The sequence below is a fragment of the Capsicum annuum genome, chromosome 12 (genome assembly GCF_002878395.1).
Source record: "Capsicum annuum cultivar UCD-10X-F1 chromosome 12, UCD10Xv1.1, whole genome shotgun sequence".
NCBI lineage: Eukaryota > Viridiplantae > Streptophyta > Magnoliopsida > Solanales > Solanaceae > Capsicum > Capsicum annuum.
The window spans coordinates 99,680,360-99,824,538 of NC_061122.1; the positions used below are offsets into that span (position 1 = coordinate 99,680,360).

Sequence of the window (144,179 nt, forward strand, 5' to 3'; positions counted from 1 at the left end):
AATCTAGCGAGGTAAGACTATACGATTGTCATAATTGTAATACTCTTGAATCTAACTTAGATATGATTACTAACGAGCTTCAAAAAGCTATAGATAAATATAACAAACTCTCTCACAAGAAAAGTTATGAACCTCTATTTAAATGAAAACTTGAAGAGGAATGACAAAAATAGAAAATAAAACTTGAAGCATGTCAAATTGAAATTAACCTACTTCATAAAGAGCTTGATGATGCTAAAATAAAATTAAACAGTTTTAAGGCATGCCCACGCCATAGTTTCATAAGATCAAACTCCTTCAAAAACTATTTGAGTTCCTCATCGGGGTCATTTAAATCAGATAATACCTTTTTCTCCCCTTGAGGACCCGTCTGTTATATTTGTGGATAGAGAGGGCACAAATCCAACAGTTGCAGGCATAAGCCTAAAAGTGTGTGGGTTTGGAATCCCAAAGGAAGTACATCTAACCCACAAGGACCTAAAATCGCTTGGGGTACCTAAGCAGAATTAATCTTCTTATTTTTCAAAATCATGTCCGCAAAATCTACACAAAGGAGGGATTGACAACGGATGTTCCAAAAGTGTAGCTAGAAAGAAAAAAGTCTCTTCTATTTTAAGGAATGAGTTGAAAAATAGTCAGATTCAGTTTCAACGTTGGAGGTAATGTCGCCAGAGTCGACTATACCCCCCTTAGAGTCGGCTTTTGCATCTAGATCGATGAAATAGAAATAAATATAGAGGGCACTGACTTCAATAAAGTCATTGTCTCTATGACGAGGTCAGAATCAATACGAATTACAATTATCAGTTTCTGATCTCAATTTTTAAAGCTGCTTCATATGGTTTTATTCATGAAGAAATTTTCTTGAGATAATTTCCAAAACTTGGAAAATTGTTATGTCCAAAACATTTTTAATTTTTAATTTTAAAAAATTATTTATGTGTTCATAATGTGTAACAATTTCTACAATTCTGGTCTATTTATATATGTTAAAGCTTTATTTCTCTTGAAATATGGTAGCAAGTGGTAATTTTATTCCATTGACTCTGAAAATTATTTTCTTTTGTTTTATTAAGAAAGATTTTGTACTTAAATTTTTTTATAATATATTATGAAGGATGTTGTTTTAGAAATACTCGGTGTTATATATTTTGCCAAATCTTTGAGGATTTCTAAAGACTTATTTTTGGCACAAAAATCGTCAACTACCTTCTGACCCCTGTCCTTTCCTTTCAGCTCCCCCTCTTCACATGCCGCCTTTTTATCTTTTTCATCATTACTTTCTCTGCACCCTCCCACTTCCCAACACTCCTCCACCCTTTAATCTTCAACCCTAAACCCTCGTTCTTCTCTTTCAATTTGTCTCTTCCCCTTTTCTTTTCATTTTATACTCTTCCATCCCCATCTTCTCTACTATGAAAAAAACTCAATTAATGGCTAATCTCAACAAAACTTCCCTTAATTTAAATTCCTCCAACACTAACCCTTTCAGTCTCTCTGAGTACTCTAAAGAAGCCTCCTTTCACTCTATCCAGTCGACTATGTCTAAGAAATATATAAATCCTAGTCCCATGCCGTCCTCTAATAAAAGGAGATCCTTTCCTCTGGAGGACATGCATAAGTTTTGGACTCTCACTCACAAGGAGAAGTTTCTCACCTTCAAGAATCGCTCTATTATTTCTAGTCGAGTCATTAATCTCTCTCTCTTAAAGGAATCCCTCTGCAATATTGGTCACTTTCTCAAAGCTCAAGACTTGTCTATAATGTTCAGGTAAGTGGCCTAGAAGTTTTTGAGAATTCCATCCACATGTTCTTCACTAATCTTTGCCTTTCCCCTGATAGCGGGGAACTGGAGACTCTATTTTTAGTACTCGTATCATTTTAAATGACTTCTTATTTGAGAAAGTATTTGACACCCAATTCTTGGGTATTGTCCTTTTCATGAACGGCACCTGGCCTATGAATTTTGAATTAAGTTTTGATGAGGCAAAGAAGGTTGTCTCAAATCCTAATTCGAACAACTCTTCTTTTGGTACTCTGTCCCTCAGCTTCTGCAATAGGATCTTGGTTCATATTTTTGAAACCACCTTGATTCCTCGAAAGGGGCCTCTTAGTAATGTGATTTATAGAAGACGATGGAGGCAATCCACCTGGTGCGGAGGTTGGTGGAGCAGTATAGGGAGAGGAAGAAGGATCTACACATGGTGTTTATCGACCTGGAGAAGGCATACGACAAAGTCCCCAGGGAGGTGCTTTGGAGATGCTTGGAGGTGAGTGGAGTACCGCTGGCATATACCAGAGCAATTAAGGATATGTATGATGGAGCGAAAACCCAGGTGAGGACGGCGGGAGGGGACTCAGAGCATTTCACGGTCCTGATAGGATTGCATCAGGGATCTACTCTTAGTCCCTTTTAGTTTGCGTTGGTGATGGATGTGTTGACGCGGCGCATTCAAGGGGAGGTGCCGTGGTGTATGCTTTTTGCAGACGATGTAGTTCTGATAGATGAGACTCGAGGGGGTGTGAATGACAAATTAGAGGTGTGGAGGCAAACTCTTGAGTCTAAAGGGTTCAGGGTGAGCAGAAGCAAGACAGAGTATGTGGAATGCAAGTTTAATGACGTGAAGCGGGAGAATGAGGTAGTAGTGAAGCTGGAAGCACAGGAGGTATGTAAGAGGGATAAGTTCAAGTATCTTGGGTCCGTGATCCAGAGTAATGGTGAGATTGACGAGGATGTCTCACACCGTATTGGGGCGGGATGGATGAAGTGGAAACTCGCGTCGGGGGTGCTGTGTGATAAGAAGGTGCCGTCCAAGCTTAAAGGCAAATTCTACAGGGTGGTAGTCCGTCCGGCCTTGTTGTATGGAGCGGAGTGTTGGCCAGTTAAGAACTCCCACATCCAAAAAATGAAGGTGGCAGAAATGCGGATGTTGCGCTGGATGTGTGGACTGACTAGAGGGGATAGAGTTCGAAATGAGACTATCCGGGAGAAGGTTGGTGTGACTTCAGTGGAGTGCAAGATGCGGGAAGCACGATTGAGATAGTTCGGACACGTGAAGAGGAGGGGCATGGATGCCCCGGTCCGTAGGTGTGAGAGGCTAGCGTTGGATAGTTTTAGGCGGGGTAGGGGTAGGCCGAAGAAGTACTGGGGTGAGGTGATTAGGCGGGACATGGAACAGTTACAGCTCACCGAGGACATGATCCTAGATAGGAAGGTCTGGAGGGCGCGAGTTTTGGCAGAAAATTATGGCCAGTTTGGGTCGCTAGTGTAGGGAATTACTTGGTGGGGTTTTTACTCCTGTTATGGTTCCGTGTTCCATGTTTTATTACGAATCTGTGTGCTTTCCTCTGCTTTCCTCTGTTTTATATTACTTATGGGTGCCGTATTTATGTTATGTAATCTGCTTCTGTGCTTTACTATGTGTTTGTGTGGTATCTCGTGCCTTGAGCCGGGGGTCTATCGGAAACAGCCTTTCTACTTCATCAGAGGTAGAGGTATGAACTGCGTACATCGTACTCCCCAGACCCCACTAGGTGGGAATACACTGGGTTTGTTGTTGTTGTTGTTGTATTTGTTCTCTACTGCATGATCAAAAAATACAAAATCAACTAGAGTGTCTGGATTCGTAAATACATGATAGAAAATGCAGCTGACTCCCATGCCTCGACAAGTTTACCCTACTATTTTCTCATCACTCAAATTCTTTTTCACTATGGAATTGATTTTTTAGCCTATCTAGTGGTAATAGTCTTTGCGACCTATGATTCAAAGACCTTCACAAGTATGGGCTATATTTTGATTGAAAAAAATTGTGTAAAAAGGAGTCTATCAAGAATCGGACCAACACATCCAGTGTAAGTAAACCTGTGCCTAAATACATATCCTATGCAAATAAGGAAACAAAATAAATCAAGAATGGGCTCATTTCCATTGAGGAAGGAATAGCCAGTATCAAGAAGGCGCCTGCCAAATTTCTACAGAAAGGCAAAGAGACAGGTACTGACATAGGCAAAATGTGACTCTCTCTTGACGGCTTTAAATAGGAAGGAGTGAGATTGTTTAACAGAATGTTCTCCCAAGTTGAGTCTATCAAGTTTGAATCCTCCTCCTCCTCAAATGAGCTTGCCATCTTCATTCAAAACTCTTACTCCAACTTTACCAAGAATGTTAAAATTTCTTATGATTTCTTCGTCTCTACATGCACAACACTCTTACTTATTTTCCTTGTCAAACGATGCTCAACTATTTTTATTCAAAAGGGGCTCTGTCCCTTCTCATATTTTAGCATGTATAAAGACACTTCATACTTCTGCTCTAACGTATTTTTGTTGCCACCATAACTTTTCATGTCTAACAGTGTATGGTTTTTTGGCTTGTTATTTCCTTGTTGTGCTTTTCCTCCATTTTTTTGTTTATTTTATTCTGTGGCTGGGTAGATTTATTTTGATGTACTTCCTCTGTCTTTTTTATTATGTCAAAAGAGGGAGAATATATGCATAAGTTAACAAGTCAAGGGATCAAGTAAAAGTAAGAAAGTCGACTATGATGGTATTAAAGTAAACTTCAGTCACCTGCCAAGGCAGAAAGTTAGTGGGAGCTAGACAACAATCCTAATAGGGAAGCCAAGTCAGGGAGATCTAGACAAGAACCTTAACAGGGAAGTCAACTAATGTTTAAGTTTTTCATCATCAAAAAGGGAAAGATTGTTAGCCTCCTTAGGTAACGTTGTAATAATGACAAACTAACGGGTGAATCTTTGTAGGATAAAAGATGCAAGATACTGGAAGATTGCTGACGGTGAAAGAATAAAAGAAGTAAGATAAAGTAGGAAATACACTGACAAATTACTGATAGAGAAGAAATAAGAAGAATCAAGTAAGAAAGCTGGCTCCAGAAATGAAAAGTTATCCAATCATAAAAAAAGGGGATCATGGCACTCAAATAGCATGGTAAGAAAATCAATCACACATCTTGGAAATAGAAGAAGAATCACTATCCCAGAATCATAATAGACTAGATAAATCAGGACAAAAATCAAAAGGAAGAAAGGCTAAAATCGTCACATTGACATCAATGTGTAAAAGACTAAAAAGAAAGATAGATCACGGACATATCTGATATGGTCGTGATCCAAAGCCGCATATGGACATATCTGATATGAAAATATTAAATGGCTACATTCCTCAATCAAAGAATCAATTAAATCCATGACTGAGAAAAAAATCTCTTAGGTTTTCTTATGAAGAGAAGCAGGCGAAGACTATAAATGATGGAGACTGAAAACAGACACAAGTTATGCAACTTCAAGGAGAAAATTCAAAGTGTATCAGTCTTAGTCTTACAAGACTCTATAACTTTTAGTTTACAATTGTTATATAAAGAGTAGGATTGAGATAACTCTATAACATCAACTAAAGTTGTATCATAAGTTCTTAAGAGAAAAATAAGTCTTCAAAACTTGTTTTCTATTATTGTACTCGTACCCAACTTGTAATGATCTAAGGAAACTTTGAAACCCAAGGAGACTGGAAGTAGGTACCACACTGGTGTTTCGAACCAGGATAAATTTCTGTATTATTACTTTATGTTCTGTTATTTATGTCCTTAATTGTCTCAAGTTTAATATCTTTATGAAGTGCACTGATCTACAGGCGAGTCGACTATGAGGAGTCAATAGTCAACTCATAGAAGAAAAATTTCAATTTATCCTCCCCCCCTTGAATTTCAAAGGAGAGGAACTTATGCTTCAATTATAGTTAGCTGGGGCATTTGCAGCAACACTGTCTAGCTAAGGTTGCTTCCAAACCTAATAAGGTTCTGATTACTACTTCTTCAACTCTTGTGCCAAAGGGTGCTACTTTGAGTATCGACATTGGACGAAATTGACTCTATGCTCTTGATACCCATTAGGAATATAAAGCATTTCCAGATGTCATTACTGGTATGTTGAAACTTTTCTCTCGTGATGTATATTTTCTGCTTGATTTGGGTTCTACCCTTTCTTATGTGACCCCTTATGTGACTATTTATTTTGGTTTTGGTCCCAAGAGTATTTCTGATCTTTTCTCTCTGTCTACCCTAGTAGGTGATTCTGTCATGTCTAGAAAAGTTTATAGGGGTTATGTGGTGTCCATCTTTCATAGTGAGATATTGGTAGATTTGATAGAGTTTGATATGGTGTATTTTAATGTGACCGTGGGGATGGATTGGATTTATTTGTGTTAGACTTCTCTTGATTATTAGACCTATAAGGTTAGTTTCCAATTCCCTAATGAATAGGTAGTAGAATGGAAGAAAAGATCCTTAGTACCCAAGAGGGGGTTTACTTCATATCTTGGAGCCTGAAAGTTGATCTCCAAAGGGTGCCTATATCATCTAGTTCGGGTTAAGGATTCTGAATCTGAAAGTTCTTCCTTGCAGTATGTCCCTGTGGTTAATGAATTTCTTAAAGTGTTTCCCAATGATCTTCTTGGTATTCCTCTCGATATGGAAATAGACTTTGGGATTAATATCCTGTCGGACACCCATCCTATTTATATATCTCCATATAGAATGACCCTGAATGAGTTAAAAGAGCTTAAGGATCAGTTAAAGAATCTTCTTAATAAAGGTTTTATTTATCCTAGTATGTCTTCATGGCGCACTCCTGTGCTTTTCATGTATGAGATAGATGGGTCTCTTCAAATGTGTATAGATTATTGGTAATCAAATAAGGTTTTCGTGAAAAAATATGTTCTTGTGAGTCATAGCTAAGTTAAACAAGGAATTTTAGGTTGATTTCTCTATTACAGGATATTTTGCTAGTGGTTCGTGATTGTTACTGGACCATAGGTTTGAATCTTAGATATTTATGATGGTGATAAGAATGTTAGCTCGAGGATAGTGATACAAGATTTGTGGGAATAAATTAGTAGGCTTAATGTGATGTGTGAAAGATATTAGGTTGATAACTTATGAATTATTAGAGTGGGTAATTATGATATATACTAGAGGTCTAGTATTAAAGTGATGAATTGGGGTTATATGATTTGGTGGATAAGAGCATTAAGTTTATAATAGTAAGTTGAACCCCGGGTAGCATCTTGCTAGATGAGGTTTTAAGTATGTAAGTTCCATGTGTGCCTAATTCATATTATTGAATGTCTTAGTATAGAAAAGTCTAGGGAGTTTTTACACGGTGTTCTTTAAAGCTAAATTGAGGAGAATATAGATAGACGATGTGATCCCTTGAGGTAGTCTTAGAAATTTTGTTAAGTTGTGAGGTTATACAATTAGAGGTTTTGTTTAAGTTAAGAAGTGTGGATGTGTATGCTTATGAGAGTGTGACTTATAGGGTGATAGATATAGAGGCTAGTGAAAGTTAAGATTTGTATCTCTGAAGGGTAGTGACTTCATATTGTAGCTATCGGGGAAAGTTGGTGTTCCTGTGTACGGTGGTACCGCATGGTACAGAGTATTGTACTTATAGGTTTAATGAGAGGGTAATTCCACAAGTATATGATAGTGACCTTTTTAGCCTAAAGGGGGGAAAAGATGATGAACTAAGGTTGATCTTAAATTTTCTCATAATGATGAGTTTCAGGGAAGAGTCATGGTAAATCTACTGTCATTCTAGAAAATTCCTCCTACTTCAGTTCTAGAGGACATTCTATCAATGTCTTATGTATTCTAATTGCGCCTATGCCTAAGGTACGAGTTCTCTATGCAACTTATGTCTATGCTCTAACCCCTGAACTAGAAGCAATAACGGTGCTCAGAAATCTAAGCCTTCAAGTATTCATGCTCTATGTTATAACACTCATGATCCATAAACTCATGTCTCATTTATGCTTAGTTCTAAGGAATTATACATCTTATATGCCATCAATTCATCTTATGGCATGTCTTAGCCCAAAGTGATGCAATGTATGCACACTCGTGACCATTCTCAGTCCTTATAATTAGAAGCAATAGTTTCAAGAAGTAACCTTTGTCTTATGTCTTTAACATATAAATCTCAGGCTCTTGTAGTTATGCGGTTGACAGGGGAATTAAAAGATTAAAATGATAAAGTATTGTATTCATAGTTGAAAGCATAGTGGAGGAAGCGTGGCAATATTTAAGGGCTATTTGATGTATTATTTGAGGTGGAGAATGCTTCTATTCTATTCTTATGTCCCGCAAGAATCTCAATTTGTGTCCTTTATTAATGATCCTTAGAACTAATGCTCAAGATCATGTCTATGTCATCTCTCATTATCACATGATTCGTGCTTACACGATTTACTTGGTGATGTCATGAAGCTTATTTATCTTGACTGCTAAGTATGTTTTGATAAGGGATGATTCCAAATGTGAAGCTACATCCTTTATTCTGCACTTCTAAGGCTTCAATAAGTTCCACCAATCATTCGGGGATGAATAATCCTAGGGGGAGAATGTAACACCTTAGATTTTTTGTCTGAAATTTTTGTGTTATAAGCTCATTACCTAGGTGGCGACACCTAGTGAGTCATGAAGACTCAATATGATTGTAGCGTCAAATTGTAGTCAAACCAGTGTTGAATTGTCCATACTTCTACCTTGGTTATAACTAGCACCTAACGAGTCATAAGGACATTATACGAGTCGTTTAGTAGTAGTCATAGTCAGACCAGTATGGATACTTCATCTTTTTTCTCGGACTACAAGTCCAGGTGACGACTCGTAGTCAGTCATTACGAGACGTCAAGTGACCCGTAACGACAGGGCAGTAAATTTTCAGTGTTTTAATTGAGGAAACTTTGGTCATTTCTCTCGTTTCACAATTGTAACCCACTATATAAAATATCCTAAGGGACCCATAACTCTTCATTACTCAATCATAAACCACTCCTTACTCTCTCAAATTCCTAATTCAAGAACAAAGCTAGGGTTCCTCAAGGTTGGTCATCTAGGACTTAAAGTGTGGCTTCTTCTCCATATCTCTAGATATATCGGGCATGCATCTCTTCCCTAAAACTTGTTTTGTTAAAAGCATGTGTTTAAGATTATTATCAATGTGATTTAATTATTGATTTGGAAATTGGGTTGAGGGCTTTTGTGTACTCATGATTGAATTGCTTTTCCTATGGCTTTTGTAAATCATCTATGTTTTGAATTGATGACTTTTGAACAAATTAGGTGCATGGGCATGGTAAATGGGAATTGAAGACAACCTCACCATGTCATTTCGGAATTGCCTGACCCATTTGTTTGACCAACATTTCCGGGGAAGGCCATGCCAACAGCAGGAACTCCAACGCCGCTGGGGTGCTGGCCTCCAAATTGCACAACTGCGAATGTCATTACGGAAAAAAAAAGCTTCCTTAAAAGTACAAATATCATTCTACTTTATAAACAGAAATGATACGATTACCAGTTCATAACACTTACTGGACTTAATATTACTAGAGCATAACTTAAGGAAGAGAAAACCTAGCTACTAAAGAAAACAAGAGAAGGTTGGATTCCCAGAAAACTTCTGTTAACTGTGACCACTACCCATGTCTCCAGATGCACCCGCAATGTGAGCCCCATATCCCCTTCCAGGACCCTGAAAACTGCCTTTCCCTTTTGCAACCAGGGAACTCGTTAATTTATTGCACTCTGAAGAAAATTCAAGCTCTCCAGGGTCACAAGTATTCATAGCTTGTGCTGTTTTGTGGGGAGATGAAACTTGAGATCCAGTACCCGGTTGCTGTACTAACTGCTGACCAGTTACTTGCAGAAAAGGTTGCCCTTGACTTTGAACAGAATATCGCTGGGCAAGGTAGAGCTGGGTTGGCAAAGAAACACTATTGACTTGGTTATTCGGTACAGGAGATTGATAATTCCTATGCAGTGATGCATTAAATCCTCTTCCTTGGCCTCTTAATGTCTGGGAATTAGTAGATTTTATTGATGAGGCTGTCCCCAGTGGCAACTGCAAACTGGATGAAGGCTTCCCAGCAACTGCAGGAATAGAAACATCAATATTAATCTTGTTTATGCCAAAGGAATCATTTGAATCCTTCAGGATTAGTGCAGTTGATTGTGCAGAAGCAGTACTTCCGCCCAAAAGAGAAGGCTGAACACTGTCTACTTTCCTCAACTTGCATTTCCCTCTTGTGTGTTATTGTAGTCTCTTTACTGGACGAGCTAGAGGGGTAAAATGGAGTAGAAGCATAATTCAATCTTGACATAAACCTTTACTTTGCAGCTGTAACTGCATCTTTTTCTAAATCTAATACAGTAGCAGATGCTTTAGTTGTGCTATTATGTGAAGGCTTGTCAACAGACTGACCAGATCTGAAAATTAGATTTCACAAGAAACTTGAAAAGGATCCTTCACAAGGAAAAAAGGAGAATAATAGTTGAATTGAAACTTACTGCTTGTTTTAACAGAGGCGGATCTAAGGGGTTTAGGGGTGGCATGCACCTGCAAACTTCGATCAAACAGTGTGTATATATATATTCTGAAGAAAATTGGTATATTATTTAATTGTCATCCAATGCAGCAGTTGAGGAAGTAGTGTTAGTGGCAAATGCACTAAAATTTCACGTAGTATACCAGAGTTCAAATCCAGACGCTAACATTATTTTGTTACTTTTTGATCGCTATTCTATTTTCTATATGTTTTTTTCCTCTTGACTTAATCTTTGTTTGACTCATTTTTCTTTTTAGGTAATCTTTGTTTAAGAATTTTTAACTTAGTGTAGAACATAGTTAAAGATTCCTTATTCCTTCAAATTTATTGTTAACCTCTCCCCATAAATCATAATAATAATGTTTGACTTGATGTTATAATTTCTTAACAATAGAATTGGAAATATCCATTGAATGTTGACAACTATTTTGTACTTTCACGCTGAGTGATAAGTTGAATTTAACTCTTGTTTACACAATTTATAGTAATAACAACAACAGCAATAAATTCAGTGTATTCCCATATAGTGGAGTCTAGGGAGGGTAAAATATATGCAGTCCTTACATTATCTCCGAAAGAGTAGAAAGGTTGTTTTCGATAGTTTTTATAATAATAATCACATTTTTATTATTTGATCTATTTGTCTATACAAATTGAAAAGACAAATAATCAAATCGAAACTCAAAGTCTATAAAATCGACAAAATATTTATCTTATTTGGGGCAGTGTAAATAGAAAAACGTAAAGCCAAAAATTAACAGATTTCCAATTGAATTCATAAAAATTATGTTCTTCGAAAATATTTCAATGAAATTTTCCTTCAAAAATCTCTTACTAACAAGCCAAATTCTAGTGGGACGCTCATAAAAAGTATCCTTTTTGAGTAGTAGCTTTAACGTTAAAATAACATAACACTCGCAACCTCGAAATACTAGATCTGCCTCTGCTTGTTTAGTGGAGGAGCTGTGTCAATGTTGTCCTTAAAAGATGGCCTGTACCTCCTTGGCCCCCGACCGCTGATAGCTTTTGAAGGATTATTCTGAATGTTCTGGCTATTATCCTTAGTCTGATCATTACCATTGATGTATGCTTTGAGTCTGCTTCCTTGTGAAGCTCCGCTATCAACCCCTCGCATCGTCCCATGACCTCGATAGCGACCCCCTGATGTCCTTCTATCCTGAGAATTTTGAAAGCTCATATATTTCATACAAAATCGTACGAGCAAAAGACTAGGACACAGGGAAAAAGATGATGCCAGAATGAAAAGCAAATAAATAAAAACAGTCACCTCCTCATAATTCCTCTGCTCCACAGTCAACTCTTCGAACTTGTCATGCCCCCATATACGATCATCTTTTGATTCCCATAACCTTCTTCCACCGGATGTTCACCTAAACTAAATATTTTTTCATGATCAGTCGCCTAAATAATATAATTATATGAGATAATGACGTAAACTAAACATAATAAATGAAGTCTGCTTGCTTATAGTAAAGTGGAGTCATAATTACAACCTACAACATTCAGCGCAAGTACGACATTAAGAGAATAGGCCTTGGAGAGAAAGATAAGCAGCATTATCAATTATACTGATATGTACAACCAACTAAGGAGACATACTTTTGTTTGGCTTACTAACAGCACTGCCTTTTCTAGATACTTCTCTTCCTTCTAGGGTTTAATTTGTACAAAAGGCTGGGGAAGATATGGTCAAGAAACTTAAAGACCACTATATTTCCGGTCATTGTTCCAAAGCAAAATGAATTAATCAATACTCCTTCAAGTCCAAAAAAAATAGATGTTTTAGCTTTGGGCACATGGATTAAGAAATTAACTTACTCCTAAAACCTAAGGGTTTCTTTAAACTAAAATACCCTTAGTTATGATTGCCTTTCTTTTTAGGATGACATAATTATCACGGGGATTAAGAATATGTCGGGCAAATATGGGAAAATTAACAAATACCTTCTTGGTTTTGTGAAATATCAATTGTTTTGGACTGAAGGGAGTAACAAAAGAGTGGCAGAGGTTTACCTCCACATAGAAGAATCACACATAAAGAACATTGTTATGCATTTAGCCCGCTAACCCTCTTCAAACCTTTTCAAGGAGTTTTTTTTAAAAAACTGAAACTTTTTCAAGGAGGTTTGTGTTGTGGTTTGGATTGAGAAACCATGAAGTGAGTAAAGGAACTGCAACCACACTTGGAACTCGGATGAAATCAAGAAGGTAATTAGCTCGTGTTTTTGAAAACTTCCACTAGAAAATTGGGTTTTAGTTTTATAGAGAAACCAGACACAAAATCGAGGTATAGCTATCCTTTATACCCCAATTTTTGTTTAATCATCCGATATCCTAATCCACACTGTCTAAAGTGACACAATCCCTTTCAGCAGATGTTTAACCAAATTGTTAGAAAAGTCAGATATTTAAGGAGTGTTTGGAATGGAGAAAAACATTTTCTGGAAAATGTTTTCTACTTTTCCTATGTTTGGTTGGACAAAATTTTTAGAAAACATTTTCTCTAGGAAATCAAGTTCCTTAAAAATGAGAAAAATGACTTCCTTAACAGAAATAGGGAAAACTTTAAGCGACATTCTATGTTTATTATATCCCCCTAATGTACCCCCAATCCCTACCCTTTGACCATCCCACCCCTGCCACCCTCGAGGCCTACCTCCCCACTCTCTCCCACCCCTACATTATTTTGCTAGATTACATATAAATGCTCTTGAGACAATACTTTTTGCTTACTAAACACTAGAACAAAAGTAAGAAATCAACTTATTTTCTTAAAAGAACAAATTTTAGAATAACATTTTCCATGGAAAATATTCTGTAAGGTAACAACTAGTATGGAAAGCTGGTCGCTTTTGGAAGCTTCGCTGGTAACCAAAGTGTATCATTCCGAACAAACGCTTAATCAAAGTATTGGTTTCCAAAATAATAACAGTAGCTCTGGTATAGCTATAAGAACCTCTGCAGAGAGGGAAGAAGCCTAACTACTACGGGATTTAGACAAGTTGATTGATTAATTTCCCAAATCATCAAACTTTACAGGAAAAACTCCTTACACATATACCAGGTACACTAATTTACTCTCTCAATCCACAATTTCCCCAAATCATCAAACTTTACAGGCAAAACACCTTAGACATATTTTATACGAACACTAATTACTTTTTCAATCTACAATTTCACCACAAATTTGAAAACAACCTCACTATTTCACCTGAGGTAGTGGTATGGTCACACTGACTATGTTGTTGTAATTTCACCAAATCATCAAAATTTCCAAGAAAAACATCTTACACATATATATACCACGAACACTAATTTAATCTCTCCATTCACAAATTCACATTAAAATGAATTAACACAATAAAAGTGAACCCTACTTGTGTCGGCCACCTACATTGTCTCCAAACCTATCATCGTGCATATAAAAAGCTCCAGTCTTTGGCACTGCACAAGGTTCAGTCTCTTTCTTCTCCTCTTCATTTCCTTGCTCCACAACTTCCTCAACCACTGCGCCGACTTCCCCGTACAATTCCTCCTCTTCCTCCGCCTCTACGTATTCTTCATCATACTCTTCTTCCTCGTACACAGCGGGAGCGCCTTGTCCCTCCGACTCATAATCAGATTCATCAATGCTCCTTGAGGGCTTTTCTGTCGATTCACACTTCTCTTCCTCACCTTCGTCCTCATAATCACTTGCTTCTCTCCTCCTCATCTTCAACGACAGCTTCGTTTCCTCTGGATCGCTCTCGTATTCCTCGGTTCCGTCATTGTTGTAAACGAACAAATCAATACTGTAGCAGCACTTTACACCAACAACATTGTCGAAAAAAATATTACTAACAATTTATACACAACGAGAAGTATGAGTTGAAAATGGAGCAAAATTTTTGGCGGCTCTGCGGTTTAGAAAAGTTTGTACTCTGTAAATATTTTTTATGTATTTCTGGGCGGTGTAGTTGTAAACTTTTTTATCTTGGTTTAGGCTATCTCGGTATGTGCTAACCTGTGGGGTATGAACAAGTGGTTTTTGTGTTTTTGGTGTAAATGGTTTTTCAAATATTTTATTCATATTCATATTCTGGTATCTTGGTCGATTAACTCCTTTGCAGATTTATGTTAGAGTTATTGTTATATATGTTAGAGTTATTAGAATTTACCTATAAATTATTAAATTAATTATGCGAAGATCATTTAAAAATAGAGAAGCTTTTAGAAAAATTAAAGAATCTTTTATTAGTAATTATTCAGAATATATAAGTCTAAATAAAACAAAAGAAAACCCACAAAGATTAGCCTACTTAATTACATTAATATCTAGTATTGAATCAAAATTAATAATCCATTTAAAATCTAGAAGAATGAAACACATATCACCTAATTATGATAAAATTAGATTTAGATATCCGCCAAGATATTATAAATATAATTTAAAATGAATAAAGTACAACAATACAAAGAATTAAAACAAATTATTTCTGAAAAACGTAAAGAATTAAAAATAAGAATAAAAAGACTACATTATAATATATTTGCCGGAGTTAGTAAAAATTCAATAAATACACAAAAAGATGAAATATCAAAATTGGAATCACAAATAAATAGTTTAGAATATATATATCAACATGAACTATTCACAATAAAATGAACAAAAAGAATTTATAATAGATGAAAAAATATATGAAAACCATGAAGGATTAAAAATAAAAATAGTATTTTCTAATCTAGGAAAAAGATATAAGAAAATAGGTGAACATTTATATCTAATGTTGGAAAAAGAAGAATTAAAATTAGAAGATAAATTGACAGCAATTGTAAGAATAGAAAGAGAAAATGAAGAAATAGATAGAAATGAAGAAATAGATAGTAGGATTGCTGAATTAGAAAAAGAACTACAAATGTTAAAGAGCTGTATGAACAAAGACAATAAAGAAAAATAAGAAAAAGATAGAGAACAGAAATTACTGAACGAAATAAAACAATTTAAGGAAAAATTAGAAATAAAAAACAAAGAATTAGAAATAAATAATATAGATGTTGAAGAGACAGAGACAGATAATTATGATTCCGAAGATAGTGAGACATATACAGAAATATTAACAAATACAAAAAATTTAGAAATCAATGAAAAACAAAAAGAAATTAATGAGGAAAACTTAGAAAGTACCCACACAGAAATAAATACTCTTGATAAAAAAGAAGATGAAAATATAATACCTAAAACAACAGAAATAAGAAAACTTATATATTATAAGAATAAGTTTAAAAAATATAATGAATATGACAAATGGATACCAAAACAAATAATTAATAAAAATTATAACTTTTTAGACCTAGACTGTGTAGTAGATACAGAAAAAACAATACAATTATGCATAGGATATATGACAAAACAATCATTAGATAATAATATAAATATAACAGATGCACCAGAATATATAGAAAGAACACTAATAGGATCAGTAAAACTATGGTTTTCAAATTTAACTGAAAATAGCAAAAAAGTATTAAGAACTAATAAACCTATAGAAGGAACATCATCAACAACAACTAAACTAACCCCTATAGAATTATTAAAAAAAATATGAAACAGCTATAAAAGATGAATTTGGTAGTACGACAACAATAGAAGAAGAACAAGATGAAGAAAAAGATACAAATAGAAATCTGTTGTTAAAATTAGCAATATGTAATATGTGTTATATAGATGATTATACTTGTGCATTTAAAGAATATTATTACAAAGGAGCATATAGTATAGAGGAAAATAAAGAAATAAGAAAATTGTATTTTAATAAATTACCCGAGCCATTTAGTTCAAAAATAATAAAAAGTTGGGAAGAAGCAAAAATAGTAGATACGTTAGGAGCAAGAATAAAATTTTTACAACAATGGTATAGAAACTTATGTGAAAAATATAGAGAAGAATTAAAAATGAAAAAAACATTAATAAGAAATTTAGCATGTTGCAAAAATAAAATAGCACCCCAATTTGGATGTGAAGAAAGATATTATAAGAAAAGAAAAAGACATAAGAAATATAAGAAATATAAAAAATCAAAATATAAATATAAGAAACCAAGAAAAAGATATTATGTAAAAAATTATAAATACAAAAGACCATATAGAAAGAAGAAATCTATAAAAGAATGTACTTGTTATAATTGTGGAAAGTTAGGACATTTAGCTAGAGATTGTAAATTACCTAAAAATCCAAAAAATAAACAAATATCAGAAATAAAAATAGATAATACAGAATATATGCAGATAGATTATATAGATTATGAATTAGAAAGTGAGGATAGTATATATGAAATTTCAGAAACAGATAATGAAATAGATAGCGAAATAGATGAATCAAATGACTGAAGAAGATATAAAAATAATAACAAAGGAAGAATATTTAAATGATGAAGGAACGGAACAAAAAATAATATTTGACAGTAACATATTTGATGAAATAAAAGGAAAAGAATTAGATTTAAGTGTAGAGAAAATATTTAAAATACCAACAATAAAAAAATATTTTTACTAGGAAAAAGGATGAATATTATGTAGTATGCCAAAAAGAACATGTAATAGACTGCAGATATGCAAAAGGCAAAGCTAGTATACCACTAGTAACAAAAAGAATAATTAATAAAGAGATAAATGATATAAAAAGTAAAGGAGATCCAATAAAATATGTACACCTTGGAGGTACAGAGATATTAATAAAAGCATGTTTTAGAGAAGGAATAGATACACCAATAGAATTATATTTAGCAGATGATAGAATTATAAAACCTATAGAAAAAAGCATAATAACTGCCGTAAAAGGAAATCTAATATACCAAAAATTTAAATTCATAATAAGTGAAAATTATTCAGTAGCAGTAACAGATAGAAATATAGATAAATCACTCGTATTATATTGGAAAATATCAGGAATAGAATTAACCCCAGGAAGTAAAATATTTACAGCAAGATGTAAAAATCTATATGTATTAACAACAAAACATAAAATAACAGGAAAAAATAAGATTAACAAAATACGAATAGAAAGCCCATTCGAACAAATTGTAAAAACAATAGATTATAATGATTATAGATATAGAGACATAGATACAGAAGAAAATTTAGAAATAGTAAATGATAGAATAAGTACAACAAAAAGAATAGCTGATGAAAAATCAGAATCATCAAGCTCATCAAAAAGAACAAGTTATGAAACAAATTCAATAAGTAATTTAAACCAGTATTACATAACAGGAAAAATAAATGAAAAAAATATCTAATACTCTTGAATACAGGACAAGAAGAAAATTATATAGCAAAATATCTAGTAAAAAATGAAGAAATAAAGACTGATAATGATATGTGCCCAGATCTACCAAGAAGTTTAATAAATAGTAAAAATATAGCAGAAAAAGAAATAATAATAGGAGTTAGGAAAATAAAAATAGAATTCGAAGTAAATGAAGAAATGCAAAAAGCAGCTATAATATTAGGGATAAAATGGTTAGAACAAGTAAAACCATATAATATAGAACATACACAATTAACCTTAACATATAACAAAGAAAAATTATTCTTAAAAAGAGCCTTAACATGAAATGAAGATATATGTATTAATGAAGATAGTAGTAGAAGTATATTACAGTAGATATTATACGTCTATGATAGATACAGGAGCAGAAGCTAATTTATGTAGATATAATTGCTTACCAGAAAGTAAATGGGATAAATTAAAAACACCAATAATAGTTAAAGAATTTAATAATGAAGGAAGCTTAATTACTTATAAAGCTAGGAATGTAAAAATACAAGTATGGGATAAGCTATTAACAATAGAAGAAATTTATAATTATGATTTAATATCAAAAGATATACTTTTAGGAATGTCATTCTTAGATAAATTATACCCACATATAATAACCAAAACAGACTGGTGGTTTACAACACCATTAAACAAAAAGTAAGAGCAAAAAGAGTTAATAATAAAATAAGAAAGAAAACTGATTGGATAAAAGGAAGTGAAAAAATTACACAAAAGTTAGAAAATATAAAAAATACTGAAGATACAATAGAACTAGTAGTATTTTCAATAAATAAAACAGAAATAACTATATTTTCAATAAATAAAATAGAAATAATTTAGAAAAAATTAGAACAATTATATAGTGAAGATCCATTAAAAGGATGGGAAAAACATAAAACTACTATAAAAATTGAATTAATAGATAAAAATAGCATAATAACCCAAAAACCATTAACATATAATTTTGACGATTTAAAAAAATTTAAAATGCACATAGATGAATTATTAGAAAAACAATATATACAAAAAAGTACCAGTAAACATAATAGTCCAGCATTTATAGTAAATAAACATAGTGAACAAAAAAGAGGAAAAAGTAGGATGGTAATTGATTATAGAAATTTAAATGCAAAAACTATAACATATAATTATCCAATACCAAATAAGATATTAAAAATAAGACAAATACAAGGATATAATTATTTTAGCAAATTCGATTGTAAATCAGGATTTTACCACCTAAAGCTAGAAGAAGAATCTAAAGAATTAACCGCATTTACGGTACCACAAGGATTTTATGAATGAAACGTATTACCATTTGGATATAAAAATGCACCAGGTAGATATCAACATTTTATGGATAATTATTTTAAACAATTATCTAATTGTATAGTATACATAGATGATATATTATTATATACAAAAACCAGAGAAGAACATTTAAAATTATTAGAACAGTTTACAGATATAATAGAAAAATCGGGAATAAGTCTAAGCGAAAAGAAAGCTGAAATTATGAAAAATCAGATAGAATTTTTAGGAATACAAATAGATAAAAGTGGAGTAAAAATGCAACAACATATAGTACAAAAAATAATAAATTCGAAAGAAGAATTAGATACAAAAAAGAAATTACAATCATTTGTAGGATTAGTAAACCAAGTAAGAGAATATATTCAAAAATTAGCAGAAACTTTAAAACCACTACAGAAAAAATTAAAAAAGGATGTAGAATATAACTATAATGAAGAAGATAAAAAACAAGTTCAAAAAATAAAATTTCTTTGTAAAGAATTACCAAAATTACAATTTCCAGATGAAAATAGAAAATTTATATATATACTAGAAGCAGATGCTAGTGAATATAGTTACGGAGGAGTACTTAAATATCGATATGAAGCAGAAAAAATAGAACACCATTGTAGATACTACTCAGGTACGTTCAATGAGACAGAAGTAAGATGGGAAATAAATAGGAAAGAATTATGTTCATTATATAAATGTTTGATAGCATTTGAGCCATATATTGTATATAACAAATTTATTGTACGAACAGATAATACACAGGTACACTGGTGGTTAACAAAGAAAATACAAAATTCAGTTACAACAAAAGAGATTCGGAGACAAGTTTTGAATATATTAAATTTCATATTTAAAATTGAAGTGATCAGTACTAACAAAAATGTTATTGCAGATTACATATCAAGACAAAGCTACACAGACTGAAATAATAGAAGAAGATACTCTAGAAAAAATACTTAATACCCTAACTACGCTTTCAATGAAAGTGGACAGTATGGGTAATGAGATAGAAAAGCTAAAGACTAATGAAGATAAACTGAAGTCTATAGCTACAAATCAGCTAACTCAGCAGTGTGCAGAGCTATGTCGATCGGAAGACATTAAAGTTCCAGAGCTAGAAGGAGACGTTGGGACACTCCACAAAACCCATAACATTTATCAATCTACTTCTGCAGGTACAAGCAAAGGAGTTAATCGACCAAGATACCAGAATATGAATATGAATAAAATATTTGAAAAACCATTTACACCAAAAACACAAAAAGACCACTTGTTCATACCCCCACAAGTTAGCACATACCGAGATAGCCTAAACCAAGATAAAAAAGTTTACAACTACACCGCCCAGAAATACATAGAAAATATCTATAGAGTACAAACTTTTCTAAACCATAACCCTAGAGCTACAAACATCAAAGAACTAAATACCAACTATATAACCCAAAAATTACAAGGATATAACAAACTAATTGCACTACCCAAAACTAACCCAAGCCTAGTAAAAACCTATTTTGACTATGGACTATTAAACACCATATATATCCAAGACGGAGAAGAATTAACAGCTATGGAAGAATTATACAAGATATTCACCACCTACAAAAGGATAACGAAAGGAAATTTATTTTACATAAAGTGTTATACTGCACCGGCAGAGATACTATATGACGAAATAAAACCAGTTATACAAGTTGTAAAGATAGGACTAACTAGAGATATGATTATACCAGAAGATATTACACAGCAACCGGAGATACCCAGAATTGAGATACCCGACTTCTACGCAAACAAACGACTTATTGGACTAGCTACGATTATCCAAGAACTAGCAAATAATTATACTAATGGAAACCCAATATGGAGCTATTATTCGAGAGATCATCAAATGATTTACTCTAATTCAAAAGAGCTACGACAAGTAGATATGGAAGATGTCAGACAATGGATAATGACATTACTCAACCCAGAAAAATAATCTACCGCAAGAGCAATTAAAAAACGATTTATTTCAGACGGACTACTGACAAGATATTGTAAAATAATTGGACACAAATATCCAGATCACTAATGTTCAAGATGTAATGGAGAAGATAACATCATTCCAGAAGTACATCTAGAATAAAAGAAGACAAAATGCCAACTGAAAAGATAAGATAAGAAGCAATAATTGAGATATAGCAGATACGACAAAATCAACGGAGATAAGATATTGTTGAATTATTGTACAAAGTCTTATTATTGTTGAATTATTGTACAAAGTCAAAGACTTTACGTAAAAGATGTAATAATTGTAGATTTGTAGGTTTGTAGGAAATTAAAGGCTAGTTAGTAGCCTAGCCTCCTTTTTTGACTTTTTATAGTTCTTTTAGCAATAAAAAAACATGTAAAGATTGTAAAGAGGATTTCATTCTATAAATAAAGGAAGCTGAAGGCATTGCAAGGCAAGCCTTCATGCTTTGAAGCAAATATTCTCTCTATTCCACAACAAATATTTTACTCAGTTAATCAAATAAACATATTTCAATGGAAAAAGCTATGGAGGAACAAACTTCAGAAATATTAAAACTACCCGAACAGGTATATTTATTTATGATTATGAATAGCTAAATTCATAATTCCCAACAATCATGATATGATAAAATAAATTCATATTAGTTACTTTATAGTAGAATTATTCGAAGAATAATATGTCAAGAAGTTTATTAACAAAGCGGAAATGGAGAAAGATCCCTAAGAACTATGCCATCCTAAAGGTGAAACCAATGAGGCAAGAAGCCGTGGCGAGGAGTAACCAGAGTAGAGGAGCTGTTTAAGGGAAAAAGTATCCAGATTACCATGTTAATAGTGACAGAAGAACATATTATTTAAGAATAATCTAATATATAGTAAGCTAAGATGACCATATTTTGTTATGTACATGGTTGAAGGGAATACTTTGAAAAAAGCAATTTTATGAAAATGAATGATTATTTACCTGATGTGATGGTAGATAAATTTAAAATACTTATTTTGTATGCACTTAGAGATATAAAAATAGTAGATATAAGAAAAATCATATTAGAAAAAGCATTTGGTAAATATTACATGACTAGAGTAAATTATATACCATACCTACCTAATTACTCTTACAAATACTTACAATGACAAATTACATAGAAAATTTAGAAAAAGATATGAAAAACATACAGTTACTAGAAAAACAGATAAGAATAAATATAGACAAATACATGGAAAATAAAGATATAAAATACGTAGAATTTCTTAATAAAAATATGCAAGAACTACTAAGGCTAAAACAAACAACTACAAAATATTATAATAAAACCAATTTTAAAAGATACATTATCTAGATTATCTTAAAGTTTTAATCTTACATATACTTAAAGATATAGAAATAATAGAGATTAAGAAAATAATATTAGAAAAAGTAATAGACTATGAAATTGAAACTATAAATTGGCTAGAACAGTTATACGAAGAAATTTACCCAGAAGGATATTATACAGATTAAGAGATGTTAGAATATATTAGAAAAACTAGAGAAAATCAAGATAATCTAAATAATGAAATAAATTATAGAAACCGAATTAGAAAAATAATGGAAAATCTAAAAGAAAAATTAATATGGATAGAAAAAACCTTAGAAAATTTAGATAAAAGTACATGTGATAGTTTATATAATTTAAAAAACTCACTACGAGAAGAACAACACAAGATAATAAATAACATTGAAAATCTAGAATTAGATATACATTACAGTACAGCTAGGATAAATTATTATACAGAAATTTGTAACTCTGCAATTACTACAGGATAAAATAATAAACCAAACAAATTAATGAATATATCTTACGCAAAAAGTAAATCATTAAAAGAATATCCACGCACAAAGAAAAATAGATTCACTATATACCTAATAAATTTATTTCATACATTAGATATCCGCACCCCCCTACAATTGCTAGCCTCGTTCGGCCGTAATAATCACAATTTTTCGGAGTTGGAGTTAAAATTGAAGTTGCAGTTTGAGTTATTTTTTTGTCATGAATATAAATTAAAATTATTTTTGAAATTTTATAACAAAAGCATGAGTGAAAAAACTTGTTTTCACTTCTTCAAATATAATTCTGAAATTGTAATTGAAATTTTCATGGTCAAACGTATCTTATTTTCACTTTTTTTTAGTAAAGTAAAATAATTTTTCAAAAAAAAACGTGAATAATTTTCATGATCAAACGACTACTAAGAGTAGGTCAGAAATAAGAAAATATCATAAGTAGTCTCTTAGTTACAAAAATAATTTTAAAATAGTTTCTTAATCATACACTTATCAGTTTTGATTATTTAACTATTTAAAAATTTATCAAATTTGATCTTTGACATTTTTTTGTAAAAATAACATAGAATTTATATTAATGAAATTTATGCGTTCGTAAAATTAAATCGTAACTCATTTCCTCAATTATTTCTCTCTTCTTGCCATCTTTTCCTCAAATTCGTCTTGTGAAAAAATTCCTAACCTCAATAATTCAAAATAAAATTTCTCACGGAAGAAGACAAAATTTTAATAAAAGAAAGTATATTGTTGTTGTTGCTGGTTTGAATATGCTATGTTTCGGAGAAGATGATAATAACGACAAAATTCGATGCAAACAAACTTTTCTTACCATTGAAGATAATTTGAACAAAGTAAAATTCAAGACGAAAATTGTGGACATGGTTCGAGTAGTTTAAATAAAGTGGACAGAGAAAATTAATAGCAAAAATGACAAAATCGTGAAAAAAATAACAGAAAGAGAGAATCTCACGGAGGTAGGATTCCGTTAGTATAATCCTACGTTGTTTATATTAAAAATAGATGAATATCAAACTTGATAAAAAATCAAGACAGAAATTTTGTCGTTAAAATTTCTACTAAAATTCATCTTGAATTTTGCTTTGTTCAAGTTGTCTTTAATGGTAATAAAAGTTTGTTCATTATTGTCATCTTATCCGAAACATAGTATATAAAGGCAAATTCAGAATTTAAATTTTATGGGTTCCTTGAGCAAAATAAAAATTAATATAGTGGGTGATGGGGCTAGAACCCACAAACCAAGAAGACATACAAAACTTTAGCAAGCTCCTTCTTTTTACCACTAGACCAATAACACACTTCATTTAGGGGTTCCCAACTTATAGTTTTTACATATTTACTAGATTTTTCAATATAAATACAAGAATCGCACGAAAGTTACTGAATTTTCGAAAACCCCTACCGTATACACTAAATTCGCCCCTGATAGCATATTCAAGCCATTAGCAACAACTATATATTCTTTTTAGGCCAAACCCATCAGTGGCCCCTTAAACTTGGTACGAATTTTCACTTAGGCACCTCAAGTGGACGTTGTTCACTGTTGGCACCTCAAGTAGCTATAAAGTGTGTCACTTTGACACCTTTTGCTGATTCAACACATTGTGTGTGTTAGACTACACTAATGGCGCGTGAGGAGCTCTATTTTATAATTTTTGTATTTTTTTTACCTTATTCTTCCTCCTCTTTCTTCTTCCACCAACTCAACCTTCCATCACCATTAACAACCATTGCAAAGCTTCCAATATCAACTTTAAACCTTCTTCTTCTCCGTCCATGCTTCACCTTCCAACATCATTACCATCATCCACCAAACTACCACCAAATTTTTGAATTAAAAAACATAGAAGAAAAAACTTTCTTTCAACACATTAAAGTCTTTCCTTTTAGTTGAGAAAAATGCTCTCTATTTATAATCCTAAGAAGATAAAGAAAACGTGTATTCTATATCTATACTGTTCCTACTTTACACGTATCCTATCTAATTTACAAAAAGTCTTTACATTCTGAAAGGAAAAGACTTAAAGTTAACTCAAAAACAAAACCTAATAATAATCTTTTGTTCAAAAAGTCAAAAAGCCTATTAAATGAAAAGAAAAGTCAAAAAGGCTATTAAAGCTTTACAATAATTTACGTAGGAAGTTTAGTTTTTTCTCCATATGTCATTTTCCTATCTTCAATGCTTTGTCTTCTTCTATTATTGCTCCGTTGATTTTTATCTTCTAGCTGGCATCCTTATCTTCTTGGTTGATTTTTTTTGTTCTAGCTGAACTTCTGGGATAATATTATCTCCTCCATTACGTCTCGAACATTGATGGTCTGGATATTTGTGTCCAATTATCTTAAATCTTGTTAATAATTCATCTGAAATAAATCTTTTCCTAATTGCTCTTGCAGTAGATTATTTTTCTGGGTTAAGTAACATCATTATCCATGGTCTAACATCTTTCATATCTGTTTGTCGTAGTTCTCTTGAATTTGAAGAAATCATTTGATGATCTCTTGAATAATAGCTCCATATTGGGTTTCCATTGATATAATTATTTGCTAATTCTTGAATAATTGTAGCTATTCCAATAAGTCGTTTGTTTACGTAAAAATTAGGTATCTCAATTTTGGGTATCTCTGTCTGCTGCACAATATCTTTTGGTATAATCATATCACTGGTTAATCCTATTTTACAACTTGTATAATTGGTTTGATCTCGTCGTGTAATATCTCTGTTGGTGCAGTATAAAACTTTATATAAAATAGATTTCCTTTGGTTACTCTTTTATAGGTAGTGAATACTTTATGTAATTCTTCTATAGTTGTTAGTTCTTCTCCATCTTGGGTATATACAGTATTTAATAATCCATAGTCGAAACATGTTTTTATTAAGCTTGGGTTGGTTTTGGGTAGTGCGATTAGCTTGTTGTAACCTTGCAATTTTTGGGTTATATAGTTTGTGTTTGGTTCTTGGATATTTGTAGCTCTGGGGTTAAGGTTTAGAAAAGTTTGTACTTTGTAGATATTTTCTATATATCCTCAGGCTATATGGTTACAAGCTTTTTTATCTTGGTTCAAACTATCTCGATATGTGGTAATTTGTGGGGTATGTACAAAGGGTCTTTTTGTATTTTGGTATAAATAGTTTTTCAAATATCATATTCATGTTTATGTTTTGATATCTTTGTCCACTAACTCCTTTGCTTGTACCTGCAATTGTAGATTGATAAACGTTATGGGTTTTATGGAGTGTCCAAACGTCTCTTTTTAGCTCTGAAATTTTAATGTCTTCCGATCGACATAACTCTGCTCACTGCCGAGTTAGCTGATTCATAGCTTTAGACTTCAGTTTAACTTCATTAGTCTTTAGCTTTTCTATTTCATTACCCATACTGTCCACTTTTATTGAAAGCGTAGTTAGGGTTTTGAGTATTTTTTCTAAAGCATCATCTTCTATTATATCAGTTTGTGTAGCTTTGTCTTGATATGTAAGCTGCAATAACATTTTTGTTAGTACTAATTACTTCAATTGTAAATGTGAAATTTAATGTATTTAATACTAGTCTCAGAATCTCTTTCGTTGTAACTGAATTTTGTATTTTCTTTGTTAACCACCAACGTACCTATGTATTATCTGTCCGTACAATAAATTTGTTATATACAATATATGACTCAAATGCTAATAAACATTTATATAATGAACATAATTCTTTTTTATTTATTTCCCATTTTATTTCTGTTTCATTAAACGTACCTGAGTAGTATCTACAATGATGTTCTAATTTTTCTTCTTCATATCTATATTTAAATACTCCTCCATAACTATATTCACTAGCATCTGCTTCTACTATACATATAAATTTTTTATTTTCGTCTGCAAATTGTAATTTTGGTAACTCTTTACAAAGTATTTTTATTTTCTGGACTTATTTTTTATTTTCTTCGTTGTAATTATATTCTATATCCTTTTTAAATTTTTTCTGTAAAGGCTTTAGGTTTTCTGCTAATTTTCGTATATATTCTCTTACTTGGTTTACTAATCCTAAAAATGATTGTAATTTCTTTTTTGTATCTAATTCTTCTTTTGAATTTATTATTTTTTGTACTATATGTTGTTGCATTTTTACTCTACTTTTATCTATTTATACTCCTAAAAACTCTATCTGATTTTTCATAATTTCGGGTTTCTTTTCACTTAAACTTATTCTCAATTTTTTTATTACATCTGTAAATTGTTCTAATAATTTTAAATGTTCCTCTTTAATTTTTGTATATAGTAGTGTATCATCTATGTATACTATACAATTAGGTAATTGTTTAAAATAACTATCCATAAAATGTTGATATCTACCTGGTGCATTTTAATATCCAAATGGTAATATGTTTCATTCATAAAATCCTTGTGGTACCGTAAAGGCAGTTAATTCCTTAGAATTTTCATTTAACTTTAAGTGGTAAAATCCTGATTTACAATCAAATTTACTAAAATAATTATATCCTTGTATTTGTCTTATTTTTAATATCTTATTCGGTATTGGATAATTATATGTCATAGTTTTTGCATTTAGGTTTCTACTTCCTGGGGTTAGTTCTATTCCTGATATTTTTCAATATAATACTAATGATTTATCTATATTTTTATCTGTTATTCCTACTGAATAATTCACACTTATTATAAATTTAAATTTTTGGTATATTAAATTTCCTTTTATGGCTGTTATTATACTTTTTTCTATAGGTTTTATAATTCTATCATCTGCTAAATATAATTCTATTAGTGTATCTATTCCTTCTCTAAAACATGTTTTTATTAATATCTCTGTTCCTCCAAGGTGTACATATTTTATAGGGTCTTTACTTTTTATATCGTTTATTTCTTTATTAATTATTCTTTTTGTTACTAGTGGTATACTAGCTCTACCTTTTGCATATCTACAGTCTATTACATGTTCTTTTTGGCTAACTACGAGTATTCTTCCTTTTTTCTACTAAATATATTTTTTATTGTTGGTATTTTAAATATTTTTTCTTCACTTAAGTCTACTTAAGTTTAACTCTTTTTCTTTTATTTCGTCAAATATATTACTATAAAATATTATTTTTTGATCTGTTCCTTCTTCATTTAAATATTCTTCCTTTGTTATTATTTTTATATCTTCTTCAGTTATTTAGTTCATTTTTATATCTTATTCAGTCATTTGATTCATCTAATTCACTATCTATTTCATTATCTGTTTCATTCTCCGAAATTTCATATATACCATCTTCACTTTCTAATTCATAATCTATATAATCTATCTGCATATATTCTGTATTTTCTATTTTTATTTTTGATATTTGTTTATTTTTGGGATTTTTTGGTAATTTACAATCTCTAGTTAAATGTCCTAGTTTTCCATAATTATAACAAGTACATTCTTTTATATATTTCTTTTTTCTATATGGTATTTTATTTTTATAATTTTTTAATAATATCTTTTTCTTGGTTTGTTATATTTATATTTTGATTTTTTGTATTTCTTATATTTTAAGTCTTTTTCTTTTCTTATAATATCTTTCTTCACATCCAAATTGAGGTGCTATTTTATCTTTGCAACATGCTAAATTTCTTATAAATGTTTTTTGTCATTTTTATTTTTTCTCTATATTTTTCACATAGATTTTTATACCATTATTGTAAAAATTTTATTCTTGCTCCTAGGGTATCTACTATTTTTGCTTCATCCCAACTCTTTATTATTTTTGAACTAAATGGTTCAGGTAATTTACTAAAATATAATCTTCTTATTTCTTTATTTTCTTCTATATTATATGTTTCTTTATAATAATATTCTTTAAATGCACACGTATACTCATCTATATAGCACATATTACACATATTGGTAGTTTTAACATTAAATTTCTATTTATATCTTTTTCTTTATTTTGTTGTTCTTCTTCTTCTGTTGTTACACTACTAAATTCATCTCTTATAACTATTTCATATTTTTTCAATATTTCTGTTGGTAGTATTTTAGTAGTTGTTGATGTTCCTTCTGTTTTATTATCAGATTTTAATACTTTTTACTTGCTTCGGCTAGGTTTAAAAACCATAATTTTACTGTTCCTATTAATGCCTTTTCTATATATTCTGGTGTGTTTGTTGTATCTATTTTATTATCTAATAATTGTTTTGACATGTATCCTACCCATAGTTGTATTGTTTTATTTGTGTCTATTACACAGTCTAAATCTAAAAAGTTGTAATTAATTATTTGTTTTGGTGTCCATTTATTATATTCATCGTTTGGATTATATCTTTTAGACTTATTTTTGTAATTATAGGTTGGTTTTCTTATTTCTGATGTACTAGGTATTATATTTTTATCTAGAGTATTTACTTCTGTATTTATTAGTTCTAGATTTTCTTTATTAATTACTTCTTGTTTTTCATTAATTTTTAGTTTTCCTATGTTTTCTAGAATTTCTGTATATGTTTCACTATCTTCCGAATCATAATTATCTGTTTCTTCAGCATCTACTGCATTTATTTCTAATTAACTGGTTTCTGGGTTCTTTAATTTTTATTTCTAATTTTTCTTTCAATTGATTTATCTCAATTAATAACTTTTGTTCTTTATCTTTTTTCTTCTTTTTCTTTCTGTCTTTTTTCATACAAATCTTTTAGTATTTGTAATTCTTTTTCTAATTCAGCAATCCTACTATTTTTAGTTTCTTCTATTTTTTGTATATTTTCTGTGGTTTGTTGTTTTATTTTATCTATTTCCTTTTTTCTGTCTATCTCTTCGTTTTCTCTTTCTATTCTTACCATGACTGCCAACTTATCTTCTAATTTTAATTCTTCTTTTTTCTAACATTAAATATAAATGTTCACCTATTTTCTTATATCTCCTTCCTAAATTAGAGAATATAATTTTTATTTTTAATCCTTCGTGATTTTCATATATTTTTTCGTCTATTATGAATTTTTCTTTGTTCATTTTATTTAAATGTATATAGGTTATGTTGGTATATATTTTATAGACTATCTATTATAGAAATATAAGGCCTAGTACATTATGTTATTTAAAAGTGATAAATTTAATATTTTTTTCTTGCCATTCTTATTTTCTGTATATATCATATAATGGCTATTATGATTTTAATAAATTATTAAAAAGTGGTCAATAAAGTCGCATATCAAACATAATGTAATGATCCATATTTACGATACGATAATATTCAAGGAAAATCAATATCATCAATAAAGAAAAAGCAAAAAATTAGCACTAATCTATTCAGAAATAATTCATCCGTAAATTTTTAAAAAAAAACCAAATTTAATAAAATAATTAATTCAAGTGAAAGTAATTAAGAATTTTCACCAACAAATTTAAGAATATATAAAATATATTTGTATCCATCAATCATATTTATCAAAATATATTTACTCTATTCAATCGATTATGGTTAGATAAACTTATTTAGCTCGTGCTTGTGATATTTTTATTCAAATTTTAGAAAAATATCAATCATAATAATTAGTTTGTTGTTAATTATTATATCAATTGAAGACATATAAATTATTTTCTCAACATTTGGTTGTATGTTAGTAGATAAATTAGTAGTTGAGTGATTTTGATAATTTTTAAAAGTTGAGGGTATAAAATCATATTTCAAAAAGATTTTTCAAAAGTCTAAAAAGAATTTTCAAAAAGACATGGCAAAACGCAACTCCAACTCCAACTTCATCTTCAACTCCAAATCCAATTTCGAAAAAAAGTAATTTTCATGGCCAAACAACAACTTAATGAAAATTCTCCCAAAAACTCCAAGTACAACCCAGACTGTGCTTTTTACTTAGCTGACAAACTAGCGAGGAGAAAATGTCATAGATAGTCTCTTTAACTATAAGAGTAGGTTTAAAATAGTTTTTTTTTTAACTATGCACTTATCAGTTATGATTCTTTAACATTTAAAAATTTATCAAGTTTAATTTTTGACTATTTTCTATAAAAATAATGTACGATTTATATTAATAAAATTTTTGCTTTCATAAAATTAAATTGTAACTCATTTCCTAAATTGTTTCTGTCTTGCCACTTTTTTCTCAAATTTCTCTTGTAAAATTTTTTTCTAACCTCAATAATTCAAAATAAAAATTCTTACGAAAGAAGACACAAATTCTTACGAAAGAAGCCACAAATTCTAATAAAAAGAAGGTCAAACCCATCGGTGGCTCCATAAACTTGGCACGAACTTTCACTTAGGCACCTCAAGTGGACGTTGTTCACTTTTGGCACCTCAAGTAGCTATAAAGCATGTCACTTTGACACCTTTCGACACCAGCACTAGTGAGTGTGTCTCACTCGCTGCCAACGTGGAAAAAATGGTTAATTAATTTGTGCCAACTCATTTAAATTGTCACATCACTATATCCACCTATAATTTTTTTTTTTGGAAAAAAAGACTAAAACACATAAAAAGGAACCAATATAAAAAGACACTTGTCATTCTTATAAAAATAATTTTTATATAATTAATTTAAATAAAAAATACTAATAACCCCCCACCTTATATCATCTTCCTAAACCACCCCACCCCACCCCACCCTATATCATCTTCTTCAACCCAGCCCAACCCAAATCTGCCGCCACCCTTGCCCCCAAATTGTATTCTGCCATCCTCCCCCACCCTACCCCAAAATCGTTTGCCGTCACCCCCTCTATATTGTCTTCTTTAATCCACAAACCCCCATCTCCAACCACTACAACTATCCGATCAAATTGACATCAAATTCACAATAACTTGACAATATTTGACAACAATTTTCACTCTCCGTCCAAATTAACAATAATTTTAGATCAAATTGACAATAATTTCATCTTAGCAAAAATAAATTGGTCAAAAAAATAATTTTAAGAAGTAACCTATTTGGCCTCAATTTCTATCTAATTACTTTGGTATGGTTTTGTGCAGATATACTCTTATATATTTTAGTTGGATCACATTTAAGAATACACTCAATTAATGAAAATTGAGTGAAGGTAAGTTTGATGGTGATATTGTATTCAATTGTGGTGCAAAAATTGTGGAGGTGAATTACAAAATTAATGGTGGTTGTGCGAAAAATTTGGTTACACTATTTTTAAACTGGTGCTGGTGCATTCGTTTGAGCGAAGGCCACTAAAGTAGTCAGCTGGTTTCTCAAGCGGTCTGGTTTGCTCAGCAGCTATCGCTTAAGCGATTCCTTTGACGCTTAAGCGATGACCACTTCAGCGAAAATGCACAGACCCATTAAGCGTAGCTAAAGCGACACTTGGTCGCTTAAGCAGCCTAGTGTCCGCTTGACCTGGACACCTGGGAACACTATAAATTCCCCACTAAGCCTACCTTCTTCTATTTTCCACCCATTTCCAAGAGTGTAGAACCGTAAAAAGTGTGAAAAATTGAGAGAACTATTAGTGGGTGATTTTGGAGTGTTCATAAGCTCGAATAATGCGTTTCTTCTTTGAATTTTTTTGTAAGTTTCCATCAATTTCATGGATGAAATTCTCATCAGTTTAGCGGATTATCAGGCTTTTCTTCGGTGTCTAGATAGGTAGGTTTACTTTCTTTATAGATTGAGCTAATTCATAATATAATTATGATATTATGATAGATATGCGATAAGATTTAGGCATTAGAGGATTGATTGATATAATTAGTACTATTTGGACGTTTAGCCTATTAAAGAACAATAATTTAAATGGAACTGACTTAGTTGCTCATGCTTTAGGTAGAATGCTATCCTAGGGCTAATTATGTCTTATTTAATATCTATAAGTGAATTTAGATACCTTATCCTAGTTCAGGATAAAATTTGCCTTAGAACGAATTTTGAGGGTTAGAAGTGGGCCCCTTTTAGTCCATCTTAGGCCAAGATTTGTGCCAGTTCATGTAAACTTTTATACACATGCTATACCTTTTTAAATACTTATTTTGGATTTTGAGAAGATTGGATACATGATATTTATGATAGTTTACATTTGGGAGTTGGTACTAATTCAGGCTAAATCTGGTGGTATTGATATTGAGTTTTGGTTTGAGTCTGACAAATGTTAATGATGATGATATTCAGTTTTGGTTCAAGTACAACAAATGATGATGATGATATTGAGTTTTGATTCAAGTTCAAAAATTTATAATATTGATAATAATGATATGAGTTTTGGTTCAAGTCTGGCATTGAAAGTTTATTTGTGATGTAATATGATATGGATGGATTCATGGTTAGGAATTGATATTCAGTAAATTTATGGAACTTTGGTTATTTACTTCCCTTTGATTTTATCCTTCGGGCTTATGGAGGCCCGCATGGGGTTATTCACTTTTTTGCACTTACTGGGCTAGTCTTGTAGTATTAATTATGTTTTCTTTCAAATTACATCTGTTTTGATTATTTATTTATAGTGTTCGAGCTTATTTTTAAGTTTGCCCTTTTACCTTGACTTAACTTATTTATCTTACATCCTTATCAGATTTATATCATGATTTAGCTTAGTCGACCAATGATGCCTACTGAGTACCTATGGTTTTGGTACTCATATTATACTTTTGCACCTCTTTGGTGCAGATCCTAGTACTAGTGACCTTCGTTGATGTGATGATCACATTGAGTTGATTTTGGAGATAGGTGAGCTCTCGGAATTAGAGTTGCCCCTTTTTTCTTCTATTATCTATGTCAAGTCTTCACTATTCACGATGAATTTATATTTGACTATTTTAGTACTTATGTTCCTCTTTTTAGTAGCTCTTTTACCGATACTACTAGGTTGGGGGATGGTTGTTGATATTTTATCTATCTTTCAAACTACCATTACTACCTTATTATTATTATAAGTCTTTAGTTATAGATTTTTGACTTTTAGGCCTTTTTCTATCAAATTAGCCCATTGCTTATAGCCCTGGGCTACAATTTGGCTTACCTACTGGAGGAATAAAGTAGGTTCCATCATGACTCATAATCAGATCGTGATAAATTAGTATCAGAGCCTAGATTCATCAGTATTATTGGTACAAGAGAAAATGTCTAGTAAAGTCCCGCGAATCAGATTGATGATGTCCATTTCTTATCTTCGAGAAGATATAGGCTATTCTTAGGAGTTCTTCTATTACTTCACTTATTTTGTGCTAATATGTGGAGTTGGTTTCTAAAGAATTCCTTTGGTTTCACACTTTTGCAGATAACTAGGACACGTGTTATCGCTACATGAGACGAGGATCCTAAGTTCACGACTAGGGATTATATTGATGTTTATGTAGATCTAGAAGTCTTGGATAGCCTAGATATATATTCCCATATAGGTGCTAGGATATGAGGCATTCTCCAGGCTCTATTCTTGCTCCTGAGCTAGAGATTCTTTTGCTTGAGCTAGTGGTGGGCTAAGGATTAGCCTAGAATCTACCAAGAATTAGTTCTTCTATAGTTATCAGGGATGAATTAGTTTACCTCTCGGTATTAGTTAGTGGTGCACTGTCTGATGGTGCATAATTTGCAGATTAGAGAGGTGCTAAGGCAGGGGCATAACCTGTAGTTGTGGCTCTCAGAGTTGAGATCCCTCTTGTGCCGGTGGTTACTCACCCGGTAGTTTCCTAACATACTATGTCTGTTGAGGAGTAGAAGATGTTGGGTAGATTCTTGAGATTGGATCCACCTAGGCTTTTTGGTACACTGAACGAGGATGCTTATGTAGTAGAGAGGTTATCTTGATTCCAGTTCAGTTAGATCTCCCCCATTTACATAGACTCAGTTCTCTGATATTTTTTTAGAGAAATATATGCCTCATACTCTTAGGGTTTATTTGAGAGATCAATTCTTAAGGTTAGAGCAGGGCTTTATGTTTGTTGTGGACTATTAGGATCAATTTCATGAGTTGTCTAGGTGTGCTACTTCTATTCTAACTACTGAATATGAGAGGGTTTGTTGCTTTGTTTGAGGATTGAGACTTTCTCTTCGTATGCCTGCGAAAAGTTTAGTTACTACGGGTAGATATTTTTCTAAGGTTTTTGATCATGCCAAAGTTATGGAGTAGATGTATCGCGAGGCCCAAATAGGCAAGGATAAGACGCTCTAATATTAGGATAGTTTTAATGAGAGCCACAATGTCTCACAATTTAGAGGCAATGGTTCTAAGGGTAGGTACCTTCTACTAAGCCATATCAATATCAGGGTTAGTCTAGTAGGCCTATTCTGGTCGCGTTTCAGATTACCAATGGACTTCAATCTAGTTATAGTGATCATCATAGCTGGAGTAATGGTCTATCTTTAATGGGTTCATCTTTTATTTATTCTAGCCATGGTGGTTATTCTGGGTCAGTCAGATTTTTTTGTTTTAGTATAGTGCCTGGGGTATGTTATGGTTGTGGAGCTTTTGGTAATTTTTTGAGAGAGTGCCCAGTCATGGAGTGATGGTTCCTCAGCTTTGAGTGTTCCTCCGATTAGGGTAGTATATCTCCTAGCTAGAGGTGGTATGCATGCTTATTGAGGTGGTCTGCACGGTGCTCGTAGAGGTTTTCAGGTAGGTAGGACAGGAGATCGGTAGGGAGCCCAGTCAAGTGGGCGTGGTTAGTTGTATGTCGTACCTGCTAGACCCTAGGCTAAGTCTTCAGATGTTGCTATCATAGGTACAATATTAGTGTGTCATCAATTGGCTTTTTCTTTATTTAATCTAGGATCCATATATTCTTATGTATCTGCTTATTATGCCCCACGGTTAGAGTTATCTTTGGATTCTATATTTGTGTGATTATGTGTATCTGCTCCCATAGGTGATTCTTTAGTAGTGAATTGGATTTATAGATCATATGTTATGACTATTCGAGAGTTTGATACTTAGGCTGATTTATTGTATTAGATATGATAGATATTGATATGACTTAGGGCATAGACTGATTATCTCACTATCATGCCTTCTTAGATTGTTTTGCTAAGACTGTTACCTTATCCATGCTTGACATACCCCAAAATATGTGGTAGAGAGATATTATCCATGAGCCAATGGGGATTATTTCTTATATTTAGGTTAGGAGACTTATTTTGAGGGGTTGCAAGTCTTATCTTGCTTATATTTATGATGTTAGAATGGAAAGTTCATCACTTGACTCTATATCCATAGTTTGTGAGTTTCTTTGTGTTTTCCCTACCGATCTACCTAGTATTCCTCCTAAATGTGATATTGAGTTTGTTATTAATCTTAAGATGGACACCCAACCAATTTTTATAAAACCTCACTGTATGGCTCTTGCCGAGCTTAAGGAGTTGAATTCTCAGTTTCAAGATCTTCTTGGTAAGGGTTTTATTAGACTGAGTATGTCTTTTTGGGATACTCTTATCTTGTGCATGAAGAAAAATGATGGTACCTTTAGTATGTGTATTGATTATAGGTAGCTTAATAAGCTGACGTTGAAAAACCAATATCCTATTGAAACACCCTGGGTTTTAGCCTTGGAAAATTCCTAAGCTTTGAGCTTACTGTCCTTGTAATGACTCACCATAAGTAATGAACCTTCAGGTCATTGTCTGCGTTCTTGCTTATTTCCACTGATAGAGCTTCTTCATAGCTTCCCTAAGTCATTAGTGACTTGCTGGAACCAATAGTTTGATTACTTGGCGATTCATTTGGTTTTTAGAACCACTTTTCCAATTTGAAGTCTTCGTTGGTTCTAATTGACCACCGAGCAAAAAATTTAGTAAAACAACCTTAAATGCAAAATTCAACTTTGCCAACACGTTTGAAACATCAAAATCTATGTGGTTACATATCTCTTTTGCTCGAAACAAACTCCGAATGTATCTCGAGGCATTGCCTAAAACTTGAAACAACATTTTATGCTTCAGCCATAGCCTGGCATAGGGAGAGATACCGCAACCACGGTGTGAATGGTACAAATGTGGTGGCACAACTATGGCCAAGCGGGGTTCACGACCGCGAGACTTCAGACCTGGGTAAGCCTATTTAAAAGCCGTCTTACCCAAAATTTTGGCCATTTTGTGCCTCCCTCTTGAGCTCTAAACCCTAATAGAGTGTAAAATCTTCAAAGTGAGTCTTATGGATTGATTAGGAGCTTGAATAACTTATGTAATCCATTTTTGCTCTAAATCTATGGTAAGATTCCTTCTAGTTTGGTGTTTATTTCTTGATTTCTAGACCAAAAACCCCTAAGTCATTGAGGCTCAATTGTAACCACAAATGTGATTGATTTACCCAAATTTCTTGAGGGTTATAGCTCTCTAATGATGTTTGAACAATCGGTTGGTCTCGAAAACTCATTTTTTAAGGTGGGACCCACTTAAGGGTTTGGTGTCATTTTGGACCCATGGCATAATAGGGCTATAATGGGTGTTGTTATTCTTGTAATGATGCTTAGATCATGTTGTGATAGCTAGGTTCATAAAGAAGAAGCTTAAAAAAAAGAAAGTCAAAGCTTGTTGGTTCGTGAGCTAATTGGACTCGAGGTAAGTTAGGCTTACTCTTAGTTCGATTGAGCTTGATTATAGTATAATTATTAATATCTTGTTAGATTAGGCGGGGTCTTAGATGATAAATGGATAATTGGTGACACCTGGGATTAGTTGATTTTTCTAGGCTATTAAACATGTAAAATGTGATGCTTGGCTATAGCCTAGAACCTTGGATAGTCTACTTGTAGTCTCATAAATAGTATGTGAATACTTTAGTTGCTCTAATAGTTGAGAATGATATTGTTGACTAACCTTAAGTGTATGTTGACCTAGATATGACTAGTTTTGAATTGGCCGTAGTGTTTGGGGCGACTTAGAAAGGATACTTAGAGAAGATTTTCCCTTATAGGCCCAGTAAGGATTGATAAGCCCTTATGGTATGATTTAGATAACCTAAAAAATTTTTGGGTAGAAGTTAGTCTTGTACAAGTGAACTTTGGCATTATTGGGATTTAGGAGTGGGGCTTGACCCACCTTAAGCTTGAATTATGTAATTTCTTAGTGACCTAGATACTTGAGGAATGTCTAAGTTACGTTATTTAGGTTATAATGGTTAAACTTGGTTGTCAAGATATGGATAGCCTCGAAAATTCTTGTAAATTAAAACCATGGTTATGCTATCACTTGGCTTATTGATGAGTTCACCAAGTGAACCTCTAATTATGTCACCACTCTTGCTATGACCCAAGCCTAATAATTAAGCTAACGTTTATGTGAAGGATTTTCCTTTGGAGTTAGTATTGTGAAAAGTAGGAGTAAAAGAGGCATCTAGAGAGCTGTACTTAACTTATAATTTACTTGCTAATAAACATGTTAACTTGGATAAGTGCTGATTGTGTATATCATTTAGATACTCATGCTCCTGCATCTACTTATATTATGTTATGATGATTAATAGAAAAATATGATATTATGTGTTACCTTACATCACTTATACTCTATCATTGTGAGTTGTATATGCTTATTGGATTGTCTATATATGTATGTATATAATGATATTATGATGATGCATGGTGAATCCAGAGGATATAATGATGTTATGATAATGCCTGGTGAATCCAGAGGATATATTTATGTTATGATGATGGCCGGTGAATCCGGAGGATATAATAATGTTATGATAATACCTGGTGAATTCGGAGGATATATTTATGTTATGATGATGCCTAGTGAATTCAGAGGATATAATGATGTTATAATGATGCCTGGTGAATCCGGAGGATATATTCATGTTATGATGATGGTCGGTGAATTTGGAGGATATAATGATGTTATGATGATGCTCGGTGAACCCGGAGGATATAATGATGTTATGATGATGCTCGGTGAACAAGGAGGATATAATGATGTTATGATGATGCTCGATGAATTCAGAGGATATATTTATATTATGATGATGCCCGGTGAATTCGGAAGAGGTAAAGATATTATGATGATATTATGTGTTGTAAGTATATATGAATGAATGGTTGTATGTGAGGTTATGTCGGGTGTGGCTAAACCCATTTGTGTACTTGAGACATGATGTCTTCCTTGATAAATTGTTATCCATTCTTTGTCATTAATTACTATATAAGAGGTGTGACCCTTGTTAACTTTAATTAGTAACTAGAATAGATTATGTATAGTATTGGGCTAAGGCTATTTGATATATGTAATCTTGTGTAGAACCAAGGGTTCACTTAGTTAATCTACTTGACTTGGATAAATGATTATGTTATGGAATTTTGCCTAGTAAAGTGGTTAATGTGATAACTAGTTGTCTCTAATAAATGACAATGACTTGTAAGCTAGAAGCCTGGTGAGTGAGTTGGTGCAACTTATAGCTAAAATATGGAAACTAGTGTTTAAGGTTGTGACATGCTCAATGATAATAGACTTAGCATTTTATGATGAGTGGTTAAGTTGACATCTAGTATATGACACCGTGGTGGCTAAATTGATGACTTATATAATTAGGAGGCTAACTAGAAGGTGGCTTCGTGATAGGTTAATAAATAATAGTGTTGGTAACTTGTAACTTTTCTTTATTTGATGATTAGTAAACTATAAGGCTTGCAAACTAGTAACCCATGCGAATTGGAGGATTAGTTAATATGGATTATACTTGGAGTTATCAATGAGTTAGAGAGTAATTAACTATATAACTACGTATGGTGATATCGGTTTTGTCATTGTGTTATACTACTGTATTGATAATGATTGTAGACTGAGTAAGAGGCCATGGCAGAAACCTAAACTCGCGAATTTGGGTAAGTAGTTAGGTAGTTGTGCCTTGATGTATTGATGGATTGATCTATTGGTGTACTCTCTGGTGGTATGAGACGCCGTGATGAGTTCTTGTATTGCATTCGTTTAGTGTACTCTCTGGTGGTATAGGATGCCGTACGAGTTCTTTGTTGTGTTTTTTGTATGTACTTTCCGGCGGTATGGGACATCGTGGTAAGTTCTTGTGCTTTATATTCTAATGATAGATGATGTGTAGATTATGGTAATTACATGGTTGTTATTGTATATATGTGACTCTACGCTTCTAAAATAATTATTCATTTTGTATAACGATTATGGTGTATGTTGATATAATATGTTATACTATTGTTCAAGTTGATTAGTTATCTTATACAGTGATATCAGAGAAGATTCAGGTTCGATTCTATACCTTGACTCTAAGTTATTGTCTTATTGTATATCATCCTTATATTATAATTTAGCCCAGTCAGCTGATGATGCCTACTGAGAACCCGTGTTTTAGTACTCATACTACTGTACTTTTTTGATGTAGACTCGAGTTCTAGTTACTATCATTGAGTTAAGGTCGTACGGTGTTGATCATTAGGAGATAGGGTGAGCTCTTATAGTTTGAGATGCTTTTTTTCTGTTCTATCCTTATTTTGTCATTTGTATTCGAGATGAATGTATGAGACTATTTAAGACTATTAGACGTTGAGTTGTAACTTTTATTGTCGAATGTAGAGATGCTCTTTTACTAATACTATCAAGTCATGGGATTGGTATTCGAATGCTAGTTGTTTCATTGTGGAATGTCTTTTTTATATTGTGTTCCCATATAGGGTCCATGTTGGACATTTCTACTAAGGTAACCCATTGCATTAACTCTGGGTTACGGTATTGGCTTACCTACTTATGGGATATGGTATGTGCCATCATGATCTGGAAATCGGGTCGTGACACCATACGAGTCGTATAGTATGGGTATGGTTCAGGTAACCTAACTCATAAGGTGTCCAGTAAGTGATGGTTAGTTTTCTGTTATGGTTATGACTTGGTGGGTACAGGTAGTATGGTTTGGTGATGGGTCATTGAGTTGATCCTTTACTTAATCTAAAACTTAGAGACTTGACTTGGCTTTGAGTACAAGTGGCTCACTAAAATCTGTGAGGATGGGATACGAGTGGTATAGTGGAGCCGTAGGTTGTCCAGTATCTAGCCCTTGATATTTTACGTAGGGTAAGACAAGATAGTACTAGTCGTATAGTATGGTGTCAGGTTGGGCAAGAGATTTGTATATTGGATAGAATGTGGTACCCAACTTTCTGACCAAGTGACGACTTGAGGGTACCACTCGTAAGTGGTGGTGATGGGTTAGAGGGTCCACTCGTACCCCCTGCGAGTTTTTTACAGTTTTAAGTTGGGGGTATTCTAGATATTTTCCCTCTTAACTCCTTTTGATCCCAAGACATAAACACTTTTAAGGGCTACATTAACCTATTATTCTCATTCAAACACTCTTAAAATCTCTCTCAAACTCTTGGTTCAATAAAAGAGAGTGAATCTCTCCATCTTTCTTGGTGTCTAAGGCATGTTACTCCTCCCTCATTGTTAGTTCAACTTAAAGCATATTTTAATGAATGGTTTTCATGGTATATTGTGGTATTTTTTTGGTTTTGAAATAGAAGTTGGGGTTTTTTGGTTGTTTATGGTTGGACAATATTTTCCCATGATTTACTTATGATTTTTCATGTTATAATTATGGTTTGAACATGTGGTTGCGTGGGAATGGTTAATTGATACTTGTTTTTATTTTGGAAATTATATGGCCTTAACATGTTTGTTAAAATGCCAATGAGAATGACTTTTGTCACATAGTTTGACTATTCTTAAAATCTTTGCATTACATAAATGGTAATGGAACTTACATTGATTTGGTTGGTTTTAAATGGTATGGAAAGGCCTTAATGGCCATGGTTTTTGTGAAATTGGAAACTTTAGAGTCAGCTTGGTTTTATGGCTTTAGTATGGCATAAAAAAATAGACTTGTAAGCTCTAAATTTTGTTATGATGATACCAATGGTTAATGCCAAATTAAAAATACTCCCTGGTAAATGGTTGGAATGTGTAATTGGTTTTAATTGGAATTAAAGGAGGCTGTGTTGGTAAAACCTTGGAAGGTGGAGGTCCCGAGTGGACCAATACTGGAAACTTATGTTTGCCGATATGAGATTAGTCTTGGTGACCTTGTGTATGAGGTCGCACTTATATTTTGGGAGATATACTAGTCATCTCTAATTTTATTCTCTGGTTCGTGCAGCTAACACGCACCGAGGCCCTTTCAGCAGGGAGAGCTGAACCCATATAGTCCATGGGTGATTTTAGGATGCAAAGCTACACAACCTAGGTAAAAGGTTTTAAATACATGCTAAACCCGATTCCCTTTCTCGACACGATATATATGTATGTATGTATGTGATTAGATATGGTTATTTACCTTGGTTTGAATTACTGACATTATTTTATCTTATCCCTGAGTACATGCAAGCATTCACTCCGCTAATCATCTTTCACTGCTATATTTCCACGCGATACAAGAGCTGACCATACTACTATTTTTCTTGCTCAGTGACTTGAATTCGGGGACAACATTGAGTCAGACTTAAGTGGTGAGCTTTCATACTTCGAAAGTCTTCATTTCATGTGACAAACTTCTTTTATTCTTATTATTTCCTTGGTTTTATTTTGGATATAGTTGGAGGCATGTCTCGATCAAATGTTATTGATACTGGATAAAGGCTTTGTCAGAAAACTATAGGCATGGGCGATGTGGGTATTGGTGTCAGCCTTGGTATTGGTATTGACATTGGGGTTGGCACCTCTTGGATATTTGATTGAGGTTGTTGGATTATGTTTATAGAATTTATTTAATGTCTATGAAATATTATTGTTTTATCTTGTTATATGTTTAAAATTAATCTGACATATGGTATAGGACGGTTACGATTGGGCATTGGGGGTGTCTCCAGTCTTTTTTGGACTTGAGATGCCCTACACGACCAAGCCTTAGTTCTGATGGTGTTAGATTGTTATTAGAGCCCTAGTTTCATTGTCAAATAGGGTGTCTGACAAAGCCATATTGAGTAGAGTCTCTTTTAAGGGTGTGTAGCCCGCCACACTCATAAGGAAGAGGCTACGAGGCATTTAGGAATGTTTCTCTTTCTTAGAGGCTATGAGGCATTCAAAAATAATTATCTTTCTTATATTCTAATTTTGACATGTATAGTCTAAGGTCCTGAATTCTCCTCTAATTTTTAATTTTTTGCTTTTTAGATAATGCCTCCTTGATGATGTAAAGCTCATGAATACTCCTCTGTCCCACCCGAGGACAATGTTGATAGGAGCCATTCTACTTATGTGGTCCAAGCTCAATCTAGGGGTCTAGTTTCTGATTGTCCTCCTTCGGTTCCCTCTAGTCCCTCTCGAGCTCCTCAAAATGATGTGATGAATGCTGAGTTTTGTTAGTTTATCCATATGTTGGCGCAGTTGGTAGCTTCTCAAGCTGAGCGTGGTACTTCTGTTACTCCATCTTTTGAGGCCACAAGGGTTGGCTAGTTTATGAGGTTAAACCCTTCTGTGTTAATTGGTTTTAAGGTAGAAGAGGATCCTCAAACTTTTGTAGATAAGATGGAAAAGATCTTCCGTGTTATGCATGCTACCAAAGTGGAGGGTGTGGAATTTGTTACCTATAAATTGAAAGATGTAGCATACTAATGGTATGAGGAATGAGAGCAGTCAAGGGGTGACGATGTTGAGTCAGCCCTATAGGATGATTTCTCAAGTACTTTTCTGGACCGTTTCTTTTCTCAGAAGTTGAGGAAAGAAAAGATGAAAGAGTTTGTTAATTTGAAGCTAGGCAAGATGTCAGTTAAGGAGTATGACTTAAAGTTTCACCAATTATCTTGGTATGCTCTGGAGTTGGTTTCTAGCATGAGGGCTAGAATGGGGAAGTTTGTCTTTTGGGTTGTTTTGAGAATTGATTCTAGAGAGTAAGGTTTCCTTGTTGAACAAGGACATGGATATTTCTAGGTTGGTTGTGTATATGCAGTAGGAAGAGTAAGAGAAGAAGAAGCTAGTTGATATAGTAGAGAGGCAGAGCAAGAAGTTTAGATTTTTTGATTAAGTTGGTGGTCAACAGCAGAGTGGCAGGCCTGGTGGGAAGTGGCCCAAGAAGAAGTGTGGTAATTCTGGGTCTTACTCGACGACTAGTACTTCCTACCCAAAGCAGTCGGGTGACCAACATTTTTAAAGTTGGCTCCATCATATCCTCTTTGTAGATTTTGTGGTCTATTGCATTAGGGTTACTGTGATAAAGAAAAAGACAAGTGCTTTAACTATGTTTAGATAGGGCACATGATTAGAAACTGTTCTGTTGGTAATGTTACTTTTGGGGAAAACAAGGTTCATGTTGCCTTTTCTTCAGCTTCGACACCAAAAGGTGCACTATCTAGTTTTGGCACTGGTCAGAATCGTCTCTATGCTTTCACCACCCGCCAGGAGTCTGAGGGATCGCCTAATGTCGTGAATAGTATCTTGAAACTCTTTTTCCGTGCTGTATACTATTTATATGATTCAGGGTCCACTCTTTATTATGTGACTCCATTTGTGGCTATGCATTTTGGCTCTTGGCGCGAGTGTGTTTTAGACCCTTTTTCTATTTCTACCCTGGTGGGTGAGTCTATGCTGGCTAGAAGAGTCTATAGTGGTTGTGTGGTATATGTGGGTGTTTGGGAAACTCTTGTTGATCTGTTTAAATTAGACATGATTAATTTTGATGTCATATTGAGGATGGATTGGTTGAACTCATGCTATGCTTCTCTAGACTGTCAGACCCATAAGGTTGCCATTAAATTCCCTAATGAGCTAGTTATTGAGTAGAAGGGTGGTTCCCAAGCTCCTACGGGAGGAGGGGGTCCATATCGTATCTTAGATCTCAGAGATTAATCTCCAAGGGGTTTCTCTATCATCTGGTTCGGGTTAAATATTCTAACTCGGAGGGTCCTTCTGTGCATTTTACCTTGGTGATGAATGAATTTCCTGAGGTCTTCCCGAATGACCATCCTGGTGTTTCTCCCAATCGGGAGATTGATTTTGGGATTGACCTTTTATTGAAAACTCATCCGATTTCTATCCCTCCGTATGGATGTCTCTAGCTGAGTTAAAGGAGCTTATGGAACAACTCAAGGATCTTTTAGACAAGGGTTTCATCTGTCCTAGTGTGTCCTCGTAAGGTGCATCGATGTTATTCATGCTAAGAAAGATGGTTCCCTTCGAATGTGTATTGATTATCGACAGTTGAATTTGGTGATGGTAAATAATAAGTATCTTCTTCCAAGGATAGATGATTTGTTTGATCAATTGTAGGGTGCTAAGTTTTTCTCCAAGATTGATCTTCGATTCGGGTATTATCAGTTAATGATTAGGGAGGTGGATATCCCTAAGACTGCCTTCCGTACTCGATATAGGCATTTTGTGCTTCTTGTTATGTCTTTTGGGTTTACTAATGCCCCGACGGTATTCATGGATTTGATGAATAGGGTCTTTCATCAATTTACGGACTTGTTCATTATTGTGCTCATAAATGATATTTTAGTTACTCAAAGAGTGAGGTGGATCATGCTAATCACCTCTATATAGTGTTGCAGACCATAAAAGAGCAACAATTGTGTGCCAAATTTTTGAAATGTAAGTTCTAGTTGAATGTTGTCACTTTTCTGGGTTATGTCATTTCTAGTGAAGGGATCACAGTGGATCTGCTGAAAGTTGTTGTGGTTAAGAAATGGCCTAGACCCACAACTCCGATCGATATTCGGAGCTTCTTGGGTTTAGTAGGTTACTATAGGATGTTTGTGGAGAGTTTTTCTTCTATAGCTGCCCTGTTGACTAAGTTGACTTAGACGAATATAAAGTTGTTATGGTCGGATGCTTGTGAAGATAGTTTTGAAGAGCTGAAGGATAAGCTAACTTCGGCTCTAGTCTTGACCTTGCATGAAGGCACGAATGGATTTATGGTATATTGTGATACGTCTTTTGTGGGGCTTGGTTGTGTTTTGATGCAACATAGCAAGGTGACAGCTTATGCCTTTAGACAGTTGAAGGTGCATGAGAAGAATTACCGGACTCATGACTTGGAGTTATTGGCGGTATTATTCATGTTGAAAATCTATGTCACTATCTTTATGGCATGCATATGGATATATTTTCTAATCATAAGAGCCTGTAATATGTGTTTACTCAGAAAGAGCTTAAGCTCAGGCAAAGGAGATGGCTTGAGCTTCTTAAGGGCTATAACATGAGTCTTTACTACCACCCAGGTAAAATTAACATAGTTGCTGATGCCCTTAGCAGGTTGTCCATGAAGAGTCTTGCTCATGTGGAAAAGGGGAAGCAGGAATTGGTGAAGGATATTCATCATTTGGCTAACCTTGGAGTTCACCTCTTGGACTCTGAGGATAATAGTGTGTTTGTACAGGAGGTGGTACAATCGTCTATTGGTGCTAAAATCAAGGAGAAACAAATATTAGATCATATATTGATGAATATCAAGGGTAATATAGGTGGGCAGAAGGTGATGGCCTTTCAGATTAGTGGTGATAGTACCTTACGGTACTAAGGGAGGCTATGTGTTCCCGATATAGATAGTTTGCGAGAAAGGATCTTTGCTGAGGTGCATGAGTCGCATTATGTCGTTCATCCTAGTTCGACAACAATGTATCATTACCTTAAAAAGATGTATTGGTGGAATAATATGAAGTGGGATATGGCTAGTTTTGTGGCTAAGTATATGCAATTGAAAGTTGAGCACATGAGGTCCGGAGGATTTTATCAAGAAATTGAGTTACGAAAGTGGAAGTGGGAAGTGATCAACATAGATTTCGTTATTGTCCTTCCTTGATCTCAAAATTAGTTTAATTCAATTTGGGTCATCGTGGATAGGATGATGACGTCTGCTCATTTTTTGCCTGTGCAGACAAATTTCTCGGTTGAGGACTATGCGAGGTTGTACCTCCAAGAGATTGTGAAGTTGCATGGGGTACCTATTTCAATTATTTTAGATTGTGGTATGTAATTTTCATCTCTTTTTTTGGTGGTTATTTAAGAAAGGGCCAGGGACTAAAGTGAGTCTGAGTACTGCTTTCCACCCATAGTCGGATGGGCAAGTAGAAAGGACTATTCATATGTTGGAGGATATTATTCGTGCTTGGGTGATTGACTATGGTGGTAGTTGGGTTGAGAACTTACCTCTTATAGAGTTAGCATACAACAATAGCTACCACTCTAGCATTGGGATGGCTCCATTTGAAGCCTTGTATAGTAGGAGGTGTAGGTCACCGATTGGGTGGTTTGAGGTTGGTAAGACGGATATGTTTAGATCGGATTTTGTTCACTAAGCTATGACGAAGGTGAAGGTGATTTGGGATAGGCTAAAGGCTACCCAAAGTCCTATGCGGATATGATGTGTAGGAAATTAGAGTTTAAGGTTGGGGTTAGGGTGTTCTTTAAGGTATCTCCCATGAAGGGAATGATATGGTTTGGGAAGAAGGGAAAGCTACCCCGGTATGTTGGTTTGTACTTGATTTTGAGAAGAGTTGGCAATGTTGCTTATGTGTTAGAGTTGCCTTCTAGGTTGAACTTTATTCACCAGGTATTCTATGTTTCTATGTTGAGAAAGTTTGTGGGTAATATGTCACAAATTATTCCTATCAAGGATTTTGGTATTTTAGATTCTCTGTCTTATGATGAGGTTTCTATTGAAATCTTAGATCAATAGGTTTGTCAGTTAAGGACTAAGGACATAGCTTCGGTGAAGGTTCTAAGGAGGAACCACAAGGTTGAAGAGACTACATGGAAAGCTGAAGAGGACATGAAGTCCAAATATCCATTCCTATTTTCTGCTTCAAAAATTCATACATACGGTATGTTTTGATCTTACTATCATTGTTTTCTGACTTAGTTAAAAAAGATTGATTTCCTTGGTATCTTTATTTTCTAACTTAGTTAAAGGTAAGAGTAGAGGCGTGTGGGGTCCAAATTGTGCTTGTACTTCCTTATTCCATCATTTGGGGTCAAATGATCCAAGCGGGGGAGAATTGAAACACCCTAGGTTTTGGCCTTGGAAAATTCCTGAGCTTTGAGCTTACTATCCTTGTAATAACTCACCATATGAGTCGTATGGCATGGCTACGAGTCAGGTGACCCAACTCCTAAGGTATCCAATGAGTGATGGTTAGTTTTTTATTGTGGTTATGACTTGGTGGGTATAGGTCATATGGTTTGGTAGATAGTGACTTGACTTGGCTCTGAGTATGAGTGGCTCACTAAGAGCCGTGAGGATAAGGTATGAGTGGTATAATGGAGCTATATGTTTTCCAGTGTCTAGCCCTTGATGTTCTTCTTAGGGTACGACTAGATGGTACTAGTTATATGGTATGGTTATGAATTGGGCAAGAGAGTCGTATATTTGACAGAATGTGGTGCCCAACTTTCTGACCTAGTGACGACTAGAGGATACCACTCGTAATATGGTGGTGATGAGTTGCAGGGTCCACTAATATCCACCTACGAGTTTTCTATAGTTTTAAGTTGGGCGTATTCTGGACATTTTCCCTCTTAACTCCTTTTGACCCCACAATATAAGACACCTTTTAGGGGCTATGTTAACCTGTTATTCTCATTCAGACACTCTTAAAATCTTTCTTAAACTCTTGGTTCAAGAAAAGGCTAGGGTTTCTACAAGGCAATCAATTAGAGGATTTCAAGAGTGAATCTCTTTGTCTTCCTTGGTGTTTAAGGAATGTTACTCTTCCCTCATTGTTAGTTCAACTAAAAGCATGTTTTAATGAATTATTTTCATGGTATTATTGTGGTATTATTTTGGTTTTGAAATAGAATTTGGGGGTTTTGGTTTTTTATGGTTGGATAATGTTTTCCCATGTTTTACTTATGATTTTTCATATTATAATTATGGTTTGAATATATGGTTGCATGGGAATGGTCAATTGATACTTGGTTTTGGTTTTTGAAATTATATGCTCTCAACGTGTTTGTTAAAATGCCAATGAGAATGACTTTTGTCACATAGTTTGACTTTTCTTGAAATCTTTGCATTGCTTAAAAGGTAGGAACTTAAATTGGTTTGGTTGGTTTTAAATGGTAAGTAAAGGCCTTAATGGCCATGGTTTTGGTGAAATGGAAACTTTGGAGTCAACTTAGTTTAATGGCTTTGATATGTCATAAAAGGATAGACTTGCAATCTCTAAATTTTGGTATGACAATAACAACGGTTAATGCCTAATTAAAAAGACTCCTTGGAAAATGGTTGAAATGTATAATTGGTTTTAATTTGGGCTTAAAGGAGGTTGTGTTAGCAACATCGTGGAAGGTGGAGGTCCCGAGGGGACCAATTTTGGAAACTAATATTTTCCGATGTAAGGTTGGTCTTGGTGACCCTGTGCATGATGTCACACTTATATTTTGGGAGATATACTAGTCATCTCATGTTTTATCCTATGGTTCGTGTGGCTAACACACACCGGGTCACTTTCAGTAGGGGGAGTTGAACCCATATAGCTTGTGGATGGTTTTGGGATGAAAAAGCTACACAACCCAGGTAAAAGGGTTTAAATGTATGCTAAATCCGATTCTATTTCTCGGCACAATATGTAAGTATGTTTGTGATTGTATACATTTATTTACTTTGGTTTGAATTACTCGCATTATTTTATCTTATCCCTGAGTACGTGCCAGCATTCACTCTGCTAACCGTCTTCGAGCGCTGTATCCCCATGCAATACAAGAACCAGCCATACTACCATTCCTCCTACTCATTGACTTGGATTCGGGGACAACTTTGAGTCAGACTGAAGTTGTGAGCTTCTATACTTCTAAAGGCTCCATTTTGTGCTATGGACTTTTTTTATTCTTATTATTTCCTTGGTTTGGTTTTGGCTATGGTCGGGGGTATGTCCTAACCAAATTTTATTAATTCTGGTTAGAGGCTTTGTCAGACAACTACGGGCATGAGAGATGTCGGTATTGGTGTCCACTTTGATATTAGTATTGACATTGGGGTTGGCACTGGTTGGATATTTGATTGAGGTTGTTAGATTATGATTATAGACTTTGTTTACTGTCGTTGAAATATTATTGTTTTATCTTATTATATGTTTAAAATTCATTCGACATTGGATATAAGACGGTTACGGTTGGATATTGAGGGTGGTCTCTGGTCCTGGTTTGAGATGCCTAACACGACTAACCCCTAGTTTGGGTTGTGTTACCTATGCCTTGCATTGATGATTTATTTGACCAACGTCATGGTGCTACAGTGTTCTTTATGATTGACTTAAGTTACCAACAAATCAAGATTCGGGCTGAAGATATCCAAAAAATATCCTTTAGGATCAGGTATGGTCATTATGAGTTCCTAGTGATGTCTTTTTAGTTGATCAATGATCCATCTACATTTATGGATTTAATGAAGTACGTTTCAGGCCTTATTTAGATTTCTTCATGATTGTGTTCATTAATGACATCCTTGTGTATTCAAGGAGTAGAGAGGAGGATATGCAACCTTTGAGGATTGTGCTCCAAGCTTTTATAGACCATAGGCTTATTGCCAAACTCTCTATGTGTGAGTTTTGGCTTAGTCGGTGACATTCTTTAGGCATATGGTGTCTAAGGATGGGGTTATGGTAGACCCAACAAAGATTGAGGCTATTCATGATTAGGTGAGGCCTACATCTTCGTGTAAGGTTCGTAGCTTCATTGGTTTGGTCGGTTACTACAGATGGCTCTTTGAAAGTTTTGCTACTATTGGAGAACCAATGACTAGATTGACTCAAAAGGAGGTTCCTTTTTGATTGTTCGAGGAGTGTGAGTCAAGCTTGGGAAAGGTCGAGAAATTTCTCACTTCAACTCCTATTTTGGCTCTTTCTGTCAAGGGTGAGGGATTCACCGTATATTGTGATACTTCTGGAATTGGTTTGGATTGTGTGTTGATGCATTAGGGTTGTGTTATTACTTATGTATTGTGGAAATTGAAGGTGTACGAGCGCAACTACCCACTCATGACTTGGAGTTAGCAACGGTAGTTTTTATACTTAAAATTTAGAGATATTATCTTTATGGCATGCATTGTGAGATTTTCATAAATTATCAGTCTTCAACATCTTATGACCTAGAAAGAGCTTAATTCTAGGTAGTGTATATGGATGGAGATATTTAAGGATTATGACATCTCTATTATGTATCATTCGGGCAAGGAAAACATGGTGGCGGACACCTCGAGTTGGAAGGTGGTAAGTATGGGTAGTTTGGCTTTTATCTTAGTTTCTTAGAGGCCCTTATCATGGGACATTCAGTCCTTAGTAAACCTAATGGTTTGACTTAATATTTTAGACCCTAGGAGGATTCTTGCTAGCGTTGAGTGATGGTCTTCGCTATTTGAGTAGATTTGAAGTCGTCAATTTTAGGATATTAGACTTTGCATCATCGTGAATAGGTGTTGAGTGGTGAGTCCAAAACCATAGATTCTAAGGGTGTTTTAAGATTTGATAGTCGCATTTATATTTCAAGGGTTAGAGTGTTGATCTAGTAGATTTTGCGTAAGGCTCACAGCTCTAGATATTCTATTCACTTGGGTACAACTAAGATGTATAGTTATTTGAGGTAACAGTATTGGTAGAGTGATATGAAGAGATATGTGGTAGACTTTGTAGCTCATTGCTTATGTTGTCTGCTGATGGAAGGTTGAGCATCAGATACCTGGTGGCTTGATTCAGGGTTACTTATTCTCAAGTAATAGTGGGAGCAGATTACCATGGACTTTATTAGTGGTTTGCCTAGAACTTCCCGTTGTTCCGATGGTATTTGGGTTATTGTGGATCAGTTGACTAAATTGGCATCTTTTATTCCTGTTCAGATGTTCTTCTGTACTGCTAGGTTGGCTTGTATCTATGTTAGTTAGATAGTCTATTTGAATCGTGTGCCTATATCTATTGTTTCAGACCAAGGTTCAGTGTTCATTTCTAGCTTTTGGAGAGCTTTTTATGAGGAGTTAGGTACTAAGGTGGATATTAGTATAATCTTCCATCCTCAAATAGATGGGCAGTTAGAGCGGACTATTTAGGTTCTTGAGGATGTGCTCCGAGCCTATGCTATAGATTTTAGAGGTCAGTGGGAGCAACACTTAGCTTTGTCACAGTTCACGTATAATAATGGCTACCATTCAAGTATTGAGATGGCACCTTTTGAGGATTTGTAAGGTAGGTGATGTTTTTTTTCCAAATTGGGTGGTTTGAGACCTCCAAGATTAGACCTTGTGGTATTGACTTATTTCAGGTGTTGCTGGATAGTGTCAGTGATTCAGGATAGAGTGAGGGCAGCTTAGAGTAAGCAGAGAGATTATAAAGATCGTAGACTTTTACCTTTAGGTTTGGAGTTAGTAATCGGGTATTTCTCCGTGTATTGCCTATGAAAGTGTGATGAAGTTTGGGAGAAAAGGCAAGATCAACCCCAGATACATTAGACCTTTTGAAATTTTTCCCACAGTTGGTGAAGTGGCTCATGAGTTAGCCTTACCCCAAAACTTTGCTATTGACCATCCAGTTTCCCCTTTTTCTATATTGCAACAATAAATTCCCAGTATGTCTCATCTGCTTTGATTGGACTCAGTTTAGTTGGATGAGCGATTGATGTTCGTAGAGGAGTCAGTGCTCATATTAGCCAGTTATGTCAGGCGGTTGTGCACTAGAGAGATTATAATAGCTAAGGTTTTGTGGAGGCATCGTCTGGTAGAGGAGGCTACTTGGGAGATTGAGAGCGAGATGCAGGCCCAGTATCCTCACTTGTTCAAGGATTTAGGTACATCCTAATCCTTTACTTTTACGGATGAAAGTTTTTTAGTAGTGCACATTGTAATGACCCCAGTTATTTTATGCATTTTCACTAATTTTTGCTGTTTAGAGCTTTTGTATAGTTTCCCTAAGTCATTTATGACTTGCTATAGCTGATAGTCCCATTATCGGGCAGTTTATTTGGTTTTAGAGCCAATTCCCTATTTTGAAGCCTTTGCTAGTTAAAATTTGCTATTGGGTAAAAACTTCAGTCAAACAACCTCGTATATCAATTCTGACAGTTCCAACAGCTCTAGAATTTTGATTTTAGGCTATGTGGACCCTAAGTTCGGGTCCTGAGGCTCCCAGAATCATTTTAGATTAATGGCCAAAAGTTAAATAGCATATGAGTGTGGGACCCACTTTTCATCGAAACGACCTTGGATAGAAATTTCAACTGGCTCATTGAGTTCGGAACATCAAATGTCATAGGATAGAGTAATTCATTTGTGTATAATGGATTTAAAATAAATCTCAAGGGGTTGATAGAGGCTCAAAATAATTCCAAGTCTCAGCTGGTACTGGTGCATTCGCTTAAGCTAAAGCAACCAATCCATCACTTAAGCGGCCTGGGTTGCCCAACAGGTATTTCTTAAGCGATGGCCGCTCAAGAGGCCAAAGGTCTCTTAAGAAACAATGCACAGACTCAACAAGTGTCACAAAAGCAACATTTGGTCGCTTAAGCAACTAGCGCTTAAGCGACGCAGTGTCCACTTAAGTGACACCTGGGAACACTATAAATTCGCCACTTAGCCCGTTTTCTTCCATTTTCACCCATTTCCAAGAGTGTAGAACCCTAAAAAGTGTGAAAACTTGGGAGAACTATTAGTGGGTGATTTTGGAGTGATCGTAAGCTCGAATAACTTATTTCTTCTCCAAATTCTTAGTAAGTTTCATGGATTAAATTCTCAAAATTTCCCCAAAATCCTGAGAATATTGGTGGGTTGATTGTAGCACCTTTAGAGCTCGAAATTCACCCATTCTTGAGGGTAAATGTTTCTTGAGCATAGAGGAACTCGTTGTCGATTTTGGAAGTGTGATTCCGCAAGCGGGGCCCCACATGAGTTTTAACGTAATTTTGAACCCAAAGCACAATGGTGCAATATGGTATCACTATTCTTGTTTTTATGAGTAGGTTATGATTTGGATAGTGTGGCATTTTGCAGAAGCTTCCCAAAAAGAAAAATCATTGATTTAGCAAATTCTTCGAGCTTTTCTTTGGCATCTAGGTAGGCTAGGTTTACCTTCTTCATGTATTGAGATAATTCATAGTATAATTATGATATTATTCTAGATATGGGACGTGACTTAGGCATTAGAGGTTTGATTGATATAATTAGTATTATTTGGACTGTTTAGCCTATTAAGGAGCTACAATTTAGGAGCAATTGAATTTGTTTCTCATGCTTTAGGTAGAATTGATATATTAGGGATAATTGTGGCTTATTTAACTTCTAGAAGTGAACTTAGATACCTTATCTAGTCTGGGGTAGAATCTGCCCTAGAACGAATTTTAGAGATTAGAAGTGGGCCCCCTCCGATGCACTTTAGGCCAAGATTTGTTCTAGTTCTTGTAGATGCATGTTATACCCATTGAAATAATTATTTTGGAGTTTGAGGAGATTGGATACATGATATTTATAATAGTTGGTACTTGGGAGTTGGTGCTAATTTTGGGCCAAATCCAGTGGATTATTGATATTGAGTTTCAGTTCAAGTTCAACAAATCATAATGATGGTGATATTGAGTTCATGTTCAAGTCCGATAAATGATGATTATGATTATATTGAGTTTCAATATAATTCCAGCAATTGATGTTCTAAAATGAGTTCCGGTTAGAGTCCAACTTTGAGAGGTTTTTATGATTTGCTTGATATTCGGTAAATTTATGAGACTTTGGGTATTTACTTTTCTTTGATTATATCTCAGGGCTTATGGAGGCTTGCGTGGGGTTATTCACCTTTTCACACTTACTGGCTTATCGGGGATATTCTTCTAGTATTAATTATGCTTTCTTTCATTTACATATGTTCTGGTTATTTATTGAAAGTGTTGGAGCTTATTTTCAGGTTTTTCGTTTTACCTTGACTTAGCTTATTTTTCTTGCTTTCTCATTGTATTTATATCATGATTTAGATCTGTCGGCCGATGATACTTACTGAGTACCCATGATTTTGGTATTCATACTACATTTCTGTATCTTTTTTTGTAGATCTGAGTACTAGTGAATGCCACTGACATGACAAACGTGATGAGTTAATTTCGGAGATAGGGTGGACTCTCGGAGTCTAAGTTTTCCCTTTTTCCTTCTATTATCTATGTCTATTCTTTCACTATTTGAGACGGATTTGTATTTGACTATTTCAGTATTTATGTTCCTTTTGTTAGTAGCTCTTGTACTGACACCACTACGTTGTGGGATGGTTGTTGATGTTTTATATATCTTTTAGACTATCATTACCACTAGGTGGGAATACACTGGGTTTGTTGTTGTTGTTGTTGTATTAGCCCATTGCTTATAGCCCCGAGCTATGATTTGGCTTACCTATTAAAGGGATAAAGTAGGTGCCATCATGACTCATAAATTGAATCGTGACGGAGGAGAGAGTTTAGGTGTGATTTGATGTCTTTTCTCTATAACCTATTAAAATAGTGTATAAACAAAAGTCAAAAAGTCTAAAAATATTGATAAATCGATGAATTATAGTATATCCGAACAACACACACCGCTCGATATTTCATTGTCTTTTAGATTTATCGATATACTGTTATCTCTTAGATTTATCTGATATACCGCTCGATAACTTTAGAGTAATCTTAGTTGTCTCTCTATTCACATAGAATTTTACTGAAATTGTTTGATTAGCGTGACACTATTTTCTCAATAAATTGTGTATTTTTTAATATAAGTTTAGTCAATATATCGGTCACTTTACAAAACCATATTAAATATTATGATTAGTTTTTCTCTAAGACATTGTTCTTATTGTTTCTCATGTTCCATGTTACAAACTAAAATTTGGAATTATAGGTGAAGTGCTAAGAAAGATCATGGTTATATTTAGAGTGGTATGAAAAGATATATTGACTATTTGATCAATAAGAGGTTTTGGTGCAAAAGCTAAACACTATTTCCGTTGCATGCTAACACATCCTACATCTTTACATGTTCAAAAATTGTTGTATTTATTTTTATTATTTATACAAATATCATATTTAGTGTAATGTTTGAACTCATAAAGTAAGGTACACGCGCGATATGCGTACCCCTACACTAGTTTCTTAAAAAATATGATCAAGCCCATCACTTTAAATATCTAATTGTCCAACGCTCAAAGTCTAATTGTCTTATCGTGAAGATGTGGTGCGATATGGTATTTTGCTATTTTTAATTTTCCTTGCTAAGACATTTATCTACTTTTCACTTTCTTGTTAGCTTTATTTTGAAGGTCTGATTATTCTATTTAAAATTATATATTAGTTTTGTAGTATTAGACATATGAAGTAGAGGAACCTCGATAGTTATGGTATGTAAACATGCAATATTTCAAAATATATTTCAATATAATATACAATTCAGATATTCTCATCTTGTGATAGTAAAGAGAAACTTATTGATTTCTAATGCTCATTTGAAAGTTATCTGGTCTTTGTGTTGTTCTACTATTATAAATTTATTATTTAATCATAAATTGAAAAATTAAATCAATAAAATATTATCAAAATGATGATTTTTATTTTTTCATTTGCTTTGTTTTTTAGAAATTTAAAAATAATAGAAATCTAAATTAGCCATTAGGTGTGAAATTTCATCTAACTTTTTGATTACCTCTTGGTTAATGAAATTATATGTACTCTCAGTGTCAATTAGTACACTTTTTTCATGATAACTAGTTATCTTGATGGTGTGATATCTAGTAATCCCGATAAATTCTGGCAAGAAATAATCATGGACTCATCTATCTAAGTAATCATAGTTATCCTAACTTCTAGTTCTTATTCCAGCTCCAGCAATTCGGGCACGGTTTCTTCTTCAATTATATCCACCCAAAATTTTTTGCTTTTTTGACTTACAAATGTGTTCAACCACATATATTTCATTTTAAGAGTAACACAATCCTTTATCACTCTTTTCAGCCATCTCCGTTGTAATTAATTTCCTTCTAGAATTAGTACCATTAAACCTGTTAACTCTATTTTTATTTGGTTTAAAAGGAATTTTGAATGTTGGGTTTGATATAAAAGGATTTTAGGAGTTGTGAGGCTTAAGATTTTTTGGGTAGGCAAAATGAAACCTTGATACTTGACAGCTGGTTTCAGACTTCATGATTGGGCTTGAGTTTGAAAAAAGTACTTTTGTGACATAAAATTTTGTAAGCTTGCATCAATATACTAAGATTTGATCCTCACAAGTTGATTAAGTTCTAACATTAATTCCTATGATATAGCTGAGTTAATTCTCATTGGACAGGTTTACTCCTAATTAATAGTGTGTCAAATTTAAGCTTTATAATTTTTTTATATCCCAAGTTTATTGTAGATTCTTATCACGACCCAACTGATAAGATCGTATAGGGACCTACTCTAATTCACCTAGATAGGAGAACCTTTTGCCACTCATCCAAAATATATGTGGAAGTCAATCAGAAATAATAAAATACCCTATTTTTTACAATTAGTTTACCGTAACTTGAAATACACCAATGAATATTTTTTCCAAGGACCTAGTCTAAACAGGTACAAGAGCTGCTAAGAGAAGACAAACTATATGCATGACCTAGCTTCCACCATAGAAGTAATGACAGAAGCTGTTGGAGATCTTTACCCTATCAATTAAGAAACATCTACTGATCCTAAAACCAAACTATACCCCAGAAAGGGTATAGCAAGAGTAGTATCAGTACAAACAACACATACTACTAAGTGTATCGATCTACCCGAATTAAATCACATAGACATCACATAAATATTTGAAAAGAAACATACAACTTAAAAGTTTCATTAGTCAAATATCTTTTGTCTTTTAACTCCTTAATACTTTTCGCGCTTACTAGCCTTACTAAGTGAGAGTCAACTTTTCCTTGCTAAATTCAAGCATAGCCACCACCTCTCATGGTATCACCAAGTCATCCCTTACCCCCTAATTAAATATACATTTAACCAGGCTTAGACCAAGGGTTCCTACCATTAATGACCCATCATTTCAAATCCTTACATAACACTTAACCTGGTAACGTCATTCTGCTTATGTTCTAACACCTTAGTAGTTAGATATTCATTTAATATTATAAGAAATTATGCTAGAAATTCAGCAACATCATGTCTACCCAATCTCAACAAAATTCATTGGACGATCCATATCCATAACATTCCTACAAGAATAGCAATGAACACCTTTCAAGTAACTTATATTCATAAAGGATGCATATTTGTTTTCAATCAGTGACAGAGGTTAATCAAGAGTAAGTAGATATAGATAATATACCAATTCAGGACCATAAATACAAACATTAACCAAGTCAATAACCCTTGACTCCAAAAGAATACACTGGCCATGTCTCAAATACATTAGTAAATAAATAATTAAAGGGTATGCCATTTATTTGTAATTTAACTAAGACCCTCAAGGATCTATTTACACCACAATAATGTTAATAATTATAAATTCTGATTTACTCAAGAAATCAAATGTAGCAAGAAAACACATAAGACCGATTTACTTAAGAAACTAATTATAACAAGTCAAACCATATGTCTAGTTTACTCAAGAAACTAAATATAGCGAGTTGTTGATAGATATCACCCTTTACCTTGTGATTTTTAGGGCGTCGTCTTGCTAACCCTTGTCTATAACCTCAGTGCAACTCTCACCTTTTGAGTCTCTAGTTGATTAGACGAGGGTTGATAGCCTCGAATCATTATTGTAACCTTTTTTTCCCAATCACAAACTCCCTTGTGAGGACGTTCTCGAATACAACCAATTCTTATGCTTTTGCAGTAGCTTGGGTTCAGTTAACACAAAGAAGATTGCAATACACGCAATCATAGTAGAATAGATAAATCTCCCAATTCCCTTACGTAGCTAATCCACTAGAGTTTCTACAATCTTAGTCAAGGATTTTAGCCACTCTACTTATGCAATAATCCATGCTAATTAATGATGAAGGCATGTAATTAATTGCACAATGATGAAAGAATAAAATCTAAAATCTCTAATTGAATTCAAAACTAAAATCTCAAGAACAAAATCTCAATGATCAAAGTATGTGAATATATCAAAAGTAATGTAAAAATGCGTAACCTAATAAAGGAATAACCCTAAGGTATTTATAGTATCTCAACATGATAAAGAAATCCTAATAAAAATGGAATAGGAAAAGTAAGTTTGCAGTTACTACGACTCGTAATGTCTCCTTACAAGTCATATGTTGCTAGTCTTAGGCATTCCAGTGAACTTTCATCTTTAGGGCTTCAAGCTTTTGTTGTCATTACGATTCAACACCATGAGTCATAGTCACCATTTATGACTCGTGGTCTTCACTCTTTATCACTTGAGCCTCAAACTTTAGGACCTTGCACACTGGTCTCATTATAATTGCTTACTACGAGTCGCAGTTGGTCCCTACGACTCATAGTCTTTTATAACTTCAATTCTGGACCTTAGCACAGCTCACTGTGGTTATTATGGCTTCATACTATGAATCATAACCACTCTTTATGAGTCGTGGTCATCCTTTACTTAGCTTTTCAGCTCAGCTATTAGTCAGTATTCTTCTTACGAGTTGGGCTATAGGTCATATAGTGTCTTAATGACTCGTAGACTAACCATTACTTCAAATTTTCCAGAGACTTTTTTTCCAATTTTTAGATCAAGACACTTTCTTTCTGATCTACCTGCACTCATGCAACAACACATCATATCTATCAAAATAACCTAAGTCCAAGCATAAATTCCTCGTGTTAAGCATCGAATGTTCCATGTTTTCAAGGCACATCAACACCCTCAACTTATATATTTTGCATGTCCTCAGGAAAAACAAGAATCAATACCCATAAAAACACGATGGTTAACAGTGGAGAGTTTTTGACAATTTTGACAGTCAACTTTATTGATAACCACATTTAATGTTTTTACCCCTTCTATTTCATTGGTCAAAACCATTACTGTGTAATGAGATTTGGTGAAATAGTATGACCCATAGGAATCCAATGATGGCATTAAATTAGCAACAACTAACTAGGCCTATGTAAGGCACACTACTCGGACAGATACACAACCTAACATTGCAACCCATGCACCCTCAAAGTCAAAGAAGTCCCTATTGGTCATTTTGATTTAGACTAATATTTTAGTGATGGTCTAGAGATACTCACACTCTCTAAAAAATTTTATTCAGTGTACATAGAATGCCATAGGCTTTCCCTTATGCTCTTTTCCTAATTTTCAGATGGTTAGGCTAAGGTCACTATAGGACTTCGTTAGGCTTGTAACATAGGCTTGTGGATGGTTATGGTATATTAGGGAAATTTTTAATTGACTTAGCCTCCTTGGCACTATGTTTTCTTAGGATCCATATTTTCTATCATCTTTCTATCCAATCCTCCCTTATCTTACCCTTTTTTTTTTCATGCTCATTTTTAGGCCAAGTGTGGTTCTCTTTTCTCATTATATTTTTCTTTTACTTTATTTTTCTTTTATTTCTACCATACCAGCCCTTATTTATGTTTTCCTATCTACACCTCTTTTTTCATATTGGTTTTTTCCCTCTGCACCCCTATAATGACCACTCTCAACTTAGGCGATTTGCCTGATTTATGGTGCATAGTGTCCAAGGAGGACCAGAGCCAAAACAGGTTCATTGTAGTCAAATGGGAAGGTAAAATTAGTGTAAACAAAAAAATTAGGTCAACTAGGCTCAACTTATGGATCAACGGATTCGTATTTCATTTGGTACGGAATTTCAGGCTCGAGTGGACTCTTAAAAAAATAGCCTATGATCATCTCATTACCAACCATCCTACTGAGAATTAAGTACCACCTCACACTCACTTTGTATAGGGTCACGTTGTCAGTCACTACCTATCCAGTTCATGTACGTACATGTCACAGTTATCTCGTTCCTAATTCTAATGCCATTAAGGAATTCTCAGCAGTCACACACACACATAGAGTTTATTACAAAAATTTTCAAGAGGGGTGTCAATTTTCAAATCATACCACATATCAGACAAACTATTTTAATACATAACACTCTCTCACTTAAGCATCATTAACAATACAAAAACACTAACATGCCAATTCATCATTCAAATTGTGGCCTACGGGCCTACCTAAATTTGATACACTATACCCAGTGCATCTCACAATATAAATATGGATCGAGGACATTGATAATGCTCACCTATATCGTTCTATTTGGTAGAGGACAGTCATTGTCAATAGCTTAAATTACATTGAAGTTGAATCCATGAGGAGAAAAATTAGATATATAGTCCTATGGGTGTTAACAATTACTAAAAAGATTGCCGTGATGTAAACAAAGTAAAATATATGATTTAAAATGGGGGGTTTGATTTAGAACAAGGGTTTATCACTATCAACTTAAGTCAACAAATTAAAGAAGCACTTGTGATTGAAAATTCAATATGAGAAGGATCTTAGGATTAGGCCTACCTAAGGGCAAGTTCTGCATAGGAACATGATGATTTAGTGCAAATTTTATTTATTAATGATGCAGTAGGATAGGTTGAAAGTCCTTGAGGCTAGTTTGTCAACAAAACTTCAAGAATATCACTTGTTTACACTTTTGAGTACCTAACAAGTGTGTCAATTTCATACGCCTAATACCTCAATTGGGAATCATTATTTCTAGGAAGATGCCAAGACATAACCAACTCTCTATTCACCCTTATTTCTAAGATAGAAAACTACATCCATTATTGTCCACTATTTCTTTGTCCCCCATAGCCCTCTTTCAAGGATGCCATGGGTTCCTAAAGTTCACCCACATCCTTCTTTCAAGGATGATGTGAGCTTTAAATAGTTTGGGGTTTTCACCCATAAACCCATTTTGGTCATTTATTTTCTTCGCCCACAAATCCCAACCAATTAAACCAAGCAATAGTGAAACCCACCATCAACAAATTAGAATCTACACAAATACTTCACAAACCACACACAATTTTACCTTAGTTCAACATATTCCCAAGACAAATAAATTTAGTTAATCATGAAGTAAAGAGGAAAAAATATACCAAAAGGTTCATTTAAAACATCCATTCTTCAATTTAACCAAATTCAAAGCAAGAAATTCAACTATAATTGTTGCCCAAATTAGGGTTTGTAACTTCAAGTTTAATTTCTCTCCAAAAGTCTACAGTTCCCAAAAGACAAAGAGTTTGAGCCTCTTAAGGAAATTGGGGTCGTCTGTATACAATTGTAAAATTGCCCCTGAGTACTTTCCCGCATAGCCGTGATCGTTGAAGCTTGTCTGCAATCGAGGCTATCACGACCGTGTAAGAACAATGTATTTATGACCGTTTGAACTGGCTTGACTGGCCGAGATTGCAGCCCTCAGACTGCTATTGCGGTAATTGAGGTGATTTTCTACTTCATGTTTTCTAGCTACATTTTTTTCCTTTTTGATCCTTTTCAACTCAAATCCACATCTTTCCTTCTTATCACTTATATGACTATAAAATATGGAAATTAGTGCATTAAACGACAAATTTGTCTCATTTATATGTTTAAATCATTATAGTGTGCATAAATGTTGAGTGCTAATGAGTGGTAAATTCACCACTCATTAACACCCCCAACTTAAATCTTTGCTTGTCCTCAAGAAACACTACTTCTTTTCATGAGACAATGCATATTTATGCCTAATTTATATGACCCAATAATCATAATGACTTCAACTTGATTACTACCACAAGTATCCCTTCAAACATGGGAAAAGCTATTCTCATGACACCCCTCAACATTAAATGCAATTTTCAAGAATGCAAAAGACATTAAAGAACAACAATGCAACAATCACTAACTCTTAAGAAGTGACTCACTTTTCTGATCTCAACTCCACTATAGTCTATTTGCCTGAGTTTTTAGAAGGTGACAATTTCACCTACCTCAATTTGTTCACATGCCTCATCACAAAAAAAAATATCCCTTACCAAATTATCAAATATGAAACAAGGGATTTTGAGTGTAAAACTCTCTCTCTCACAAGGACTCTTGATGATAACAAGTATCATACCATAGACTTGTGATAACGCTCAAACTACACCTCTTATGTGAGAATGTAAGCGATCGTTGTCAATATATAACCCATCTAGCTTGGGGTCGAATTCCACAGGGAATATGGTGTGAACATAAATCGTTTGCGATTTAATCAACGGATAGTTGGATGTTTCCTGAAATGGAGGTTTTGGAGATTAGCAAATAATTGTTGGTCACTTTAGTTTCAGTGTTTGTAATCAAGAGTTTATGGAAAACTAGAATGATGTTCACTATGGGTTTTGGTACTTGACAGATGCTAATAGTGATTCAAGATTCTCATGATAGGTAGGAACAATAGATTGTCTTTATCAAAGTTATGCCTAAATGTCTCTCGACCTACTTAAGCATTTAATTACCTAATCCTCTCGGACTTTGGGAATTTATATTCACTGACCAGACTTCACCTTAGGTTAATTAACCTTGGTACAATGTCAATTATTAAACGGAAGGTTGGTAGATTCCAAGTCCTTGTCAATAATTCACTTCATACTATAGTTGATTTCTTATCTCAAGGAAATCAAAGAAGGTGCTATCTATCATTTGCAACCAATACACAATAATTAAAACTTCAGAATTATCAAGGAGTCCTATTACCTTTACAATCTTGAACACTTAGGAACTTATCAAGACCTAACTCATAGATCCCATAATTTGGGTTAAAGGGATTTAACCACTCATAATGTAATAATCGATACAACAAGTTGAATTCATAATTTGAAAGATGAACTTACAATAAGATGAATAGCAATGAGTGTTTCTCAGATTAGATCAAAGTAGAAATCCCAACATATCGATGATAATCTCTTCAAAGTTAATTGGTTTTTTCAAGCTAAGACACTAGAGAGAAATAACAAAATACGTAAGTTAAGAAATAGGTTCAGAATGTTGAGTATCCCCCAAGAAAACCCTAAACAATACTTTAAATAGTTCATCCTAATTATGGAAACAAAATTATAGAATTCAGTAATTTCTCGAACAGGTGATGATAGTTTGTGACGCCTTATCATGAGTATGATGAGTTATCATAGATGTCGTTAGCTCCTCTTTGCTTTTGATATTAGCTGCCTTAGGCTGATGGTGAATCCTGAAGGCTTATCAAAATTGTGATAACATATCAGACAATATCGTCACTTCTCCACCTCAGCTCCCATGTTCTGTCTAAGGATGATGACGACTCTGATGGCTTATCATAAGGCTGACAGCTTATCACATGTTGCAGTTATTTCTTCCAACTCAATCCCATTCTCTGTTTGAGGCTGATGATAAAGCTGGTAACCTATCAGAGTGCTGATGACTTATCAGGAATGTCATTAGCGATACTTCTCTTCTATTTTCTTCAGATTTTAACTCTTTTACTTCTATCTCTTGCCTCTTGACTTCCACTGCAAAATCAAAGATAAAAGAATCAAAAACGACAAAAGTTGCTTAAGACTTTGAAATTATTCTCAGTTAAAAGCCTCAAATATGTTAGCATCTGCTGACACATCAACACCCTCAACTTAAAACAATTGCTTATCCTCAAGCAACTAAAACACAACCAAGAGAATACACAGTACATTCAGCAGTCAACCATTTATATTATCTCAAAACATCTTCACCATCTCCAAGATCAATCAATTTACAAACAACTATGAATGTTATTGAAGAGCAACAACGTGACACACAGGAATCAAGATATGGCATCAAATCCACAACAACAACCATGCATGTATCACTCTTACACTATCCACACAAGTTAAAAACTAGCAACATAACTAGTGTGCCCTCACTACAAAGAAGTCCCATTGCAGTTATATCAGACATTACATATGTAACCATGGGGACAATCATAAGACTCTCACTCTCAGAATGAAGTTACAATCAATTTATGCCGAATACCATAGGCTTGCCCTTATTTTCATTACCAAGATCTTCAAACAGGTTAGCTGGGATCACTATAGGTCTTCTCTTTAGCTTGTAATATAGGCTAGGGACTGGTATGATACTCAATGATATTTAAAGTGACTAAGCCTCCTTGACACTACACTAGCTTTTGGGGTCTCACTCATTTACCTTTTTCTACTCTTCTCTTTTCTTGTTCAAACTTATTCAGGAATGGTGTGGTTCTTTTCTACAATCACTTCTTATTTTTCACAACTTTTCTTTTCTTGCTCTTTTCCACCTTACCCAGCTTTTTATTCCTCTTTTACTCTATCTTTCTTTATACTCATATTACATCATGCACCCCAATGATATCCACCCTCAACTTAGGATATTTGCCTAAGTCAAGGTGCATAGTGTCCAAGGAGGACTAGGGCTAAAATAGGTCCATTATGATATAAAAATGGGATGGTGATAGGTATTGTCAAAAGAAGTAGGCTATTCAGGCTCAAAATAGAAATCAAGGGGTATTATGCATACATGGAAGGTCATTTAGGCTAAAGTAAGCTAACATCAAAATAGCCTATGATCCTTTCCTAACCCCTATCCTTTAACCTAGGTAAGACTAACTGGGCAAGTTCTGTATTCAACATACAAAGGGAACTAAGTAGAATCTCACACGCACATGGCACACAAGTATATCACAAGTTACTACTTATTTGGTTCATGAAATTATTTAGCAATGGTTATCAAGTCACTAGAACTAATACCATACAAAGATGCACAGTGGTCACAATTAGATGGAAATTACAAGTTAAAGAATTAGACCACTTGAGAGGTGTTCACAAAATAACAAAATCGTGTTAACTACCTCAGGTACTTGTATTTATCCTAGTCAACTACAAAATGTTATAACAACAACTCACCCTATACCCTTAAATTAAAATCAAAGAAAAACTGAACTAAGGGTTTGGGTATACCTGGAGTAGATTAAGCATGGAAATCATGGGTCCCTGACCCTGCTGCTGTCTCCTCAACTACCTTTTCTCCATTGAGATTCTCCCTCCTTTCTAATACATCTGGCCCAGTAGCTATTGAGGGCCTACTCATTGAGGCACCTACGACTCTCGCTCAGATGGCTGCCTCCCATTTCTCATTGTCAATTAAGGACTCACATTGCCTTCTTTATCTTCTCTTTTTAGCCTTCTTTCTTGCCCCCTTCTTTATTTTTCTTTATTCATTACTGTCATGCCTTTATCTCTTACCCTTATCTTTTTTCTCACCCTTATTCTTCTTTCTCTTCACTGGTTTCTCTGTGAGATCAAGCAATGGGATTTCACCTTCAAACTCATCAACAGCCGGATCTACCAACACCATAAGTTGATATTGCTGTAATACTGCAATATTCACCTTCACCTTTTCTAGGGCTACTCTGAATTATGCAAGTTCTGAGCTCGACATTTTTCTTACCTGTGTAATAAAATGATTTTCTTATTCATCAATTAGACCGAGAAAGGCTAGGAAGGGATCTATTGTGACCTTAATACTCTTGTCCACCACAGAGGTAAATTGCTTAGAAAAAAGTTGCAGCTGGGCCTCACACCACTTGGATTATTTGGCCACTCTCCTGAAATTCATCGGGTTAAAGGCAAATTCTATGGTAGACACAACAACTGACGGATTTGTTTCATTTCTAGACACTGATTCTACTATTACTGAGGAGGTCAGTGCTGCAGCCTCAGAATCCTGCACCACTACATTAGGTGCTGAGCTGGTACCTGTAATTGGTGGGTCTATTTCAACCCCTACTCCTCTGTCAAATATCAGTCTCGAATGATTTTCATCATATTGGATAGGATTGGGGGTCTTCTTGGCAAATAGTTCTTTGTCTTACCCCATAACCTCAGGTACATGGGATGCCTTACATAACATTGTAATTTGACAAGGGAAAGGATATGCTGTATCGGGCCTTAAGACTCAAATTTTCATCTTTTTAGAAATGATCTCCCTAAAGTTCAACTTGAATTTATCCATAAGACTTGTGACTAATATTTCTCTTTCGTCTCCAGGGATATTATCTCCCTCAGTAGGCATCAAATGGGTGCGTACTACACCCCACCAGAACTTTTCCTCTTGAGTCAAGGAAACCTTAAAAATCCTCTCATTAGGGTTGGTCAGTTATTCAGGTTTTTCTTCAGCTATGAAGGTCGCTAACCAAGACCGTTGATCTCATGATGCTTCAACCAAGCATAGAAAGTAGGCAAAGTGGCCTGAGGAGTGAATCTGGGGCCATAAATAAATCTATTAATTGTCATTTCTGAGAGATCAACTACCATACCCCGTACTGGAACCTTATCCAACAAGGGCAGATATGCTAATTTGTCCCCTTCTTTACACATGTTTTCCAATCGAGCTTGATAGTTTTCATAGAACTCCCTAACTAGTGTAGGGAAAAATGAGCTTCCTCCTTTTATGGTCCATCCCAAGTTCTAGTCTTAGAATTTCTGCTCTACTTCAGGATATCTTTTTAGCCCAGTAGTGATGATCTTCTTTTCTTTAAAGATTGGCCATTTTATGGGCCTTTGTTTTATTCTGCGAAGCCCATCATAGAAGATTCTCTATGCCTTGGGAATTTTCCACCTAGCACTGTCTCGAACCTCAGGGTTCTTGCATTTAAGTTTCTCGAATTGGAGATTCTTCATCATCTTGTTGCTCAGCAAAAGGGGACTCAGATGATGGTCCCTCAAATTCATGTTGCTCAGACTCAGGTTCCTCAGAATTAAGATGATCTGAATCATGCTCTTTAGATTCAGCATGTTCAGACTCTTGTTGCTCAGAGGCCGTCTGCTCAGAAGCTGTATGTTCAGATATTGTTGGATCAGTATCACTCTCTTCACTCTCCTCCACCTCAACTGGTAGAGGTGGTGAAATCTTTTTTGGGTTTTTCTTTTTCTTTTGTTTCCTGAGCAGTGTCTCCTTCCCCTCTTAATCAGAGCCCTCATCGAAGAATCTCTGAGGTATACTTCCCTTGGTCCCTTTCTTTGCAGATTTTGGGTTCTTTCCTTTGGGTGCCATTATAAGACCTGTAGCAAGAGGAAAACCATTAGTCGACACTCCAGAGTATATACACAAACACATTAGTCATTAAAGTTCCACACCTCTTGAAAGAGTTTATTAATGCTTCAGGTCAAAGGTGTGACAACATGTCTGATAAGCCATCACAATTGTGATAGCTTATCATGAATATCGTCAGCTCTAAAAAAACCAACAAAATTTTATCAACTTCTGACGACGTGTCTGATAAGCCGTCACAAATGTGATAACTTATCAGCCATGTCGTTGGCTCATGACACAACCCCAACTCAACTTTAACTTGATTTTTAATCTAATTTCTTCTTAAAATCCCATCGATTCGTATTTTAAGCTGAGCTTTAAGTCCTAAGCTTGCACAGTAAACCGTAGTTCCCGATTTTCATACATTGGTAACCTAAACTTGACTTAATCTTCTTGGGAACCTTGGTTTACATTAGTTTATTACTTACCAACTAAAGAGAAGAGTTAGGTTTGAGCATACCTGATAAGTGTCTTCAACTTGGTTACATAAGTAAGAGGAAGTAGATGAAAGAAGAACTCTTGATTTTGACTTCAACCCACACTCACAAAGAAGGAAGTTTTCTTCTATTTTACTTGGAAATACTCTAGAAAGGGAAGTAAATAAACTAAATATGAAAGGAAATAAAACTTAAAGAAAAGAAAGAAAATACGCTTGAAGGGGGAAAGACAAAGCTGTGGGCCAGGTCAGATCTTTTTAATTTGGCCCAAAATTTTAGCTACTCTTTTAGGTTTTCTGACGACAAAGGATGACGGCTTATCATACTTGTGATAGACTATCATAAATGTCATCAGCCTTAACAGAACATGCCTCAATTTTGATTTCTCTGATAATGAATCTGACGGCTTATCATAATTGTGACAACCCATCAAATATGTCATCAGGAATACTTAGCTGGATACATCGATTCCACCTTCTTTGAACTAGAACCTAACTACAAAAATAAATACTTTGCTGAAACTTAAAAATTTTGGGTTACCTCCCAATAGCCCCTGATTTAATGTCGCGACATAACTTGGTTATCTTGACTACTCAGACTTTTTTAAGACAACCTACTGATATCTCTTTACCATCTTCATAGAATACATCCACGATTGAGTAAATACTTATCTCCTTTTGCTGGGTCATAGATGAGTGTATTTTGAATCTTGCTTCTTTGTTATTAAGCCTAAACTTTAGCTCATTCAACTCCATATCTACTATCACTCTCCTAGTTGCAAAGAATGGTCTACCCAGGATGATGAGTACTTCAAAGTCCACCTCACAGTCTAGGACTACAAAATCAGCAGGCAGTATAAAGTCAGCCACCTTTACCAATACATTATGTAATATTCCCACTGGACGCTTTACAGACCTATCCGCCATTACCAATCATATGTTTGTCAGGGTAGGATCCCCCAAACCCAGCTTCTTGTACACAACAAGTGGCATTAGGTTTATACTGGCTCCCAAATTGCATAGAGCTTTTGTAAAATTTAGGGACCCAATAGTGCATGGGATAGTAAATGCTCCCAGAAGTGCCTTTTTCTGCACTAAATACCTTATGGATATAACACCACAATGATAGAGATTATCCTTGGGGTCATGGCTAACCTTCCGTTTCTTCGTTATAAGGTCTTTCATAAACTTAGCGTATCCTGGCATTTGCTTAAGTACCTCTACCAAAGGCACATTTATTGTTAACTGCTTCAACATTGCCATGAATTTACTAAATTTTGTGTCCTCAACCATTTTCTTCAATCTTTGAGAAAAGGGAGGTGGTGATCTTGAGAGAGTTTTCACCACTACTTCCTTTTTCTTCTCTTTCCCTTTTCTGGAGCATCGTCAAAACCATCCAGCTTCTCAGAATCCATCGAACATTCGTCTTTGGGTTCATTCTTTACTTCAATCATATCTTCAATCAAACTTTTTCCCACAAAAATTCCAGGTAATATCTTACCACTTCTAGTGGTAATCGCTATACTTGAGCTATTATTTCATAGATTCTAGACAGTGTCACTAGGTAATGTTCCCTTCTTCCTTTGGTTCAGTGCTGCGAAGAGTTGACTCATTTGCTGTTCCATCTATTTGATTGTAGTGGAGTATGATTTTACCAATTAACTAATAGAAGATAGATCGATTTTCATGGTAGTAACACCTGAATTGGTAGCCTCCACTCTTTTTAACAATTTAGCCATCATGTTCTCCATGGACATCTTTTCAGAACTTGTTGTAGTAGCCTCATAATTTCCAGAAGGGACATATGGCCCGCTCCTATCATTATTGCTCCTCCAATTTCCTTGCTCCTAATTCATATATCCAGGCTTATCATAATAATTTCAGCCTTGATTCCCTTGGCTATTGCCTCAAAAATCCCTTAATTATTAACATAATTAGCCTCTTCTTTTGGATTAGCATCAACTCTATCTTGAGATCCTATAGCTTTCACCTTTTTAGTCTTTCCTGATAGCAAGTGCTTGGTTAGTAAGTCCATCTGCATTTTTAGGTGAGCCATGTCTTGGTCACTCTCCTCATCTCTTCTGCATTGTTCTATAGTCATACCCACAAAAATAACGGGGCTTGCTACTATAGAGTCTCTGGTATGCCATGACCGACTCTGTTTGGTCATTCTCTCTAGCATTTCTGAAGGTTCTGGGAATGTAAAATCAACAAACGAACCACTAGCAGCATTATCTACAATTGGTTTTGTTACAGAGTTAAGAGCCTTGTACAAAGTCTCCATGAAGTGTATGTCCGTCATATTGTGGTTCGAACACTGTGTCAGCTTCTTTTTGAATCTGTCCCAGGTTTCATGTAAAGCTTCAGTTGGGAGCTATCTAAAGTTGTTGATCTCATCCCTCAACTGTACCCTCTAGGAAGGTGGAAAGAGCCTTTCAAGGAAAGCTCCTTTCAACTGCCTCCAGTTGGTTATAGAATCGCTTGCCAGATAGAGACAATAGAAACAACCTCAACTGAATAGCATTCTGACACACTCCTGGGTTATCAAAAGATTACAGATGGTGACAAAGTTCACTAGATGCAAGTTTGGGTCATCCCTACGAAGGCCACCAAATAACCCCTTCAAATTGAGGAGTTGAATCATAGTACTCGTAATGTTGAATTTTAACCTAGGTGCCAATGGTGGAGGAATAATTGCACCCGTTTCACCTGCTCCATCTATTCCATCATCATCATTATTGAGGTTATACTAGATCGGCTGATAATCTTACCTTTCTTCGGAATGGATGGTTCCTATTAGCATTACACTGTACTAGTGCAGCTACTTGCTCTGCATGCATTGGGTTACCAGGGTTTATCAATTCCTCATCTTCCAAATCTTCATACTCAGGATTTGGATGCCGTACTTGTTGATGGACATTCTGCACATTCACCTGAGCTCTAGCTAAGGCAGCTAACCTGTCAGCCTCTTGCTAGTCTGCTATTCTTCTAATTCATTGCGGTTCCAGATTAAATAGTAATAATGGTTCTTCGGAGCTTCTGGTTCTTGGGATACACCACAAAAGTCCTACAAAAAACGAAAACAACAAATAAACATAAAACTAGGAAACTTGACTAACAGTCAATTAGTGCACACAAACTTCAATTTACAACCGTATTCCCCGAAAACGGCGCTATTTTTGATAACGCTCAAACTATACCTCTCATGTGAGAATGTAACCGATCATTGTCAATATATAACCCAACTAATTTGGGGTTGAATCCCATAGGGAATATGGTGTGAACTTAAGTCGTTTGTGATTTAATCAACTGATAGTTGAATGTTTCCTGAAATTGGGGTTTTGGAGATTAGTAAATAATTGTTAGTAACTTTAGTTTCAGTGTTTGTAATCAAGCGTTTATGGAAAACTAGAATTATGTTCACTATGGGTTTTAGTATTTGACAGATGCTAATAGTGATTCAAGATTCTCACGATAGGTAGGAACAATAGATTATCTTTATCGAAGTTATGCCTAAATGTCTCACGACCTACTTAAGCATTTAATTAACTGATCCTCTCGAACTTAGGGAATTTATATTCACTGACCAGACTTCACCTTAGGTTAATTAACCTTGTTACAACTTTAATTATTAAATGAAATATCGGTAGCTTTCAAGTCCCTGTCAATAATTCACTTCCTACTATAGTTCATTTCCTATCTCAAACAAATCAAAGCAGGTGCTATCTATCGTTTGCAACCAATAGATAATAATTAAAACCTCAGAATTATCAAGGAGTCCTATTACCTTTAGAATCTTAAACACTTAGGAACATACCAAGACCTAACCCATAGATCCCATAATTTGGGTTAAAGGGATTTAACCACTCATAATGTAATAATTGATACAACAAGTTGAACTCATAATTTGAAAGATGAACTTACAACAAGATGAATAGCAACGAATTTTTCTTAGATTAGATCAAAGTAGAAATCCCAATATATTGATGATAATCTCTTCAAAGTTAATTAGTTTTTTCAAGACAAGATACTATAGAGAAAATAACAAAATACGTGTGTTACAAAATAGGTTCAGAATGTCGAGTACCCCCCAAGAAAACCCTAAACAATACTTTAAATAGTTCACCCTAATTTTGGAAACAAAATCATAGAGTTCAGTAATTTCTCAAACGGGTGACGAGGTTTTGTGATGCCTTATCAGGAGTCTGGCGACTTATCACAGATGTCGTCAGCTCCTCTTCGCTTTTGAAATTCATTTTCTTTGGTTGACAGTGAATCCTGATGGCTTGTCAAAACTGTGAGAACATATCAAACAATGTTATTATTTCTCCACCTCAGCTCCCATGTTCTTTTTAAGGCTGACGGGGACTCTGACGGTTTATCACAAGGCTGACGGCTTATCACATGTCATCATCACTTCTTCCAACTGAATCCCATTCTCTGTTTGAGGCTAATGATAAAGCTGATAACCTATCAGAGTGCTGACGACTTATCAGGAATGTCGTTAGCTATACTTCTCTTTTATTTTCTTCAGATTTCAACTCTTTTACTTCCATCATTGTTAGTTATCTTGCCTCTTGACTTCCACTGCAAAATCAAAGAAAAAAGAATAAAAAATGACAAAATTTGCTTAAGACTTTGCAATTATTCTCAGTTAAAAGCCTCAAATGTGTTAGCATCTGCTCACACATCATCTTGCCCCTATTTTTAATCACTATAACAATAAATACACTTGGTTGGAGACCTCGAAGGGCTTTTTGAGTTTGTAACATAAGTTTAGGGAAGGGTAGGATATCATTTAGGAACAAAGTGGATATGCCCTCCTTGAACATCTACATCAAACTATTCCGTCCAACTCTTGACCATGGACTACTTTTTTTGTTTTCATCTTTGTACATGTGCCTACTTTTGTTACCTTGATTCACCCATCTTTTTGAAAGCATTTTCTTTTCATCTTTTTTCCTTGTACACTTCATGCTTTTCATTTCTTTGTTGGGTCCATTCTTTTTCTTATTTATTTGTTCTCAATATATAGATCTTAGGCACTTAATTACAATTTTATGGCCCAAAATTACATCTTTCAATCTTTACCATCCCCAACTTAGGCTTTTAGCCGCAAGTTGCATTTTCAAGTTCAAGGAGGGTAGGGTTCAAAAGAGGGATAAAAATTGAATAGCTCACAGCTTGCAATGTATTTGCCAAAGAAAGGTCCAAAGGCTCAAAGTGGGTGACTAGGGATAACATCTATGAAAGGGTAGGTCTTTTAGGCTAGAGTGGACTTCCAAGTTCATAAAGATTTACTAGGATCATCTCACTAACCAAGTATAATCAAAATTATCCTTAAGAGACTAACGAGGCATGTTCTAGATGGTAGACCTAAATAAGATATTCAAAGAAATAACCTGACCACACATGGCATGCAAATTCGCCAAGGGGGCTTAATATCCCCTCCCTCTAGAGACAAAAATGGAGTATCTACCAATTCTTACATGCAAAAATTTTGGAGTCACAAAAAGAGGTAAAGTATTGTTACAAAGTCGCTCACGTCCGTTCCCTTGATTTTCGAAAAATTTATGGATGAAGGGGGGTGTTTACTTCACATTTGTACCATGCATAATTTGCTCTTTATGGCACCAAACCAAGATGACGTCTTACATTTAGGCTTTCATACAGGAAAACCATATGGCTACTCATACTTTGCCATAAGTATAAGTGCGATCCAAAATCCAAAATGCTATGGGTACTCAGACTTCCTATGTATTTATAGCTTCGATGCTACGGGTACTCAGACTTCTCCTGCATCTATGGGTCAAAATCCAATCATGATAATTTTCCCTTAAGAATGTCGTATTTAAATCTATCATAGGGAAATGCTCGTTAGATATTATCACAAGCAAAATAAAGATAAAGTAAAAATCAAGAAAAAAAAGACTAATCCATGAAAATATGGGCACCATCAGTTTGCCCAAGTATTACAACCCAAAGAAAAAAGTAAAAATTGTCCAAAAAAACATAAAAATATCCAGAAATATCAATAATAAATGTCCAAATAAAGTGAAGGAAGAGACAGGCACCCCTAACTAAAATGTTAGTAGTGTCCTCACTACATAAATATTTAAGCATAAAGACAGATAAGGGTGCTCTTTGAAACCACATCAAGAGATGCTCTTGCAGTCTGACTCTGTATCATCATCTGTATCGTCAGGATCAGACCACTCCTCTAGGTCCTTATTATCACTCTCCACTTAGGAGAAAGGAAGTCTAACTTGGGGTTTTAGAACCTTCTAAAGGTCATTTCCCTCTTCCACATCTTGATAAAAAATTTATCCCTCTTCTTCTCCCTTTTTACCATCTTCTCACATGAGTCTCAGAGCTCTCTCTAAGACAATGCTAATGATGATTTAGTCCTCTCGAGTCTAGTAATAGTAGATCCCTATTTCTTATGGTCTTCCAAGTACCTCTTACAATCAAAGAATGCCATATATGAATGATAAGTGGTGGAGGGCTCTCCCGGGCCCTGGGGAAATCTCGAAACGAGATCCCTAATAGCCCTAAGATCAAAAATAAGATCCTCAAGAGGCTCGGCTGTGGATAGCCTACAAAACTCAGGATCCTCAAATGTAGAATTTCCTAAGTCGATCTTCCTCTTTTTTCTCTTGCACAGTACACCCATTGAATTTTGAGAGCATAGAGGGGGGTGCCAAGGTGCACCTATGTATCTTTAGGGTACTGATGTCACCCAAAACTAACCTCCAAAGAAGTATTCTATGGTCGATGACAAATATAGCAACCCAAATAGGTTAGGGTCAAACCCACAGGGAAGATACCGAATAGTTGCTTAACTAGATGTAGTCCACGAGTAATGTGGAAAAGTAAATAGGGTTTCTTGGAAGTAATCAGTAAGTATTAACTGCATATTGAGTACTTTTGAGTTGTAAATAATAGAAGACAGACACTAGGACTATGTCCCCTTGTCTTCTTAACTCTACAAGTTTCTCGTGTTCAACCCTCCTATTCTGCTGCTCTACATGTAAAGTCACCAAGCTTTGTATTAATAGTCTTGTGAATGTGTTGATAAATCTCACCCTTTACCTTATGAGTGTTAGGGTATCACCTTATTTCTCATTGTCTAAGACTTCAGTTCAACTCTCACCTTTTAGGTCTCGAGTTGGTTAAATGAGTGGTAGAATAGTAATGATAGAAGTGAATCTCAAATTACTGTCTTAATCTTCTTTTCCCAATCACAAATTCCCTTGTGAGGATGCTTACGAATATAGGATATTTCCAAGCTTCTAAAGTATCTCTGAGGTCAATTTATACGAAAAAGATTAAGATACCTGTAGTTTACTTTAGAATAGAGGAATCTCCCGCTTCCCTTGCGTAGCTAATACGCCAGGGTTCCCACAACCCTATTCAGGGAGATTAGTCACTTATGTTCATGCAACAATTTAAGATAATCAATAAGGAAATCATGTAATTAATTGTACAATAATGAGAAGAATAAAATACGAAATCCACTATTGAATAATAATCCAAAATCTCAAAATCAAAGCAAAAGTATGTAATAGAGTATATTGGATTGTAAAAAGATGTTAAAAAAGGTAAAAGAACATAACCTGATACAAGATAAACCCTAGGGTATTTATAGTATCTTAAAAATACTTAGAAATCCTAATAAAAATAGAAAAAGTAAAGTTATGTCGGCACATGGTATGACTTACTCATCCACTCATATGCTTATCATATGAGTCATACCATGTCTCTCGTATCCCTTCTAGTGTTTGATCTCCCAATGCTTAAACTTTCTACTCTTCTTATGACTTCTGCTCATGAGTCATACCTTGACCATACGACTCGTGTCCTTCGCTCGTATCCACCTAGTACTTTTGTCTTTCAAAGCTTTAAACACTGGTCTTCTTATGGTTTTCCTATATGAATCGTACTCAAACTTCCAACTCATATTCTTCTTAGACATTAACTTTGGATTTTATCTTTAGATTCTATTATGCTTACAATTTCTTCATACGACTCATATCATTGTTTACGACTCAGATGCTCGAGTTGTATCTTGTCAACACTTTATTTTTCTTCTACTTATTGGTTTCTATTGTTCATATGAGTTAGTCTCCGAGTCGTATGATATGTTGATGACTCGTGAGGAAACTCGTACCCTGCTGTAACTTGGTCGAGTCGTATGATATGTTGACGACTCGTGAGGAAACTCGTACCCTGCTGTAACTTGGTCTTTTCTGATCTTTTTCTTTCATTTTCATCCCAAAACTCTTGTAGAAGTATTTTACCTGATAAATTCAAAAGTGCATCATATCCACTAAAAAAACCTAAGTACATGCATAAATTCATGGTTTTAAGCATCAAAAGTTTCGTCTTTCCATGACACATCAACACCCTCAATTTAGACTTTTGCGTGTCCTCAAGCAAACAAAACCAAAAACTAGTTTGGAAGACAAAAACAATGATTAAACAAGAAGATCCTAAGCTACCCATGGCAGTTATTTTGAACTCAATTTTCAACCATGATACTCCTCTCCTAGTTTTAACTTTTTAAGACTCAAACTGTGTTTAACAATTTAGCACAAAGAGAAACACGAGGGAATTCGATGATGGCATTACATTAGTTATAAACAACCGGACATTAAAAGAAGCCACATTAATCAAATAGACTAGCAACCTAACAACATAACCCATGCGGGCTCAAAGTCAAAGAAATCCCATTCACTCAACTAAGATTAATCAATTAATTTAGGGATATATCACACAACGCTCTCGCTCACAAAGAAGTATCACCGGTGTATATAGTATACCATAGGGTATCCCATATGATTTCTTCCTAAGTTTTTCGATAGTCAAAGTAGGCTAAAGGACTTTATTCAGCTTGTAACGTAGGTTAGGGGCTGGTATGTTGTAATACCCCCAAAAATCCAAACCACTATTAGTTCCATATTTCAAGAACATGCATAGTACATCATGGTTCTTTTATAGTTTTATGAGCAATTTATATGTATATTAAGTCTTTAAATAACTCCCAGCTATCAGACGAATTAAAACATTGCTTACCGATTGAATTCTTGGAAAAGATATTGCCATAGTCAACTTCAAATGAACATATCTTTCTTTATAGTATGAATTTTTGATCTCATGACCCACTAATATATAGATAATTGAATTATATTTCCAACAATATCAATTTCACCAAAATACAATATCGGTGCAAAAAGTTATACCCATTTTACTCCAGCATGTCAGATTGGAAACTGAGTGACGACATTTCTGACGACTTATCACATTTCTGATGACATTTCTTATGACTTATCATATTTTTGAAGATATTTCTGATGAATTATCATCTATGTCGTCAGGCTTAGACAAAAACCAAAAAATTCCAGATCCTAGGTGACGACCTGGGCTGACGGGCTATCACAGATTTGACGGCTTATCAGCCCATATCGTCAGTTGATAATTTCAGCAACTGGAAGGTGATTTTGTAGGCCCCTAAACCATACCCCATGACATAAAAAACCATAAAAAACATGTATTTAGCTATTGGTATTTAGATTCAAAAAGCTCTTAACCCTCTTTGTTCCCAAGAACAAACTTAGGGTTTCTTCTCAATTAACTTCAAGATCCCATCACGCTCGCCATAAGATATTCAAGAATTAAGGTTCCCAATCCAAGAACATTCAATAAAGGTCAATTTTATTTCAAGATTCAATTACTAAGGTATGAGTAGTGTTCATCCATGGATCCCTTTCATCTATGGAGTTCAAGAATCTAGTTTTAAAATCATGAATTGTGATTATCTTGTTGTGGTATGATTATGTTCATGGTGATGGTTGTTATTTGGTATCTTGATGCATTTTCATAAAGTATGTGAGCATATTAGTTAAATCCATGAATTTGGGTGGCTTAGCATTGTTAAATTGATAAGTATACCTATGCCCAAAGTTGTGCATGTAAGGTGTTTGATAAAATGCCTAAAATGATAGAATTCATGTATTATAGATTAGAGATGAACTATATGATAAATTCATGCTATTCTATTATGTCCAAAGGACTCACATGTTGTTTTTGTGCAATATATATGTTAATGGAATGTGCATGATGATTGGAGAATGGATTCATAGTGTGTCTATATGCATTCCATGTTATGTACAAGATTATGATTATGAAGTACCACATGTGTTATCTCCCAATTATTACAATCTGAAATAAATGTTTCATGCTTGCTATTCCCTTATGTTTAAATGCTTTCCATGCTATCGTTATGAAAAGTATATGTCATTGGAATGCCCATGATATTAGAACATGAGGTTTATGACTTGATTTCAAGCATTTTCATTCATGTTAGATATTATGATGACCATGTACTTTATGAAATTCCTTACTCATGTATTATGGATTATTATTGATGGTCATGTATTCAAGAAAGTCACGTTGTGTCAGTTTTCTTCAATCAACTCCTAGGGGTACTTGTACCCAAAAAATATAGCTGGTTGCCTAGAGCCAAGTGATGTTTTCATGATATCCTTAGTAAAGCTAGGATCCATAGAACTCAGTCAGTCATGTGACACAGAAAGACTCAAAAACCTCAGAAATCTCAGTAGTTCAGTAATCTCAGTGATCTCAGTACTCAATAATCTCAGTAACCTCAGTATTTCCATTAATCTCAATAATCTCATGAACCTAATTAGTTGTCAGATATCAGTAGTATTCCGTCAGTCACAGAACTTAGTAAACTTAGTCCAGTTTAGTAATCCATGTTCAGATGGGAGTAGAAAGAAGCATTGAGTAAACCCAAGGATGGGAACACACATTTTCAGATGAGGGTGTGATTCTTAGTAGTCATTCTTTTGTTCTAGAACTATGTAGAAAGCATAGGTTGAGACATTAAACTATCAAATCAGGGTTGATCAGGTGGATATGCACTGTCAGACGAGGACCTCATCATTCTCTTTTAGGAACACTGTCAGACGAGGGTTACCCATAACTTGTCCTTACCAATGGCATGGTATTGATACCCTTCCAGTTAGGGCAGAGATTAGACCCCAACTCAGCTATAATAGCATATATAGGGTATGTGGGTTAAATAATAAATTCCCACAGTCTCAGTTTCAGTCTCAGTCTTAGTAAAAGAACTCAGATAGTTCTTCAGATTTCAGGACTGTCAGATACAGTCCTCAGATACAGTATAGAACTTAAATAGTTCCATCAGATTTAAGATTATCAGATACAGTCACCCATGTTATAAGTATTTAGAATTAAGGATATCAGATACAGTCACTTATGTTATTATCATTCAGTACTTAGTAATCTTGTTATCACGAACTCAGTTAATAGTATATAAATTATACAAAACTCATGTTATCAATTACACAAAACTTAGGTTATCAGTATTCAGATTCAAGACTATGAGATACAGTTAATCAGACTAGTTCTTCATAATTCGAACTATCAAAAATATTTATTTAATTATTCAATAATACAGTATCAATTCCTCACTTATTAGTAACTTTCATATCAATATTAGCAGACACAGTCACTCCGTATCTCAGTGTTAGTAAACTCATGTTGTCAGTATTCAGACTCAGTAGTCAGTATCATCACAAGTCCAGTTACTTATGTAAGTATGTATTCTCACGTTTATATCAGTCAGCATTGTTTATGTATATAACCCTTTGCATTTAGCCTAACTCACTTATATACTCAGTACATTTAGCGTACTGATGTATTCACACTATGGTGTTTTATTTTATAACATAGGTTCAGAGGCATGAGTTCTAAAGCAGCAGTAACATTGTAGATTTCAGCAGTTAGAATAAGCAGTGAGTCCTCTTTATATGAGGGAGATATGATTATCCATTTATTTTAGTACTTTAGTACTTAGACATTTCAGTAGATGGAGTTAGTTGAGGACATGTCTCATCAACTCCATATTTCAGATTATTCAGACAGTAAAGGCTTTTAGACTAGATACATACTATCATGTTCCAAACTTCAGTATTTTAGTTTTGTTTTGGTATTATGATACCACTTTATTCAGATATTATCATTATTCAGATTATGTTCAGTATTGAACCTTATGAACTTTCAGTACATGTTTCTACAATATTATGTAGTGTACAGGTACAGATATCAGTCATGGGTTAGCTTGTGGTCCTTCAGGGTCATGAGCACTATGTAGCATTCCGAGTAGCAGATTCAGGGTGTTACAAAATTGGTATCAGAGCCTAAGGTTAAATAGAGTCCTAGGAAGTCTGAAAGCCACATCTAGTAGAGTCTGATACATGGATGTATTGTGCACCACACTTATGTTCAGGAGGCTATGGGATGTTTTAGGAACAATTTCCCTTCTTTCATGTTTTAGATCATGCTATATAAAGGTTTCTTAAGAAACTCATGTAGATTCACATATTGCTTCACTCATGTCAACTCCACCTTACTTTAAAGGTAACAGAAGTAGTGGAGCTTAAGTCCAATAGATAGGGCTTTCTTAGATAGTCCCTACAGACAGTTATGGGATTTACCATACGCTCAGATAGTATCCCTCAGTTATGTTATATTCCAAAGTTGTATGGATCTCATTCATGATCATGAGAACTCATTCTCGAATCCAGAATTTGATCTTTCACCAGTTCCGTTCTTAAAATCCTATGATAGCATATGAATAGAGTTAGAAGCATAAAACCAAGGGTTTAGAAGTAATGGAGTTGGGATAATATTATCCCAATTGATCAGATTATGTATTTATGGGGATAGTTGTGCCAGAATGAATTAGTATGCTTGAATAGTGTGGGTTAGAAATTTAAGTTTATTGACTTGAAATTAAGCATGAAGGTGTGAATGTGATATTAGTAGTATATGAGAAAATAGAGGCAGATGATATGTTTAGTAAGGTGAGAATATGTCAATTAGAGTATAAGTATATGATGATGATTGCAGTTCAGTTCAGAGATTAGTTTAGTGTTCACAGACTTATGATGATGGCTTAAAGCAAAGGGGAGATGGTAGATCAAGTACCTAAGTCGGGCTCTCAGATTTCAGTAGTAGTGCTAGTATGTAAAGAAAAGAAGTTAGGGAAGATGATTCCCGACCCATCCTTATCTCAGCGTAAAATTTTACACTCTAGTCAGCATGATGCCTATGCATGCTTCATGTCTCAGTTCCTTGAACACAACTTATATTCGTGCTTTCCATAGAATCATGTACAATTCTATTTCCCAGCATATAGGGTTTGGTTCTATTCCCCTTAGTAATTCAAATCATGTCCCACGAATGTAGAAAACTCCCAGCTCAGGTCATACAGCTCATGACTCATGTACACATATCATGCTTCACAGATTGCTCAACTCCTATGACTCATGCTTCACTTCTATTGATTAGTTAATCCAGGATATGTCATGTAGATCCTCAGTTTAGAACTTTTGGGTACATCCATATTATTGATATCCTATTCCTCAGTCCTCAGTCATGTGTAAAGTTTAGCTAGTGTCCATTCATGTTTTAGGTCCTCTTAATTCAACCCCTTCAGTGAGATCTCTTTGTGAGAACACTGTAGTGATGAGCAGTTGCTTAGATAAGTGAGAGAGTAAATGACACATGTTAAGTGAAGATTGTTGCACGCCTATTTTACATGAGGGTGTAGTTATGGAGATAGGCTTGAATGTCATGCTAATATGCAAATAAATGACTAGCAAGAGGTTTTACTTAGAAATTAGGAAAAGTTCAGAGTGTGACTGTACATTCAGATCCTTGACTTATGATATCCTTCATTATGCGACTATCATAACTCAGTTTCCATCTCAGTTACAGTATTAATTATAATGTATGCTTCAGTTCAGTAATCAACTCAGTTCATGTGTCATGCCTCGGTTTTAGATCTCATATAATCAGTCTTGATTCAGTTCCCAGGTGCCTTGCACATCGCCTCAGCTTCCCTCAGTAGCTCATCCAAGTTAGTATTCTGTGAGGGACCTAGTATCCCAAGGGAAAGATATGCTATGATTCCCCGAACTTTCATAACATAAGCATTCCATTCTCTCTTTATGTAATAAATCCAGTATGGAGTAGGGGATACTCATAAGTTGACCCTTAAGATCCAACGTCAGTTTCACGCCATGTATTACAGACTCAGTTTAGTTCATGTATCACGTTCCACACTCAGCTATGTTCTCATGTTGTTGCTCATGCATATTGAGTAATTAGTCTCATACTCATCAGTATTTTAGTTCAAGGTAATAGTCTTCCTTGAAGTTACTTATTCTCATGTTAAGATTTCAGTAAAAAACTTGGTATTCAATTCTATGCTCAGTTTTTAGTTCAAACTTTGTATCTTTACCATTAAATGTTCAGTCGCATGTTCATGAGTCAATTCAGTTATATATTCACGCATCAGATATGCGTGATCAGCTAACCAGTACTTTCAGTCATGTATTCACATATCATGTCATTCATAAAATTAGGCATCATATATGCATTCTTATTATGAGAAACTCAATTCATCAGAACACTCAGTCATGCATTCATGAATCAGTTACTCATGCATCAAGATATGCATGTTCATTATGATGTATTCAACTTATCAGTCATGTCTGTCCCAAAACCATGTTTCATTAGTGTATGTTTTGTATGTATTTCAGTTTATCTTTTCTTTCATCTCAGTTATTCTCATTCGAGGACGAATGTTCCCAAGGGGGAGATATTGTAATACCCCCAAAATCCAAACCATTATTAGTACCATGTTTCAAGATTATGCATAGTACATCAAGATTTTTTTATAGTTTTATGAGCAATTTATACGTATATTAAGTCTTCAAATAACTCCCAGCTATTAGACGAATCAAAACATTCCTTATAGATTGAATTTTTGGGAAGGATATTTCCATAGTCAACTTCAAACGAGCATATATCTCATTATCCTATGAATTTTTAATCTCATCACCCACCAACAGATAGATAATTGAATTATATTTCCAATGAAACCAATTTTTCCAAAATCCAATATCGGAGCAAAATGTTATACCCATTTTACTCCAGCATGTCAGCCTGGAAACTGAGTGACGACATTTTTGATGACTTATCACTTTTCCGATGACATTTCTGATGACTTATCACATTTCTAATGATATTTCTGATGACTTATCAGCCATGTCTTCAGGCTTAGATAGAAACCCAAAAATTTCAGCTCCTAGGTGACGACCTGGGCTGACAAGCTATCACAGATCTGACGGGAGGTGATTTTGTAGGGGTATTTTGGTCTTTTTACCTCACCCTAAACCTTCCCCCACGAGAAAAACACCAAAAAAACACGTATTTAGCTATTGGTATTTAGTTTTAAAAAGCTCTTAACCCTCTTTGTTCCTAAGAACAAACTTAGGGTTTTTTCTCAATTAACTTTAAGATCCCATCACACTCTCCACAACATATTCAAGAATTAAGGTTCCCAATCCAATAACATTCAAGAAAGGTCAATTTTCTTTCAAGATTAAATCACTAAGGTATGTGTAGTGTACATCCATGGATTCCTTTCATCCATGGAGTTCAAGAATTATGTTTTAAAATCATAAATTGTGATTATCTTGTTGTGGTATGAATATGTTCATGTTAATGGTTGTTACTTGGTATCTTGATGTATTTTCATGAAGTATGTGAGCATGTTAGTTGAAATCCATGAATTTAGGTGGCTTAAGATTGTTAAAATGATAAGTATACCTATGCCCAAAGTTGTGCATGTAAGGTGTTTGATAAAATGCCTAGAATGATAGAAATCATGTATTATAGCTTAGGAATGAACTATATGATAAATTCATGTTAGTCTATTATGTTCAAAGGTCTCAGCTTTTGTTCTTGTGCAATATATGTGTTAATGGAATGTACATGATGATTGGAGAATAGATTCATAGTGTGTCTATATGCATTCCATGTTATGTACAAGATTATGATTATGAAGTACCACGTGTGTTATCCCCTAATTATTATAATATGAACTAAATGTTTCATGCTTGCTATTCCCTTATGTTTAAACGCTTTCCATGCTATAGTTATAAAAAGTATATGTTGTCAGAATGCCCATGATATTAGAACATGAGGTTTATGACTTGATTTCAAGCATTCCCGTTCATGTTAGATATTATGATGACCATGTACTTTATGAAATTCCTTACTCATGTATTATGGATTATTATTGATGGTCATGTATTCAAGAAAGTCACGTTGTGTCAGTTTTCTTCAATCGAGTCCTGGGGGTACTTGTTCCCAAAAAATATAGCTTGGTGCCTAAAGCCAAGCGATGTTTTCATGATATCCTTAGTAAAGCTAGGATCCATAGAACTCAGTCAGTTATGTGATACAGGAAAACTCAAAAATCTCAGAAATCTCAGTAATATCAGTAGTTCAGTAATCTCAGTGATCTCAGTACTTAAAATCTCAGTAACCTCAGTATTCCCATTAATCTCACTAATCTCATGAACCCAATCAGTTATCAGATATTAACAGTATTCCGTCAGTCACGAAACTTAGTAAAATCAGTCCAATTTAGTTTAGTAATCCATGTTTAATGTCTATTCAGATGGGAGTAGAAATTAGCACCGAGTGAACCGAAGGATGGAAACATAAACTGTCAGATGAGGGTGTGATTCTTAGCAGTCATCCTTACATTCTAGAGCTATGTAGCCAGCATAGGTTGAGACATTAACACTGTCAGATGAGGGTTAATGAGGTGGATACGCACTATCAGATGAGGGCCCCACCGTTCTTTTTTCAAAACACTGTTAGATAAGGGTTACCCACATCTTGTCCTTACCAGTGGTGTGGTATTGACACCCTTCTAGTCAGGGTAGAGATTGTACCCCAGCTCAGCTATATTAGCATATATGGGGCATGTTAGTTAAATAACTACTTCCCACAGTCTCAGTCTCAGTAAAAGAACTCAGATAGTTCTTTAGACTTCAGGACTGTCAAATGTTCCATCAGAATTAGGACTATCAGATACAGTCACCCATGTTGTCAGTATTCAGTATCAGGGCTGTTAGATATAGTCACTCATGTTATCATCATTTAGCACTCAGTTATCCTGTTATCACGAACTCATTTAATAGTATATCAATTATACGAAACTCATGTTATCAGTTACACAAATCTTAGGTTATCAGCATTCAGATTTAGGATTGTCAGATATAGTCAATCAGACCAGTTCTTCATAATCCGAACTGTCAGAAATATTCATTTAATTATTTAGTAATACAGTAATAGTTCCTCACTTATTAGTGAATTTCATATCAATATCAGTAGACTCAGTCACTCAGTATCTCAGTGTTAGTAAACTCATGTTGTCATTATTCAGACTCAGTAGTCAGTATCACTACGAGTCTAGTTACTTGTCCATGTATGTATTCTCACATTCATATCAGTCAGCATTGTTCATTTAGCCTACCTCACTCATATACTCAGTACATACAGTATTAATGATGCATTCGTGCTATGGTGTTTTATTTTACGGCATAGGTTCAGAGGTACGATCTCCATAGCAGCAGTAGCATTGCAGATTTCAGCAGTTAGAGTTAGCAGTGAGTCCTCTTCATTCAAGGATGATATGATTATCCATTTATTTTAGTACTTTAGTACTTAGACATTTCAGTAGATGGAGTTAGTTGGGGATATGTCCCATCAACTCTGTATTTTAGGTTATTCAGACAGTAGAGGCTTTCAGACTAGATATAGACTATCGTGTTCCAGACTTCAATATTTCAGTTTTGTTTTGGTATTATGATACCACTTTATTTAGATATTATCATTATTTAGATTATGTTCAATATTGAAACTTATGGCCTTTCAGTACATATTTACGCAATATTATGCCATATTATGTAGTGTACAGGTATAGATATCAGTCATGGGTTAGCTTGTGGTCCTTCAGGGTCCTGAGCACCGTGTAGCATTTTGGGTACCAGATTTAGGGCATTACATATGGTATCCTTTTGGGAATTATTTAGTGACTATGCCTCCTTGACACAACTCTTTATTCGGGGTCAACTTATTTCTTCTTTTTCTTCTACTTTCTTTCTGCCCTTATGTCTCCTTTTTAGTTTAAAGCACAGTATTGAGTCAGGTACGATTTTCTCACTTTATCTTTCTTTTTTCTTCTTCTTCTTCTTCTTCTTTTTCTTTTCATTTCATTGCTATTTTTCTTCTTCATTTACTTTCACCACACTTGTCCAAGTTTCAAATTTTTTTTTCTATATGACTTTCTTCATAATCGTTTTCTCTTACACACCCCTATAATAGCCACCCTTAACTTAGGTGATTAGCTTGAGTTGAAATGCACAGTTTCCAAGAAAGACTAGGGCCAATAACAAGTTAATTGTAAGGAAAATGGGAAGGTGAAATTGGTGTAAACAACAAAATTCAATCAATTACGACTCAAATCTTTGGATCAAAGGGATTCATTCATTTAGTTAGGATGTTTAGGCTTGGGTGGACTTACAAAAAAGGGCCTATGATCATCTCCTACTTGACTATCCTCGACCTAGGTTAAATAAATAGGGAAAATTCTATATTCCTTTACACTGGAAACTTAGTAATACCTAACACACTCTTACACAGGGTTACATTGCTAAGTACTACTTATCTAGTTAGGCAAATGTTGGCCCTTATTATTCAATCCCTAATCCTGATGCCATTATCAGATTCACAATAGTCTCACACACATACACACATTACATAGTTAACAAAAAGTCAGGAGGGGTCTCAATTTTCAACACAATTTAATTTGACACAAATACTTTCAACAAAATCATTTCAAATCCACAATACATATTTCCAGAATCAAAAATCAGTTAAAAAATCTTATTTTATTACAAATCAATTACAAAATCACTCAAAAATCAGTAAAAATAGTCTTCTGCCATAGGTACTGATTTTCTCCCTATCTTATCCCTTTGTCAGCACCAAACCTGTATGAAAATTTGGAATTAAATATACCCCCACCCCAAATGAAAATTCTTGCACTGTTACCAGTATAAAAAAATAATGTAAAGCAAGGATTAGATTTTATCCCTAGGCGCTCAAGGCATCGTCTCAACAACATCACCATGTGGGCCTTCAGATCGGGTGCGACTATCATCGGCACAGTCTCATCAAATACAGGGACTGAATCAACAACAGCGACACTGGGCGAGTATGCAACACTGCCTCACTTAATATGCTTAACTAACGGTCTAGCACCACCATCTCCAACAGCTATCTCATGGACCCGTGTCCGCCTATCCAACTCATTCTGTAGGCTAGCTGCCTTAGCCTTCTTCTCCACCTCTTTTTCCTCATACTTTCTCCTTTTCTCTCTATTCTCTTCTCTCGAGTATCCTTTCAAGTCTCCTCTACTGGGTATGAAATAGCCCAAATGTTAGGAACATGAATTGTAGGCACAACTATCTTAATCATGGGCTCTGAGATCACCGGTCTATCATACATCTCCGATACCATCTTCTTAACCTCAATAACTTCAGAGATGATCTAAATAATACCAGGCTTCTGACCGCTGACTAACTGTTGAGTAATCCTCCAATCAAATACATCAAGTCTCTGTTGTACTCATCTGTCTTGGCTTGTTATTTGTGCATCCACCTAGGGTTTCACGCCCCCTTCTATATTGTGGACCTTAGCCTCTAATGTACTCAAGTCTTTTTATGGCCTCGATCCACATGGCTTATAAAATCATAATCATACTATAAGGCATACCTCATGTCCTAGGTGGTACAGATTATACTAGAGGAGGAGCACTAAAAGTCCACACTGTATTAGTCTGTGTAATTGTCATCTGTCCATCTGCCTCTACAGCCTCAACACTCTCAGCCTGACCTTCCTATCAGAATATATCAAATAGCATATCTTCTGCTCTCCAATCCTTTCTGGCCATCGATTTTGTCATATTTTGGATTAGCCCAAGGATGGTAGTATTGGCAGGGTCGATCATCTCATCCAACCTTGGGATCTCCTGTACTCCTATAGCCCAAAAAAGTATCATAATCATACATAGGTATGCCATCAATGACTTCTCATCCCCTACAGCCCGATCTCTTATCTCTTGAGCTAGAAATTCTCCCTCATTACACTCGTATCTAGCTATGAATCTAGCTATCAAAGAAGATAGAATCAGGATCAATACATTATCTTCTGTGGTGGGAAAAAGCCTATGTCGGGCCAATGTCTACCATGCCTTGGCATCGAATGTAAGGATGTTCTTAGTAATTTTCTAGGAGACCACTACGAGGCCTCCTATAAACCACACTGTATTCTCATCGTTTGATGCTATTATCTCAATAATCCACCTAAATAAACCCATCTTCTCCTCCAAACCTAGTTGTTTTTGGGTAATTTTTTTCATCTCTTCCAGACGATAGTCCATCTCCCTCATTTTGATCGGAGGCTGATACTCTGTTCCATACAAGAATGTTCAAATAGTGTGTGGGGAAATGTCAACCCGCACACCCTGAACCATCACAAAAGGAACAAGATCTCCACCTTTCCACAGTTGAACCTGTGGATACTGTATTTTTAATTTGACCTTGTACGCAGCATAAAATTCTTTTACTAGAACATCACTGTACTTTCTAGGCACTCTCTTCATCCACTTAAAACCATATTGTTTGAAGTGCTTCTTGAACCTGGGTAACTCCATCATCATCAATGCCTCTCTAGATACAAGACTCATTTGATCTTCCTATTATGGAGTCTTCTCAAGCCATCATTATATATCTCCTGCATACCAGAGTACCCTCTCATTCAATAATGGGTACCAGATCAATAGTGATGGCTAGTGAGGGTTTTTGTCTGTCAATTGAAGGCACAACAACTTCTTTCTCAGCAACCTGCTCCGAGCTTTCTTTCTCAGCACTAGATTTGGCATCATCTTCAGTATCTGAAGGTGGAGGTATATGGAAAGGGGGGAGAAATAGTTGGGTTCTTTCTTCTTTAACCCCGTGGAGGTGTGTCCTCTGGAGATGCTATCTTCTTTCCCTTGGCATTATTTTGTACCTTTGGGTTAACCTTGCCCTTCAGTGTGCAGTTGTGTAATTCACTACAACTACTGGATGACTCTGTAGCCTCCAAACTGGAAGATTTTGCCTTTTGGTTCCTTTTTTAGGCACTTGTTTGGATGAAGATGCATTTTCAGAGGCATTTTACCTGCAATTACACCTTCATTAGTAAGTAAATATAGAAAATAAAGCAAAAGAAGAAACAAAATAAGGCATTTTACCTTCAATTCGAGTTGTATGATACTCAATGTACACATGGGTGTTCACTGGCTTGCTTACGAGTCCTCCTAACGAGTCATAAGATAAGGTTTGACTCATTACCAACACCCGTAAGTAGGTCAGAAACAAAAGTCTAATATTTGAAGTCTACCCAGGTCCTTACGACTTAAGTGTACGAGTCGTATGGTTAGGGCACAACTCATTTAGGACATGCGTACCTATACCAGAATATAAACTTAGTTAAAGTTCTATGGTGTCAGTGAGTATGAGTCATGTTACGACTCGTTTCTTATGGCTATGAGTCATAAGTTATTTTATATCCACTGCAACATAGAGGTTCAACCTTAGAGTTGACTCTAAATCAAATTTCCTAATCTACCCTTGACTTTACTCTACAATATTATCAACACCCAAACCCTCTTTCACTTTTAATTTTCATTTTCAACATAAGCCCAAGAGCTAAGGGTCCAAAAATCAACAGTTATGTGATTTCAACTTAAACAGAGTTAGAAATAAGTCATATTTATGATTTCTACTTGAAATATAATGAGGTTATGTTTTAAAACTTACTTTATTGGATGAATTCGAAGTTACCTTGATTTCAAATTTTTTCCCCAAATTTTATGCTTAGATCAGGCCAAGTAAAGAATTCAAACAAGGTGGTAAGTGATTCAAGTTGTATGTGGTTGATTTTGAGCATTTCAAGCTCAAGAATCAACCAAAATTGTTGGTGGGTACATTTTCGGATATTGGGTACCCTTATCAGGTACCTTTTTGACTTTTAACTCAAGTGTTGGGCCAGGTTAACCCACGGTCTTGACCTGGTAAGCTTTGGTATAAGTAATATATATGACTCATTCCTAGGATTATGGGTTATTTCTTCAACTCGTATAGACCTGGAACCTTATCTGGGTTCTAGAGTGGATACGACTCAATGTGACGAGTGGTACCTTGAGCGTATGACTCATTTAAAAAGTTGTATAGACTCCAAAAACTTTTACGTAATTCTAAATTTTCTTCCATACTACCTAGACTTCAACTTACCTGGAAACAAGCAAAGCCTTGAATTGCATAGCAATACCTGGTCATCGATTTTGAAGATTCTTTTCTCAATTTTGTGATCATGATGCAGCTTTATATTTTCCTTGTAAAGTGTAGAACTTTCATATGTCTGGAGTCAAAATTCATCCAACTCATTCATACTATTTATCCTTGAATTGGCTACATCGTGCCCTTCCAAATTCAGCTTTTTCAAAGCCCACAGTGGTTTATGTTCAAGATTAATAGGCAAGTGACAAGCCCTACCATACACTAGCTGATAAGGTGAAAAACCAATTGGGGTCTTAAACACTGTCTAGTAAGCCCATAATGCATCATCTAATTTTCATGACTAATCAGTCCTATTGGCATTTACTATCTTCGCCAAGATGGGTTTAATTTCTCTATTGGACACCTTAACTTGTCCTCTAGTCTGTGGATGATAAGGTGTCGCCACCTTGTGTCTAGCTCCATACTTCTTCAGAATACTTCTGAATAGTCAATTACAAAAATATGGCCAATCATTACTAATGATAGCATGTGGGGTGCTAAATTAAGAAAAGATGTGCTTTTTCAGGAATACAGTGACATTACGCGCTTCATTGTTAGGGAGAGCAACTGCTCTCATCTATTTGGATACATAATCCATAGCCACAAGTATTTACTTCATGCCAAACTAACTCACAAAAGGTCCCATGAAATGTATGCCCCATACATCAAACAATTCCAATTCTAAAATAGGAGTCATAGGAAGTTCATGGCATTTAGAGATATTACCTTGTTGTTGACATTGATCACAAGCAAAATCAAAATCATGTGCATATTTGTATATTGTTGGACAATAATACCCTTCAAGATTTTGTGGACCATGCGGGATCTTCTATGATGACCCCCAATTTGTGAAGAGTGACAAACTTCAAGTATACTCACCATCTCTACCTTAGGTATGCATCTATGAATAATTTCATCCATACAAATTTTAAATAAATAAGGTTCAGACCTAAAAAATTTCCTTACCTCACGCATAAAATTCTTTCTCTGCTGAAAGGAAAGATCTTCGGGGATTAGATCACTTGCTAGATAATTTGCATATTCTGCAAACCATGGAATTAGATCTTTTGAAGCCGCCAACAATTGTTCATCTGGAAAACTATCATCAATCTTTAGATGTTCTTCAACATTTTGCATAGCTTCCTCCTCAGTCCTAGACAAATGATATGCAACTTGATTCTCAGTGCCTTTTTTGTCTGTGACCTTAGAATTAAATTCTTGCATCAATATCACCCACCTAATCAGTCTAAGTTTAGCATCTTTTTACATTTTTAAGTACCATATGAGCTAAACTTCTCAAAGGAAAAAACCACTGTCAACAACTCTTATTCCATCACAGTGTAGTTCTTTTGGGTAGGATTTAGTCCCTTGGTAGCATAGTAGATGAGATGAAGGATCTTTTCTTTTTGTTGACCTAGTACATCCCCTAAGGTCAATCCACTTGTGTCACACATAATTTCAAGAGGCAAGGACCATTCTGGAGACACAATAATAGGAGTAGTCATCTACTTCTCTTTCAAACATTCAAAAGCCTTCAAGCATGCTTTATTAAACTCAAATTTTACCTCTTTATCAAGAAGCCTACTAAGAGGGTTGGCAATCTTAGATAAATAATTGATGAATCTCCTATAAAACTCGGCATGTCCAAAAAAGCTATGAACACCCTTCACAGAAATTAACGGAGGTAATTTCTCAATCACTTAGATCTCCGTTCTATCTACCTCAATACGAATTTTTGAAATTTTATGTCCCAGTACTATACCTTATTTGACCATAAAATGACAGTTTTCCAATTAAGTACCAAGTTGTACTCATTACACCGTCAAAGATCATTGACCAAGTGCACTAAGCAGTCATCAAAAGAATCACCACCAATAGAAAAGTCATCCATAAATACTTCGACAGTGTCTTCTACCATGTCAGAGAAGATTGATATCATATATCTCAAAAATATAGCTGGACCATTACATAGCCTGAATGGTATACGTATGAATGCAAAGGTCTCATAAGCAAAAGTGAAGGTTGTCTTCTCTTGGTCTTTAGATGCAATAGTAATTTTGTTGTAACCTGAATACCCATTAAGAAAATAGTACCATCCTTTTCCTGCTAACCTATCTAACATCTTCTTTATAAAGGTCAAAGAAAAATGGTCCTTCTGAGTCCATGCATTTAATTTCCTGTAATCTATACATACTCTCCATCTTATGACTGGCCTCATTGACACTAGCTCATTCTTATTATTAGGCACAACAATAATTCTACCTTTCTTCAGAACACTGTACTGGACTGACCTACTTACTCTCTTCGATGGGATACACTACACTAGTATCTAACGACTTGATTATTACTTTTTACCACCTTCTGCATAGGAGGATTGAGTCAACATTTATGCTCTATACTTGGAAAACAATATGGCTTAAGTTGAATACAAATACTAGGTGATATACCCATAATATCTGCAATGGACCAAGCTATGGCCCTCTTAAATCTCTATAGCACTGATAACAAAGCTTCTATTTCTGTATCACCAAAGTTATCTACAATGATAGCCAGCAAATTATTGTTGGCTCCAAAATACATATCACAAATGATAAAGAGAGCGTTCAACTTTAAAACCTGTGTCTCTTTAATAGATGGACGAGCAGGTGGAGTAGTTCTATTTTTTAAATCCAAATCAAGCTTCTTTGATGCATATGTATAAGAACCACTCCTATACAGAGCACATACCATCTCATCATAATCCTCAATACCATTACTATCAAAGTTCATTATCACTGCAGCTAGCACTTCAACACTCAACCTTTCTTTGATAGGAACCACAACATCAAAGCCATCATCCCAAAGAGTAACTGAATCGATATCATAGAATGAATCTGCTTTATTATCATTCACATCAATCATGGATACCACCCTTAAATCATTAGGCTACTTCATGGGTTTGCATACATTGAATATCACCTATTCATAATTGAGTCTCAGCATCAGATAACCTAGCTCTAAATCAATCAACATCCTTCTTGTTGACAAGAATGGTAGTCCCAAAATAATTATGATTTGAAAATCCACTTCCATTCCATTCTAGATTCTAAATCATGGCTGCCTGGTGGAACATATTCGTCACTCTTTTCCTTGTAGTCATTTTTCTGCTGCTAATCACCATGTTTTTATCTACTTTTGTCTCTGTATCTGTCAATATAATAGTTTCAACCTTGATTCCCTTTCCCCTGGGCTCAAAAATCCTCCAACTTATGATCAAGATACTTTACTTCCTCTTCAAATTCTATCTCAAAAGTTTTAGAAGTAGAACCCTGTTTCCTAACTGCATTAACTTTCTCAACACCCAATATTGTGAATTGCTTTATAAGAATCCCAATATCTATCAAAAGATGTGCAACTTCGTAAGCTACCATATCATAACCAGCTGTATGCATTATATGCTTTAATAGCATATGTACTAGCACCATGCTTTGTATCTCTAGTATGCCGTCCTCTATTGGTTATTGAAATATAATCTAGCATCTCTTGCACATAATCTCAACAAAGAAGCATAAATGCAACTCCTAAAATAGTGTCTACTATTACTCTTGAACTAACATTCAGTGATCTGTAGAAAATTTCCAACAAATTTGATCCTATTATTCTATAATTAAGTACTATGCTCAGCTTCTTCTTGAATCTAAACAATGCCTCATACTAAGATTCTGCAGGTAACTATCTAAATTTTTAAATTTCATCTTTTAACTGTAGCATCCTTACAGGAGGGAAAAATCTATTAAGAAATTATTTCCATAACTCATAACAAGAAGTGATTGAACTTCTTGGAAGTTCCCCTAACCATAATGATGCTTTTCCAGTCATTGAAAAAGGGAACAACCTTAACCTCAATGCTTTCTAGTCTACCCCCAAAATAGTATATGATATGAAGATCCCAGTAAAGTTAACAAGATGTAGATTTGCATCATCAGTTGCTACTCTAGAAAACACAATCTTTAAGTTCAATAATTGGATCATAGCACTAGTAATGTCAAACTTCACATTGAGAGGTAGAGGTGGAGGAATGATAGCACCAGTCTCAACCGATTTAATATATTCCATATCCTCATCGTCTTTCACAAATGATTGCAGAGGCTAATATGCAAGGATCAATGGAACTATGCCTCTCCGAACTCTATCATGATCCTCACTCGCTAGTCTTGGCCTAATTAGTTCTCTATTTTGAGCTCTCCGAGCCTCTTTGGATATTTGATCCTCTTCAAATCCTTGTCTCTCTTGCTATAAAAGTTGTTGCATCTATAAATCTACAATATTATATGTATCAAGTGGGGAACGTGGGAGTGCCACATTTGTATCAACAGGTGGAGGGACTTAAACCCCAGCAGGAACACCATCACAAACTTGTTTTGCCATTCTCTGTGGTGTTTGAAGAATTTTTTCTAGATCTGGATAGAAAGGGAGTAAGGGATTGCCTCTTCTCCTAGTGTTTGACATACACTGGCATATTCTAAATAAAAATAGAAAATAAAACCCACAAACTTCAACAAATTCAATCAAGAATTACACCGTCTTCCTCGACAATAGTGCCAAAATTTGATGTTGCCCAATACTAACCTCCAAAGAAATATGCTATAGTTGATAACAAATATAATAATCCAAATAGGTTGGGGTCAAAATCACAGGGAAGATACTGAATAGTTGCTTAATTTTATGTAGTTCATGAGTAGTGAAAAACATAAATGGGGGTTTTGGAAGTAATCAGTAAGTATTAACCGAATCTTTAGTGCTTTTGAGTTACAAACAATAGAAGACGAACACTAGGATTGTGTCCCCATGGCTTCTTAACTCCGTAAGTTTCTCGTGTTCAACCCACCTATTCTACTGCTCTGCATGTAAAGTCGACAAGCTTTGTATTGTCAACAGTCTTGTGAATATATTGATAAATCTCACCCATTACCTTGTGAGTCTCAGGGCGTCACCTTATTGCTCCTTGTCTAAGACTTTAGTTCAACTCTCACCTTTTGAGTTTTGAGTTGATTAGATGAGATGGAGGAATAGTAATGATGGAAGTGAATCTCAAATTACTATCTTAATCTTCCTTTACCAATCACAAACTTCTTTGTAAGGATGTTTATGAATATAGGGTATCCTAAAGATTTAAAATAGCTCTGATGTCAATATACGAAGAAGATTAAGATACATACAGTTTACTTTAGAATAGATAAATCTCCTGCTTTCCTTGCATAGCTAATTTTCCAGGGTTCTCACAACCATAGTCAGAGAGATTAGTCGCTCATGTTCATGAAAAAATCCATGATTATCAATAAATAAAGTATGTAATTAATTGCAAAATAATGAGAAGAATAAAATCCAGAATCTACTATTGAATAATAACCCAAAATCTCAAGAACAAAGAAAAAGTATGTAATAGAGTACATTGGACAGTAAAAAGATGTTAAAAAAGGTAAAAACATGTAACCTAATAAAATATAAACCCTAGGGTATTTATAGTATCTAAAAAATACTCCAAAGTTCTAATAAAAATGAAAAAGGTAAAGTTATGTCCGCACATGGTATGACTCGCTCATCCACTCGTATGCTCATCATACGAGTTGTACCATGTCTATTGTATCCCTTACAGTGTCTAATCTCTCAAGGCTTCAACTTTTTGGTCTTCTTACGACTAGTGCTCTTGAGTCATACTTTGACCATATGACCATGTCCTTCACTCGTATCCACTTGGGACTTTTGTTTTTCTAAGATTTGAACATTGGTCTGCTTACGGTTTCCCTATATGAGTCATACTCAAAGTTATAACTCATATACTTCTGAGACTTTAACTATGATTGGTAGATTTAGATTATGTAATGCTAACGATTTCTTCATACGACTCATATCTTTTCTTACGACCAGGTTGCTCGAGTTATATCTTTTTAATACTTTGTTTTTCTTATGCTTCTTAGTTTCTGTTGTTCATACGAGTCAACCTCCGAGTCGTATGATGTGTTAACAACTCGTGAGGAAACTCGTACCCTACTGCACCTTGGTATTTTCAGGTCTTTTTCTTTCATTTTCCTCCCAACATTCTTGTAGACATATTTTACCTGCAATAAACACGAAAGTGCATTATATCCACTAAAGCAACCTAAGTACATGCATAAATTTATAGTTTGAAGCATCGAAAGTGCCATGTTTCAATGACACATCAGGTACTCCTTAATCGTTGCTCTCCTGCAAAGCTCATTAATCAAAGGGGAAAAGGTGTGATGTGTACTACTATGGTTCTTATAGAACTTCATCTCTCAGAGCACAAGGCTACCAATATTCAAAGAAATGTCGTCTAAAATACAAGAAACTATTCTAGACCAAAAATCAGGAACCGCTGTTATGTGGGTGGAAGGGGAGACCCGGCTACAAATGATAATCAGCCGAATTCGGGCCTTAGCAGTGTAGTCATTCATGGATATATTTCTTTTGGTCAGCGCCCAAACAACTTCCTTTTTGGGACATAACCGATCTACTAACCAGTTCCCGACTCATATCCTTTTGCTTCAAACTTATCCATGTTTACCTATAAGATCCCGTAGATGTCATTGATTTGCTCTTCCCTAAAGTCCACCTCCTTCCCCCTGATCTTGATAATCCTGATTGATGGGTCTGAGAAAGACACTATGCGAAGGTTAGCATAGAATTCTTGGATCCACTGCTCATTCACTTTGCAGTGATCCGAGGTGAAGCACTGCCACTCTATGGCCACAAGTCTATCATGAAATGCCGGAAGCTTTTCCAGCACTTTCTCAAAGAGTATTACTCTCTCCAAAAGTAGCTTTGTTCTTAGATGATCACCATAGTATTGAGTGTGGCACCCGGGGGCCATGAATCAAAGTTGGTCGTAGTCTTCCATGATACGATCTTAAAAAACATGAGAATAACACAACCACATTAATCATTGATATTTTTATGCATAAACTATGCCATGGTGTCCACTAAAGCTCATGGGATGGTTAGTTAGTGGTGCTTGGATGGAAATTTAAACTGCAGAATTTTTGGCCCAGGCTGACATTTAACCTCAGGTATAGCGATCGCGGGACGTAAACCCGCGATCACAGTCCCGATAACCGTGATCGCGGTATTTAAGACTGATTTCAAGCCAGAATTTCAATTTCAAAAAATCCAAATTCTAAGACAAATGATGCTCTAAAACAAGAATTCACACTAAAATCATTGAACAAAATTACTAGTTTCTTGATTATGCCCTTAGAATGTGGAAACAACTAGCGGAGACTTGTTTGGGAATTTGATCAAGCACTTAGTGTGCATACTTCATTTTTCTCAACTTCACACATAATTTGGGTACTTAATACTTCCCCACACGTGTGCACACCATATTCTAGCAGCTAACCACCACACAAGTTAATTTCAACGTAGATTTAACAATGAAAATTAAAGATTTAGGCCTTCCATATAACATGCATCTATGGCCTATTTTAAAAAATTAAAGCATGAATTCAAGACATTTATCGGAAGGAATGATGCAAGAGGGATGCGATAATGCTTTTAAATGCCTAAAATATGACCATGAGTGGGTGTAATTTGAGAGAAAATTTAATAAAGGCGTGTAAGGGAAATGGGAGTCTGATGGTCCTTTTAAAACTGTTCTAACCGCAATCGCTGTCCAAAGTCCACAATCATGGTGACATGGGTTACTGCGATCGTGGTCTGAGGTCCACAATTGCAGTAACAAAGACCATTTTTTCACCTCTATTTTCCCCTATTCAGCTTATTACTCAATTTTGGCACACTTTTGCCTGTTCAGTCCAACGTGCAAAAAATTCACACTTTCCCTTTTTAAAAATCATTCAACACACTCCATAGTTCCCAAAATGCATGGATTAATCAAATGAAAAAATTAAAATCTTCCCTACAAAATTAAAAAAAACAAAGGATACGAGCTACTTTCGTGGCATTTATGGGTTGCCTCCCACATAGCGCCTTAGTTATTGTCGTGGCACGACGTCTTCTATATTTCTCAAGTTGGATCCTCAAGGAACTCATCTTTCACTTCCTCATCCTCAACATCTATGACCGATACCATGTAAAGCTCCATGCATTATTTCTTTGTTTTGCATACCCAGAAGGACACTTCACCATCATAAACTCTAAACCTTATTTCCCCAAGCTCCATATCAACAATGGCTCTTCTGATAGCAAGGAGGATTCGACAAAGGATAATAGGAAATTATTGGTCTATGTGGAAATCAAGCACCACAAAATCCTCTGAAAGTATGAATCTATCCACTTTCATCAATACGTCGAACAAAATACCAATCATTTTCTTGATAGACTGGTATACCATTAAAAGTCTCATTACCATTGGTGTAGAGTTACTCAAGACAAGACTCCTATATTTTTCAAAGGGCATGCAGTTAATACTTTCACCAAGATCACATAAAGCGTTTTCAAACTTATGTGTCCCAATGATGCATGGGATGGTAAAAGCCCTGGGGTCTTTCTTATTTTTCACCATTTCACTATTATGATAGCACTGCACCCATGGGTGACTTCAATGGTGTAACTTTCAACAATCTTCTTATTCAACTTCAATTTCTTCATAATCTTAGTATACCCTGGAATCTCTTGGATATCCTCGAGTAACGGGATATTTAGAGAGGTTGCTAAGCTTAACGATAAATTTCTTGAGCTTGTTGTTTTCTTCTTTTCTCTTAAGACTTTGGGGAAATGGTGGAGGTATTTGAATGGTGGGTAATACATCACCTTGTGGATTATCATTCTCAACCACCTCTTCATCTATTTCCATCTGTTCTTTCTCATCTTCTTCTTCTTGACCTTTCGGAGATCTTTCTTTTGACTTAATTTCTAGCCTTGTCTTCACATTCATTTGCTAAACCTTGGGATTTTTTTCACCCACATTTTCTTACTTAATTTCTTTCAAATTATCACCAAGGGTCTTCCACTTTTAGTGACTATTTCCAACACTTGATCTTCATTTTTTGGATTCACAATAGTGTCACTAGGAAGACTCCCTTTTTATCTAGCATTCAATTAAGCAGAGATTTTCCTGATTTACAATTCCAATTATTTGATAAAAGAGGAGTGGGATACAACTGTTTGGTTGAGTTGCAAAAAATTGCCTTTCAATTCATAGACCATCTTGTCCGTTCCCGCCACTTTCATAAAAATTCTTGCCAAGATATCTTTGGTTTTGTATTTGTTGGGGTCAATGGGGTTACCTTCTTCATTCTTTTACTGATCATGTGGAAGAACATAATGATCTTAGTCTCGATATTTTTCCCTCTAATCATGGTCACGATCACGATCCATCCAACCTTGGTCCCCACCTTGCCTTGGATAGGCTAGGTGTGAACCCCTTGAATAATTGGCCAAATACCAAATCTCGTCATCAATATTCTTGGCTTCTTCATCATGATAGGCCTTGGATGCCATAGAATTAACCTTTTGGTAGGTGAACCCATCGCATTCTTAGTTAAAAGCTCCAATTGTATCATTATTTTTGCCATGTTTTCCTCCCTCTCTTCCTCTCTCTTCTTTTGTTCTTTATCAATAAAAGAGGTAGTATGGGATCCTTTTGGTACCTCAGCAATATGGGTATACCACCCATAGATTTTCTTACTAACTTCCTCAAGCAAATTTTTATCCACTTGATAATTTAATTTCACAAGAGAGACCCCCAACTCATTGTGTACCATGGATTTGTTGTGAGGATGAAGATCCCTATAGAAGATTTGGAGAAGAATCTTATTCGGGACCACATTGTTGGGACATTGCATGAGTTTTTCTTTGAATCTTCCCCACAACTCATACAAGGGTTCTCCATTCAATTGCCTAAAGTTAATGATTTCATCACGCACTTGAAGCATCTTAGAGGGTGGGAAATACCAATCAATGAAGGCAATGGTGAGTTCATCCCATGATGTAATTTATTTGGCCGGAAGAGTTCGAAGACATAATACCACCTCCCTCATTAGAGAGAAAGGGAAGAGGAATATCCGGATGGACTCTTGGGTGATGTGTACAATATCAAATAGTGCACACACTTCTACGAAGATTTTCAAATGCAAGTTGGGGTCCTCATAGGCTTGTCCCCCAAAAAGTCACTTCATTTGTAGCATATGTAACATGATTCTTGTGATATAAAAGACCCTATTCCCATGAGTATGTGGGATACAGATGGCACTTAAATGTCCAACGTCATTGAGTTGCTCTTCGTCATCAAGAGGGTCATCAAAGGACCCGTTAATACTTGCATTTTCACTCATAGTTTCGTGAACACTATAGGAATCACCTAAAAAAGAAAAGAAAACAAGAACCAAAATAAATAAACACCACTACCGGTATACCCTAAGTAACAATCAACGCCGCATAAGTGAAAGCTAAATTTCACTCCCCAAAAATGGCACTATTTTGCTAATGCTTACATATACAGTTCTATTTGGTAGAGAGCGGTTGTTGTCTGTAGCTCAACTTACATTGGGGTTGAATCCACGAGGAGAAACCTTATATTTATAGTCCTATAGGTGTTAACAATTACTAAAAAGATACCTATAATGTAAAAAAAGTAAAGTACATGATTTAAAATGGGGGGTTTGATTTGGAACAAGGGCTTATCACTATCAAGTCAAGTCAACAAATCAAAACAACACTTGAGATTGAAAATTCAATATGAGAAGGATCTTGGGGTTATGTCTACCTAAGGGAAAGTTATGCATGGAAACATGATGATTTGGTGAAAATTCTATTTATTAACGATGCGATAGGCTAGGTCGAAAGTTCTTGAGGCTAGTTTGTCAACAAAACTTCAAGAATATCACTTGTTGACCCTTTAGAGTACCTAAAAAGTGTGTCAAATTCATCCACATAATACCTCAATAGGGCATCCCTCTTTCTAGGAAGATGCCCAAGACATAGCTAACTCTCTGTTCACCTTTATTTCTAAGATAACAAAAAGATAGAAAACTATATCCATTATTATCCACTATTGATTTATCCCTCATAGCCCTCTTTCAAGGATGCCATGGGTTCTAAAAGTTCACCCACATCCCTCTTATAAGGATGATGTAAGCTTTCAAGAGTTTAGGGTTTTCACCAACAAACCCATTTTAGGCTACTGTGACTACAGTAATAACAACATAATTGTTGCCTTTTGACATGGCTTAACTAGCCGCGATCACAACCCTCAGACCGTGATTGCAGTAACTAAAGCTGATTTTCTACTCAGGTCTTCCAACTGCACTTCTCTTCTCTTTTTTTATCCTTTTCATCTCAAAATCCACGTCTTTCTCATCACTTGTATGCCTGCATAGTGTGGAAATTAGTTTATTAAACCACAAATTTGTCTCATTCAAATTTTTAATTCATGGTAGTGAGCATGAATATTGAGTGCCAATGAGTGGTAAATTCACCACTCATCAGACATACTTGGGCGGCTTAGGCACCAGATCATACTGGATCAGTACGGAGACCCTTAGATTAGGACCTACTCACGTTAATAGTGGTTTCACCTACTGTCGGGACCATCTTTGCAGTAGTGGCATCGGTTGTGATCGATGTGCTCATTGGTATATATGGTGTTGCAGATCATATCACTACCCCTATCAACAACCTCATTCGGTCTCAAACTACTAGCTTCTGCCACCATCTCTTGGACCCTTACTTATCAGTCCCTCTCACTTACAATGCTTTTATGCACTGCTGTCTCAATTTTTTATATTTATTTCTTCTTATCTTCTTTGTCTTGCTTCTCTTTATCTTCTCAATAGTTCTTAGGGTTTTATCCTCAACACCCTAGATATTCTCAGTCTCTTTCTTTTACTGGATCTTTATTATAATAGGCATTGGGTAAACCGACCAATTATGTAATTTATTAACCAGCTTTTATAGCTCTGATACCTTAGCCTTTCCTCTCACTATATCAGGGGTTCGAACACCTTCAAGCTGACAAGTGACCTTCAGCTCGAAACCATCCAATTTTCTCTATATTTTCCTGCTTTGTTCTTTAAGTCTTTTGTCAACCCAGGGCTTTACGCCCTCCTCCATAAACCTTATCTTTGTCTCCACGGTACTTAATCTTTTTACCACCTTATTTTGAATAGATTTCATAATGACCGCATAGCCTACCAGAACTAATATGGATATGGATAGACATAGTGCTACAGTCTATGGAGGAGTAAGAGCACTAGATGTACTAGCTGTATCAGAAGGCTAGGTCTTAGATGACCCACCCTCAACCGGAGTGTCATCTACCATAGTAAATCTAGAAACCTTAGTACTTATATGCCTATTCTGAAGAGCCTTAGCTAGCAATGGTTCTCATTGTTTGTCCATATTGGACATGGTATTTCGAGCATCTTGAATTAACCCCAGGTTCATAATATTCTTTATTTCAATAAACTGATCCATATCAGAAAGTTCTTGAACCCCCACCTCTAAGCATATTTGAGTCAATAAGTATGGGAATTCTAGAATCACATTAGTACTGACCGCACAAGCATATATCACTCTGACAATGAACTATGTAACATCAAAATCATACCTTGATACGAGTCTCGTTATTAATAATGTGTGGAAAGGACTAAGTACGTTGTTGATCATGGGTATATTTATATTCCTAAGCACCATAATTTATTCATATTTTAGCTATGTTTAGAGAATAAAGTACCTAGTTTCTTATGTTTTTACTTTATTTCTATGTAATTGAGCTAACTGATATGATTAGCATGATTTCAGGTATTAATGAGGTAGATGAAGACATTATGGGACTATGGAATATGGATGGAATATGACACAAGAGATAGTAAGAGAGGTACTAATGAGGAAGATCATGGCACTTTGGGGACCTGTGGATAGAAGAGGAAACTTCACATAAAAGGAAAGCAGCTTTTGGACTGAATGTGATATATGGAAACTTTTTCCCTGGAAAACTCAATATTTTTAAATAGTTGAGCACTCAGTAGCAATTTATTAGAGAAGGATGTTATTAAAAGCCTTATGGCTGAATTTTTAGGAGATTCATTATTCTGTATATTTTTTGGAGAGAGCAGAGAAGGGCGGCTTAGCTTGAGAGAGAGAGAAAAACATTTTTTGCTCTTGCTCTCAGTATTCACACACCAAGATCGTCTTCTAGTTTTTGGTATGATGAATATTTCTATTGCGATTTTCATTTTATTCATGAGTAGCTAAGTTTATTAGTTAGGGTTATGGAAGCCTTGTAGCATACAATCTATTACTTTGGGTTTTGAATTCATTATGCATTGATTTCTTTACATCATACTCTCTTCATTTATATTGAATTCTCGCGGTTGCAAACATGGAGGATATGCCTTAAAATGCAACTTGTTTGAAAGAAAGGTTGTTGTTCGAAAAGGAGAGTAGTGACAAGAAAATAGGATTACCAACCCCTATTTCATATGTTAATGCCTTAGAAGGATTAAGTACTTGGAGATTTCATATTGTTTTTGGTAAACACTTTTGATTCAAGGGAACTAATGTGAATTAGTCCTTGATGGTTGAGAAAAACTAGGATTATGTTATTAAATACAATACATTTCTCTCTAAGCATGATGAATGTATGAATTCGTAAAGCCCAGAGTTAGAAAGTATTGAAAACTACAAGGTGGACATAACCATAGCTTGCTCTTTCTCTGAATTTGAATACTACTACACTTATTTCATCTTGTTAAACTGAAACCATTAATTTGTGAACTGAATCAAATCCCCCTATTTATTTTACGAAAATGAATGATTAAAAGTCAACTAATCTGCATACAACTTAATTAGTACCATATTTCCTAGGGGATTCGACCCCAACCTAGTTGGGTTATATATTTGACAACGACCGCTTACTCTCTCGTAAGAGAAGTGTAATTTGGGTGTATCAAATTTTGGCACCGTTGTCGGGGAATACAGTTGTCGATTGAGTTTATGTGTGTAAGTTGATTGTTAGTCAAGTTTCCTTATTTTATGTTTATTTGTTATTTTTGTTTGTTATAGGCTCATTGTTGTTTATGCCATGAACCAGAAGTTCAGGAGAACCATTATTATCCTTCAATCCCGAACCTCATCTTATTGAAAGAATAGCTAACCAATAGGAAGCTGAAAGATTAGCTGCTTTGGCTAATGCTCAATTAAACCTCTAAAATACTGATAACCCAGATTGGGAACCTAATCCAGACGAAGAGGACCTGGGAGATGACGAGTTGTTGGGTCCAGTTAATTGAAGGCGTACAGAGGATATAGCTGCACTAGTGAACAGAAATATGAACAGAAATCGTCCTTTCAGAGCAAGACCTGAACAACAAGCTATGCATTTTAATCTGGATGATGATGATGATGATGACTTGGATGGAGCTGGTGCAACAGGGGATATTATTCCTCCACCCTAAGCATCTGGAGCCAAGTTTAATATTACAAGCACTATGATCCAGCTGTTGCAACTCAAAGGGTTATTTAGTGGACTTACAGGCGACGACCCAAATATGCATTTGGTTAATTTTGTCTTAACATGCATGTCGTTTGACAACCCAGGGGTTGGACAAAATGTAATTCGACTGCTCCTATTTCCCTTGTCTCTATCTGGAGAGGCACTCTATGGTTAAGTGGGCTAACTCCCGACTCTATTACTAATTGGAGGCAACTGAAAGATGCTTTCCTAGAAAAATTCTTTCCGCCATCCAAGAGAGCACAGTTGAGAGATGAGATAAGTAATTTCAGACAACTTCCAACTGAAGCTCTCCATGAGACTTGGGAGAGGTTCAAGAAAAAGCTTATGCGGTGCCCAAATCATCAGATGACTAATGTCCACTTGATGGAGATATTATATCGGTCCTTCGATTACTAAGCAAGTGGTAGATAATACTGCGGGTGGATCATTCATGGACCTCTCTTTTACTGAAGCTTCTGAGATGCTTGATCGGATGACAAAGTAGAGTAGAGCTTGGCATATCGGGTATTTTGAGGTAGCAAGCTCTACTATATCTATTGGCATGACTGCAGAACACAGGTGAAGAGAAGAAGAGCATAATCAGGACATGGCTCACATGAAGACGCAAATGGATCTTCTCACTAAGCATCTATTATTAGGAAAGACGAAGAAGGTTAAAGCTGTAGCATCAAAGGGGAGGGCTGACTCCAATCCTTAAGAAGAAGCCAATTAATTGAACAATCAGATGGGTTTCTGAGGTGGTGGCCAAGGAAACCAAGGTTGGAACCATCAAGGAGATTGGAAGAGTAAAAATGACAGGATTTCACTGTATGTACCTCCTGGAAGCTGTGATAATGCTGCCACTAGTTCAAGCAAAATGTCCATGGAGGACATAATAGAGAAACTATTAAAGGGAGTTAAGGCGACAAATTCTGGGGTGACTATTGTAAAGAGTGAAATATCTTCCATGAGTCAACTAGTAAATTTGCACTCAGTCGCTATTAAAAAATTAGAGCAGAAGATGAGCCAATTATCTGCAGTATTCAACCAAAGACAGAATGGGACTCTATCAAGTGATACAGTTCAGAATTCAAGGATTGATGGATCGTGTATGGTCATTACCACTAGGAGCGGTAAGATGTTATCTAGTCCAGGTTTGGGAGCTTCCTCTTATACTGATGAGGTTGAAATAGATTGTGAGATGGTTGGTGAATCTCCAGTGGTGTCTATGGAGTTGGGAGATTTGAAAAAGAAGAGTGCGGAAGTTGAACAACCAACTAAGCCAAAGCATGTTAGTGATATGGAGCAAGGCATAAAAAAGGAGGTAAAAGTTGCTCCAACTAAAATCCCAAGGCCGCCACCCCCATTTCCACAATGATTAAATAAAAAAGAAGATGATGGAAAGTTTAGCAAATTCATGTCTATGTTGAAGCAGTTGACAGTGAATGTTCCCTTAGTTGAAGCACTGGAACAGATGCCCGGATATGCTAAGTTTATGAAAGACCTGTTGATAAAGAAAAGGACTGTGAGCTATAAAACGGTAGACAATATTCATAATTTTAGTGCTATTGCTATAGGATCTATTGTCCAGAAGAAAGCTAATCCGAGAGCATTTACTGTTCCATGTACGATTGGATTGCTAAAGTTTGAAAAGGCCCTTTGTGATCTTGGGGAAAGTATCAATCTTATGCCATTGACGGTTTTCAAAAAACTGGGTTCGGGAGATCCTACACCCACCAATATGCGGCTTCTAATAATGGATAGATCGGTAATGATGTACTTGTAAAAGTTGCTGATTTTATATTTCTTGCCGACTTTGTAATTCTTGATTGTGAAGTGGACTTTAAAGTACCCATAATTTTGGGTAGGCCATTCTTAGCAACTGGGAGAGTGTTAGTTGACATGAAGCTGAATGAGCTGAAATTTAGGCTCAATGAGGAAGAAGTTAGCTTTGAAGTATGTTAGTCTATGAAATAACAAAAAGAGATTAGTGTCTTCTCTATTGTTGATGTATTTTATGAAGATGAGCAAGACGTACTAGTTAAGGATATATCTTTTGTGGAGACCATTGCTGGTTTGGTTGAACTTGCAAGCAAGGATGTGAGTGACTGCAAAGTGGTTGGACTAGGAATAAAGCATTTTCTTGATCCAGCAAATGCGGTACAAAAGGTATCATCGATGTATTTTGATGAAGTCTGAGTAGTCAAGATAATTGAGTCGTACCGTGACGTTAAATCAGGCACTGTATGGGAGGCAACCCATGATTTTATTTTTACTTTATTATGTTAAACAAAAATACAAAAAGAAGAGTCGAGCCACAACCAAAACTACGGTGCTTGGTGGGAGGCAACCCATCTTTCTAATCATTTTTGTTGTTTTAGATTAAGTGTAGGTGCACGAAGTACTAAGTAGAAGATTAGTACTAATTTTGATTTGGAAGCGAGCCATGTAAATGGTCGTAAGTTTAGGAGTGATGGGAACATTACAGGTAAGTTGTAGTGGTCAAATGTGTAAGGCTCAAGTATTTCGCAGTAGAGTCGCTCTTTGAATTATGTTAATTTGACCCAAAAATTTTTATGGTGCGACTTTATTTGGTGACTCTCAATAAGGTCTGTGGTGGTAGCGTAGGGATCGGGCTGATAGGCCTGATCCCGAAGCCCACAATTGACCTCGATAGGGGTGCGGGGGAAAATCCCCCGCGGTGTGGACCTTTTCAACCAAGAGTGCTCCACACATCTTAAGATATGTGCCGCATTGTAAATCGCCTATGCTCACTGCCTCACTTAGGCGATAGGTTAGGCGCCGCTTATACCATTGCCTATGCTCACTGCCTCACTTAGGCGATGGGTTAGGCGCCGCCTACTTATTCTTAGGCGATTTCATGGGCGCCGCCTATTATTGTAAGTTTTCCTAATAATCCATTTTTTTATTGGATCAACTTGACCCAAATCTCACCCTTTAATAGAATCCACACCATGAATTCCCAAAGTCATCCTTATTTCACTCCTAACCTGCATAAGATTGCTTTCACCATTCTCTTTGTCTTTTAACATTAACTATCTCAAGAATTTTCCTTTTCTTTCACCAAACTTTCATCTTCAAGGTAAGTTTTACTTTCTTAATCATTAGTTATTGTGACTCTATGTTATAGCTAAGTGATTTATTAAGGATTATGAACTAAATTCATGCCATGGTGATGTTGTGAAAGTGATGGCGTTTTGTATATCTTGATATGGTTGAAAGTGTAGAGCATGATTCTATTCAAAAAGTGATTCCTTGAAATAGAATTGGGGGAATTGAAGTGAATAAATTGTATTGTGACTAATGTTGATGCACAATGTCAAAGTGTATGTCGCTGAAGTCTGAGTACCCGATAAAAGCACTTAATTGGTTTATACTTACAAATTAAGTATAGGGTGGTGACTTCACCATCTCTATCTTAATTAAAGTTAACTTGATTATGTGTGACTGACGTGGATGATATGGGTGATCCGATGAGTACAGGAAAAATGGTTCCAATGATAATCTCCATGCAGGTGGCATGACTCCTAATGTGGATGAGAAGTACTACTAGCTAGGTTCTTTATCTTGTTATTTGCACTGGGGACAGTACTGAGCTTAAGTTTTGGGTGGCTGGGTACTTTGCTACTTGTTTTGTAACAAAATAGGACCTTCTCCTTAGTATACTTCTAGATAGGATTAGTTATTTTGTTTATTTTGTTAGTTATGTAGTCATAATTAGGTGTTTTTCTCGATGATGGATGGATGACGACCATCTTAAAAGAAAATTAGTCATTTAATTGCATGTGACTCTTATTTATGAATCGTAATCTTTGGTTATAACTCATATAGAGCCCTGTATAGCCTGATATCAACAAATTTTCTAGTTTACTCCTGCAAAATCCAATCCTGCACTCTAAATACACATGTTACCCTCTATTTTAATAAGTACAAAACATGGGTTTACTCCCATGAAGCACTTGATTTAACATCGCAACACAACATGGCTAGGTTGGATTCTCAGACTTCACCAAGTAGCCCTATGGGTTGCCTTCCATATATCTCCTGATTTTGACATCTCGGCATGGATCAGTTACCTTGGTTAACCAGACTCACCAAGGCTCAAATCATCAATTACCTTAACTTTCTCTGCATTTCCCATATAGTTCTTGACCCTTTTCCTTTTTACTTTGAAGAATGCTTCACCATCACACTTCAATTCTAAATCACCATAGATGGCCCATACCAATCTAGACTTCAACTTACCTAGAAACAAGCAAAGTCTTAAACTATGTAACAATACCTAGTCACCTGTCTCAAATACTATTTTCTCGATCTTTCAATCATGATGTAGCTTCATCTTTTCCTTGTACAGCGTAGAGTTTTCATAAGCTCAGAGTCTAAATTCATCCGACTTATTCACCTTACTCATTCTCACTTTCCTTGCACCATGCCAATCTAAATTCAGCTTTTTCAATGTCCATAATACCTTGTGCTCAAGTTTAAAGGAAAGTGACATGCCTTTTCATACACAAGCTGGGTTTGGGAGGCACCAAGGGGAATTTATTAGGGTGTCTGGTAGGCCCATAATGCGTCATCTAAATTCTAGACCAACCAGTCATATTAGCTTTTACATTCTTTGCTAAAATGGACTTGATCTCTCTATTTGATACTTCAACCTGTCCGCTAGTCTGAGGATGATAAGGTGTTGCCACCTTATGCTTTAAACCATACTTATCAAGTAGATTTTTGAATAGGAGATTATAGAAATGCGACCCACCATCACTAATGATTGCACGTGGCGTGCCAAATCTAGAAGATATATTTCTTTAGGAAGACAATGACACTTCTACCTTCATTATTGGGGAGCACTCCCACTTCCGCCCATTTAGACATATAGTCTACCACCAAAAGAATGTACTTCATACAAAAAGAGCTCATAAACAACCGCATAAAGTGCACCACCCACATCAAATAGTTCTAATTCTAAAATATCGATCATAGGAAGTTCATGGTGCCTCGAGATATTACCTTGACATTGGCATTAGTCACAGGCTGCAGCAAAGACATGAGCCTCCTTGTAAATTGTCAGCCAGTAGTACCCACATTGCAAGATCTTATGGGTTGTGCGGGTTTATCCATGGTAAACCCTAACAGGTGAAGTATGACAAGCCTTAAGAATGGTCATTATCTCCACTTCATAGGTGCATCTATGAATAACCCCATCTGTACAGATTTTGAAGAGGTAAGGTTCATCCCAAAAGAACTTCCTTACCTAATACATAAATCTCTTTATCTTATAGAAGGACATATCTTCTAGAATGAGATCACTTGCCAAGTAATTTACAAAGTCCACAAACTAGGGAATTAGGTCTTGTGATGCTGCCAAAATCTACTCATCTGGAAAAGTATCATCGATTTCAAGCCTATTCCCTACTTCCTGCATTGCTTCATCCTCAAGTCTGGACAAATGATCAATAAATTGATTTTTTGTACCCTTTTGATCTTTAACCTCAAAATCAAACTCTTGCAGCAAGAGAACCCAACAGATCAATCTACGCTTTGTATCTTTTTTCTCCATCAAGTATCTCACAGATTCATGATCTGTATGCATAACAACCTTAATTCCAATTAGATAGGATTGAAATTTCTCAAAAGAAAATACCACTGCTAGTAGTTCTTGTTCAGTCAAAGTATAGTTCTTCTGAGCAGGGTTTAATGCTTCACTAGCATAATAGATAGGGTATAAAATCTTCTCTCGCCTTTGTCCTAGGATAATAATTAGAGCCACACCACTTGCATCACACATGATCTCAAATGGCATAGACAAATTAGGATACATAATGATAGGGGCTGACACCAGCCGCTCCATTAAGAACTCAAAATCTTTTAGACATGACTCATCAAACTCAAATTTCACCTCTTTCTCAAGAAGCTTACACAAAGGATTAGCTATCTTTGAGAAATCTTTGATAAATCATCTGTAAAAACCTATATGTTCGAAAAAGCTTTGAATTTCCTTGTCTGAAATTGGCGGTGGAAGCTTTACAGTCATTTTAATTTTGCCTTGTCAATCTCTATGCCTTTTTTTGAGATCTTGTGGCTAAGCACACTTCCTTCTTTCACCATAAAGTGGCACGTCTCCTAGTTAAGTACTAAGTTTCATTCCTCCCATCAACATAGACCATTGGTTCAGTGAATCAAACAGTCATCAAAAGAATCACCAACGATATGAAAATCATCCATAAATACCTCAATAGTGCCTTCTACCAGTTAGGGAAGATGAATATCATCCATCTCTGAAATGTTACTGGAATGTTGCACAACCCAAATGACATTTTCTTGAATGTAAAGGTCTCATATAGACAGGTAAAGACTATCTTCCCCTTATCTTTGGTATCAATCATGATTTGATTGTACCCTGAATAACTGTCTAAAAAACAATACCAACCCCTTCTGTAAGTCTATCCAACATCTGATCCATGAAGGGTATTAGGAAGTGGTCCTTTTGGGTCTATAAGTTCAACTTTCTGTAGTCCATGCACACTCTCCATGCTATGATTGGTGTCATTGGCACTATCTCATTCTTCTCATTTGGCACTACTAAAATACCACCTTTCTTTGGGATTATTGAATAGGACTAAACCACTTGCTATCAGTAATAGGATAAACGACACCAGTATCCATCCACTTAATTATCTCTTTCTTCACCACCTCCTACATTGAAGGATTCAATCATCGCTGGTGCTCAATAGTCGGTATACAGTCCTGTTCAAGTTGGATTTTGTGATTGTATATTCCTGGTGGAATACACACAATATCCACAATAGTCCATCCTATAACTTGTATGATCTTTTGTAATACAGACAATAATTCCCCTATCTCAGTCTCCATCAAATCCGCAACAATAATTACTAGTAATGTGTTGTTGGCCCCCAGAAAAGTATTGAGTAAATAGGATGGGAGGGCCTTCAACTCTAATATTGGTGGCTATTCAATTGATGGACGAGCGGGAAAAATGGTTTTATCATTCAGATCTATATCAAGCTTCTTTCGGGTGTAAGTATAAGAACCACTCCCATAGAGAGCACCAACCATCTCATCATACTCCTCAATTTCATCACTGTTAAAATTCATAATCACTGTTGCTAATGCTTCAACACCCAGCCTCTCTTTAATTAGAATTGTCAATGCATCAACTTCATCATAAATAGTTTCTATCATAGACACAACTCTTATATCATCCGATTACCATATTGATTGGCGTACATTGAAAATTACCAATTCATTATTGAGTCTTAACCTTATCTGTCCCAAATCCATATCAACTAATGCCCTGCCCATAGATAGAAATAGTCTGTCCAAACTAGTAGGGACTTATAAGTCCACCTCATAATCAAGTACCATGAAATCATTTGGAAAGATGACGGATGCTACCTTAACCAGCACATCACAAAGAATACCAACCATGCTTTTCAAGGTTCGGTCAACCATCAACAATCTCATCAATGTTGGTTTAGGTAATCCTAACCCCAACTTCTTAAATGTAACCAATGTCATGAGATTAATATGTGCTCCTAGAGCATATAACGGTCGATAAAATAAGAAGGACCCAATAGTGCATGGAATAGTGAAGGCTCTAGGGTCCTCCTTTTTCTCTACTAATAATCTAGAGACAACAATACCATAGTGATGAACATTTTTAGTAGGATCATAGCTCACTGTCTGCTTTCTAGTAACCATATCTTTCATGAATTTTGCATCTCCTGGCATTTGCTATAATGCCTTAACTAATGGAATGTTTACCAATATATTCTTCAATATAGATAGGAACTTCTAATATTTACTCTCTTTCTGCTTTTTTTTTCAATCTTTAAGGATAAGGTGGGAGAGGTATTAGAGTGGTTTTTAGTACGACTCCTTAATCTTACCCTTACCTATATCTTTCATACTTCTACTCTCGACTTCTGACGATCTTTCCACTTTAACATCAGGCATTTCCTTAACATCAACATGATCAACATCATTCTTTGACTCTTTCATAGTGGGTAAGGGCAGATCCATGGTGGTTTTATCACTTTGATTGGCAGTGGCATGACAGTAACTATCATTTTTAGGGTCTTATACTGTATTACTGAGAAGAGTGCCATTCTGCCTTTGATTCAATGTGGGTGGAATTTGAATAAACTACTGCTTCAGTTTTTTAATTGCGATAGCATGCGACCCAACTTTCTAATTTAGCCTTGATAGATCTGCCTTAATCTCCTTATGATAGATCCTTTGACTTTCTTGGCCTTTTACAAATTTCTAAAACATTTCTTTCATTCTAGATGTGGTATATCGACTACCCGATGGAACATATGTGTCACACTTCTCTATGTAGTTATCCATGCGTCTCCAATCACTATATCATTCTATACTTTCGTCCTGTTACATATCACCACAACAGTTCCGACCTTGGTTTCCTTGCCCTTTGGCTCAAAAACTCAACACTTTTCAATCTAAATACTTTGCTTCTTTATCTGCATTAGACTCATAGGCTCTGGAAGTAGATCCCTATGCCCTCACTACATTCACCTTTTTAGCTATCATTACTACAAATTATTTTAAAAGCAGCCCAATATCTGTTCTGTGTTATGCAACTTCTTATGCTACCGTATCATCACTAGATATGTAGTCTCTTGGAATTCTAATAGCATATGTGCCGGCTCATCTACTAGCCTCCGAGTGTGCTATCCTTGGTTAGTGACATAGATATCATCTAGCATCTCTTGGGCCATTTTCCAATGCAAACGCCTAAGTGCACCTCCTGATATTGTGTCTACCATTTCCCTAAAGCTAACATTCAATAATCTATAGAATATTTCATAGGTTGTATCCTAGAATCTATGATGGGGGTACCACACTCAACTTTATTTTGAATCAAAACTATGATTCATACATAGACTCTATAGGTAACTGCCAAAAATTACTGATCTCATCTTTTAAATGCAACATCCTAAAAGAAGGTAAAAATCAATTCAAAAACTATCTAAATAGCTCATGCCAAGTCATGATTGAGCTTCTAGGAAGTTCTCCCAGCTACAATGATGCTTCACCTTTCAATGAAAAAGGGAACAACCGTAACCTCAATGCTTTCTGATCCACCCTAGGGATGGTGTATAAAGGGCATATCCTAGTAAAATTAGTGAGATACATGTTTGCATCATCTATTTCTACCCCCGAGAATACACCCTTTAGATTTATCAGTTGGATCATTGCACTGGTAATATCAAACATCACATTAGGGGGTAAAGAAGGTGGAATAATAGCTTTAGTATTAGCAGGATCTACATAAACCATCTATTCATCTTCATCATATAGTGGTATGTACTGATAGACTGGGACTACTCTAGATCTTTCACTACACCCTCGATCATGGTTTGCATCGAGTGGTGCTCGATGATCCTCTACCAATCTTAGCAAAGTCAGATGTGCCTATTGAACGAATCAGGCCTCCTCGACTACTCTTGTCTCTTTAGATACCTCTGGTAAAAAAAATTTTGTCTGTCTATTGGCGATATTTTATGGATTAACAGGTGGAGGAGGAGGTATATTCAGAGGATCTCAAACCTCAATAGAAATATTATCATGAACTTTCTCTGACATCCTTCGTAGTGTTTGTAAAATTCTCTCTGGTTCAGGATCAATAGGGAGTAAGGGATTTTCTTGAATCTTGGTGCTAGGCATACACTGGTACCCAACTGAAGACAGAAAATAAAAACTTGCAAACTCTATTAACTTTAATTAATAATTCATACAGTAATTCTCTGACAATGATGCCAAAATTTAATGGTGTCCGAAACTAACCTCCAAAGAAGTTTGTTGTGGTCGATGCCAAATATTGTAACCCAACTCAAGTTGAGGTCAAACCCACAGGGAATACGCTGAACAGTATCTCAAACTTGAATGAATTCATAAGAACTGTAGAAAAGTAAATGGGGGAATTTGAAAGTCAACAGTAATAAGTAGTGAATTGAATTCTTGAGTTTGTAACTAATAGAAGATGAACACTAGGACTGTGTTCCCCTTGGCTTCACAACTACTTAAAATTCTCGTGTTCAATATACCTAACCTACTACTTGGAATGCAAAGTTGAAAAGCTATATACTATCAACCGTCTTGTGAACATGTTGATAGATCTCACCCTTTACCTTGTGATTTTTAGGGCACTATCTTGTTGTCCTTTGTCTATAAACTTAATACAACTCTTACCTTTTGAGTCTCGAGTTGATTAGATGAGGGTTTATATCCACGAATCACTATTGAAACCTGATTTTCCCAATCACTAACTCCCGTGTAAGGAAGTTCTTAAATACAGGAAATTACTAAGCTTCTATTGTAGCTTGGGTTCATTAACACAAAGATGATTACAATACATACAATTACAGTTGAATTGATAAATCTCCCACTTCTCTTACGTAGCTAATCCACCAGGGTTCTTACAAACCTATTTAAGGATTTTAGTCGCTCATGCTTATGAAATAATCCATGATAATCAATGAAGAAGGCATGTAATAATTAATTGCATAATAATGACAGAATAAAATCCAAAATCTCTAATTTGATTCAAAACCAAAATCTCAATAATCAAAGTACGTGAAAAGTATCAAAAGTAATGTAAGAATGCATAACCTAATAACGGAATAACCCCAAGGTATTTATAATATCTCAAAATAATAAATAAATCATTGTAAAAATAGGATAGGAAAAGTAAGTCAACAATCACTCTGACTCATAACGTCTCCTTATGAGTTGTATGATGCTAGTTGTAGGCATTCCAGTGAACTTTCATCTTCAGGGCTTTAAGGTTATATTGTCATTATGATTCATCACCATGAGTCGTATTTTGTCTTTATGACTTATGGTCTTCACTCGTTATCACTTGAGCCTCAAACTTTAAGACCTTGCACACTAGTCTCATTACGATTGCTAACTATGAGTCATAGCCGATACTCATGACTCGTAGTATTTTATGACTTCAATTCTAGACCTTAGCATAGCTCATTGTGCTCATTACGACTCTATATTATGACTCATAGCCACTCTTAATGAGTCATGTTCATCCTTTACTTATCTTCTTAGCTCAGCCAGTAGTCACTGTTCTTCTTACAAGTTGGGCTACGGATCGTATAGTGTCCTAAAGATTCATAGCCTGACTTGTACTTCAACTTTTATAAAGAGTTTTCTTCCAATTTTCATCTCAAGCCATTGTCTTCTTGATCTACCCGCACTCATTCAACAAACACATCATATCTATCAAAATAACACAAGTCCAAGCATAAACGCCTCGTTTTAAGCATAGAATGTGCCATGTTTCCAAGTCACATCACAAGTCACTTCATAAGTTCAATTTATTCAAAAATCAATACAACAATTCAAACATAAGCCCTATTTACTCAAGAAACCAATTATAACAAGTCAGCACATAAGCTTATTTACTCAATAAATGAAATATAGCTAGTCAACACATAAGCTCAGTTTACTCAAGAAATCAAATATAACAAATTGACACACAAGCTCGGTTTACTCAAGAAATCAAATATAGTAAATTGACATAGAAATGCAATCTACTCAAGAAACTAAATATAGCAAGTCAACCTAAAGAATAATTTACTTAAGAAACAAAATAGAACACATCAACATATAAACTTGATTCACTCAAGAAACCAATCTAATAAACAAAAATATCTCAAGTTAACTCAAGGAACCGTCTCACTCACCTGTACCTTGTACACTCATGCTAAAGGTCTTATGGTTGCCCATTAGCCATGACATGTAGGGGGAAAGCTCTTATCTATGTACCAAATATCAAACATAAAGTCTCTACCAATCTTATACCAACTAATTCCGTGAAGATGTCCAACTATCGATACATCTAACAATGATATTAAAATAATGGTAGAAATTTTATAAATATTCCTAATTATTGGTACATCCTATAATAATCACAGATATCACAACAATCACAATGATAATAACAATAACATTTGTGAAACTAAATTTTTTTTTCATATAAGTCCATTGCATGTGACTAACACTTCAGATATCAATATCCATTTACTTTTCTTTGACATGAATTGTAACAAGCAATACTAAGGAGCAACTTTCATACACGGATAAAGCCAATTGGGTTTTAACTACATTAACCTTCACCTATTATGTGTACATAATGTAGGGCTTTGTTAGGGCTTACTATGTCTAAGGTATGCATCTGAGCCTATTTTTTGTGCCATAATACACCTAACCTTTCACCCTAACATTGATACTTTAAAAGACTGCCATTCCTCTAGTTACTGCCATAGATTCTCTGAAATCCACAAACATTACTACCTCGAATTAGAAATTTATTAGGCTCTAACCTAATTTTTGGTTACGATATCATTTTTAATCATACAAGGATGAATAACAACAAAATAAAACATATTGATTACCAACGAATTTCAATTTCACAAATAACAATAAAATTCCCACCCAAAATAATTGGGTTTTCATATTTTTAATCTATTTAACACTATGGTCGAAGGCCAAAGCATGAAATCTCCTATCAATAATGTTATGCCAATGCTTTCTAACCTAGGTCCAAACTACTAAGTTAAACCTGGCCTATATGAATGCCAAATAGTTGTAACGGAGACATGAATACAAACTTTTAACTCCTTGCTAGTGTTTTCTGGTGTAAATTTTATTAGAAAACCATGGGTTTTACCCTATTTGAGCGAAATCCTTTCTCTTCTTCGCTCCAAGCCTATGAGGCAAATCTAGGAGGGTTTTAGAAGCCTTATTCATCCTTTTTTTAATTGAAAAGAAAAAGAAATTTTTAATAAAACATGATCTTATTTTGCCTCCAGCATTCGACTAGACCGGCGAGTCTTCTACTACCATAGTGCCACTATAGCGGGAAAATTCTTCCTATAGTGGGATAATGTTATCCTGACCCAAAACTTTAAATTCTATAAAAAAATTTCTATTTTTTTTTAGAATTGATCGTACCTTGTTCCCATAAATGACGTGTCTTTAATAATGATGGAACATGTCATTATAAAAGATACCAATTTACCCATTATTTATCTTTCAAAAATTAAGAAAGAAAGAAATGGTATGGATTTAACTTGGATATCATTATCGTGTTGATGATTATGAAAGCAAACTTCGTACCTAGGTCGCAAAGAATATTATATCTGATGTTCTAATTTTTTTTGTCTGCACTTTACTATTAGTCTGCTCCTTCAAGAAATTATACACGTACAAGTTGTCTGAGACTACATAGAGTAAGATATTTTATAGAACCTAAGGCATCCGAGGCCAACATATCGGAGGAAGAAGAATTCTAACACAATGATAGAAAAAAAATTTTCATACTTGGGAGACAAGATCTATCTATAGCAAGAGTATTCTCACCATACCGACATCACTATAGCCGAGAAGGGCTGCTATAGCAGGAACAACCAATTTAAAGGGTTTTTATCCCATTTTCCCTCTTTTCACTCAAAAACTCCCTACCTTAATTACTCTACTTTCGATATTTTAAACAAGGTAATTATCATTATACTTTAATCCTCTACTTTGTTACATTCATTTCTGCATTCTTTATGCTTAAATTCATAAAGAAGAATAGGTTTTTGGGTTTTGGTTGTTGAATTTAAAGTTGGGGTTGATTTTTGGTTAAATGTTAAAGAATGGATGATTTTCTTACATTTACAATACATCTATAATATTCTGAGTGTAAGTATGCTGGATTCACGGTCATATTGTGCTTGAAAGAGTGAGGGATATGAAAGGTTGTTATTTGTTTTGTTTTGATAATTTAGGCACATTAGGAGTTATCTTGCCCAATATTTTTGCATAAACTAGTTCTAGGACACTTTGTGAACACTGATGTAGGAAAATAAAAGAAGTGCAAGAAAGTAACAACACCAATATCTAATGTGGAAACCTCCTTGCTCTAGGGAGAAAAACCATGTCTTTCCCTCACAAGCACCTCAAAAGTTCACTACTATGAACCACATGATTATAGACTTGAACTTGCACCTAAATCTAGGTTTCTCTCTTTGTTGTAATACCTCTACTACAAGCTTATCATGACAACTCTACCAAGGCATTCTCTAAACTAATTAAATCTAATTAGTATTACACTTAGGTAACTCTACCTAAGCACTTCTCTAAACAAAAGAAAACACTACTGTTATATGATAAGTAGTTTAATAAAAAATTAGGACTCACTCAAGACACACATATGGCAAAAGAGCTTGAGCAATATCAGATATGGAGTGTTTGACTTTCTCTATCTTTAGCACACTATTTGTATTTGCAAAGATCATTTGATGAAGAAGCATATTTTTTCTTTTATTGATGAAGGATAATTAGGAATGAAATCTCATTAGAATAGGTGTCCTAAATAGTACAAGCAACACCTGCCAGCTTGTTACACAAATGGACAGAGCTGTGCAGACATGTGCTAACTATACTTTTACTTTAAACATCCAGGGACCTGGTCCCTTGTAGTCATCTGCTCATCATCAAAACTACACATAGCAATTTTCCCCCTTTTTAATGATGAAAATACCAACCATAAAGCTTTGAGAATTAATACACATCCATTATATTTGATCATCATGATTACAACTTTGAAGATAAATATTCCCCCTATCATTATACTTCCACCACCATTCAACATAAGGACCTGGTCTTTTATTGTTGTTTTGCAGAAAACACTCTGAGCACATTTTCTTCCCCCTGTCATTGTGCACCATTATTTATTTTGTGCATTTGTATACTTTCCTCTATCATTATGCCTTTCTTCAATCATTTACAATTCAATACATTACATGGTACCTGGTCTCTATATATTACACACATCACATCCGGTCCCTACCTATCTGAAATTAGTATTCCCCTTTTTAGCACCATTAAAAAGGAATAACAGTAAAACAAGAGTAAAATAAGCACAAATTAGTTAACTCATGACCACTGGGGCAACACTAACATGAAGAATAACTTTGCAATTTAAAGGGAACAAATATAACCCAGAAAGCAAAAATTTAGTTATAAGTAGATGATAAGTATCATTGCAGTGCATAATTTAATTATTCTAGGGATAAAGCCACATGAATGAAGAAGTATTAACAAGTGAAGGACTGGGAAAAGGATTTTAAAGGAGTAGGGTTAGGTTGTTGTTGAGATGCCTTATCTCTATATTCAGGCTAAGGACCTTATCAGTTAAGATTGACACCCTCTTCTTTAATTTAGCATTATCAGTTCTGAGCCTTTCAGAGACACATGGGCTTCTTTTGGAGAGATGTTGAATTGTCACCCGAAGCTTGCTAATTTTTTCATCCTTGGTAGCTAGGTTGAACTTTAGTTCCTCTATTTCCTTGTTGAACTCCTTCTGAGAAATGCTACCTGATTTAACATATTTATTTTTGACTAATGTCTTCATATCAAGCATTTATAACACCATCCCTTGGGTTCCATTTTCATAGACAATGCCAAATTGGTCATATACCTTGTTTAACCAATATCTATAAGGCATATCATGTTTTTCATTTTTCCCAAGAGCCACTTTGTGAATGTGTTCCATCATTAAAGCAAGTAGATTGATAAATTCAAAGATACTAAGGCATTCCATCACATACAAGTTAGTGGCTGAGGCAATGCTTTTCTTTTATGATCTAGGCAGAATCACCATATTCATAAAGTTAAAGTCCAATTGAAACTCACTCTTTGAGTGTTTTCTTATTCACTGCAGCCTCAACTTTTCCTTTGATCTTTGTTGCATTAGCTAAGAATCTTATTGAAAGCAGCTACTTTGAGATAATTCTTATACCATATATAGGAACTTTAAAAATTCTTCCCAGTGTTTCTTTATTAAATATTATTTTCTTTTCTTAAACCTGTGCAGTTAGGTTTAACCCATCTTCTGAGAATTCTAAAATGAAATAGAATTCCCTGACAATCTCACAAAAAATAGTGAGAATAGGTCGTTCCATGAGATGCATCCAACCTTAATATTTTACCAACTCAATAAGTTCAATCATAACAGGTTCTGTTAGCAGATTTGAATAAAAAATCCTTCTAGTTAACACCTTTTGATTTTTGAAGAACGTATTTCTAACTTCCTTAGTTACCACCTTACTAGGTTTTCCATTCTTTTTTCTAGTATAAGTGATCACAAATTCTTTTTCATCTACTTTTCTTTCTTTGGGAGTAGGTCCCTAAAGTGTCAGCAGCTTCTCAATAGAACTTCTAGACCATTTTTCAAAAATTCTTGGTTTTATTTTCATTGATTTTCTATGATTAACTATGCTCTTTCCCAAGCTATTTGAGAACAAAATAAGGTTTTCAGCATCCCAGATTTATCCATCATAACTTTATCAGAACCGTTGTGAGGATTCAGGGATGATTCTTCATCAGCAGGTTGAGTGATGAAGGAGTTAGGCTTTGAAACATTAAGAACACAAGGATGTTTTTCAGGAAGGTTTTGGAAGGGATTTTTAACTATGCTAAGCTCAGAATCCTTTAAAGGACTTAAAAATGAAAGAGCTGCAGCCATCAGGAAGGTCTTTTTCTTAGAAGGGCTATTTGGAATTTGGATTTTCCTTTTTGATATGAGAAGTAGTGGGTGCAGCAAGATTTGAGGAATATTGAGCACCAGGAAAGGTTTTCTTGTGGGAACTGGATATGATTAATTTCAAATTTTAGGTGACTCACCTTTCTTTTTAGAATAGGACAACCTTTTTCTAACAGAAAGACAGAGAGGACATGACTTTTTATTGATAGAACAAATAAAGTTTGCATATACAAGATACTAACCTGAGAGATGGGACCAGGTCCCTCTTTAGTTTGTGAGAATTTTCAACTTTGTGCTTGTCACATTTGGCCACCTCCAAAGTTTTTCCCATGGGTGTATACCTTTAAAGGTATGGTACAGAGTTAGACGAACACGTACCAAGTTAACCAAGGATGCCTGCCCCTTAAAAATAACACATTTTGCTAGGAGACACTGATTCACTTGATAGTAGGTCAGGCTAATCTTATCAATCCCAACATCATCTTGTTAGATTCATTGCACCATATCATACTGTAAGTTGTTCTGTGAAGTAGGTCCGATGACTAGGCCCTAGACTTGGAATTCTTCAAATGTCTAAATTTTCTTCAAATTTTCTTTAAACTTGCCAGCTTCTTTAACATCTTTGTGAGCTCATCTTTAGGATAGGAGTATTGAAAAATCCATGAGATTTTAAACTTAGGCTCTTATTTGCACTCTTCCCTCCAAATGTCCAGGGAGATAAAAGGATATGTGCTTAAAGTTTGATTCTCTAAGATAAATTTTATTGTGACCAGGTCCTCGTGAAATCTTGACTAGACCTCTTCTTAGAATTCTTCTATTTGAGCTGATGTTAGTGATTGAGATCTAACATCATCATTCATCATTTTCTTCTGTATTATTAGGCTCTTGACTATTCCCAATATCTGTATGCAAATTTTTGACCCTTTTTACCTATTCACATAAGACACTTTCACCTTGAAGTATCTCTGAAAAAGAATACAATCAAACCTTTCGTTCATGGCCTTGAGCAATTTCATATTTAGATGATTGTTTTGATTGTAAATTATTTCTCCTTCCTGCACTTAGAATTATTTATTAGACTTAGGAACCCATTTGAGTCTGATTTCCCTGTAGAAAGGCAGAGGTGTGATTAAATCCTTATTTGTTCATCTAGGTAATGTGAGCTTCTTTATGTTTTTCCAAGGTTTTACACTTTTGAGATGGGTGCTATCCTTGTGAACATATCTAGCATTTGTCATTCTTGTTCTTAGCTAGCTTTGGCAGTCTTCTTTTAGGTGTCCATTGATGTGCTATAGAAATATAGTACTTTCGATGGTTAAAATAAGGAAAATATGCAAGTTTTTGAGGTTGTTTTGTTAGATGTGATGCATTTTGGGTATCTTTTGCAAGAAATCACATTTTGGATGCTAAATTCCTAAAAATACAAAAAAGGTGTTTTTACCTACTTATTGGAGCAATTATCCGTTTTTGATACAATTTCCTACGTGTTCATGATCAAAACATATTCCAGAGTCAAAGAAGAGCTAAAAAGATGACTCCTGACACTTGCTAAGTCAACATATGGACCACAAGTAGCATTTATGAACTGCATGTAGGAAAAGCAAGTGCCAGAAGTCCAAAATCCCGAGAGCTTACATGAAGGAAAACTTTGGTCTGGCACTTACAATCGCCACTTGCGCCCTTCCTGCTGACCGCATGTGCTACCTGCGCCCAGGGACAGGGTGCAAGTAGCAACCATATGTAGCCACCGACCCTGTTTTCTCCTATTTTGTTTGGGCTTTGATTTTAGGGTTTCCTCATGTACTATAAATACCCTTTATGTGTTTTTAGTAGGAGTTACGCACTTTGATACTCATAAACATATTTTAATTCCAAAATTTGATTTTGATCTTGGGGTTATCTTGTAATAACTTCAGTTGATTAATTTAATTATGGTTATGGGTTTTGCTACTTCTTATCATTGTGATTTAATCTATAATTTTAATTATGAATGTTATTGATTACTTCAGAAGCATAGGCCGCTAAAAACCCATAGCTAGGGTTGTGGAAACCTTGCCAGATTGACAAAGTAAGAGAAGTGCTATTATTGATCTGAACCAATACTCATACATGTATTGTATTATCTTCAATTTAATAGGCACTCTAGCGGTTTCAAACGTTAGGATCCCTCCTAGATTATTGCTACTTATTCCAAAAGAGGAGTAGTGACTAGGAAAAGATAATGACAATATTAATTTAGATATTAGCTGTTGATCCACGCTACTAGGTACTATTTAAGTAAGATGGTTAGATTTTATCTAATAACCAGAGGCTTAAAAGGTAATAGTTAACTGGAATCAAGATAATGGTTAGCAAGGTGATATTTTGAGACTAAAAAGGTAAAGGGTGAAATCCTTCTGCTCGTCCAAAATACTGTAGAAGGTACATAACTTATCGATTCTTCATACAAGGTATCAGGTTGGTTTAACAAAATAATATAAGCCTATGAAGTTGAGAAGCCAAGGGGAACACAAGCCTGGTGCTTACTTATGAGTGATTACAACCAAAGTTGATATTCACCACTAGTTTGACATTGATACTCAAATCTCCCATTTACTTTTCCAGTTTAGCCTGTTGATTTCAACAACTGAGATACACGACTCCACATATTCCCTTGGGATTTGACCCCAACCATTGTTGGGTTACTATATTTGGTAGAGACTTTATCATCTTCTAAGATGAGGTGTATCTTGGACGTCTCCATCATTTTCCATAGTGAGTGCACAAGGATTTTTATTCTTTGTTTTTAACATTTTGAAAAACTTTGCCTTTTGACCCTGAAGATTGAGTTATGTATTGATACCCAAGGTCTTTACCATTATTGACTCCTTAACCAGTTATGTTAGAAAGGATTTGTGAGCATGAATTCCATTGAAAGGATTTTTTGAGTTCTTCCCTTAGACGAACCAGGTCCTTCTCCAACTCTTCATTCTTTTAAAGTTTAGACATAAGATGCTTTTTGGAATCCTCTAATTTTCTTCAAGATCAACCTAAAACTTTGATGCTTCTTTCTTCCCTTTACTCTCAGAAGCGTCTACTTTATCCAGTTGACTCACTAATCTTAGATTTTCAAATTTGAGCTTAGAAATTTGTTGCTCAATTTCAGATTTCTCATTTTCTTCTTCATCTTTAGTGTTTTCCATAAAAGCTAAAAAGGAATCAAAGGTCACTTTATCATCCTCCATTGTAGGCATGGAAATATTTGTAGACCTTTTAGCTTTATCAAATTCACTGGAGGAGTCACCCCAAGTAGCTAAGGCTTATTTAACAGCAAAATCATCTATAACCTAGCTTCTTAATTTTACAGGGACCTGGTCCCTGTTCTTTCCTTTGTAACCTCCAACATTGAGATACTCTTGATGGTCCATTTTGTGCATTGGACAACCTTTTATGAAATTCTTAGGACTACCACATTTGTGACACACCTCCACAGTGACACCTTTATTGCTACTGCATCTACTTCTTTGGAATTGGCCACTTTTCTCACAGCTCTAACAATTCTTTTTGCTAAGTAGGTAAAATCAGTGTCTTCTTCATTTGACTATGATAATAAAGTTTATAAAGCTAAATAATTTTCCCTTTTCACTTACTTCTTCTCTTATCCTTGCTATTTTTTGAGTTTATGGGTATTTAGGTTCCAATAAGTTCATCCATAGTGAGGATTTTCAGGTTTTTTGCCTCAGTTATGGCATCCACATTGCTTTTCCATGACTTAGGAAGAACACCAAGAATCTTCCTCACTTTCTTATACAGTGGAATCACTTCTCTTAAGCAGTGTAGATCATTTGTGATGGAAGTGAATCTTGTATGCATTTCCTCTATTGTCTCTCCTTTTTTCATAGTAAAGGTTTCATACGGTATTGTTAGCATATCAACTTTGGAATCCTTCATATATGTAGTTCCCTCATGAGTAGATTTCAACCAGTCCCAGATTTCCTTAGCTGTTTCATAAGCTAAAATCTTACTGTATTCATCTGGTCCTATGCCATAGACAAGCGATTTCTTTTCCTTGTAGTTCTTCTCAATTCATTTCCTATCTTCATCATTAAAGTCCCTCCTAATTTTGATAACCATTATTATAACATCTCTTTATTTGACTTCTTTTATTGGTACATGAGGACCATTAAGAATTATATCTATTATCTCACTATCTTCAACCATAATGAAGTCAAATATCCTTATTTTCCACCACCCATAGTACTGTCTATTAAATCTAGGTGGTCTAGAGGTAGATTGCCCTTCTTCAAGGTTTGGTGGATTATCCATATTAACTAAAACACTTTAGGTGTGAACCTTTTAGAGTAAAATAGATTTGATACCAATTGTTGGAAACCTTAGGGTTGCACCACAATGTGAGGGACCAGGTCCCTCAAAATTAATCATAGGAAATCAACTAATAAAATGCAAGAAAATAAAGACAGTATAGGAAAGTAACAACACACAATATCTGATGTGGAAACCTCCTTGATCAATGGAGAAAAACCATGACTTTCCCTACAAGCACCTTAAAAGTTCACTCTAATCAACCTTTTAATTACAGACTGGAACTTGAACCTAACTCTAGGTTACTCTCTCGCTTGTAATACCTATACTACAAGCTTATATTGATAACTTTGCCAAGGTACTTTCTAAACTGATTAAATCTAATTAGTATCACACTTAGGCAACTCTACCAAAGCACTTCTCTTAACAAAAGAAAACACTGCTCTTATATCATGAGCAATTCAATTACAAATCAGAACTCACTCAAGATACTTTCTAATTCAGTACACACATATCGCATAAGAGCTTGAGAAATATCAGATATGGAGTTTTTGCTTTCTCTCTCTTTAGGACTCTTTTTTCATTTGAAAGAACCATTTGATGAATAAGTATATTTATCCTTTTATATATGAGTGATGATTAGTAATGAAAATCTCATTAGACCAAGTGTCCTAAATAGTACAAGTAGCACCTGCCAGTTTGTTACACAAACAAACAAAGTTGTGCAGACGCGTGCCAGATGTACTATTACTTTCAACATCTAGGGTCCTAGTCCATTTTAGTCATATGATTATCATTAAAACTTCACATATAAACATAGAACAGATCTATCATCCTACCACTGAGGGGATTAGGAACACTTATTTTATTGCAGATACCCAAAGGTCGTTGAATCTTGTGTCTCAAGGGATTCATCCATCAGAAAACACTTTGACATGAACTATACTTGGGCTCTTATGGTGGAATATACCATAAGAGGGATCAAGCTAAATTTGGGGGGGGGGGGGGGGAAATAGTGATGGAGTTGAAGGACTTCTACCGAGGAAACAAAGAAGGGCCCTTACATACTCGGACTAGTCTTTGAGTTATGCAAGTGCGCTAGGGTGACTAGAGAGGATGTATATTAGGATGTAGAAATGGAAAACATTTACATACCCTCTAGGTGAAGGTTTTATAGTCTTAAGAAAATATATAAAGGTGGTCTAGGCCCAAAGTAGTCGAGTCATAGATAAGGATGATGATAATAATGCTACCTCACCTCTCCAGCCTCATATTTCTAGCAGTTGCTCAGAGGTAGAATTAGATGCTATAAAAAGATGCATAAAGAATGCCTACCTACCTTCTCAGGGTATAACACCATCCATCTCCACAACTCTATCTCCCAAACCCAATTCTATGCAATATTTTATAGAGTGCTTAACAGGGAGAAAAGAAGGAGGCATTCCCAAGACCATATGCTCACATGGATGTAGAAGACCGTAAAGTTAATGTTCATATGCATAGACCTTAAAAAGGATCTTACCCAGTTGGAGTCTGAGAATGTGCAGTATTTCTTCTTCTGGAGTGATACAGAGAAAGAAAGCTTGCCCCGATAGCCCATGATGATGATGGGGCATATAGATAGGTCCCTAGTGCATGTCAACCTAGTCCTTCTTTTTTATACATTGATACTGATTTGGGTTTCCCCCCTTTTTAAGAATGTAAAATAGCATATTTATCTTTTTTTTATTGCACATAGATGCTAGTTTTATTAATTGTAATATAGAATACATGTTTTTACCTTTCTATATGTGATTATTGTAGACCACATGGTATCTCATAGATTAAAAATAAATGATATAAACTAAAAATCAAAAACAAAATAGGGTAAAACAAGGAAATGATTCAGTACCAACCCATTCTACTATAGCGGCTTGTGTGCCGCTATCAAAGTGCCATTATAATTGAAAATTTCTTGCTATAGCGCCCAATAGCTGAAACACCCCAAACTTTAGCCCTTGTAAAATTTCCCAAGTCTTGAACTTTCTGTGCATCATCCGACCGCATTATACCACTCGTATGTTGTGGATATGGGTCAGAAACCCTAGTCATATGATCGTTAGTGTCATAGTGGCCAAGTTTTATTCTTTGTACAAGAAGACATTGTATGAGTCATATGTATATAGTACAAGAAGTATAATGCTAAACTGTATGTTGTTCAGTGTTTAGCCTTGATATTCTACTTAAGGTATGACTTAAAAGATACTGGTCATATGGTAGGGTAAAATTTAGGCTAAGGAGTCGTATGTTGGACAAAATATGATGTCCAATATTTTGAACAATGTACGAGTCAAGGGAACCACTCGTATGGTCTAGGTACGAGTGGAGAGGCCAAACCATACCCTTCTGCTAGTCTTTTACAACTTTTAAGCTGAGGGTCTTTTAGAAATTTCCCACCTCAAGACCTTAAGACCCCACATCATATAACACTAATTGTCCCTCATTCCTCACTTTGAAGAATAAAACACTCTCAAGGATATTGGGCTAGGGTTTCATCAAGGTGGTCATCTAGAGGCTCAAGGATCAAAATCTATCCATGAATCATCGTAACTCAGGTGTGTGCCTCTTCCTTCATTGTTATTTCATAAAAAAATCATGTGTTTTAAACATTGTTCATGAATCATAAATGGTGGTTTTGAAATCCATGGTTGAGGGTTTGAATGTATAATGTTGAGTATTGTTCTCTCATGATTTTACTTGTGTTTATACAACTTTTGATAATAGTTTTGCATATGTAGGTGTATGGGAATTGTGGTTTAATGAAATAGGTCATGCTTAGCCCTAACATGATGGTTTTTGACTTGAACAATGGTTTGATAATAGTATGTCCTCAACCTATTTATTAAAATGTCTATGAGAAGAATCTTGTCTCATGGTGAATTGTGTTTTGAACCATTTCTTGGCATAAGAATGTTAAGATGGATGAATGGTTTTGTAAAGGCATTGGTGGCCATAAATTGAATTGAATTATGATTTTAACTAAGGCATTGTCTTAATAATTTAAATGGTTGGAAAATGGTTTCATGAAGACCTTATGGTTCATAAATTGTTTTGATTTTTAACCTTAGTGGTTTAATTGGCTAAATGGGTTTGATTCCCTAAATGTTAAATTGAATTGATGAAATTATATAGACAGTAGGTTCAAGTCCCAACATTGAATGATAATTGTTATGGCATATTGTACGCTTGCAGGTGAGGTTGGTATGACGATACGAATAGTATGCCTTTAGTAAGTAATTGGACTAATGGCTATATGTATGAGTAAATAATATTTGAAATGAGATTTAAAGTGGGTTGTGTAGCTGAACTATAAAAGTGGAGTCTAAAGGACTCACACTGAAAGCTGCGCTAGCTGGTGTGGGTAATTAAATGATTGAGAGATTTGAGTCCCCTAAATAAATATATGAATGGGAGGATCGAGTCCCCAATATTTTATACAGGGTACTAAGTCACCTTGATTATGCCGGGAGATTCAAGTCCCCTATAATGGCATATACAAATATGGATATTCTCTAGTTTCTACGGCTACACATACTAGGGCCCTTCCAGCTAGGGGAGAGCTAGACCTATATAGCCCGTGGGTGCCTTGTTTTATGATGGTTATACTACACAACCCAAGTTAATGTTTTCAAAATTCACACAAAGCCTTGTTCCCTATCCTGACATGATATAGATATATGTATGTAAACATGTGGTTGTATATGATGATTTGACATGGTTTGTTGATGAAATTTTTTTATTTCTCTATCCCTAAGTTACACACTAGTGCTCCAGCCTCTAATCATCTATGGATGTTGTATCCCCATATGATATAGGGACCAGAGCTTCTTCTTCTTTTTCTATGTAGTGACTAGGTGTTCGCATGGCTTGGGAGTTGACATTGAAGTGGTGAGCTTCCATAGTTCAGAAGGCATTCATTTCATGGTCTTATTACTCTATGTTATATACTTGTTAGACTTGGATTTTGTCTATTATTGGGGGTATGTCCCCATATTTTATTAACTTCTAATTATCGAGGCTTTGTGGATTACAGTGGACTTGGGTGTGATGGTTTAGTGTGTTTTTGTGATGAATAGTTTAGATATTTCTTGAGCTATTGTTAGTCTTATATTACTTTATTTATTATATGTTTAGAATTTATTCAATATTTATGGTTGATATATTGGTTAGGTGAGGATAATGGGGCAATCTATGGTCCTGGTGGGACTTGAGATACCTATCACAGCCAGACCCTGGTTTGGGTCATGACAAATTTGGTATCAGGGCCTAGGTTCATGGTCAATAAGGTGTCCACAAAGTCGTGTCAAGTAGAGTCTCTTTTATAGATATGTAGTATGCCATATAAGAGAGGTTATGAGACATTTAGGAATATTTCCCTTTCTTATTATCATATTTTTGAGTTGTAGAGTCTAAGGTCATGGATTTCCCTAATTATTGTTTGTTCGACTTTCATATCAAGCCTCCAAGAAGATATAATGTTCATAAAAACTCTTTTGTCCCATCAGAGGAAAATGTGGACGGAGCTAGTCCAACTTTTAGAGTCCAGACACGATCAAGGTCGCTATATCTGGCTGTCCTTATGGGGTTCCACCTATCCCCACTAATCCAACTCCTGAGCCTCCTGGCGAGGTTACTAATTTTGAGTTCTGTTGCTCTATTACCCTATTGAATTAGTTCATGACATCTCAATCACAATAGTTTATCTCTGCTAGTTCTTCTATGGGTTCATCTGAGGCTACTAGAGCTGGCCAATTCATGAGGTTTCATTCTTTTATTTTCACTAGTATATAGGTTGAGGAGGATCCTCAAAGCTTTATTGATGAAATGGAAAGATCTTTTGGGTTATGCATGCTTTAGAGATTAAGGGAGTAGAGTTCGCTTCCTACAAATTAAAGGATGTGGCGTACCTATGGTACTAAGAGTGGGAACTATCGAGAGGTGACGAAGCTAGTTCTGCATGTGGGATGATTTCTCTAGTGAATTTTTGGATCACTTCTTTTCGTAAGATTTGAGGAAATCTAAAGCAAAAAAATTTGTTAAGTTGAAGCAAGAGAGGATACCAGTCAAAGAGTATGTCTTGAAATTCCATCAGTTTTCTTGGTATGCTCCTAAATTGGTATCTTATATGACGACTTGAATGAGAAAATTTGCTTTTGGATTGTCTCATGAGTTTATCTTTGAGAGTAAGGCCACCTTATTATTTAAGGACATGGATATCTCCAGATTAGTTATGTATATACAACAGATCAAGGAGGAAAAAAGAAATAGGATAAGATTGGTGAGACGTAGAGTAAGAGGTATCAATTTTAGAATAGAGTGGGGGCCAATAACAGAGTGGGAAGTGGCCTAAGAAGAAGAGTTGGGGGAGTTCTAGATCCTATTTGATAGCTAGGGATCCCTACTCGAAGTCGATAGCAGATAGATTTTTTAGGGTGGTGATGCTTCTAGGGCATAAGTTTCCTATTCTTTGGCTATTGGGACCCAATTTGTACTATTCTACCTTTCTTGTAGATTTTATAGTTAGCATTATCATGGTCAGTAAGAGGAGGGAAAGAACTGATATTTTATGTACTGTTAGATTGGTCATATACAGTGGGACTGTCCCTATAGAGTTGCTTCTAGGAAAAACTAGGTTCGTTTTGCCTCTTCATCATCTCCTGTACCGAAGGGTGCCATTTTTGGCTCTGGCACTGGTCAAAATTGCTTTTATGCTCTCACTCTCATTCAGAGTCTGAGGTATCTCTGGATGTTATTATTGGTACGTTGAAACTCTTTTCCTATAATGTGTACTATTTGCTTGATTGGGGTTCTCTCTCTCTTATATGACCCATTTATGGTTGTTCATTTTAGTTTGGTCTTGAGTGTCTGTTGGACCCTTTTCACTTTCTAGCCCAGTAAGAAACTATGTGGTTGTCAAAAGACTCTATAGGGTGTGTGTGGTAGCTATTGGTAGTAAAGAAACTCTGGTAGACTTGATAGAGTTTGGCATGGTTGATTTTGATGTCATTCTAGAAATGGACTAGTTGTACTTATGCTATCCTTATCTAGATTGTATAACCCATAAGGCCATGTTTAAATTTCCTAGTTAGCCAATTATTGAGTGGGAAGGTGGTTCCTTAGATACTAAAGGGTAAGTTTATATCATATCTTAGAGTTTAGAGATTAATTTCCAAGGGGTCTCTCTATCATTTAGTCCAGGTTAAAGATTCTAGCTTAGAGGGTCCTTCTTTGCATTCTACCCCAGTGGTGAATGAGTTTCTCGAGGTCTTTACTGATGACCTTCCTAGTGTCCCTCCTGATTGAGAGATAGATTTTGATATTGATCTTGTTTTGAACAATCATCCAATTTCTATTCTCTTGTATAGAATGGCCCCGGCTGAGTTAAAGGAGCTCAAGAAAAAATAAAGTGTCATTTATACTAGGGTTTCATCCATCTTAGTATGTCCCCATGGGGTGCACTGGTATTTCCGTGCAAAAGAAAAATGGTTTCCTTCGAATGTTTATTGATTACCGATAATTGAATAAGGTAACGGGGAAAAATAAGTATCCCCTTTCGAGTATTGATGATCACTTTTATCAACTTCAGGGTACCAAATTCTTCTCTAAGATCAATCTTTAACCTAGGTATCATCAGTTAAAGATAAGGGAAGTGAATATCCCTAAGACAACTTTTCGTACCCGGTATGGGCATTTTGAGTTCCTTTTGATGTCTTTGGTTTGACCAATACCCCAACAACATTCATGTATTTAATGAATAGTGTATTCCATTAGTTTATGGATTTATTCATCATTGTCTTTACTGATGACATCTTAGGTACTCTAAGAATGAGGAGGATTATGAAGATCACCTCTATCTTGTATTACAAACCTTAAAAGATTAGCAGTTGTATGCTAAGTTCTCCAAGTGTGAATTTTTGTTGAATGCCATAGCTTTTTTTGGGTCATGTTATATCTAGTGAGAGGATTATAGTGGATCCTCAAAAAGTTGTTATGGTGAAGAAGTGGCCTAGACCCACGAATCCAATCTATATTCGAAGCTTCTTAGGTTTAGCCGGGTATTATAGGAGGTTTTTGGAGAACATTTCTTCTATTGATGCTCCATTGACTAAGTTGACTCAGAAAAAAGGTGGAGTTCTCCTGGTCTGATGCTTGTGAAGGTAGTTTTGAGAAGCTAAAAGATAAGTTGACTTCAGCTCCAGTCTTGACTCTACCTGAGGGTACAAAGAGATTTTTGGTTTATTGTGATATATCCTAATACAAATACCATTTGACTTTGATTGAATTGGCTTATAACAATAGTTACCATTCTAGTATTGGTATGGCACCGATTAAGGCATTGTTCAATAGGAGGTGTAGGTCTTCTATTGGGTGGTTCAATGTTGGTAAAGCAGCAATGTTTGGCCCAGATTTGGTTCACAAAGCTATGGAAAAGGTAAAGGTAATTTGGGATAGGCTTAAGACTGCCCAAAGTTGCAAAAAAATCTATACAAATATGAGACGAAGGGACTTAGAGTTTGAGGTTAGAGATTGGGTGTTCTTGAATGAAAGGAGTGATGCAGTTTGGGAAGAAGGGGAAGCTCAGTCCCTGGTATATTAGCCCATTTATGATTTGAGAAGGGTTGGTAGTGTCGCTATGAATTTGACTTTCCACCTAGCATGAGTTCCATTCATCCGTTATTCCATGTGTCCATGTTGTGGAAATGAGTAGGTGATCCTTCATTGGTTATTCTTGGTGAACATTGGTATTTCGGATTCTTTATCCTATGAGGAGGTCCCAGTGAGGATTTTGGATCGGCAAGTTCGTCGGTTGCAAATGAAAGATGTGGCTTCGGTGAAGGTTCTATGGAGGAACCAAAAGCCTGAGAAAGCTACTTGGGAAGCCGAGGAGGACAAGAAGTCCAAGTATCCATTTATATTCTCGATTCCCAAAAAATCATTCTGAGGTATGTGTTGTTCTTAACATCCTTTTCTTATGTCTTTGCTAAAAGTAGAATGTGAATTCCTTGATACTTTTTTTTCTAACTAAGTTAAAGATAAGAGTATAGATGTTTGGGGTTTAATCATTCTTTTAGTGCCTCGTACCATCATTCGAGGATGAATGATCCTAAGGGAGTGGGAGACTCAAATACCCTAAAAGTTGGCCGTTGCAAAAATTTTTGAGTCTTGAATTTTTTCATCATATGACTACATCATACCACTCATATGTAGTGGATACAGGTCAATGACCCTAGTCGTATGATGGATAGTTTCATAGTGGCGAATTTTTATTCTTGGTATGAGAAAACATCATACGAGTTGTGCGTACATAAGAGAAGAAGTCTAGTGCCAAAACATATGTTGTCTAGTGTCTATCCTTGACATTCTTCTTAGGGTACGACTTAAAGAATACTAGTCATATGGAAGGGTACGATTTAGGCTAAGGAGTCGTATGTTGGACAAAATGTGATGTCCAATATTTTGATCAAGGTACGAGTGAAGGGTACCACTCGTATGATTTAGGTATGAGTGGAGAGGCCAAACCGTACCCTTCTATGAGCCTTTTATATCTTTTAGGCTGAGGGTATGTTAGAAATTTCCCACCCTAAGGCCTTAAGACCCCATGTCTTATAACACTATTTGGTCCCTCATTCCTCACTTTGGAAGATCAAAACACTCTCATAAATTCTCTAGAAATCTCTCAAGGAAATTGGGCTAGGGTTATACCAAGGTGGTCATCTAGAGGCTTAATGATTGAAACCTCTTCGTGAATCATCACAACTCAAGCATGTGACTCTTTCTTCATTGTTAGTTCATAAAAAATCATGTGTCTTAAACATTTTTCTTGAATCATAAATGGTGGTTTTGAAATTCATGGTTGAGGGTTTGAATGTATAATGTTGAGTATGTTCTCTCATGATTTCACTTGTGTTTATACATGCTTTTGATAATGATTTTGCATATGTGGGTACATAGGAGTTGTGGTTTAATGAATGGGTCATGCTTGACCCTAACATGATAGTTTTTTACTTGAACAATGGTTTGATAATAGTATGCCTTCAACCTATTTGTGAAAATGTCTATGAGAAGAATCTTGTCACATGGCGAATTATGTTTTGAACCATTGCTTGGCATAATAAAGGTAATGAAGGATGAATGGTTTTGTAAAGGCCTTGATGGCCATAAATTGAATTGAATTATGATTTAAACTAAGGCATTGGCCTAGTAATGTAAATGGTTGGAAAATGGTTTCATGAAGACCTTATGGGTCATAAATGGTTTTGAATTGTAACCTTGGTGGTTTAATTGGCTAAATGAGTTCGAATCCCTAAATGCTAAATTGAATTGATGAATTTGTATAGACAATGGGTGCAAGTCCCAACGTTGAATGATAATGGTTATGGCATGTTGTACGCCTGCAAGTGGTGTTGGTATGACGATACCAACAGGATGTCTTTGGTAAGAAATCAGACTAATGGTTTTGTGTAAGTGTAAATGATGTTTTAAATGGTCTTTAAATAGGGATATGTAGCCGAGCCGTGAAAGTGGAGTCTGAAGGACTCACTCAGGAAACTGCGCTATCCTGTGCAGGTGTCTATATGATTGAGAGGTTCAAGTCCCTTGAATAAATATATGAATAGGAGGTTTGAGTCCCCCATATTTTATTCATGGGTGCTAGGTCACCTTAATATGTCGTGATGTTTGAGAGTCCCAAAATGGTATATATGAAGATAGATATTCTCTGGTTCATGTGGCTACATGAACTGGGGCCCTTCTAGCTAGGGGAGAGATGGACCTATATAGCCCGTGGGTGCCTTATTTTATGATTGTTGTGCTACGCAGCCTAGGTTAATATTTTCAAAGTTTACGCTAATCCTTGTTCCCTAACCCGACATGATATAGATATATGTATGTATACGTGTGATTGCATATGATGATTTTACATCGTTTTATTAATGGCATTATTTTATACCTCTATCCCTGAGTTACATACTAGCACTCCAACCGCTAACCGTGTCTAGACTCTACATCTCTACGCGATACAAGGACCAGAGATTCTTGTTTTTTTTATGCACTGACTAGGTGTTCAAGTGGCTCACTATAAGTCTTTGAAGTGGTGAACTTTTATAGTTCGGAAGGCATTCATTTCATGGTCTTCTTAATCTATGTCATACACTTGTTAGACTTGGATTTTTGCTACTTTCGGGGGCATGTCCAGACATTTTATTGACTTAGGATTGTATAGGCTTTGTGGATTATTGTGGACTTGGGTGTGATGGTTTAGTGTGTGGTTGTGACGAATGGTTTAGACATTTCTTGAGTTGTTGTTAGTCTTATATTACTCTATCTTATTATATATTCGGAATTCATTCGACACTTGTGGTTGATGTATTGGTCAGTTGAGGTGAAGGGGGTGATCTCCGGTCCACGTGGGACTTGAGATACTCATCACGACCAAGCCATGGTTTAGGTCATGACAAAGTTGGTACCAGAGCCTAGGTTTATGGTCAAATGAGTGTCCACAAAGCCATGTCAATTAAAGTTTTTTTATGGATTCGTAGTGCGCCACACTTATAAGAGAGAGGTTATGAGACATTTTGGAATGTTTTCCTTTCTTATTGTCTTAATTTTGAGTAATAGAGTCTAAGGTATTGGATTCTTCTAATTTTCGTTTGCTCGTCTTTTAGATCATGCCTCCAAGAAGATCTGATGTTCATGTAAACTCTTTTCTCCCCACTAATCCTACTCCTGAGGGTGACATTTATACTCAATCACCTCCCGAGGAGGTTACTAATGCCGAGTTTCGCCTCTCTATTACCCTATTAACTTAGTTAGTGACATCTCATTCACAACAGTCTGGTTCTACTAGTGCTGCTATGGGTTCATCTAATGCCACTTGAGTTGGCCAATTCATGAAGTTTAATCCTCTAATTTTCACTGGTACAATGGTTAAGGAGGATCCTTAAAGCTTCATTGATGAAATTGAAAAAATCTTTCGGGTTATCCATGCTTTAGAGATATAGGGTGTAGAGTTTGATGCCTATCAATTGAAGGATATGGCATACCTGTGGTATGAAGAGTGGGAACAATCGAGAGGTTAAGATGCTAGTTTTTCCGCGTGGGATGATTTCTCTAGTGAATTTTTGGATTGGTTCCTTCCTCGGAATTTAAGGAAAGCTAAAGTGGAAGAATTTGTTAAGCTGAAGCAAGAGAGGAAGTCAGTTAAGGAGTATGCCTTGAAATTCCATCAGTTGTCCCGATATGCTGCTGAATTGATGTCTAATATGAGGGCCCGAATGAGAAAGTTTGGTTTGGGATTGTCTCATGAGTTGATCCTTGAGAGTAAGGCTGCCTTGTTGATCAAAGATATAGACATCTCCAGATTGGTTGTGTATATGCAATAGGTCGAGGAAGAGAAAAATACAGAGGCTGACATTTGTGAGAGGTAGAGTAAGAGGTCTCAATTTTTAGAATAGAGTGGGGACCAACAATAGAGTGGGAAGTAGACTAAGAGGAAGAGTTGGAGGAGTCCTAACTCCTAATAGACCGCTAGTGCTCCCTACTTGAAGCCGATGGAAGACAAACATTTTTAGGATGGTGATGCTTCTAGGTCACAGGTTGCCCATTCTTAGGACAGTAGGGCCCAGCCCGCACCATCCTACCCTCTTTGTAGATTCAATCATCAATATTATCGTCGTTAGTGTGAGAAGAGAAAGAACTGATGTTTTATGTGCGGTCAGATTGGTCATATGCAGTGGAACTGTCCCTCTAGAGTTGGTTCTGGGGAAACCAAGGTTCTTTTTTTCTCTTCATCATCTCTTGCACCAAAGGGGCCCACTTTTGGCTCTGGCACTGGTCAAAATTGCCTTTATGCTCTCACTACTCGTTAGTATTATGAGGTATCTCCGGATGTTGTTACTGGTATGTTGAAACTATTTTCCCATGATGTGTACTATTTACTTGATTCGAGGACCTCTCTCTCTTATGTGACCCCATTTATGGCTGTGTATTTTGATTTGGTCTCGAGTGTCTATTAGGCTCTTTTCTATTTCTACCCCGGTAGGAAACCTTGTGGTTTTGAGAAGAGTCTATAGAGTGTGTGTGGTAGCTGTTGATAGTAGAGAAACTCTGGTGGACTTGATAGAGTTAGACATGGTTGATTTTGATGTTATTTTGGGAATGGACTGATTGCACTCATGTTATGCTTCTCTAGATTGTCGAACCCATAAAGTCGTGTTTAAATTTCCTAATGAGCCAATTATCAAGTGGGAGGGTGGTTCCTTAGATCCTAAGGGGAAGTTTATATCGTATCTTAGAGCTCAGAGATTAATCTCGAAGGGGTCTCTATATCATTTAGTCCGAGTGAAAGATTCTAACTCGTATGGTCCTTCTTTGCATTCTGTCCTAGTGGTGAATGAGTTTCCCAAGGTATTCCCTGATGACCTTTCTAGTGTCCCTCCCAAGATGGAGATTGATTTTGGTATTGATCTTTTTCCACACACTTGTCCAATTTCTATTCCTTATATATAATGGCTCCAGCTAAGTTGAAGGAGCTCAAAGAGCAACTAAAGTATCTTTTAGACCAGGGTTTCATCCATCCTAGTATGTCCCCGCGGGGTGCACCGGTATTGTACTAGGATATCAATAACCTAGGCTCTTATACCAACTGTCACAACCCAATCGATCGTGCGAGAATCTGCTCTAATTTAACAAGATTGGAGAACCTTTTACCACCCATTCAAAATATATGCGGAAGTAAATAAGAAATAATAATATATCTTATTTATTATAATGAGTTTACTGTAACTTAAAATACACCAACAAACATTTTCCCCCAATGATCGAGTAACAACAGGTATAAAAGCTACAAAGAGAAGGCATAAATTGTACACATGACCCAGCTTCCACCGTAGGAGCAATAATGATAGCTGCTAGAGATCTTTACCGTGTCAAACATGAAACATATACTAATCCTGCAACCAGACTACACCCTAAAAAAGGGTATATCAAGAGTTGTATCATTACAAACAACATGTACTTGTAAGCATCAGTAATCGACCTAAATTAAGTGACATAAACATCACATTAAAATCTGAAAATAAACATACAACTTAAAAGTTTCATTAGTCAAAGATCTTCTATCTTTTAACTCCTTAACACTTTTAGCTCTTACTAGCCTTAGTAAGTGAGAGTCAACATTCCTTTAGGAAATTCAACCCTAATCACCACCCTCTTACGGCATCACCATACCTTCATCCCATAATTATAGATAGATTTATCCATCCTTAGCCCAAGGGTTCCTACCTTTAACAACCCATCCTTTCAAACCCTTAGATAACACTTAACCTGGTTCCAACATTCTTGTTATGCATTAACACCTTAGTAACTAGAAATTCAATTAATACTATAAGAAATTATGCTAGAAGCAACACCTCGCCTACCCAATCTTAATAGTATCAATCGGTAGACCATGTCCATAACCTTCCCACAATCATAACCATGAACACCTATCAAGTTACTTATATTCATTAAGTATGATTAGCCTTTTTCAACCAATCACACATGTTAATTAGGAGTAAGTCGATATAGACAATATACCAAGTCGGTATCATAACTACATACATTAACTAAGTTAACAAACCTTTGTTTGTACAACAATACACAAACCATTTCTCAAATACCTTAGTAGAAAAACAATTAAGGGGTATGCAATTTATTTATAGTTTAACTCGGACCTTCAAGAATCCATTTACACCACAACAATGTTAATAATAATAAATTTTTGTTTATTCATGAAGCCAAATATATCAAGTCAACACATAAGCTCGATTTACTCAAAAATCCAATTATAACAAGTCAACAAATATGCTCGATTTACTCACGAAACCAAATCTAACAAGTGAACACATAAGCCCAATTTACTCAAGAAACCAAATATGTTGAGTTAGATCATAAGATTGGTTTACTAAAAAAAACAATTGTAACAAGTCAATAAACAGACTTAGTTTACTCAAGAAACAAAATATAGCATGTCAACACATAAGACAGTTCAATCCAAAGACCAAATATAGAAAGTTGACACATAGGCACATGTTACTCAAGAAGCCATACAACAAGTTAACACATATGATCGATTTACTCAATAAACCAAATATAATAGGTCAAGACATAAGCTCGATTTACTCAAGAAAACAAAAATATCAAGTTAGCTCATAAGCTCAGTTTACTTAAAAAGCCAATTATAACAAGTCAACACATAGGCCTAGTTTACCCAAGAAACTAAATATAGCATGTCAACACATAAGACAGTTCACTCCAAAAACCAAATATAGCAACTTGACACATAAGCACAGTTTACTCAAGAAACCATACAACAAGTTAACACATAAGCTCGATTTACTCAAGAAACTAAATATAACAAGTCAATGCATAATCCTAGTTCACTCAAGGAACTAATATAACAAAGACAGATATCTCCGGTACACTAAGGGAACCATCTCACTCACCCGTACCTTGTACATACATGCTAAGGGTGTTATGGTCGCCTACTAACCATGACTTATAAGGGGCGAGCTCAAGTCTATATTCCAAATACTATACATCAAATTCCGCCAACCTTATACCAACCAATCTCATAAATATGTCTAACTACTAATCATCCCACAATATCAATAAAAATAATGGTATAAATCATGTGAAGAGGCCTAATTACCAGTGAATTTAAAAATAACCACATATATCACATCAATCGCAACCATAAAAATAATAACAATAACACTTGTGAAACAAATACACTTTTCATTTAAGTCATTACATGTGATTAAAAATTAGGATATCAAATAACCATCTACTTTCCTTGAACATGAATTGTAATAAGAAATGTGAAGGAACAATTATCCTGCACACATAAAGCTAGTTGAATTTCAGCTACATTAACATTACCTATGATTCGTACATAATTTAGGGATTACTTAGGGCTTACCATGTCTAAGGTATATGTATGTGCCTATGGTCCATGCCAAACTACACCCAAACTTCCACCCTAAAATTGACATTTTACAAGACTACCATTCCTCTGGTTACTACCATATATTCTTTAGGATGCCTTTAATTAGGCTTTTACCTAATTTCAAGGTACAACACCATTTTTAATCATATAATTTTGAACAAAATCATAAGCAAACAAATATTATCTACAAAATTTATACCTAAAATAACCAATTTTCATCCTTTTTATCCATTCTAATACCTTGACCAAAGGCCTAAGCATGAAATCTTCCATCAATCTACATCATTCTAATGCTTTCTAACTAGGTCAAAACTACTCAGTTAAACCTAGACTTCTTGAATGCTAAGAAGATGTTATAGAGTCATACATGTGGGCTTTTGACCGGTGCTAGAGATTTTTAGTGTGAATTTCATGACAAAATTATGAGTTTTACCCCATTTATCCACAATTCCTCCTCTCCATTGCTCCAAAGCCATGAGGAAACCCATAGAGGGTTTTAGAAACCTTATTCATCCATTTTTGTAATTGAAGAAGAAAAGGAATTCTTAATATAACAGGGTTTAGTTTCTACCTTCTATATCCCTCTATATCAATTGGTCAACTACTACCATGGTGCCACTATAGTAGAAAAAATTTTCTATAGCAGGATGACGTCAGCCTTATCCTAAATTTCAAATTTCATAATTTTTTACTAAGTACATTTGTGTAAGTTTGAGGCTAAATTTTTAGAATTGCTTGTAATCCATGCCCATAGATGAGATGCCTTTAGTAACTATGGAACAAGTCATTACAATTATTTAGGTCCTTCATAGGGTCCTCAAAATCTCTCTCTAAATCTTCCATTCAAAGAGAGAATATTGTCAATCCATGTGGGATTCAAGACTAAATTTTTATATATTAGATAGACATCTATGTTAAGTAATAGTTTATTCTTTCAAATGAATGAAAGTTAATTTTTCCCTTTCATCATCCATCAAGATAGATTAATCTATTTTATATAGCAAATTATAAAAATCATAATTAAAGAATTGAGAACAACGAGTAAAGGAATTATCAGTAGGAGTAACATCATTTTACGTCTCTACTGGAAATTCTCATGTTCGCATTTTATCAAACATTCATATATGCAACCTAACTATGCTCATTTTCCTTCCCTCTTGAGCTAAGGTGATCAATCATCTCCTTGATTTCAAGAAATTTCTTATATTGTCAGAATATTGCTATCATTAATACTAAATATACATTTCATCAATTGCTTTTGAATATGCAAGAATCTACCATTCATTTTGTATATTATCTGTATTGATTATTACTTCTTATCATAATTATGCATCATCAACTTTGATACCTATTATTGCACCAACTAAGGCACATAAAAATCAAGAGCGGAACATGTATTTATTAAGAGCTTTAGCTAAAGGAAGATGATAATTAGAAAAAAAAAAAGAGAACTATCTAATATCCTGTATAAATGAAATGAATAATTATATTTACGTATTATATGATAATATTAAAAATGAATTTCAGTTGTATCTATTCTAAGTAACTAGAAGGGCCTTTACTTATTTACTAAACAACTGACTAGTAGTTATAACTAACTAGCCAACTTAACTATTAGATGTTGTGTTAGCATCTTGCACCACATACTCAATGATTGAATAGTGATGATGAAGAGGATAAAAATGAAGAAGAATGTGATGTATAGGTTTCAAAATCTTCTAATCATATGAACCGTATTTATAGTTATTACTGATCTAATTTGTTTTCCTCTCTATTTGTTGTTTACAAGTATAGATCTTTATTCTTTTTCTTGATTTTGTACAAATATAGTCTACAACTTGTAAAGTATCGAAACAAATGAACAATTATTTTTTTAGGTTTAGATTTGTTCTCACTAACCACCAGTTTAAGGTGAGCAAGAGTGACTTTATTTTTAATTGGTAAGATAAAATTTGATTATTAGACTTAATGATTTTTCATAGTAAATTACTTAATAACATTTTTACGTATATATATATATATATATACACGAAAGAGAGAGAGACTAAAAGCACAAAAGTTCTTAGGAGTGTTGATTGAAATTTTTACTCTTCATTAAAAGACTCTACAATAGATGAAATGATCATTTATGATTTTCTCAAGTAATTGTCATTTATTTATTATACTAATTGTCATGATCCAAATTATGAGATCATATGGGCACCTACACGATTCTAACTAGATAGAAGAACTCTTACCATCCATCAATTATTATGTTGAATTCAAGTAAAAAGAACAGTAATACACCAAGCGTTTAAGCTCTAGACTCACCAAAATATAGGTCATTGAATTAGCTTTCCAATGCCACTAGTCTTGCCTTAATCTGAGGTTGTGGTAAAAAGTTGTGGAAATCTTTTGAGGCACTGTCAAACTATCAATAACAATGACTCTAGCAACAACTTGTTGTCAAACACAATGATTCATAGTGAAGACTCGTTGCCAATATAGTGAGTGACCAAAGAATTTAGTCTAGTGGTAATAATTCCAGCACATGACTCGTTGTCAGATTAAATGAGTTGTTGTGTGTGGACCCTTGTCACAACAGTAAGGGACCAAGAATACAACCCCTTCACAACGGCCCTTCATAACGACTCATGACCAGACCTAATGAGTCATTAGGAGAAGAGTGGTTATCATAACAAAAAGGACCCCAAACACAGGTCTTAAGCTCATAACTCGTGATCAGACATAACTAGCCGTTATCTGAGCCATGACAACTGTTTCCCACAATTTCCTGAACATCTTAAGTAGGGATTTTTTTGTCTTTTTCTATTTTTTTTAACTCTTGACAAATGCCATTTAGACTTCCCTAGAGGTGGAATATAATTCTAATTTTGCCCAAAATTTCCTATTATATCACAAATTCAATCCGCAATAATAAAAGGAGTGATTATTTTTCCCCAAAGTCAAGGTTAGGGTTCCTCAATCTGAATTTCAAATCCCAAGGATTTCTCCAAGGATTCTATCTCCAGGTATGTGGGATTTCATCAATGGGTTCTTTCCATTCATTGAGTCCCAAGAAATTCTAAATGTTAGCCCCATATTTTTACTATATGTTTTAATAAGGACAAACTAAAAAACAAATATTTTGTAGGGAGATACAAAAGATCAAGAATATCCCTAAGGAATCAACCAGTATATATGAGAAAGAAAGCAAGGATTCACT

General features: G+C 35.2%; 1 pseudogene; it reads right to left on the reverse strand.

Moving 5' to 3' along the window:
• Window positions 1–9,178: 9,178 nt before the first annotated feature.
• On the reverse strand, window positions 9,179–67,080 carry LOC107849073 (annotated as a pseudogene).
• Between the last annotated feature and the right edge of the window lie 77,099 nt (window positions 67,081–144,179).